Here is a 131,107-nt window from a genome sequence, read left to right on the forward strand (position 1 = left end):
AGAGTACAGGGTTGTTGTGATTCTAATAAATACACTGTTTATTTTCATAACACTTGTGTGGTGTCCTTTCACTGGGTGTTCAAGGGGTAATGTGATGGTAAAACAGCTGGCTTAACACGCCCTCTAGAGTCTTAGCCTTAGACTGCTCGTATCCATGCTACTAGGATAGCTGGTCTATAAGGTTGACTTACAACCAATCATCAATAAGGGTTGTTTGGACTGATATATAGTGATCACTAGAATAGTGAACACTGCACATCAGGCCAACTTCTCACATTGGTGAGCAGCGGTTGGGATTTGAGCTTGCTGTTGTTTTACCACACATGCCCTAAGAATATCTTGTGAAAGATCACATAAGTACTAAAGGTACATATAACTTAGCTTAGAATACTCTGAGTTCTACTGAACCAGCTGTTGTAGCTCCTGGGGCCTAGCACACCCTAAACTACAACTCTAGCAAGGGATCAGTAGGCAAACATATAGTGTAGGTAAGTGCACCACTTACACCTCACTAGAAAAGCATGTCTGCCCAGGGAGAATCTACTGAGACTCCCCTGGTCAGTGTTGACCCTCCACAGGTCACTTCAAGATATGCAGCTCTCAGTTTCCAGGAGATGAGACAAATCTGTGTCTCCAGAAAACTGAAGCAGGGGTCTAACCCCACCATTCCCTTTCTGATAGGTCTCTTAGAGACATATGATGCCAGAAAGCTTTCTCAGTTACATGAGAACATGCCAGCCTTAGAGGGAACCTCTGGGGATCCAGATCTCCCCAACATTGCTACTGCAGTTGAGGAGGAGGATCAAGAGGAACTCTCTGGGGATGAGGTAGACAAAGGTCTTGAGGTAGTCAGAAGGCTAACCAGGGCCAACTTAGACTTACTTGGGCTAGGATCTGGGGGACCCCCAGTACTAACCCGAAGTGGGCCTAACCTTGGAGTTAGGAGAGATAGATCTCTTTCTAGGGACTCCAATAGATCTCTGCACTCTAATGCCTCTTCTCAGGGGAGAAGGAATCCTCCATAGAGGAGATTTACTTCCCCTCAGAGAAGGGAGCATGAAGCCAGGATGAGACAAGCTGAACTGAGGATTGAAAGGGAAGAAATTGCCCTGGCCAAAGAGAAGCTTGCCCTGGCAAGAGAGCAGCAGATGAGTGGGTTAGCTCCCACTGGTGGCAGCAATCTCCCAAGAGATAGAGAGAAGGGTTTAGACACTAAACACCTGACTAAAATAGTGCCCCCCTTTAAGCAAGGGGATGATATCCAGAAATGGATGGCTGCTCTGGAGAGGGCCTGCACTGTGCAGTGCATTCCCCAGAGTCAGTGGGCAGCTATACTGTGGCTCTCCTTTGATGGTAAAGGTAGAGATAAGCTCCTCACTACAAGAGTAGAGGATGCTAACAATTACCAGGTCCTGAAGAATACACTGGTTGATGGGTTTGGTTTAACCACTGAGCAGTACAGGTTGCTGTTCAGAGACACCCAGAAAACTCAGTCTCAGGACTGGTCTGACTTTGTGGATTGTGCCACTAAGGCTTTGGAGGGCTGGTTGCTGGGTAGCAAGGTTACAGATTACACAGGATTGTATAATCTAATGATGAGAGAACAAATTTTGAACAATTGTCAGAACCAGTTGTTGCACCAGCACCTTGTTGATTCAGATCTGACCTCTCCCCAAGAATTGGGAAAGAAGGCAGACAAATGGGTCAGGACAAGGATCAAGCAGAACCAGAACCAGAACCAGGGTGGTCAGAAGAAAGCAGACCAGAAGGGTAATGTTAAGAATGAGCAAAATGACCAGAAGTCTTCACCAGGTCCCCAACAAACCAAAGAGGGTGGGGGTCAGGCTTCCCAGAAGAAGAAGACTCAAGAAGGCCAGTCAAAAAGGTGGTGCCAGTACTGTAAAAGTAAATCTCACTGGTTTAGTGAGTGCACCAAAAGAGGAGGACAAACTCCTGCCACTACAGCCCCTAAGGCAACTGCACCCCCTAGTACAGTCAGTAGTGGTAGTGTACCTCCCAAGGCATTAGTTGGGTTAACCTTGGGTACTGAGGGGTCTGACAACCTAGTTGGCACACTCACTCAGGCTGTCCTTGTCTGTACAGGGGATGTGGATATGTCCCCTGAAATCAGTCCCAATACTTTGGGCAAATACAGGCAGACACCTTTGATAAATGGCAAAATGGCTCAGGCCTATAGGGACACTTGTGCCAGTGTCACCATGGTGACACCTAACATTGTGGACCCTGGACAGATCATGCCAGGTACTGATTTCCTGGTGACCAATGCCAGCAATGTCACTACTAGTCATAGTGTGGCAATTGTGGCTTTCTCCTGGGGTGGAGTGAAGGGACAAAAGAAAGTTGTAGTCAGTTCAGACCTCCCAGTTGATTGTTTGTTGGGCAATGATTTGGAGTCATCACAGTGGTCAGAAGTGGAGCAGAGGACTCACATGGAAATGTTAGGCTTGCCAGCACATGTGCTTGCTGTGACTAGGTCACAGGCCAGAAAATGCCCCACTGAACAGGTGCTGGATCCTGAAATTATGGACCAGACACCTCCCAAGAAGAAGAGCAGTAAGGGTAAGGCTTTGCCTTCCCCCTTGCCCCAGGTTGAGGATCAAGTCTCTGAGGAGGCTGATCTAGAAGAGCTGAGGGAAACTGAGCCTAAAGAGCTTGAACTTGATCAAGTTGAGTTTCTGGGCTCAGGGGGACCCTCCAGAGCAGACCTGGGGAAGGAACAGTTGAGCTGCCCTTCCCTTGAACCCCTCAGACAGCAGGCTGCTGCTGAGGCTGCAGGGAATGCCACAGGTGCCCACAGGGTATACTGGGAAGATGGACTCCTGTACTCTGAGTCAAGAGACCCCAAGCCTGGTGCAACCAGGAGGCTGGTCATCCCCTTGTCTCTGAGAGGGTTCCTTCTCACCTTGGCCCATGAGATTCCCCTTGCAGGTCACTTAGGTCAGACAAAGACTTGGGACAGGCTTGTCTCACACTTTCACTGGCCCCATATGAATGAGAATACCAAGGAGTTTTGTCGCTCCTGTGTCACTTGCCAAGCCAGTGGTAAGTCAGGTGGCACAACAAAGGCCCCCCTCATACCACTACCTGTGGTGGGGGTCCCCTTTGAAAGAGTGGGGATTGACATTGTTGGTCCAATGGAACCCCAGACAGCATCAGGGCACAAGTTTATACTGGTGGTGGTGGACCATGCCACCAGGTATCCTGAAGCTATTCCCCTGAGGACCACCACAGCCCCTGTGGTGGCAAGAGCCCTAGTTGGAGTGTTCTCCAGAGTGGGTTTTCCAAAGGAGGTCGTTTCTGACAGAGGTACAAACTTCATGTCAGGATATCTGACTGCCATGTGGAAAGAGTGTGGTGTGAACTACAAGTTCACCACACCCTATCATCCACAATGCAATGGACTTGTTGAGAGATTCAACAGGACCCTCAAAGGGATGATTCATGGACTACCTGAACCTCTTAGGAGAAGATGGGATGTCCTGATCCCCTGCCTCTTGTTTGCTTACAGAGAGGTCCCACAGAAGGGGGTTGGCTACAGCCCTTTTGAGCTTCTGTATGGGCATCCTGTGAGAGGACCCCTGTGTTTGGTGAAGGAAGGATGGGAGAGACCTCTCAAAAAGCCTGCAACCAACATAGTGGACTATGTACTTGGTCTCCGCTCCAGGATGGCTGAGTACATGGAAAAGGCATCCAAAAACCTTGAGGCCAGCCAAGAACTTCAAAAAGCTTGGCATGACCAAAAGGCTGTTCTGACTGTGTACCAGCCAGGACAGAAGGTGTGGGTGCTGGAGCCAGTGGCCCCAGCAGCTCTGAAAGACAAATGGTCTGGGCCCCACACCATCATTGAGCAAAAGGGAGAGGTTACCTACTTGGTGGACCTTGGAACTCCCAGGAGCCCTCTCAGAGTGCTCCATGTTAACAGGCTCAAGGCATATGTTGACAGGAAGGACATGAGCTTGCTCATGGCCACAGATGAGGGACAGGAGGAAGAGAGTGACCCTCTCCCAGACCTGCTCACTCAGAATCCTGATGATGGATCAGTTGATGGTGTTGTCTTTTGTGGCAGCCTCACTGAACATCAGCAACAGGATTGCAGGCAAGTTCTGCAATCCTACAGACATATGTTCTCTCTGACACCCAGCCAAACTGATTGGTGTACCCATGATGTTGACACTGGAGACAGTCTGCCTGTCAAGAGTAAAATCTACAGACAGCCTGATCATGTTAGAGACTGCATCAAAACTGAAGTGCAGAAAATGTTGGAGCTGGGAGTCATTGAGCCCTCAGATAGCCCTTGGGCTAGCCCAGTAGTTCTAGTGCCAAAACCTCACACCCAGGGTGGTAAGAAAGAGATGAGGTTTTGCGTAGACTACAGAGGCCTCAATGCAGTCACTAAGACTGATGCCCACCCAATACCAAGAGCAGATGAACTTATAGATAAATTGGCTTCTGCTAACTTCTTAAGTACATTTGATTTGACAGCTGGGTATTGGCAAATCAGGTTAGCTGAGGAGGCCAAACCCAAGACAGCATTTTCTACCCCTGGAGGGCATTATCAATTTGTGGTAATGCCCTTTGGACTGAAAAATGCACCTGCCACCTTCCAAAGGTTGGTGAATCAAGTCCTCACTGGGCTGGATGACTTCTGTGCAGCTTATCTTGACGATATTGCTGTCTTTAGCTCCACCTGGGAGGATCACCTGGTCCACCTGAGGAAAGTGTTAGAGGCCCTGCAAAAGGCAGGCCTCACTATCAAGGCCACAAAGTGCCAGATAGGGCAGACACAGGTTGTGTACCTGGGCCACCTTGTGGGTGGAGGCCAGGTTCAGCCACTGGAGAGTAAGATACAGGCCATCAAGGACTGGACTCCTCCAATCACCCAGACTCAGGTTCGAGCTTTCTTGGGCCTGACTGGGTACTATAGGAAGTTTGTCAGAAATTATGGGTCCATAGTGACCCCTCTTAATGACCTGACAAGCAAAAAGATGCCAAAGAAAGTTCAGTGGACAGCAAGCTGTCAGAAAGCATTCAATGACCTAAAGCAGGCCATGTGCACAGCACCTATCCTAAAGAGTCCAGATTACTCCAAGCCATTCATTGTCCAAACAGATGCTTCTGAGTTGGGTGTGGGGGCTGTTCTGTCTCAACTGAATTTTGATGGTAATGATCAGCCTATTGCTTTCATTAGTAGGAGGTTGACACCCAGAGAGAAAAATTGGTCAGCTATTGAGAGGGAGGCCTTTGCTGTGGTCTGGGCCCTGAAGAAGCTGAGGGCCTACTTGTTTGGCACTCACTTCACCATTCAGACAGACCATAAGCCCCTCTTGTGGCTAAATCAGATGAAGGGTGAAAACCCCAAACTGCTTAGGTGGTCCATTTCCCTACAGGGGATGGATTTTACAGTGGAGCATAGACCTGGTACTGATCACAGCAAGGCTGATGGGCTCTCCAGGTATTTCCACTTAGAGCAAGAAGACTCACCTGGTCAAGGTTAGTTTATTGTCCCAAAGTTTGGGGGGGGGTCATGTAGGAGAGTAGGGTCTGCAATCCTATGATCACCCAGATTTTTGCTTTTTGCTGCACTGGTTTACGACTTTCCCTGGCTGTGGGCCTGCTAATCAGACCCACAGCCTAGCTGTTCTCTCTATCCAAATTGTACTCAGGTACTGAATTGGCACTGGGCCCTCTCCAAGTCCCTGTACCCAGGGCTGAGGTGTACCCAGAAGTCTCCCAGGGGCTGAAGCATGTATTATGCCACCCCTGGGCTGACTAACTAAACTGACACAACTGGCTGCACGACAGCTGGGGCAAGGTGGTGTACTCACCCTTTGCTGTAGATATAGTATACCTATATCTAACCCTAAAATGGACACACAGATCTCCTATCAGTCACTCCTATGGCAGGCCTTAACAATCCTGAAGGCAGAGTGCTTGGAATCGTGTGAGATGGTGCTCTGGCATGAGCTGAGCCTGTCTGCGGCTTTCGGGATCCATCCCTTAGCCGTTTCCATGATATCGCATACCATATACTCTTAAGTGCATTATAATCCTCGCGGTTATATGCCAACTCTGGTATCGCTTTATCAAAACATGTCGAGTAAGGTGTCATACGAATTGGAATACTAACCCCTCGCCAATTCTGGTGACGGGGTTAGCATTCCACCCTTCTAGAGGGACACGACATGTATGTAACCCCTAACCCCGGTTAAAGTCAAACAGAGCCTCAGCTCCACAAAATGGATGCTGCCACCGAGACACAAGTCTGCCCTCCTGCTGCTGGGAGTCCTCCCAGAGCAGGAGATAAGGACAAAGGGTTTCCTGCCAGGGGCGGTGCCAGCACCGTCCCAGACAGGGTTTTGTGTATTGTAGGTAGGCAGGGCTTTAGAGGAAGGTGACTGCACGTGGCACCCCGGTGCTCACTGTGCATAGGCTGGCTGGAACCAGTTCCAGGGTCACTCCAGACCCTGTGCTGGGGAAAAGCCCGCCAAGGAAGTGGGTGTAACCACCCCCCTCCTAGTCCCACCCCTAGGGCAGGACTTAGTCGCGTGCCAGCCCCTTTTTACAGGATAAAGGTAGGAACTGGCCCCCTTCCAAATCAGATCATCTTTGAATCCTGAAACTACTTTCCACGAAAGGAACTCAAGACTTCTTCCTAAGATTTCTCCCTTGTGACTAAGGAGTAGTCACCCTGCATCCGCAGGCACCATCTTAAGAACACTGCGGTCTGCTGCAAGTCTCTCCTCCGGATCAAGACTGCCCAGCTCGACGAGAACCGGCTTCCCTGGCACCTCTGACCTCTACCTGCATCATCAGTCACGCTGAGATTCGTGGGTGTGACGAGACCTCGAGGGACCGGCCATCTTCAAGACTGCACGACTTCTTTCCAGCAAGCCCGCCGAGTAATTTCATGGTGAGTGCTTTGGGGTCCGAGAAGCCCCGACCCTGAGCAGCTCCAGCACCGAAGTGCAGCCTCCCAGCATCTCCACGATCTGCGTGGGGCCCTTCTGCTTTTTGCTGCTCACCGCGTTGTTTGGCTACTAGCCCGCTGGCTTGTGGCCTTCTGAACGACGCCCGACGACATTTCTGCTGCTGGTCTGGTTGCTCCAGGCTGGCCCTTGCTCCCTTCCAAAAGAGGAGCACCCCGGACCCTCCTGGTCCACTCAAGACGCCATTTTGAGTCCACCGCGTGGGCTTGAATTAGCCAAGGCTTGTTGCCCAATCCTGGGTAACTTCGACGCCGACAGCTTCATCCATCGTGGGACAGCTCGCCTCTCCATCCTGGTCGCCGACAACGCCTCCTGGTCCGTGAGATCTGCAGAGCCAGCGTCGCCCACTCACCTAGTCGAGGTGACTTCGCCCGGTGCCATCCTGGTGCCCACTTAATCACTGGCTAGTGATTCAAGAACTTGGTCCCCTCTGCTTTCAGGTTTCTTCTTCCTCGATCCAGGCTTGGATCCAACGAACTTTCCTTCACTGGTCGCCTGCCAGCAACTTCCTTCTTCCAGGCTCCTGGTCCGGCAACGAGATCCCCGACGTCTTTTCAGACCTATGCAGCTGCAGCCCCTGGGCTAGGTAACTTCGGCACTTCGGTGTCCCAGCATAGCCTCACTATCCTAGGGTCAGGATCCACTGTCGTTTTCTTCCTACCAGGTCGGGTTCGCCCGTGAACACTAACTTTGCCTTTACTAGCTCCCATAGACTTTGTCCCGCATCCCGCGTGAGAGTGCACACTCTGCACCCGAGTCCCCTAGGTCTCCTAGAAGTAATCTAACGATTCTATAGTCAAGTCCTAGCGAGTCCAAAGCCTATTAGTACTGTACTTACCTGCTAGTAATTTCGCATTCCACTTTTAAAGTATATGGTTTTCCGTGCCCCTCGGGCATTTGTGTATAACGTGCTAACTTAAGTATTTTCGTAAGAGTTTTGTTGTGTGCCTAGCACCCTGTCCTCATAAAGAGTACAGGGTTGTTGTGATTCTAATAAATACACTGTTTATTTTCATAACACTTGTGTGGTGTCCTTTCACTGGGTGTTCAAGGGGTAATGTGATGGTAAAACAGCTGGCTTAACACGCCCTCTAGAGTCTTAGCCTTAGACTGCTCGTACCCATGCTACTAGGATAGCTGGTCTATAAGGTTGACTTACAACCAATCATCAATAAGGGTTGTTTGGACTGATATATAGTGATCACTAGAATAGTGAACACTGCACATCAGGCCAACTTCTCACACTGCTGTAATTAAGTCTGCAACGATGCTGGAGGACCAAGTGGTTTTGGTTGCTTCCGGACTATTTGGGTTTTTGGCAGGCAGGAATTCAACAGAGATTAAGTTGTTCGAACTTATTCCCTCCAGACTGGGAATATGTTCCATTAACTTAAGAATGTTGCCGCGATTTAGCGTATCGTGCTGCCCTTGCGACGTATACTCCGGAAGGAAAACAAGCATCTCCGTTGCTTGATTGATGCTTCTTTCCTCCTGATGTTTATTTATTGTGTAAAGTGCTAGAGCTGACGAGCCCTGAGCTGAGGGAGATTCGTAAGTTGCCGGGGTTGTGTCTTCGCCATGCCGGTTGGCTGTGTGTGTTGTTACTTTGAGAGGGAGCATTTGCTTTGGTGATATGTATGTTTCAAAAGACCACTTTGTTTGTGGATGTTCCAGTTGGCTTGGATCCAGATGGATAGTCTTAACTAGTGTGTCTTTAAGGTGGTCTGCATGAGTTTGGCTTAACGTTTGGCCGGTCTCTCTATTCCTGTCCCCAACCTCAGAATTTAACATGAGTGGGCAGTTAATTGCTGATGTTAATGGCGTATCTTGAGTGGTGATTGCTTCAATTGGTTCCTTTTCCCTTTGAAGCGGAGGTTCCATATTATGTGGTGTTTGAGCTCCCAAGTGACCATCGAAGTCCCTCTTTGTCGTGTTCTTGTCGCAGTTTGGCTGTATGAGTTGTTTGGTCTTTTCTGCCATGTCTCTGTATGTGACTGTTTGTTCTAATCGGTCATTTGCTGGTGGTCCTTGGAGTCCTTGCTCTTCTTGATTCGGCAGGTTGTGAATTGTATTGTGCTGCTGCTGAGTTGAACTGGGGGATGAGCGATCTTCGCCCTCTGTGGAGTGGGCGTTAATGATGTTAGGAGGAGATTTGTCCTTCGAACCAAAGAAAATTGGGAAGTATTTGGAAGTAGATGTTTCAGTGTCAATTTTTTGCTTCCGCCCTTTCCTTTTTTGTTGACGCCGTTGCTTGGCGTTGGGTTTCTTTGGAAGATCCTGTCCCATCTGGCTTGTTTCTTCGTGTACGGGAATGTGATCGACAATTGGCTCTCCTTTGTTTCCAGGTAACTCCTCCTTCCTTTGCGCTCCATCGTCATGTGTAGTGAGGGCCTTTTCTGCAGTTGCGTTTCCTCTATGTAGGTTCCTTAAGTCTCCTATTAGGTCAGTTAACATAGTCGGCAGTGTGGCTACTTTGTCCAGTGCCTGACTGCAGTTGCAACTTGGATAGATGTTTGTTTGTGCTCTCACTATTAAGTTGTTTAGGTTTCCTAGCTTATCGTCGATGCCGGCTGTAAAAACAGCCAGTGTATTAAGAAGAGTGAGTTGGAGTTCCATTTTTTCAGATTGATACTGTAATGCATCTGCTGCTAGCTGAATGGTATTTAGCAGTGAATTCCACGTTCCGGTGTTTTGTTCTTTCCCCAGCCCGTTCTCCTTGGAGGTGTTGGAGTGCAAGTTTGTATTTTTGACTGCCAAAGATGGATCAAGGGCGTGGGGATCTTTGTGGTCTGGTGTGTAGGTTGCTAACATGTCTTCCCATTCTTGTGTGTTGAGATAGGACATTGCAGCCTTGCCTTCTGCTTTGCGGCAGAGGTCATGTGGACTTGCTGCCTCGTGGATTCCCTGGTCTATGGGGGGTGTTGCACGTTCAGCCGTTGAGTGAGACTTAATAGGGGTACTGTGGGTTTGGCCCAAGGATTGTAAAGCCAGCGCCGGGCTGAGTGGTACTTCCTTTGTGTAGAGCTGCTCTTGTGTTTGTAGGCCTGTCTGTGGGCCTCTCCCAGAAGCCCTGTCAGTTGGGCAGATGTCTGTTCTGTTCTCTGGTTTATGTACTGGAGTTGGTTTCTCATACCCTTTCACATTGGCATTGAGGTCGTCCAATGGGGTTGGTAGCTCAGTTTCCCTGTTGTATGGGGTCTTGCTGTCTGAATGAGAGGGTGAAGAATTCTGATTCCGGTTGAACTCATCAGCAAAATTGGGTGTCTCTTTGCTTATGCTTGCGCTTGAGCTCTCCAGAGGAATGTTTGCATTCATGTGCTTCGCAAGACTAGTTTGCGTAAGGTCCTGCGAATGATTTCCCAGGGCAGATGGACTTGTAGCTTCAGGCGCGGATGATGATAGGCGTGCTGGGCTCGCAGCCGCTGGAATTAATGGTGTTTGCAAGCCCTGCAAATGGCTGTTGCTCGAGAAGATGGCTGAGCCTGCGTCCTTTAGAAATTCAAATTTTGTGTGTATTTTAGGCTGGTAGGACTTTTTGATAGATTGTAGCACCTTTACTGCGGACTCTGATGATAAGACCGCTGACGAGCCCTGCTCTGTTGAGCTTTGGTAAAGCCCTGATGCTTGCTCTGATGGCAAAAGGTTCCCCTCTGTATTAGTGGCAGGATTTGCATTTATTTCCGTTTTCTTGTGTCCTTTTCCATTTCCAATTGTATCATTCATCTTTGCTGTGTGTTTTGGTTTTGGCTCAGGGGGCTCCCTGACTTTCCCTGACCTCATGATGGTGTTTGCAGGCTGTGAGCCGCCCTGGACCGCCTAGGAGAGGTGGAGGGTAGCCCCCCTCCTTATTTGCCACCCCTTGCTAATGCGTTTGCTCCTCTGCCGATGGTTGAACACAGAAGAATGGGGAGGTTTCGGGGTACGGTTTTGATGAGGAAGGAAAGATGGGAGCGTTGGAGCAATGTGGAGTAATCTGTGAGAGGGCTGTGGGGAGCGTAGAAACAGTCTCAGAGAAGGACTGGGAAATAGGATGTGAGCGGAGCAGACTGTGAGCAGAGCACTCGGGGGAGACCTGCTAACAAAGTCGCACCTAGTCGGGCCTGCCTAGGTCAGAACCCCCCGGCTCTTACTTGGCGGCCGCCTCTATCGGCAGCCGCGCTCACGTCACGTCTTTACAGTCTCGCCTCACCTCCTTGGAGTGGCTGCTCCTGACGGAAGGAAAAAGCAGCGATGAGAACAATGTATCGATGTATCCGTACTGAGATCGCCGCCTGCGCGCTCCTCTCACACGACGTGGTCTATGGACTGTGCGGCTTCTGTCAGCGAGGTTGAGGCGCTGTGTTCTGAGCTCCTAACCGCTGTAGTCCCAGGTCCACCTCCTGTTCTAATGCTTCTGTAGTCTTCCAGGACTCAATTCAATAAGTAAGTAAGGGCCTTGATTTGCCTGGGGGGGGTGCCCTCTCCCCTGCACCCCTCGCCGCAATTGAGACCGCAATGGGAACTATGGCAGCCTAGCAGCCTCAGCCCCCCCGCGTCCTGGCAGTCGGACACAAACGGGCGTGAGGCAGGGGTGAGAAGTGAGACTCCGATGGTGTTAAAGTTAGTGATGCTGCTGAGGATCTGGCAGCATGAGATGCATAGGATGCAGGAACAGGAGCAGGAGCAGGGGGGGTGAGGGGAATCGCAATTGGCAACCGGTCTTGAAAGCAACTCACTGGGGCTACGGTACCGGGCTTTGTTCTGTCCCACAACTCTGGTCCACTCTGTTCGCCGCTCGCCGTTCTCCGTGCTCCACTGCGGCTGCGGCTCGTTAGTTTTGCACGATGCCGACCTCTAGTGACCTCCAGTGAGGTCCGATTCGTGGCGGCTCGCAGGGGCCAGGAGCAAACAGCCGGGAGCCGGGAGCACTTTTGCCTTCCTGACGCGAGCCAGTCAGGAGGCAGGCAGGCAGGGAGGGAGGCGGAAATGCCGCTAGAACCCCCGAGGGACCTCCCGAGGGACTCCAGAAGGCTTCAGTGGGGCTCAATGAGACTTGCCCCCGCTGCTCGCTCTTTGTCTCGCTGTTGTCCGCCGCGGGAGAAATGGCGACTGGTATCTGGCGTTCGGACTCGCTGTAGTCCTCTGCTGCTCTCTACTGCTCTGCAGAGGTAGGAGAGTAGCGTCTGCTTTCCTATGGTCACCCCACTTTTTGCTTTTTGCTTCACTGGTTTTCAACTTAATGTGGCTGTGGGCCTGCTAATCAGACCCACAGCCCTGCTGTTCTCTCTCTAAATTCACAACCATGTACTTTAGGTACATCACCAATTGGGATTGGGTCACTTTATGAGCCCCTGCACAGAGTACTATAGGTACCCAGGGCATAGGTGCATCCAAGGCCTACCAGGGGCTGCAGCATATCTTTTGCCACCCCTGGCTGGCCATCCAAACTGACACAACTGGCTGATCACTCAGCTGGGGCAAGGTTGTGTAATCACCCCTTGCTTAGATATAGTATACCTATGTCTAAACCTATATCTGGACACATATACACCTATAAGTCACTCCTAAGCAGGCCTTAACAATACTGGAGGCAGAGTGCTTGGTTTTATGTGAGATGGTGCTCTAGCATGAGCTGAACCTGTCTGCAGCTTTTGGAACCATGTCCTTATAGCTGTTCCAGGGTACTGCCATACCATATACTCTTAAGTGCATTATAATCCTCGAGGTTAGATGCTATCTTTGGTTTGGCTTTATCAAAACATGTCGTGTAAGGTGTCATACGCTTTGGAATACTACCCCCTCGCCAGTTCTGGTGACGGGGGTAGCATTCCACCCTTCTAGAGGGAGAAGACATGTTACTTTCCTTAAACGCGGTTAAAACTAACCAGAGCCTCAGCATCACAAAATGGATGCTGCTGCCACAGACACAAGTCTGGCCTCCTGCTGCTGACCGAAACTCTGGCAGGGGAGGCCTGGACAAAAGGTTTCCTGTCACAGGGAGGTGCTAGCACCACCCCAGACAGGAGATAGTGGATTGGGGCAGGGACGGCTGAATGAAACTAGACACTGCCTGGGGCACACAAGGTGTCCCATGCATAGCCCGGTTCAAATCGGTGCTGGGGCACTCCAGCCCCAGCTCTGGCGCGAAACTGGACAAAGGGAAAGGGGTGTAACCACCACCTTCCTGGGTCCCACCCGTAGGAGGGACCTAGCAGGTAATCCAGCTCCTTGATTTGGAATAAAGGTAGGAGCTGAGTCCCAAGACTTTATATAATCCTGACTGAAACTTTGATACATAAATCTGGACCCTTCGACATCCTACTCGACGCAGAAGACTGAAGAATCTCCCTTGTGGTCAAGGAGTGACCACCCTGTGCAAGCAGGCACCATCAAGCGCTCAACGGTTTGCTTTGTTGCTGCTCCCGCCGGAGCTCGAGCGACATAGATTGACAAGAACCGGATTCCCAGACATCCAACAGCCCGATCCACAGCCACAACAAAGCTGAGACCCGTGGAGGCGACGTGAGACGTGGGACTGGCCATCTTGGAAAGCCAGCGAAGTGCTTCCCGTGCAGCTCCCGAGGCACCCTCGAAGCTGTGCATTGGGGATTGAGAAGCCCCAGCCCAGAGCAGCTTTTACACGGAAGATCACCTCTCCACACTCACCGAGTGCTGCGTGGGGCCCTTCTGCATTTTCCTGCTCGACGCGTCTGTCCGGTCGCTTGCCCGTTGGCTAGTGGCCTCTGTGACGACGAACCTTCAAATTTACACTGCTGGTCTGGTTGCTTCAGGCTGGCCCTTGCTCCCCTGAAAAGGAGCAGCCCATCAGACCTTGCTGGTCTGACCCAGAAGCCATCTTCGATTCCTGCGTGGGTTGCATTTGCCAAGGCCTGTTGACTCCAATCCGGAAGCCGACACCGCCGACAGCGAGAGCCTTTGTGGGACAGTCCGTGCCCACCTCCTGGTCATCATCGATACCTCCTGGTCCACGTGGCAGCGGAGACAAGCTTCACGACAACCACCTGATTGCGCCCGACATTGCCTGGTTCCTTCCTGGTTCCTTCCTGGTCACTGGCTAATGACCCAGACTCTGTCCCCTCTGCTTTCAGGTACTCTACATCTTCGATCCACCCTTGGATCCAACCGGACTCTTCTCTCCTGGTCGCCTGCAGCATCTTTTCCCCAAAGCTCCATAGAACTCCACGACGAAACCCGACACACTTTGACACTTATGCACCCGCTTCCTGTGGGTGAGGCAACGCCAGGACTACGGTGCTCCTGTAGAGATTTCCATCCCTAGTGTCCTAGTTTTAAGTGGTTAAGTTCTAGTCCAGTCGGAAGACTTCCAAAACTGCGACTTTCTAACTTTTACGCACCATTGACTTCTATTGGTGCACGTGTGTGCATTTAGACACTGCACCCGCATCCTGTGGGCCTCCCACGTCCTAACTGCTGTTAGTCCGGTGTAGCGCCAGCGATTCCCAAGGCCCTAGGCCTTACCATTGTTCGTGACGTGGTTCTTATACCACTATTTTAGTATATGGTTTTAGGGACCACCAGGGCCTATCCATATTTGTGCAACTTATGTATGTTATATGAAGTTCTTTGTTTAACGCTTGTGCTTCTGTCCTCATAAAAAGTACAGAGGATTATTCTAGTAATAAATATATATATATTATAATATATAACTTGTGTGGTGTCATTTAATTTGGTATTAAAAGGATTGCATATGGTAAAACAGCTGGCTTCACATGCCCTCTTGAGTTTAGCATAAGACTGCTTTTGTGCATGCTACCACTAGGATAGCTGGTCTATAAGGTTGACTTACAACCAATCACCATAAGGGTTGTTTGGACTGGTACAAGGTGCTCACTAGAATAGTGAACATCATACACCAGGCCAACTTCTCACAGCCAGCCACTGCCAATCCTCCACCTTCCTCTCTGCAAACGATCTTATCCAACTCTGCACAGAATCAACACACTCCAAGGGCTGAATCCTGGACCTTGTTATCTCTAAAGCAGGCATGCTTTCTATCACTTCCCCGATTCATGTAGACTGGTCTGACCACCTCCTCATCCCATTCTCTCTTCACCTTGCACACTCTATAACTCGTGGCCAACACAAGAGGGCTACCTCCTGGTTTCGTGACACGAAAAATATTGACACCGTTTCCCTCTGTGACTCAGCTTTGCTGTCACTTCCAAGACTAGACCAGAACCTAGATGTTGGCGAACTCACCTCCCAATGCCTCACAGTCCTTGCAGTGGAAATCAATAACGTCGCTCCTCTCCAAAGCAAAAAGGAAAGGCTTATTCCCTCAGCACCTTTGTTCAACAAATCCCTCTATTAAGAAAGGAAGCACCTAAGACTCCTGGAGAAACAATGGAGGCAAGCGCCCTCCACCCATAATTTGACCACGCTTCGTTCAGCAAGATCCAACATCCTTGGGAAAGCGTCGCACTTCAGAACCCTCCTTGATTTAGCCAAAAATAGACCCAAAAAACTATTTGATCTCATCAAGAATACTAACGGCTCTACCCCAACCTCCAAACTGGAGGATTCTACAAAGAAAGCAGCGGATTTCACTGTATTTTTTGACGAAAAAGTGAAATCACTGGTGGATCAGGTCGCTCATCCTATCCCTCCTGAGGAGCGCAAATCACTAGTCATTTGGCAGAACCTTGACCCCATCTCTGAAGATGCCCTCCTCAATTGCATCCGCGAAACAAAGTGCTCCAACCATTCTCTTGACCCCATCCCTAGTGCCATTGCCATTGACTTCTATACCCATTTGCTTCCCTATTGGACCACTCTAGTCAACCTCTCCCTCTGTCAAGGCTCCCTTCCTGTCCCCTTCAAAACTGGGCAGGTCACCCCTCTGCTTAAAAAACCCACTGCTCATGCGAATGACCTCAACAACTTCCGCCCCATCACTATCCTACCCTTTCTTGCGAAGATCACAGAACGATGTGTAGCGAAACAACTCTCTCGTCATATCAAGGACAATAATCTTCTTGACAATTTCCAGTCTGGCTTCATCCAAAACTGCAGCACTGAAACAGCCCTGCTGCAAGTGATTGATGACGCGCTGCGGATACTCGATTCGGGAGGGTCTTGTCTTCCAATTCTCCTTGACCTTTCTGCAATCTTTGACACTGTCAATCACAATACTCTCCTCAACACTCTTCAACAGAGAAGGCATGGAGGGCACTGTGCTTAAATGGTTTGCTTCCTTCCTCTCTGATAGATCCCAAATGATCAAAATAGCGAACAGTCTTTCACCTCCGTCTGCGGTAGGTCAAGGTGTTCCTCAAGGCTCTATACTTGCACCCACACTGTTCAATCTCTATTTAGAACCACTGGGAGATCTCCTAAGTAAATCCGGGGTCCACTATCATCTCTACGCAGACGACACTCAAATGTACCTCAAGGTTGCCTCCACTCACGATCTCTCCGTCCTAAGCTCTACTCTGGACTCCATTCAAAACTGGATGTCAACACATCAACTAATTCTGAATCCCTCCAAAACTGAATTCCTCCTCCTCTCCTCCTCACTCTCTCCTCCCCCGGTTCAATCTTGGATGGATCAGATGAATCTACTTAACAATAAACTCATCATTGTTGACAGCGCAAAATCCCTGGGTGTCATACTCGACAAAAAACTCAATCTAATCTCCCACATCAACTCCATTGCAAAGTCTGCTCGATACCAACTGCGTCTTCTGTGGGGAATTTGTCGCTTCTTCCCGGAGCAAGACCTTAAAACCCTGGTCCAATCACTGGTCCTCTCCAGACTGGACTACTGCAATTCTCTTCTCACTGGCCTCCCCAAATCCCACCTGTCCCCCCTTAAATCTATTCTCCATTCAGCAGTTTGCTTCATTTATGGGGCCAAAAGAAGCGACCTCATCACACCCATGCTATCCACCCTCCGCTGGCTTCCCATCGAGGCAAGATCTATCTACAAGACTGCCTGTATCACCCACAAAGCCTTGCACTCCTCCTCTCCTTGCTATCTTGCGAACAAACTGAAACTCTCTGGAGGCTCTAGACCATCACGTAATGCGAAAAATGTACTGCTTGAGCCTCCCACTTTCAAGAAGGAAAGATCGATGGCCCAATCCTTTTCAGGCAACGCTGTGAGAATCTGGAACTCCCTTCCGCCTCAGCTCCGTACCACCACCTCCCCCCAGGCCTTCAAAACTGACATCTAAGTTCTCCTCCTTCAAAGACACTTCCAAGTGTAATTCACACCCTCTCTATTATCTGAAGGAAGACCCTCCATTATAGAGAATCCTTTTCTCCATGACTATGCCTTCCCAGTGTGTTCTACCAGTTATTGCAGTATTATCCTTCTACCTGTGTTTGGTACTCGTTTGTAACATGCACACGTCACTTTTCTCTTGTAACAGTTTGCTACCTCTTACCTCTTACTATAGATACTTGCACAAGTGCCACCAGTGCCATCATTGCCTACGTAACGTTTGTGCTTGTGCTTGAGTGTCTGCCGTGTATTGCAGTAGTATACCTCTATTTGTACTTTGTACGCTTTTGTAACCTGCACACATGTCACTTTTTCCTCCTATAATGCACCGTTTTCTACCTCTTGTATTTTGTTTGCTCACAATTGTCATTTTTGCCTCATGTAACTTTACGTTTGCAATTTGTTCATTTGTAATGTTTCTCCTCATTGATCAGTTCGGTTCCTACTGTGAAGCGCTCTGACCACTTCGGTTAAAGTCCGCGCTATATAAAAACGCACAAAAAAAAAAGCTCAAGCTCTGTGTCCCTCCTAAAGCTGCGTCAGCCGGATCGAAACGGGGGAGGTGGGGGCGACTAAAGCCCTTGCCCCGTGGGCGTTGCGCGCCTGGATACGGGAATAGATATACCCATCGACTTCTCGGAGTAGCATAGCATTCGTGCACATTTTTTTTTGGGGCCTCTTTCTAGCTCTAACTCAGAGTACGTCACTACCGGCGCATAGCCGGAAGCGGAACTTCTACCGGTGTTGTTATGCTTGCTGGTGGTAATGGGTCGTACAGAAAAAAAAGCCGAGCAAAGAGCTCGGATTCTCCAGGTGGAGGAAACCCGACAACGAGTTCGGCGGGTAAGAAGAGACGGGGAAGAAAGACATCTTGGGGAGGGTGAACTACAGAGTAGATCGAAGGTGCCATTGGCCTGGGAAGGAAGCTGATATAAAAGGCAAAAGGGTGGGTCTTAAAGAGGCGGTGTTGGGTCTGGGGGCAAGGCAGGAGAAAAGATGGAGATGTAGAAGGAAAGTTCCCAAACTATATAGAGAGAAACGTGGGTCTAGAGAGCGGCATGAGCACCTGAAAGCAGCAAGACGATGCATACAATTGAACACAGGAGGGTACAAGAAACGTGGTACATGGGGGCAGGGGTCAACATTTGACAGCACAGTTTGAGGCTACAATATACAGTGGCTGGCCCTTTTATGGGCATGTGGGTGTAATGGAAAGCTGCTCTGAAAATTCGTGTCTTCGAGGTTAGAGAGAACGTTGCTTTAGGATGCTGATTGTTAAAGGATTCAAATATTCGAGACACTGTATCTTCCGTTCCTTAACGCTACCCAGACTGATTCTAAGTACATTGGTTGATTTTGGGGGTAGACATCCCCAATGTATAATTGAGTGTTAGCTTCATATTACTGTAAAAAAGGCAGTGAGATCTGTGATTATGTCACCAAGGGGTGCTATGTAGAGATTGCAAAGGCTAGGAGACAAATTAGATGATGGGGCAGGTCACATTCTCTTACGAACGTTTCCATTTTTTACTAGGTGATGGCCATTTTATAAGTACCACCTGAACCAAGCCAGGACTCAGCTCACCATGCGTATTCTGGTGTTGAATAGATTCCGTGGTCATCAATGTTAAAGATCGCTGCCATTGTCAGTATGATAAAGAGGCAGAAATGGTGTCACGATGTTGTAAAATGTTGTCAGTCCACAACCAGACGTGGGAGTTGCTGTGCTTTTCCCTGTTCTAAATCCGTAATGGAATAGGCTCTGAATATCATTTTGCTTTCTGTAGCTGTACATTTGATTTGTGACATTTTGCAACGATCTTGGACAAACAAGACAGGCTAGAGCTACAATAGTAGTTTTTAGTAGGAGATGGATCACGGTTTGCTTTTGGGTATTTCATTTAAGAGACAAGCATGTCTATGGAATGTGCTGAACGTTTGCATCCGAAAAGATGGCCGTTGTTATCTCCAGATTAGTGAGACTGAAATTTGACCTTGCCTTTACTTGTTTGGGAGTTGTGAAGGTGTGTTGTCTACGGAGGACCAGAAGTCAAAATCTACTCTAATATTATTTTCTGAGTAAAAGAAAACGAACTCCCTGAAACAAAATTGTTTGGAATTATTCTGAGCTGGCATGGAGAGGTTGGCTGTTTGTTGTTTCTGAATTCTTGCTTTGATCTGTAATGTACAGTTGGGGACTAATAAGTTCATGTCGAATTTCCTTATTAATTCCTTCCTATAGTACTGTGAAGTTTTAGTAATCAACATGCAACCTGGTGGCTGCTCAGAAATTATAATAGATTATTGGGTAGATGCACAGCTGTAGTTATGGCAGTGTTTGTTTGAAGCTAAGTATTTTTGGTGGTGCTCCTAGAGGTGACGACGAGGGTCCAACGTCGTCTCGTGAAATACATAGATGTGAGGTCGGACAGTGTCCAATCTCATCCCTTTAAGGCACACAATTGATAGTCTTTCCCATAGAGGAAAAATTCTTCAACACACTTCAGTATAAGTTGAATATGAAGTTCATTTAATGCGCTTATTTATCTTTCATGTTTACAAACTTCGTAACATTTTCCATGTGGATAATACTCCAATGTATTTCAGGCAATGTCATTATGTGATATCCAATGCATTTCGGGCATTTCTCTCATGCCCTTCATCAGGGAATCGACACTAAAAAATGAAATGTAATACTGTTTTATCATTTAGAAAAGTGAAAAAAAGGAACATAATCATGCATAAACATCAGATGTAAAATGATATGTATGTGTCGTATACGTAGTCTTACAGGTGTCATGGCACGATTCTGTGGCTAATGGTTGTATTTCATTTACACATAGGGTGTACATTGATATGGGTAGTTTTAAGTTACTGACAAAGGTATACGAACGGGCTAGACTGGAAGAATTAAAAAACAGCAGTTCACTTACAAGCCTTTCCTTTGACGGTTGCGGTGATATCTGTGAGGGAATGTGAAAATGCGCGGTTAGCGTGTTACCAAGCGTTAGACGCAAAAGTGTTTGCAGGGGGCCGACAGCCCTACCGCTATTGTAAACTAACCTGGTAAGTTGAGGATACACCTTCAGAATGGAATCGTCTGTGGCGGAAGAACCGGCGAACGTCGGTGGTGTTTGCTATGTGGAGGAACCTCCGATCACGTGACCATAGACGTGGTAAAAAGACTATGGGGTGTTTCCGGACAGTGTAATTGACGGAAAAATATTAAAAAAGAAATACAAGCCTGGAAAAGGAGTATTGTGTGAAAATTAAGGGTGATAAAGAAGTTAGACTAATAATGAAAAACGAAAAACGAATAAAAATATTAAAATAAAATGAACAAGATGCTGGTGAGATTCGAACCTGCATGGGGTCGTGATGATGATGGCGATGCTCTATGGGTAGAGCTAAAGTAAACACGAGTTAGAATGTGTGTAAAATAGTGTCTAATGGTGGGTGAATCTCGCACATTCTGAACACAGTACAGTCATAAAGTTAATATTTACAAGTAACATGCCAGTTCAATTCTGTCATTTAAACCTGCCGGTTTCTGGGTAGACAATCTATAAATCCAAAAGTTCTCTCTTTTCAGGAGGTGTTTGGTGTTATCTCTCCCTTCTGTTTTTTGGGCTGTCTCCAGTACAATGAACTTAATTTGAGAAACATTGTGGTTTGCTTCTATGAAGTGCGCTGATAATGCTGACTTGGTGTTTTTCAATCTTATATTCGACTTGTGTTCGGTTAGTCGCACTTTTATTCGTCGTTCTGTTTTCCCAATGTACATTTTGCCACATGGGCATCTTTATTATTTTATTTTTATTATTATTATTTGTTTAGTTTGTATAGCGCAAACAGCTACCCAACAAAGGGTTTCCCGGCGCTTGTGATTCAGTGAAAGGGAGTTGGTCAGCGGACTTAGATGTTGAACAGCCAGGTTTTTATGGCTTTTCTGAACCTGAAATAATTAACCTCTGAGCGCAAAGCTTGTGGCATGGAGTTCCACAGGGAGGGACCAAGGTAAGCAAAGGATCTACCTCCCATGCGTGATAGTCTTATTTTGGGCACAGCAAATTTGTTCGCTGTAGTAGATCTCAGCATCCTGGATGGATGGTAACGTTGTACCAGACTTCGTAGATATTTAGGAGCTTTATTTGCTGAGATTTTATGCATAAAGCATAGTGATTTGAATTTGATTCTGTTCTCAATTTTTAACCAGTGCAATTCACGTATGAGTTTGGTAGTGGGTGCTTGGATGGGAATTTTACCTAGCAGTCTTGCAGCAGCATTCTGCACAGTTTGTAGTTTGCGGACTGTGGCTTTGTTGGATCCTAAGTAAAGTACATTGGCGTAGTCGAATCTGGATGTAATTAGGGCGTTAATGACAATTCTTTTAGTATGATCTGGTAGCATCCAGCAGATTTTCTTTAGCCACCTCAAGATGACGAAACAGGTGGCTGATGTTTTAATAGCCTGCTGGTGCATACTGAGTGTGTCATCAACCACAAAGCCAAGGTTTCGGGCCTGATTAGTTGGAATAGGAGGAGAGCCCATTTCTGGGGGCCAATGTTGGGGTCCCCAGAGTTCTTTATTTTTTCCTAGGATTATAAGTTCGGTTTTTTCACCGTTCAGTTTTAAAAAATTATTTTTCATCCATCCAGCGATTTTTGTAAGTCCTGTTCTCAAGGTAGAAGGATCATTATTGCCAGTTGGTGGAAGGGAAAAGAGAATGCCGTAGATCAAGTTACTGGTATCGCACGTTGCATTTACCTTCAGTTTTATTGAATGGCCTTTCATGGGGTGATTGATTGTGTTTCCTCGTATTATGCTGTTACAGTTGCCGCAATTCAGGCAAGGTTTGGTTCCAGTGTATGTGATGGTTTCAGGAGTCCTGTTTTGCAAGAGTTCACCAATGTTCCTAGCTTACTTGCTTAGGTCTTGTTTGACTAAGTTCTCAAATAAGTCTAATGTTTTATGGCTTATGGGTGCTTGAAAGGTGCCACATTCTAACTCGTGTTTACTTTAGCTCTACCCATAGAGCATCGCCATCATCATCACGACCCCATGCAGGTTCGAATCTCACCAGCATCTTGTTCATTTTATTTTAATATTTTTATTTGTTTTTCGTTTTTCATTATTAGTCTAACTTCTTTATCACCCTTAATTTTCACACAATACTCCTTTTCCAGCCTTGTATTTCTTTTTTAATATTTTTCCGTCAGTTACACTGTCCGGAAACACCCCATAGTCTTTTTACCACGTCTATGGTCACGTGATCGGAGGTTCCTCCACATAGCAAACACCACCGACGTTCGCCGGTTCTTCCGCCACAGACGATTCCATTCTGAAGGTGTATCCTCAACTTACCAGGTTAGTTTACAATAGCGGTAGGGCTGTCGGCCCCCTGCAAACACTTTTGCGTCTAACGCTTGGTAACACGCTAACCGCGCATTTTCACATTCCCTCACAGATATCACCGCAACCGTCAAAGGAAAGGCTCCGTCCAGAGAATCCATTCAACTCTTGTTAGAATCATTTCCTAGAACAGAAATCAAGGTTGAGAAAGGGAACCCACAATTTCATTTCTCATTGGGAGGGTAAAACGTTGTTTAAAATCGTATACAACATCAAACAACATACAGTTGCATAACTGTCCCATCGGGTGGGATAATCCTCGCCTACGTGTCCTTAATAGAATCTAAAATTCTAGTTGCGATAGCTAGAAAATGTTGTATTCTATGGCAGGACCGGAGGCTTCTGATTATGCTGGTTCAAAGCTCATCAATCACAGCATCAGAAACATGAGGAATAGATTTATAATAAAACACTTTAAACATTGAATCAGAGGACCAATCAGCTGCTTTGAAAATGTCTTCCAAACGGGATCCTAACAAGTATGCTTTAGAGGCCATAGCTCCTCTAGCTGAATGAGCACCATAAACAGAAATGTCAAAGCCAGCCTCTGACATTACCCATCGAACCCACCTAGCTACGGTAGCAGCAGCGACTGGTTTGAATGGTTTCTGATCAGAAATTAATAATTGACCCAACAAATCAGATCTGTGTGCAATAGTACGCTCCTCATAACATTTCAAACACTGTAATACGCATAATTTGTTATGTGGAAAAGCAGGATACTCCACTGAACGAGACATGGTCTTAGTCAGTCTTGTGATTATAAAAGAGACACCCTGTGGAGAAAACATCCTACCAGCCAGGTCTAAGGCTCTAACATCCGATACTCTTCGACATGATATGAGACATAGCAACATTGTAAGCTTGGCAGAAAGCTGTTTTAAAGAGAGATCACCATTATCGGGTCAGGATTCCAAAAGGGAGAGAACTTTGGAAACATCCCTTAAAGTGGAATACCTGGGCCGAGGGGTATTAGCCACACGGACACCCTTAAGTAACTTACAAACCAGGGAATGCATCCCCACAGGCTTACCATCAACTTGGTCATGTCCAGCAGAAATAGCAGACCTGAAATTATTTACCGACCTGTAAGCAAGGCCTGATTCTGCACATTCTGACAAGAAATTCAAAATCTCAGTTATATTTGATCCCACGGGATCCACCTGTTTTTGAAGGCACCAACCCACCCATCTTTTCCATGAAGCAGAATATCGTTTTCGGGTGGAAGGAGCCCACGCCTGCTGCATAAAGCTGGCAGCTGCCTGTGAAAGTCCTGCCATGCTCTCATGTCTCCTGAGAGCGTCCACACCATCAGTGTTAACTGATTCTGCAGGACCAGCGGGTGGCTCGTCCCCACTGGGTCCTGGAGAAGAGTCAGGAATGTAGGAAGCCGGAATGGAAGATCCACATATAACTCCAACAGTGTGGGAAACCACGACTGAGTCGACCAAAATGGGGTCACCAACACTAGTGAAGCCCCCTGACGACGGACAAAGGCCGCCACCCTCGGGATCAGTTCAAACAGGGGAAAAGCATAATTCCTCTGTTGCCCCCAATGGTGCAGGAACGCGTCGGTTCCCATCGCCATCGGGTCCGGTCTCCAACTGAAGAACGGGGGAAGATGGGCATTGAGGCGAGAGGCAAACAGGTCTATCTGGCATGGGCCTCGCATAACCATGATCTGGGCAAACAACGAGGGGTGAAGCCTCCAATCGCTTTAGTCCTGAAGGAACCGGTAGTTCAAATCCGCTATCTGATTGAACTTCCCCGGGAGATACTCTGCTACTACAGAGATCTTGCGATCCAGGCAAAAATGCCAAAACTCCTTCACAATGTGGACTAGCATACGGGACCTCGTCCCCCCTAGTCGATTGATGTATCTCACCGCTGAGACATTGTACATTCGAAGCAGGATGCAACAATTGCTCTTCAGGGGGTGAGATAGACCTGATGGCAAAAGACCCTGCCAACAACTCTAGGCAGTTTATGTGTAATTTCAGTTCTTCTGCTGACCACCGTCCTCCTGTGGTAAATTCCCCACAGCGAGCGCCCAACCCCATTGACTGGCGTTGGACTCGACGACCACGTCCGGGGCGTCGCCGAAAATTGCTCGCCCATTCCAGGCTGTCATGTGCTCCAGCCACCACTGAAGCTCCTCTCGAGCTTCCGGAGATAGGGGAATGAGATGGTCGTAATGAAACCTCTTTTGGATGTAAAAGATTTTAAGTCTCTGAAGGGCCCTGTAGTGTAAGGGTCCCGGGAAAATGGCTTGGATCGAGGATGCAAGGAGACCCACAATTCTCACTAGAAACCGCAAGGGAATCATTTCATTGGACAAGGTGGTTCTGATCTCCCTCTTTATGGACCTGATCTTGCTCGCTGGATGGAGGAGCTGTGCAGAGACTGAATCTATCAGGAAACCCAGAAATTCCATCTGTTGACTCTGTATCATCACTGATTTCTTGGCATTGATGACGAACCCCAGATTCTGTAACAGGGACATCGTCCACTCCAGATGAGTGAGGAGGAGATCCCGATCCTGTGCCAGAATTAGCATGTTGTCTAAATACACAATAAGACGCACCCCCATCTCCCGGAGACGAGAGACCACTGGCTTGAGGAGCTTGGTGAACACCCAAGGAGCTGAGGAGAGGCCAAAGGGGAGCGAGCGATACCGGTACCACTGCCCTTTCCACTGAAACTGCTAGAACTGCTGATGTGAGGGGCAAATAGGGACAGTAAGGTATGCATCCTTCAAGTCCAACCGGACCATCCAGTCTTTCTCTAACAGGAGATCTCGCCAGAGGTGGATACCCTCCATCTTGAAGTGACGATACACGACATGGGGATTGAAATCTCTTAAATTTAGTACTAGGCGCTGCCTGCCGCCTTTCCTCTGAACCAAAAAGACGTTGCTGCAAAACCCTTCTGGAATGAAGGCTTCCACGGCAATAGCCTGTTTGGCCAAAAGCTCTTGCAGCTCTGAGTCTATAAAACTCAGTTCTAGATGGGAAAAATGGAGAGGATGAGGGGGAAAATGCCTTACGGGGACACTCCAACATTTCTATCTGGTAACCCTGCATGGTCTGAAGGACCCAAACATCTGAAGTGAGGCTCGCCAAATTCACCACAAAGTGCAGCAATCTGCCCCCTAGGGGAATGACAGGACACACAGGACTTACCAGAGGATTGAGTGTCGAAATTCTTGTAACCTCAGTTGACACCCCGGTTGAAACGGCCTATGTAGCCGCGCGATCTGGACGGGTAGACGTCCGCTTGCTCTGGTTCTTGGGTGTAACCTCTGCCACGCCTTTGGGGCATATCCTCGCTGAGGACTTGTATTTGAGTAGCGGCCGGTCGAGCGTCCCCTGCCACGCTCGACCCTATCAGAGACCTGGTGCAGAACTCTTTTCAAGGATGCCTGAGATTTGTCTAGTGAGGCGAACGTGCTTACAAATTTGGCGATATCTTTAACAAATTTGTCTCCGAACAGTTGGCCTTCCGCCAAAGGCCCCGGTTCTGATGAGGACAGCTCCACTAGTTATGGGTCAATCCTAAGCAGGACCGATTTCCTTCGTTCTAAAGCAAGGGCGCAGTTAGCATTCCTTAACATGCAAATAACTCTTTGAGCCCAACCAGCCAGGAATTCAGGATGGATGGCAGCACTTGTCTCCTGAGCTTGGAGGGCCAATTCGAGGATCTTAGGGCCTGAAAGGTCAAGGACCTTGTCTTGGCATGCTCTGAGCGCGCGGTCAATCCCCTTCTTGGGGTCCTTTTTATATTTCTTAAGAAAGGTGGTCATTGATGTATCAATGTCTGGAGTAAGGGCCACTTTGTGGGCTGGGTCTGGACGGGGGCATTCGGACTTCAGACGTGCCCTGACTTCTTTATCAAACCCCTTGCGCAGGTGGGTTTGTAGGTATTCTGCCACCGCGGGGGAGGGACCCAGTCGGAGGATCTAGGGTGGACAATGTCCATGGGGTCGAACAGGAAGGGTAACCGGGAGGAAGCATGTTTACACTTCTTTGCGCACTTGCGTAGTTTGGATGTTTGGGAGGAATCTGTGTCCGTATCCGTGTCAGTAGTGGTGTCTGCCACCGGTATAGGGGAGGACTGAGGAGGTGGGATGGAAGGGACGGCGTTTTTGGCGCCTTCTTTGGACTTATACATTTTAGCATAGGAGTGCACATGTGGCCAGTAGGACTCTGGGGATTCACGGGGCATGGGAGCAGGGGTCTGACCCGAACCTGTAGGGGGGGACCTTGGGACCAGCGGGGACGAGAATTTCCAATTTCTTAGCCAAGTGTAACAGGGCGGACAATAAGGCCTTATCTAGTTTAGCGTCAAGCTTCTTGTCAATAATGTCCTCCATGGACTCTTCTTCGTAATATTCCTGGTCACTCTGCTCACCGCATGCACCAACTTCCTCCTGATAGCAATCAAACTCGGCCATCCTTCAAATAGAATAGGATTCTAATCAACAGTCCCCAGAGGGAAGCTCAATTATCAACCCTGGAAAGGGTGTCGGTTGGGAGCAGTGCCTGGCGCAGGAGCCAATAAAATACCATACAAATCACTGAAAAGTCTACTCACAGTACAAAAAGTCCCACTCTAGGACTAATGTAGGAGAAACCCCTATCTGCAGCCAGCAGAAGGGCACCAAAAATTAAGGCTCTGATGCCCTGTGTAACTCGGGGGTTAATCAGGTTAGCAATCAGCCTGGAGATTGTCCGATCAAAAACGCTGCATTTGGGAGTTAATAAGGGCGTCTTTATCGGCCCTGTTTCGAGGGCTACGCGTGCGTTATGACGCGCGCAAGCCCTGGAGACGCATGCTGGGCGTCCGCAAAGGCCCTGACGTGCTCTCTGCTCCCAGCGGCGGGGGGCCTACAGCGCAACACGCGCTTACAGGGAAGCAAGGACCTTGGTAAATGAAGCGGGCACCGCAGTGAGGGGGGGGCGCGCTCGGGAGAAGAAGCCCTAAGGCGCCCAGCGCGAAGAATGCATGGCAGTCACAGGCAATTATAAACAGTATCAAACAAGTCAGTAATCATGAAACATCAATATTCCAAATATATATTGAATTAATCAACACATTATATAGTGTAAGCATACAAGATAGAGAGGCACTTATCTGGGCTGCGGAGCAGCAAAGAAAGAGGAGGCCAGATTAGTGTCTCTCTACTTTGTATGCTTGTTAAAGCTGTGATTGGCTGTAATACAGGAGGCGTGGTTCAAAGCCTCATGGGTATTGTTTTTTACTACTGTAGTATTACTTTCATTGGCTGCTGTGTTTTTCAGTAAAGAAATGAGAAAGCATAATCGGAAGCCTCCGGTCCTGACATAGAATCGGAGGTTCAAAGACCTACTACAAATCTGGTGCGGCATACATTGCAGTGCTTGATTGGGAAGTGTTGCAGAGAGTGTGAGCAGGAATACATACTCGCATAACCACTCACCATATTTTTTTTATGAATCACAGTTTCTGACTTGTATTCATTGGGAATTAAAGAGCCAAGAATTTGGTGCTTTCTGAATTAGATGTGATTGTCTATGCTCCTAATTCTAGGGAAGTATTCAATTCCGGAGTTTGGTTGTCTGTACAGAGAAGGATGTTCTTCCTTTTGAGTTTTTATGAATGCAGGACAAGTCATTATGGGGGGCAGCTTTAAGTGGAGGGATTTGCTTTGGAAATAGGAGTGTAGTTTTAGTTCATTGAAGAGTAGGTGGTTCCCATGGATTGCTTGACTGGGTGCATAAAGTGCTTTGAAGGGTGTCAGTTTTACTGCTGGAGACAGTTTTTAGGGAGAAAAGCCAGGTGTGATCTGAAATGTCATTGGTAGGTTGAGGAGCGGTCCGGCTGCTGCAAACATTTGTGTCTGATGTATAGTGTGAAGTGGCCAAGTGTATGCCCAGGTGTGGGTCCATAGCTAGCCAAAAAATCTAAGCTATACATCACTGACCTGGTCTAAAAAACCTAAAACCGGACTTTGGTTAGCTTGTGTTCTCTTCTAGAAGGCACCTCCCTTGGCGTTTCAGGATGGACTGTTCCATGAGGAGTAGGTTCAGTACTGATTTGTATAAGTAGGCTTCAGTCTAGAGTGGCACAATCGGTGAAAAATGATAAGTTGGAATGCTATCCATACCAATTTCCAGTGGTTTAGGTTATGTTCAAGTATTCCTTATCGTATTTTGTGTGGTGATATAACGCCCTAAAGTAGCTATGATATGCCCAGAAGTTTATCCCTTGATTCCTATGCCACAGGGTCCAAGCTGTACTTCACTGACAAGGTCTAATGAGGCCGATACAGGCCTGGGCAGTATGGTATGGACAAATTCAATGATTAGCATGGTCAGTATTGATTTGCAGACGGTGCACCTCTGTATAGAGTAACACATTGGGCGAAAATTGATTAGTTGGAATGGTATCTAGAGTGATTGACAGTAGTTTGGGCTATTTGCAAGCATTCCTTCTATTCTTATTTGTTTTTCATGTATGACTACAAACATACGTGTGATATATTATATCACTCACAAATGGTCTGTGTAAATGGGTGTTAAATGGTATATGTAGGGCAGCTGGCTTTCTTCACCTAGCGGATTTCCCAAGGTGAATGCTGCTTTCCTCTTAATGGAGAGTAGATTCTTCTTCAACCCTTTTCTCTTCAATGTGTTCTTTGCTGCTTACCCACTCGCACATGTAAACTCAAATCTTTGCACTATAAAAATAATCCTAGATTTTTGAGTTTGTCAGTGCTTGAGTTTGTTGAGACTTCCCCGCTCTTTGCAAAACAGGTGTTTACCCAGCATCATTAATATACTGATGACTTTAGTCTTTCTGTTTCATGTTGTCTTATGTTCTTCGCCTGGTGCGGTCAGATGTTCATTTCAGTTTACAATGTCCTAACTCGTACCCCATTGCCTCTTATAATTCTGCAGGTCTCCCAGATCCTAAAGAAGCCACTAGGTGCACGAAACCCTGAGGAGGTTATGCTGCTTACTGAGTGTGCTGATCTCGTCAAGGAACTTCAGCAGAGAAGCAAAAAGCAGCAAAATCTGAAGAGGAGACAAGAAGAGGTTAGTGAAAACACTCAACCATTGCCACATGAGAATGTTTTTATTTGGTAACTCAATATAGAAAGGGAGGGAGAAGGGCCAAATAAAGGTCCAGCACACAGGCCCACAAAGGTATGCAGTTCCTATGGAAAGGGAGGGTCAAGAGGAAGCGGGTCGGAAGTACCTGATTAATCAATTTAGGGGATCTAATCCGTCAGGAGCAAGAGCCTTCACACACCCCAAGGGGTATCATGCTTCATCACCGGGCAGCTCCTCGTTGGGCGGCATTGCAATGTCCAACGGGCCCCGCAGGGGGGCTTTGCCAGAGTTCTTTTTAAGCTACTGATGTGGAGTGTGAGCTGCTGTAAGTGAGTAGAGTGGTGAATAGTGAGTATAAAAATAACTCTAGGGAATCCAAAGGGGCAGTTTAATGTGTGGATCCCTCGGTTATAGTAAAAGCAGATATAGGCCAAATGTTGATATAATGGTCCACATAGGCTTTAAAATCAGGTGCAGGTATCTTGTAATTCAAAGATGATCGCTGCAATTCGTCAGCACTGTGAAAGGTGCAAACTGAACTACTCAAGGGTAGGTTGGTCAAAAGTACAGATGTTTCCTAGAGCTGTAACTTATCCCAGCTTTGAACAGTGTATAGTAAACCTTAAGGCAATCGATATATGGACCGACCTGGAGGGAACAGAAGGGGAAAAGAACAAAGTAAAAAATATCAAGCGACAATTTATAGTTGATGTATACATTTACGCATTCAGTGCAGTGTGTATGTCTAACCACATGCAGAGGGTAATGCTTCGTGATAGAACATATAGTGAAAAGAATTATGTAAGTATGTCAAATGGTAAGCCATACGAATTAGATCTCTTGTCCGTAATCGTATTTAATCTAGAGGTGAAGCCCTCAGTGTTTCAAAAAATCCTGTAAGCTTACTCATGTGCGGTTTTGGGATATAATATAGGCTAGTGTCATCAACACTACAGACACTCATACGGTCTTACCATCTACAAAGTGGAATGCAAATCCACAGTCCGCAGCTTAGTCACTCTAGAAAGAGATGTTCGCGCTTAGAGGAGAAAAACATAAATGAGCGAAGATGCTGATAAAACGTGTACTTGAATGTTGGTGTCAGATGCCAGGCTTGCCCAGGATGAAGAGGAGGCTCAAGTATACAGAGTATACAAACGATGGATGTCGCCACGTGTAGCGTGCGACCTACCCTGGGCTCCGCTTCCGTTGGAGTGTAGATGAGGCTGAGCAGACCCGGTAAGAAACACATTTGTGTGCGTCGTCACTAGTGCACCCGCGACACTAGACCGCTTCCCATCTCTTGATGAGTGAAGATACTGGTGCCATCTTGTGAGCGGAATGGCCGTCAATGTAAACAAAGGAATTGCAACAAAAAAAGGTGTGACAATTTTAAGCAAAATCATTATTGACAAGGGACAAGATCACTACAGTATTTTAAGAGGTATCAGATGTGCAGGCATACTCAATGGGAGCGTACAAAGGCTCTAGTCAGTCAGTGGTGCAGTATTGAGGTAATTAATCCCAAAACTGTGCAAGAGCTAACAAGCATCGGTCACTAGTCTCGGTGATCCCATGACCATTGAAGTGGGTCAATGTGTGGGGCAGGCAGTGGTAGTTATGTTAGAGTACCATCATGTCCAGGTATGGGTCATATGGGGGAATGAACTCCCAAGTTACGAACCTCCACAGATGGAAAATTGGGTCTCAAAGAGCGTATCGGTCTGAAAGGGGCCATGTCAAAAACAAAAGGGGGGAGAAAAAGACAACATGTTTATATGTAGAGTATCGGTTATATATATCTCACCCCATGGTATGTCATCATTAAGACCTGTCACGTGTGGACAAACGAAAAATCCATCTCTGTTCTTTGTGGAACAGATTGGCCTTGGTTATGTTGCGGTCACTATCCAACGTAGGTTGGGGGAATAGCCCATCTCAAGGTAGTGTGTGCTCTTTTTGGTTGAGGACTTTTTGCAGCGTATACCACTGCAGTGTTCCGTAATTCTGGTTTTGACTACGCGGGTGGTTGATACCTTTGTAACATTTGCTACAGGGACCGGTGGTCATAAAAATTCAGTTCTTAGAATTGCAATTAGTGTGGGATCTTAGTGTTCACACCAGTTGGTCATCCAGTTGTTGTATCATTTTAGAGGGATCAGTGACGACACATATACTACAGGAGCCTCAGGGAAAATGTCTGGTCACATGGGGCAACCCCCATAAAGGTTGTTGAGTGGGCTCGCCCGTGGCTCTATGTCTATTGTAAACAATAGTATATTTTATGTTATAGGTACGTTTGAAAGCAAACCTGGGGTGAGGGTATTCTTGACAGCCTTTTTGCAGGATACCCCATTGTTTTTTAATGATTTTCTTTATTTGATTTGATTGCAGTGTGAAGGAAGTCACACATGTCATAGTCTCCTCTTTGGCTTTCGGTTGTGGTTTCAAAAGTGAGACCCTATTATTATTACGGGCCGTCTTGCGACAACATGGGGTGGATAACATTATGTCTCTAGATTAGCTGTCAAATAAGCAGCTTGTGATTCATAGTCTCTGGGGGAGCTGCAATCGCGGCGTAGGTGCAAGAATTGCCCGAATGGCAGGTTATCCCTGAGATGTTTAGGGTGATAGCTGCCCTACTGTAAGAGGCTGTCTGTTTGTTTTTTGTATGTGGTGGTCTGCATGTGACCATCTGCAAGAGTGATCAATAAATCCAGAACACCTAGTGCCTGGGGTGACCTGGCTGAATCAACAGGTTTAATTTCCCTGACTTAGAGTGCCGCCTTCCGTTCCCATAATGGAGTTTGAGGAGGCATTTTGTATTCTACCGGAAGTGATGGCACTGTTTTTCCATGCACCACCAGTGATTTGGCAGCACGCCTTCATCGCCGCAACCTGTTCTTTTGAGATCTATATCTAAAGGGACTGTGCTCTGTTTCATTTAGAATTCATGCCCACTTGAATTATATTGACGTAATGTAATAGGAGAGGCAACAGCACTGGACAATAGCTCAGCTCATCTCATCTCATCTTTTATACCATAATATAAAATAATTATATTGGCCGACTAGCACATACTAATCATTCTAAATCCTTCATATGTATTTATTACCATTTATGAGCAGTTGCAAAATATAGTTATTAAAAATCTTTCTATTGAACTCATTTAGCATCATAGTAACCAGCTAAAATATGATCATTAATAGCAAAGGCAGTGTCTAGCACAATTCACGCTCCTACAAAATGACACTGCCCAGTGGCCGCATCATTCTGCTTTTTTTAAGTCTCGCCTCACCCACCACATGCGCTGGTCTGACGAGGCTTTTAGTAAGGGCATCAAAAAATGCTACTATGGCTGGCCTACAGCTTGTGTGCATGTGCGCGGGCGCGCGCTTACAAGCAGAGGCGCCATATGGCTTTCCTCGTCATGCTCATTAAGCGCATCGCTCGCCGCGCTTGATCGCGATCACTTTCACTTTTGTCACTTTTGTGTTTTTTACTTTTAGCGCGGCACGCGCGCTTGTTCTCCTTTGATCCCTATCTTTCCCTTTCTCAGTCTCACCCTCTCCCTGCCTTTTACAACGGCGCCCGCACCACTGTGCCCGCCCCACCACTACTATTGAGCTGCTCGTTTGTCTCACCCTCTCCCTGCCTTTTACAACGGCGACCGCAAACTGTGCCCGTCCCCACCACTCCTATTGAGCTGCTCGTTTTTCTCAGCCTGTGTACATTCTTATCTCTGGCTTGTTTGCTGTGAGTGCAAAACCATGACGGAGTTTTTATACATTCATTCTCGGTAGCTGTGCCTATGTTTATCTGACTCCTACGCGCTCCGCTGTTTTCCAGCACTTCTCAAATGCAAGTAGGCACTCTGCTTGGTACTGCACTCCAGTTTTCTGTTTGAACCATTGGACTCTTAGTGCCCGTGGACAAAACATTTACCTCCGCTGTCTGGCCTTCGGCCGTAGTAACTTTATTTGATTATGCAACCCGTGTGAGTGGCTATACCAGTGAGCGTGGACTCAAGCGCCCGTCCGCTTACTCGTTTAACGTTGTGAAATACATTTCTTTTGGGGGGAAAGTCACTTTCTATGAGGTTTGCCGTTTATGTGCCATCTATTTATTAATTCATTCGAGTAGGCACTGCAGCCCGAATCCTCGTGTTTTCGTTGAAAGTAAAACACGTTGTAAGGTCCTTGTAATCTTCTTCTTTTTTTTTCTTTGTGTGTTTTTGCTAGTTGCGCATCCTGGCTGTCAGATTGCGATCCGACAGGGCTGATAAACAAGGGATTGGAGTTTTAGTCACAGGTGCCCTGCGGTGGTGCTCAGGGGATCCTGCCAGCCCGCTTCCCGGAAGAGCCACATGACCGGCATTTCTCTTTCACGGTGACCCACAGTACTGCTGCTGTTCAGGACTGTTTGTTCTCCGAATGCAATTATTTATAGTCAACACGTTCCTCTTGTCTCCCATCCATCCATGCCCCCAAGAGATACTCATCTTATTTTCGAACGCATGTTTAAAGTGGTGGGTTCTCCACCAAGGATGGGGTTGTTGGTGTTGCATGGGTACTCTCTGATTGAGTTGTTGAGCAACTGGGGGTATCTGTATTCTGCTGGTGACCTTTAAGCTGGCTTGGCGCTTCTGAGGTGATGTTGAAGGTACTACTGGATTTTCCTGCCAATTGCTACTCTTAGTGTTGAGTGCCTGATCCTTTGAGACCCAGGCTGGTTCTCACTTCTTTACTTGACCTTAATTATCCGATTTACGGTTGCTCTAGGGTGCTGTGCCTATTGGTGTCGAAGCTTCTATGTAAAATAAATACACGTTTTTGAAATTTGAGGAGACTTTATCATATTTTCATTAATTAGCACGGAAGGTAGCCCATCCTTGGGTGTGTGTGACCGTTTACCAGTGGCACGTGAAGTAACAGGAGGTGTTTCAGCACCTAGGCTAATGTGCTGCATGGCTAAATACTTATAAAGTCCCAAAGGCGAGACCTATTGGCTATGCCAATGTTTGTTCTTTTCTTTGTTTGATGCTGTTTGGAAAGTAGTGGCACTCGTTTTCTTGCCCTAGACCTTTTTGGCTTGACAAAAGCCATTGATCCTGGCATTTACTAGCACTTCTTAATGTAGGACAGTCTTAGATACTGAGTCATAGATATTCACAGTATTAACTAGCCCGTATGCTTTGAAATTGTTTTCAATAAGAATCATTATCTCCAGTGTAACACTTTTTCCTCCGACTGGAATTTTGCACACTTAATAGCAAAGTGCTGTGATGTATGCTGGAGTGGCACAGAGGATGGGGACTCAGAACATTACTTCTCTTGTGGTTTATTTTGCAGGTTTGTGATGAACCAAATGAACTTCGGAAGAAGGTCTGTGAGCTAGCTGAAGTGGTTCGAAATGCGAAACATCTGGTCATATACACAGGAGCTGGGATCAGTACGGTGAGAACACTTCAAGAGGAAGGCAGCCATCAATCAAACTGTGCAGGGGTAAAGGGGTGGCGAATAAGAGCAAAGGATTATGTGCAGAAGATGGCTATTGGGATTTTGAACTCAAGAGATTCCATGGAACACTGGAAAGGTGAGGTTGAGGTGCACAGATGAAGCTGTGGAGGAAGAGCACTAGGTCGGCTTGACCCTAAGGGGAGGGGTTAGAGATAAATAATGGGCGTAATTCAGGATGGAAAAATAATTTCAAACACCTACTTAAAGGTTTTGTTGGATGCAGCTGCCACCTCTGTCAGACATCTAACTACTGGTTCAGCACTGTGATTTTGCTATTTATTGACCATGTCAGAGTACAGATCAGAGATTCAGCGGCACACGATTATTATACTGTTAAATGAGTATCAACCTTTTGGTTCAAACATAGACAAAACACTTGAGCACCTTAAAAATGCACAGAACTGGCCAACTCCATAGCTGCCCTATAGCAAAGATGTACTTCTCCGTACAGGTCCCCTATGCATGTAGCAGTATAAAAAAAGTGTCATATTTGCAAGCCATACAAACTGCTTCTGGGCAACAGCCATTAATGTTTTAAAGCAGTACCTGGCTACAGTTCAGAATGCAGGGGCTTTCCCTCCTTAAACAAGTGTTAAACCATTCACTGCCCTCCCCAAATTAATCTTTACATCACTAGCAAGACATTATCTCATGTCAGGTGGTTCTGCAGGTGGTTTGCTAAGGTTACTGTATTAAATTAATCCGCAAAGACAAACAAGGCTGTAGTCTGCTGTTAGGCAATATTGCATGCCTCTCCTGTTAGGCGAGGTATAATCACACTTGCAGAAGGAGGTGATTCAGGCAGTACCACTACAAGAACGAAGAGCGTTCGATAAATTTGCACTAATGCGTCAACACCTGCAATAGATTTGCTCACAACAGATGAAAACAAAAAGTCCTACAGTACCGTAGGATCAGTCGATAAGTTGATCAATGACTTGAGTGTACATTTTTCCCCAAATTGACCACAAGTTGCCATCAAGTGCAATCTAGCATGCATGACATTAGTACTTCTAGCTCCATCATAAGCAGGAAAGCTTTAATTTGTACCTATTCTGTGCTAGTCAGCTGCATCATTTATTAAATTGGCTGTCTGTACCTCATCCACTAACAAGGCAAAAGTCGGTCATGCAGACCCCAAGTCACCCAACAGTTTGGCAGTTGAATTATCTAGAACTTTCATATCTGAATCGCCCTCGCTGATGCATGTGCGCCATAATGGAGGCATGAAAGTCAGTTAGACTGTTGTGCAAATTGGAAACTTTATTTTTTCTGGTGGCAAAACCTGCCACCTTTCTCACTATGTATTCCAAATATACTTTGACATTTGCTACTTTTGCTGAATGCTTACTTAAGTCATGCATCCATTCGAATACACTTGTCCATACTAATAGCAACACAACACTATACAAATCTTTGTTAACGTAAATATATCCTCACTGATTCCACTTCACTGGCAGAATTTTGTATTCCCATTTTCGATTAATCACCTGGATTCTCTAAACCAGCAATGAGGTCTTTGTCACTGTACGTGCCTTTATTTGCACCTGCATTTTACTTGTCTATGCAGTTACATTTGTGAATCGTGACCGTGTTTGTAAATTCCCATTTGACATGGATTGTTGTAACAGGAACCTTGATGGTTAGTCACTAGTTCCCCCATTCCTGGTCTGTATTGGCTCAGTTTTTCACAACTATTGAAAGTAGTCTAGACAAATGAATCCTGCAGGTTCCTCCCCCCAGCGGGTCCTTTTTACTAGTTTCCCTCACTCTAGGTCAGTCTCTCAGGCCCTTCATCCTCCCTCAACCACTGAACAGATGCGGATACTCTTACTTCTACTGTACCATTCACACATGTTGCATCTTTACCTCCCCTTCACAACCACTTTCATCCAAAGATACCACAAAAACACTGGTCAGCATCAAACTACAACCATTTGTTATCAGACTGTTGCATTATGACACCAGCACAATGCTAACACACCTCTACAGTGCCCTTTCACACCATTACACTACCATCACCAGCACACCACCCCAGCTCTGCAGCATTGCATCATAACCACTACTACACTATAAGCTCTTACCACATGCTGAACCCCAGTGTTACGGCACATCAACCTCCACCCCTGCTTGACTACCTACCTACCTACCTACCTCCTCTTACTACCAATGTTGCCACCAGACTATACCCCAGAATTACCAGAAACACCCTTTGAATTACTGTGTTGTCTGTCCAACACCACGACCATGCTACCAATCTCAGCTTTGCACTACCACTGCCTCCAAACCTTAATCCCCACAACACTGTACTTGTACCTCACATCACAACACTACACCTTCCTCTGCTACCCTTATCCAGCAACTCATCACCTCTCAGTTTTGCACTATTCTCTAGCCTCACTTCAATACTGCCTCACCACCACCTAATGACCTCTGCTCCACGCCTACCTCTATGTGATCTTCTCCCACCAGAGCACCACTCTACCACTGAAACTCACTATCCTAACTCGAACAGTTCACTCACTGCATGACAATGGCAAAGCATGGCACTACTCCTCTGTGACTGTGCTGCCACTTCACAGTCAATTAATGCTGCCTCCTACATTTGGCATCACCCTTCACGACCAACCTCAGTGACCAAGCTGCCAACCTCCAGGTCTACTACAGACAGACACTTAAATGCCTAATCACACACTATATCAAGTTCTCCAACTCCTCACTGCAATTCCCTTCTTCATATCCGATCATTCCATGCCACATCACTTACAAGTTCTAGTTATCAGGTATGACAGATGTAAGTTTCAAAAGTCGGATGATATTTATGACATATCCCAGATGGTCAGCCGATGAGAGGGAAAAGCCTATACAAGTATTAGAATTGTGTGAGAAGCAACAGATCCTGTTAGCTCATTGCAAATATTTTATTGTTTTCCTATATTTGTCTACAAAGGCACCTGCTGACCCTTTCTTTCCATGGCAAACGGTTGTATGACGATCCATCGCCGACAATTATTTCGCGGGCGTTTACATCGCGGCACTTACACCGCATCGGCGATCACAGCGGCATTTTTTTCATCGAACGTTGTTGCAACGCAAATGCGGCTATGTAATTGCCCAGCATTCCACATCGCCGACTTTACATCGCGCGACATTTACATCAATGTAATGGGTGTTTCCCGGCGGCAACAGCTTGACCCTTCTCCCTTCTCCGAGTTAGACCGTTGTGGAAATCCTCTATTCTGTGGCATGAATTCACAGCAGCGAACAAAAGTCCAGTTTCCAATGCTGCCTCCTTTAACAATAAAGACTGGTATAGCGCCTTGAGCCTCTTGTGTATTCTTATTCTGCTCACCTGCTCAAGTTAGTCTGCTTTAAAGCTACTCTTCTGAGAAAGCAGATCACCCCTCAGGGTAATGAAGTAAGCACAGCGTGCAATGAAGGATTTACCTTGCTTGCATTGGGTCTGAACTCGCTAATGATTAAGGCGCTCTGAGAGGCAGTCCAGCTATTTCAGTGTTATGCTATGGGTGTTTCCCGTACTTGACAGAGAAATTTTGAAAACCATTCTTTTTTTCAAATGTAAAGAGTCTGTCATATGTTTCATGACATTTGTTGCCTGATTTACATCTTTTGATGTCTCGGCTCGAACTTTGGCTCTTCGAGCCAAGTCCGGCCCTGGCTCGGCTCTCCACAAGGCCTTCTGTCCGCGCCAGAAATGTAGTAAATCTTACACCTTTGTGCAGGTGTGAGAGGCCGCAGGGACATGGAGACAGAGGTGAGCGGAGGGGGCAAAATCAGGCCAGGGGCTGAGGGAAGTGACGCAGCCATGAAACTGCTCTATAGGGGAAGAGAGGCCCAGGCGACAAGAGCGAGGGAGGCCAGAGATGAATAGTGACAGCACGCGGAGAGCGACCAGTGGGTTGAGGGTGGACAACGGCCGGGGCAGGGCACCAGAGATGACATGGGAGAGAGAGGACGGGTAGAGGTAATCCGATAGGGCAGCAGTGTGAGATGGTGCACAGGGGCCGGGGGCAGAGGTGTGACAGACAGTGAAAGGTGGGTTCAGATGTAAGAGGGGTCTACAGGGGGATGAACAGAAGAGACACATGGTTATGAGGGAAGAGGGAACAAGAGGTGGGACAAGAAGATGTGGGTGGGGTCAGAAGTGAGAGGAGACAGCCGAGGAGGGGTGGTCAGAGGTGAGATGGGACGGTGGGAAGAGAGGGGCAAGAGGGCAGACAGGGCTGGGGGCAGGACAGGACAGGCGAGAGAGATGAGTGCCTGAGGAGACAGGGAACAGTGGGCAGACAGACAGAGATGTGGGTGGGGTCAGCAGTGAGAGGAGACAGCCGAGGAGGGGTGGTCAGAAGGCTATAGTTGAGATTGGACAGCGGGTGGAGGTGGACTACAGGAGGTTGTGAGGGCGAGAGGTGAGACAGGCCAGTGAGGAGGGACAGAGGATAACCTGGACTGAAGGGAAGGCAGCCAGATCACAAGGTGAGATGGGGCAGTGGGAGTACTGGGCGTGAGGTGAGATGGGGCAGTGGGAATAGTGGGCGGGAGGTGAGGTGAACTACCGTGTAAGAGGAGTCCGAGGAGACACACTCTGTGAGGAAGGGGTCAGAGGTGCCACTAATCTTCAGGAGGGCTGTTTATTTTATTTTATTTATTTATTTAAGAGGTTTTATATAGCGCTGGCTGGACCCAGGAGTATCAGAGCGCTTTACAAGGTGTTTCCATACAGGTACAGTGTGTATAAGCACAGACAACGGAATAATAAAAGAACAAGTCCACATAGGATACATGACATCTAGATAAAAAAGTAAAAACAATTGCTAGACACTATGAGTCATACAAAATAGCGGTCACAGTTTGGCGGGAAGCCTCACTTAGGTATACAAAAACATGCAAGAGAACTGACTGTCATGAGGAGGGGAGGTAAGGTGGTCAGATAGAAGGAAAGGGAGTTGGCCAGGTGGCTGTGCCAGGAGGTGGGATAGGATTGGGGTGAGGTGGGTCACAGGAGCAAGAGAGTGGGGGAGTGGGACTCGAGGCGAGGGGGACAGTGGTGGAAGGCAGCCGTAGGAGAGTCAGGAAAAGTGGGCAGCTTGCAATGCACATCTCTAAGGGAGAGGGTGTCTCTATGTGACATGTGGTAACTGAGGAGGGGGGGGAGAGGAGAGAAAATGCTGAGGGGAGGAATGGAGTCGGAGATAGGGCAATTGGGATGGTGGTGCAAAGCAGCTACAGAGGAAAGATGGCCAGACGTGAGGTAGGACAGCAGGGGGTGGGGGACAGATGACAAGGGGCATAGTGGGGATAGGGGCCAGAGGTGAGATGAGACAGTAAGGTAAGAGGGGCAGAGGTATGGTGGGGCCGTTGGGATAGAGGTGAGCTGGGGATGCAGGTGGAGAGAGGCCCATAGGTGAGACATGACATTGGCTAAGTGGGATCAAAAGTGACACTAGATAGTAGAAACATTTGAAGAACACCCATACACTCATCCATCCATCCATCCATCCCCCAGCACCCACCCATGCATCCATCCACCCATACATCCATCCATCCATCCATCCCCCAGCACCCATCCATGAATCCATGCATCCATCCACCCATAGACCCATCCATCCATCCCCCAGCACCCATCCATGCATCCATCCACCCATCCACCCATCCACCCATCCATCCATCCCCCAGCACCCATCCATGCATCCATCCACCCATACACCCATACATCTATCCCCCAGCACCCGCCCATGCATCCATACACTAATACATCCATCCATCCATCCCCCAGCACCCGCCCATGCATCCATACACCCATACACCCATACACCCGTACACCCATCCATCCATCTCCCAGCACCCATCCATGCATCCATCCACCTTTAATAGTGCCATTTTAGCCTAGCATTTTAATGTAATCCGCGAAATTTCTGTTGCAAATTTATAGTAGCAGTGCTAAGAAGTGCTGGTATTCTCCCATTAAATGTTTTGTAGCCGGTACTTTCCGTTTCATATTAAAGAAGTGCAGGTTCTCTGTACCGAGGTCCAGTTTTGCTTCCTTGTACCGCAGGGCTCCTGGCATCCTTCGTAGGTCACTGCAGCAGTTACCGTTTCTATTCTATGATTATTGTATCACGCTAACGCTGCCCTTGTCCAGCGCGCGAGCAGAGGCAGTTCAGAAAGGCAGTTGTGTAAGCCTGACACCATGTGGTGATATTAGTTTATGATGTGTTCATCGAGATTTGCATGATTCATATACCCCGTATTCAGTTGTTTGCTTTTGTTTTTCTGTATTCTCGTGCCATTATTCCTTTTTTCTCCTATTATTTAAATCCCTTGAATTTTCTGTTCGGCATTGTGAATAAATCCTTGCTGCGTGACACTGTGCCTTTTCAATAATTAATAAATCCTTGCTGCGTGACACTGTGCCTTTTCAATAATTAATAAATCCTTGCTGCGTGACACTGTGCCTTTTCAATAATTAATAAATCCTCGCTGCGTGACACTGTGCCTTTTCAATAATCAGATATGCCGATATTTCATATTTCGTCTCTGGTCTGCTTCAATTATTCGTCTCTGGTCTGCTTCAATTATCAAAATGCGAATCTATAAAGAAATGTTTCAAATAAAGAAAATCATATTCTGCTCGCGCAAAAGTCTCTTAAATAAAGATGCCGATATTTCATATTTCGTCTCTGGTCTGCTTCAATTATTCAATAATTCAAAATGCAAAAGTCTCTTAAATAAACAAATGCCCGATGCCCGTACATGCCCGTAATTCCCTCGCAAAAGTCTCTTAAATAAACAAATGCCCGTAATTCCCGATGCACGATGTAATGGTTCCCTGGTCTGCTTCAATTATTCAATAATTCAAAATGCAAAAGTCTCTTAAATAAACAAATGCCCGTGATTCCCGATGCACGATGTAATGGTTCCCGATGCACGATGTAATGGTTAACGATGTATAAGGAACTGCGATGCACTTGCATGCGTCCTGTTGACATGCGATGTGATGTCGTGCACGATGTAACATCCGCGATGCAATGTCAGCGCGATGCGATATATCCGCTGTAAGCGGCGCTTCCCATGGCAAACACTTGTTTGAACCAAAATAATTGTGAGATAACGAAGAAAATAAAGTACTCCAACATGACTGATTGAGACAGGGCAGCAGCAGCACAGTTATTTTTGTATGCCAAAGGCCACCAGAAATATATTTCACAGCTGTAAACCAATCACCATAAACCTGATGTTTTCAGTGCGGCACTGGGCAGCATTCTCTCCCATACCAGAGTACATTAGAGTCCAGATTCCACCATACTAGTATAATGATCCAATGTTTCTCCCTATGATAAGACAGTTGCCTAGGAGAAAGTGTGGTTTTCCTCACTTATGAGCAAGGAAATAAACTTGTACAGCTGGGGATTGTATATGATCAGAGCGAGATATTAAATTGAATTCAACAATCACGCATAAGTTATCTTAAAAGAATGTAAATTAGGAAGTCTCATTTACCATGTCTTTTGAACAAGCTTGCCTCATTCCTGTGCAAGACGTAAAATATAAGTCTTGCTGTTAAAGGGGGTAAATACTGTGAACAGTCTGTATTTTATGATCCCCTAAAAGGACCAGACTTTATATATTGATTATTTTAAATATGGAGTGAGACTGTACTCCGACACCCCACAATGATAGTTAGTGGTTGCAGTAAACTGGAACAAAGGCACAATTTGAGTCATACCACGATGGTGTGCAAGTCGAATACACCAACCAGGTTCAACCGTGTCAACGATTTTACCTTGTCACTTAGTCTTTTAAACCCCAATTCACCACAGGAGTACACTTCTGAAGCCCCAGGAGCCAGGGGAAGGAACTTAGAGACTCACAGCGTGTCAGACAGCGGTAAATAGCAGGGTCCAGTCTAGCTCCAGTTGCCACTGGTCAGCTGGCTACTTCAGGAAAAGGCTTCTTGTAGCTTATGCATCCCTGTAGCTTAAACAGGAGGTCAGAATTATGACACTTTGAGTCCACTTTTGTCCCGAGTACAAAAGGGAGCAGGTCTAATCCTCCAAGGCACCTCTGAGGTTTCAGACAGTAGGTCTTTTTATCTTCTGCAGGTCTAGGAAGTGTTTTGAAGTAGGTGTCTAGAGGGGACACATTTATGCCTGTCACAAGCTAGTTGGTGGGGAATTATAGGAAAATTCCCTTTTTGTCACGGTCACCCCCACTTTTTAGCACTGGTACTGATGTTTTTCAACTGATGCGCTATGGGTCCCTGCTAACCAGGCCCCAGTGCCAGTGCTGATTTCCTAAAACAAGGTAAAATGGTCTAATCGTAACACAATGTGTACACAATTTGGCACCCCTGTACGTCCCTAGTAAGTGGTACCACTAGTACCTAGGGCATGGGTACCAAAGAGGGCCCCTAAGGGCTACAGCATGTATTATGCCACCCTAAGAGACCCACATACAAATTGCATGCAGCCTGTCATTGCAGACTGCGTGTCATGGTGCAAACCATTAGTGAAAACATGGCCTGGCACATTCACTGCATGTATGATATGTAAGTCACCTCTACAGTAGGCCTTGTAGCCCTAATGCAGGGTGCATTATATTACATGTGAGGGCATATCTGCATAAGTAGATATGTACCTTTTTCAATCTGGTCCAATTACTAGATGGTACAAGTGAAGAGGGAAGCCATCTTAAATATATGTACTAGACATTAATCTTTACGAATTCCACAGCTACATGATGGCTTTATTGAAACCAATGGTATTGGTATCAAACACCTTGTCTTGAAAAATCTGTACTGTTGCCAGTACAGGATGTATTATGACATGCACTCAGAGGGCACCTTAGAGCTGCCCTTTGAAAACCCTAACACTATCTAGTGACCTGGCTGACTGGTGTTGACCAGCCGCCTGGCACCACGGACACGTTTCTGTCCTCCTGCAGGTGAGAGCCAACGCTCTCTGAGGACATAAACAATGCCTGCTATGGAGGAAGGTGTTTACATCTCCTCCAGTAGGATGGCTTCAAATCGCCTGCCGCCTTTGATATGTGACCCCGGCTACCCCGAGACCTGGGAGATGCCACCCTGAGGCCCATTTGGCACCAGGACAAGTGGAAAATTAGCTTTGCTGGTAGGTTAGTTGCACTACCAGGCCAGTCAACCCCCCTAAGTTGGGCTGAATGAGAAGTTCCACGAAAGAAGGGTTCCACCATCTTGTTTTTGTTGGAATTAGGAACTATGGGACAGAGTTATGCCCACTCTCACAGGAATTGGTCATATATGGGGGTCTAGTAACCCCAAGGGTAAGTAGGCCATTGGCTACAACCCTTCACTCCACTTAATGCCCCATAATTCAGTATTTAGGTGGTCCCCTGACACCAGGAACTCGCATCTGACTAAAGAAGGAGGACAAAGAAAAGCCAAAGAACAAAAGAATTGTGGACTAGCTGAAGACTTGATGTCAAACCCTGCCTGCCTGCTCCTGTCCTGACAGTTGCAAAGAACCGACTAGTCCTGCAGCTGTGCATCCTCCCAAAGCATAGGTGGGCTGCCAGCACTTAACCAACCAGCCAGCATCTCCCTTGAAGTAGAGGAGCCGCTTCCCTGAGGGCACAGACCGCAACATCCGGTACACCAAACTGCTGACCACCAGGTCCTCCAATGCAACAGCCACCCAGGAAGAGGTCACCATACTCCAGGTCGGATCTGTCTCCCTGACAAGTTTGGAGATTCCAGGAGCCACCCTGCACCAATACCTGGGGTACAGGTCCCCTTGCATCAGCCAAGGCTTGTTCAGTGTCAAGCCCGGGCACCAACACCACCAGAACTGACCTACCGATGGGGGATGTTGGCATTAGAGAGGCCATCATTGAGATTGGCCCTATTTTGTCCCCATCTCCAGATCGACCTAAAAAGTGAGAGCTTCCAATGCAAGCAACCCACCGAACAAAACACCTCTGCCCCCAGGCGCCACAGCCTGAGTCCGATTCTACCTACGGTGCACAATTATCCCAGAGACCCTAAAGAACCGAGCCCTTCTTTGGGTTCCGACAGATTTTTCCCTATGTCCCCACTGTCAGCTTGTTTCAGGTTTCTCCAAAGACTTCAGCGATGGCGTTCAAAGCTACCTTGCGACCAGCACATCTGCACACAGACACACCAGGGCAGGTAAATCAAAATGGCTGGTGGTGATAGGTTTTCAGTGACCTCCAAATGCAGGAAATCCACACACTTAAGAATCCTAGAGGGGTGGACAACGATAAAGATTTGAAGTCTTTCGGCACATGCCGGTTCAATCAGTTTGAGAGAAGGATAGACCCATCCTATAAAAAGTGAGATGTACTGGGGGCATGGTCTTAAACTTGATACTCTGTTTTACAGGTTGCTAGAGCAGCAACTGGCTGGCTATTGAAACTTAGTTATATGTTTGTAGCTCCTATGTCAGCTTAATCTATGTATCTTTTTCAGTCTGGTAGTTGAGTCAGGAAGTCCAAGATGTAACCATAGTCTAAGCCAGAAAGGATAGTCAAACAGCATAAATATATAACCACATAGCAAGACGTTTTGTTGTATTCATAGCTGTAGTGAGCATAATGACCAAACCTCCTTCTGAACCTGACTATTGAAGGCCATATATTTATCATAATATACTCTGAAGTTCTTAGCCTTGGAAATAGAAGTGAGACATAAGCCAACACTGGCACCGACAATTTTGTAACGAAGACTTCTGTATTATGCCTAGTCTTCTTAAGGAAGGTGATGACCATCGGATTATAATTAACTACAAAGCACTCTCAGCTGATGGATGATGTTGGAAGACAGTTGGCAAACAGCTGCAGCTCAGTATGATCCGGATTAGAGAGAACACTGAAGCCTAAAGACAGAGTATAAATTCAAAAGATTACGCTACAAAGCAGTCATCTGCGGCACCACAAAGGTGTTTGACAGTGTAGATGGACGAAATAGGATAGACTGACACCATTTCAAAGCATACGTTTAAAGAAAACAAAGATACCTGGCTGCCATGCTTAACATGCTTTTATTTATTTCAGCAGACTAAGGGCCAATACATATAGTCTTTGGACCTGGCTTAATCATTTCGCCATGATTAACATAGTCAGGAAACATTTTTTGAGAACATTAAAATCATGTCTGAGACATTAAAAGATACATTATTAAGTACAAAGTGGGAAAACAAATGTACAATAAGCAAACACTCGTGCAAGAAACAAGGAATAATGGTGAAAACATGAATTTCAATACATTAGTCATATGTGAAAAAGTATGTAAAAAAATTACACCAGCACGTCTTTAACACACTAAATCAAACACCAAGCACCCCTATAAAGCCTTGTATTTGCTTGTTCTGGAGAGATGCTCTCCATGGGGAGGAATGAATGTCTGTGGGGATCAATCATTATGCGTAATCCCTCTCCAGAATCTGTGGTCCATTAAATTAAACACCCTCGTGGATGCGAGGAAATGCCAATGCGTTTCCAATCCCCATTGCACTTAAGGGATTTTCGTCAGTGCTGAGACACAGAGTAAAATGAAATTAATAGAGTAGAAAAAAACAGTCCGTGTAATGCAACCCTTTCTCTCTACCTTAATATTGCCTGTTTTTGTGAATGAGTTGTACCTGAAATATGAGATGCAGTCTTCCTAACTGTGTGATACATTTTCTTTACTATGCCATTTGTAAATAGTGTTGAATCTGAAAAAACTGACATAATGTTAAATGGTTAAAATTGTCTGACAAAGACGATTAAGGCGTTTGAGTGCATTGGATTTCAGGACAAAATCGCTTACTTTTTGCAAGATTGTGCGTCCATTTGAGTAAACAAGCATTGGAAATGCAATAGGTCTCGCATTAGAAAAGTTGGAGTTATTGGTCTTGTAAATGACATATTTTATTTATTTGTTGGTTTTTAAAATTGCTAAATTGATGGCTTTGTCATTTACAATTCCAATAGTTATAACTTTCGCGAATGTGACACCTATAGCATTTGGAATGCAACATGTTTTGTATTTACGTCACTTAGATGGCAGCTCTGGTCGTTAGGCCACATCCCTAGAGAGCAGGAGAGTGCAGCAGGGGAGAGAAGCACAGCAATGCAATAGGTCTCGCATTAGGAAAGTTTGAGCTATTTGTATTGTAAAGGACACATTTTTTATGTATGTGCTTTTATTTGAAAATAGCGAAATTAATAGCTTTGTTATTTACAATGCCAATAGTTTTATCTTTCGCAAATGTGACACCTATTGTAACACAATATGTGTTGTGAGGGTGAGGGTGAGGGTGAAGGGTTGAGGGTGAGGGGTTGAGGGTGAGGGGTTGAGGGTGAGGGGGTGAGTGAGGGTGAGGGGTTGAGGGTGAGTGAAGGTGAGGGGTTGAGGGTGAGGGTGAGTGAGGGTGAGTGAGGGGTTGAGGATGAGGGGTTGAGGGTGAGTGAGGGTGAGGGGTTGAGGGTGAGTGAGGGTGAGGGGTTGAGGGTGAGTGAGGGTGAGTGAGGGTGAGGGGTTGAGGGTGAGGGTTTGAGGGTGAGTGAGGGTGTGGGTGAGTGAGGGTGAGGGGTTGAGGGTGAGTGAGGGGTTGAGGGTGAGTGAGGGGTTGAGGGTGAGGGGTTGAGGGTGAGTGAGGGTGAGGGGTTGAGGGTGAGGGGTTGAGGGTGAGGGTGAGTGAGGGTGAGGGTGGGTGAGTGAGGGTGAGTGAGGGGTTGAGGGTGAGTGAGGGTGAGGGTGAGTGAGGGGGTGAGTGAGGGTGAGGGGTTGAGGGTGAGTGAGGGTGAGGGTGAGGGGTTGAGGGTGAGTGAGGGTGAGGGTGAGGGGTTGAGGGTGAGTGAGGGTGAGGGTGAGTGAGGTTGAGGGTGAGTGAGGGTGAGTGAGGGTGAGGGGTTGAGGGTGAGTGAGGGTGAGTGAGGGTGAGGGGTTGAGGGTGAGTGAGGGTGAGGGGTTGAGGGTGAGTGAGGGTGAGGGGTTGAGGGTGAGTGAGGGTGAGTGAGGGTGAGGGTGAGGGGTTGAGGGTGAGTGAGAGTGAGGGTGAGTGAGGGGTTGAGGGTAAGGGGTTGAGGGTGAGTGAGGGTTAGGGTGAGGGGTTGAGGGTGAGTGAGGGTGAGTGAGGGTGAGGGGTTGAGGGTGAGTGAGGGTGAGGGTGAGGGTGGGTGAGGGTGAGGGTGAGTGAGGGTGAGGGGTTGAGGGTGAGTGAAGGTGAGGGGTTGAGGGTGAGTGAGGGTGAGGGGTTGAGGATGAGGGGTTGAGGGTGAGTGAGGGTGAGGGGTTGAGGGTGAGTGAGGGTGAGGGGTTGGGGGTGAGGGTGAGTGAGGGTGAGGGTGAGGGGTTGAGGGTGAGGGGTTGAGGGTGAGTGAGGGTGTGGGTGAGGGGTTGAGGGTGAGGGGTTGAGGGTGAGTGAGGGTGTGGGTGAGGGGTTGAGGGTGAGAGGGTGAGGGGTTGAGGGTGAGTGAGGGTGAGTGAGGGGTTGAGGGTGAGGGTGAGTGAGGGTGAGTGAGGGTGAGGGGTTGAGGGTGAGGGGTTGAGGGTGAGTGAGGGTGAGGGGTTGAGGGTGAGTGAGGGTGAGGGTGAGTGAGGGTGAGGGGTTGAGGGTGAGTGAGGGTGAGGGGTTGAGGGTGAGTGAGGGTGAGGGGTTGAGGGTGAGTGAGGGGTTGAGGGAGGGTGAGGGGTTGAGGGTGAGTGAGGGGTTGAGGGTGAGTGAGGGTGAGGGGTTGAGGGTGAGTGAGGGTGAGGGTGAGTGAGGGTGAGTGAGAGTGAGGGTGAGTGAGGGGTTGAGGGTGAGGGGTTGAGGGTGAGTGAGGGTTAGGGTGAGGGGTTGAGGGTGAGTGAGGGTGAGTGAGGGTGAGGGGTTGAGGGTGAGTGAGGGTGAGGGTGAGTAAGGGTGAGGGTGAGGGTGAGTGAGGGTGGGTGAGGGTGAGTGAGGGTGAGGGTGAGTGAGGGTGAGGGGTTGAGGGTGAGTGAAGGTGAGGGGTTGAGGGTGAGTGAGGGTGAGGGTGAGTGAGGGTGAGGGGTTGAGGATGAGGGGTTGAGGGTGAGTGAGGGTGAGGGGTTGAGGGTGAGTGAGGGTGAGGGGTTGAGGGTGAGTGAGGGGTTGAGGGTGAGGGGTTGAGGGTGAGGGGTTGAGGGTGAGTGAGGGTGTGGGTGAGGGGTTGAGGGTGAGAGGGTGAGGGGTTGAGGGTGGGTGAGGGTGAGTGAGGGGTTGAGGGTGAGGGGTTGAGGGTGAGTGAGGGGTTGAGGGTGAGTGAGGGTGAGTGAGGGTGAGTGAGGGTGAGTGAGGGTGAGGGTGAGTGAGGGTGAGGGTGAGTGAGGGTGAGTGAGGGTGAGGGTGAGTGAGGGTGAGGGTGAGTGAGGGTGAGGGTGAGTGAGGGGTTGAGGGTGAGTGAGGGTGAGGGGTTGAGGGTGAGTGAGGGTGAGGGTGAGTGAGGGTGAGGGTGGGTGAGGGGTTGAGGGTGAGGGGTTGAGGGTGAGTGAGGGTGAGGGGTTGAGGGTGAGTGAGGGTGAGGGGTTGAGGGTGAGTGAGGGTGAGGGGTTGAGGGTGAGTGAGGGTGAGGGGTTGAGGGTGAGTGAGGGTGAGTGAGAGTGAGGGTGAGTGAGGGGTTGAGGGTGAGGGGTTGAGGGTGAGGGGTTGAGGGTGAGTGAGGGTGAGGGGTTGAGGGTGAGTGAGGGTGAGTGAGGGTGAGGGTGAGGGAGGGTGAGGGGTTGAGGGTGAGTGAGGGTGAGGGGTTGAGGGTGAGGGGTTGAGGGTGAGTGAGAGTGAGGGTGAGTGAGGGGTTGAGGGTGAGTGAGGGTGAGGGGTTGAGGGTGGGTGAGGGTGGGCGAGGGGTTGAGGGTGAGGGGTTGAGGGTGAGTGAGGGTGAGGGTGAGTGAGGGTGAGGGGTTGAGGGTGAGTGGGGTTGAGGGTGAGTGAGGGTGAGGGTGAGGGGTTGAGGGTGAGTGAGGGGTTGAGGGTGAGGGGTTGAGGGCGAGTGAGGGTGAGGGGTTGAGGGTGAGTGAGGGTGAGGGAGGGTGAGGGTGAGGGAGGGTGAGGGGCTGAGGGTGAGTGAGGGTGAGGGGTTGAGGGTGAGGGGTTGAGGGTGAGTGAGAGTGAGGGTGAGTGAGGGGTTGAGGGTGAGGGGTTGAGGGTGAGGGGTTGAGGGTGAGTGAGAGTGAGGGTGAGTGAGGGGTTGAGGGTGAGGGGTTGAGGGTGAGTGAGGGTGAGTGGGTGAGGGTGAGTGAGGGTGAGGGGTTGAGGGTGAGTGAGGGTGAGGGAGGGTGAGGGTGAGGGGTTGAGGGTGAGTGAGGGTGAGGGGTTGAGGGTGAGTGAGGGTGAGGGTGAGTGAGGGTGAGGGGTTGAGGGTGAGTGAGGGTGAGGGTGAGTGAGGGGTTGAGGGTGAGGGTGAGTGAGGGTGAGGGGTTGAGGGTGAGTGAGGGTGAGGGGTTGAGGGTGAGTGAGGGTGAGTGAGGGTGAGTGAGGGTGGGTGAGGGTGAGGGTGAGTGAGGGTGAGGGGTTGAGGGTGAGGGTGAGTGAGGGTGAGGGGTTGAGGGTGAGGGGTTGAGGGTGAGGGGTTGAGGGTGAGGGGTTGAGGGTGAGTGAGGGTGAGGGGTTGAGGGTGGGTGAGGGGTTGAGGGTGAGTGAGGGTGAGGGGTTGAGGGTGAGTGAGGGTGAGGGGTTGAGGGTGAGTGAGGGTGAGGGGTTGAGGGTGAGTGAGGGAGGGTGAGGGTGAGGGAGGGTGAGGGGTTGAGGGTGAGTGAGGGTGAGGGGTTGAGGGTGAGTGAGGGTGAGGGTGAGTGAGGGTGAGGGGTTGAGGGTGAGTGAGGGTGAGGGTGAGTGAGGGGTTGAGGGTGAGGGTGAGTGAGGGTGAGGGGTTGAGGGTGAGTGAGGGTGAGGGTGAGTGAGGGTGAGGGTGAGTGAGGGTGGGTGAGGGTGAGGGTGAGGGGTTGAGGGTGAGGGTGAGTGAGGGTGAGGGGTTGAGGGTGAGGGTGAGTGAGGGTGAGGGGTTGAGGGTGAGGGGTTGAGGGTGAGGGGTTGAGGGTGAGGGGTTGAGGCTGGGTGAGGGGTTGAGGGTGAGTGAGGGTGAGGGGTTGAGGGTGAGTGAGGGTGAGTGAGGGTGAGGGGTTGAGGGTGAGTGAGGGTGAGGGGTTGAGGGTGAGTGAGTGAGGGGTTGAGGGTGAGGGGTTGAGGGTGAGTGAGGGGTTGAGGGTGAGTGAGGGGTTGAGGGTGAGTGAGGGTGAGGGGTTGAGGGTGAGTGAGGGTGAGGGTGAGTGAGGGTGAGGGTGAGTGAGGGTGAGGGGTTGAGGGTGAGTGAGGGTGAGGGGTTGAGGGTGAGTGAGGGTGAGGGGTTGAGGGTGAGGGTGGGTGAGTGTGAGTGAGGGTGGGTGAGGGTGGGTGAGGGTGAGTGAGGGTGAGTGAGGGTGAGTGAGGGTGAGGGGTTGAGGGTGAGTGAGGGTGAGGGGTTGAGGGTGAGTGAGGGTGAGGGTGAGTGAGGGTGAGTGAGGGTGAGGGAGGGTGAGTGAGGGTGAGGGTGAGGGAGGGTGAGTGAGGGTGAGGGGTTGAGGGTGAGTGAGGGGTTGAGGGAGGGTGAGGGTGAGGGGTTGAGTGTGAGTGAGGGTGAGGGTGAGTGAGGGTGAGGGTGAGTGAGGGTGGGGGTGAGTGAGGGTGAGGGTGAGTGAGGGTGAGGGGTTGAGGGTGAGTGAGAGTGAGGGTGAGTGAGGGGTTGAGGGTGAGGGGTTGAGGGTGAGTGAGGGTGAGGGGTTGAGGGTGGGTGAGGGGTTGAGGGTGAGGGTGAGTGAGGATGAGGGTGGGTGAGTGAGGGTGAGGGGTTGAGGGTGAGTGAGGGTGAGTGAGGGTGAGGGTGGGTGAGGGTGGGTGAGGGTGGGTGAGGGTGGGTGAGGGTGGGTGAGGGTGGGTGAGTGAGGGTGAGTGAGGGTGAGTGAGGGTGAGGGGTTGAGGGTGAGTGAGGGTGAGGGTGAGGGTGAGTGAGGGTGAGGGTGAGTGAGGGTGGGTGAGGGTGGGTGGGTGAGGGTGAGGGTGAGTGAGGGTGAGTGAGGGTGAGTGAGGGTGAGTGGGGTTGAGGGTAAGTGAGGGTGAGGGGTTGAGGGTGAGTGAGGGTGAGGGGTTGAGGGTGAGGGGTTGAGGGTGAGTGAGGGTGAGGGGTTGAGGGTGAGTGAGGGTGAGGGGTTGAGGGTGAGTGAGGTAACCTGGCATGGTAACCTGAAAAAAATGTGGGTGTGAGCCATGTGAAGGGGTCTGCGGTGAGTGTGAGACCCGAAAAGGCAGAAGTCGGGAAGGAGAGGCTGCGGGTAAGGGTGTGCACGAAAGTGAATGTGCACAAATGGGGCCATGCGGTGGGCGACCAAAGCAGAAGCGGCTGGCAGAATAAGCGGGCCAAGGCCGAGAGTCCACTGGGTGCACGCGTCCTACCCGGAAATGACTGGGGGATTGGTGGGGAATGGCATGGTAACCTGAAAAAAAGGTGGGTGTGAGCCATGTGAAGGGGTCTGCGGTGAGCGCGAGACCCGAAAAGGCAGAAGTGGGGAAGGAGAGGCTGCGGGTAAGGGTATGCACGAAAGTAAAATGTGCACAAATAGGGCCATGCGGTGGGCGAACAAAGCAGAAGCGTCTGGCAGGATGGTGGTGCCGGAATAAGCTGTGCACATGTCAGGCCATGCTTCGAGTAACTTATAGAGATGCGGCTGACAGCATAGTAGGGTTGAGAGCAAAAGCGCCGAAGGGGCGCCTGTGTATATGCTGCTAATAATTAAAAAATGCATATGAGAACTGTATTATCGCAAATGATGGAAAAGATATCTCACCTGAAAGAAAAACAAGAAAGGAAACAAGACGGAGGGCATTGCTGTGGGGAGGGGGGGGGGAGGAGAAATGCACACGGCGGGCAGGGGAGGGGGCGGAGCGTGGAGAGCGGCATGAGGGTGTGAAGCAGCCGGGGCCTTTGAAGTGAAGCTAAGCTTCACTTCAAAGGTGTGGGAGGAGTGCGGCTGAGGGAACAGACGGCGATTTGGTGATGTGCACGCGCATTTTAGGTCAATGCGCTTGCGCATTGACCTAAAAGCCACGGGCACAGCACCAAATCGCCACAGTTAGGTAAACTTTGTTTAAAGCCCTATAGTCTCGCTTCATAGGTCACTAGACCTAAACAAGCATTGGAAATGCAATAGGGCTCGCATTAGGAAAGTTTGAGCTCTTGGTCTTAAAATTGATTTTTTTTTTATTAATGTGTTATTTTTTAAAATAGCTAAATTAATAGCTTTTCATTTACAATGCCAATAGTTATAACTTTTGCAAATACCTATAGCATGTGTAATGCAACATGTTTTGTATTTACGTGACTTAGATGTATTGATATTACAAATAACAATGGCTTTTAATTTTTTAAAATATTTAATACTTAAATAATTTATTGAATTTGTAATGGCAATAGCTTAAACTTTTGTAAATAACTTTTGTGAAGATTATGTTCAGTGTTTTTTATAGTGACGAAAATCCAAGAACAGAAGTGAAATATTAATTTTTTTTTGTGATTTGTAATAAAGCATGAAAGCTTGAAAACAGCTTGATACATTGAAAGAACATATTTGAACCAGTGATGCTGTGGTTGCGCTGAGTGATGCTGTGGTGGTGCTGAGTGATGCTGTTGCGCTGAGTGATGCTGTGGTGGTGCTGAGTGATGCTGTGGTGGTGCTGAGTGATGCTGTGGTTGCGCTGAGTGATTCTGTGGTTGCGCTGAGTGGTGTGTGCATCGGTGGAGCTTAGTGGGTGCACTGGTGGAGCTGTGTGGTGGGTGCATTGGTGGAGCTTAGTTGGAGCATCGGTGGAGCTGTGTGGTGGGTGCATCGGTGGAGCTGTGTGGTGGGTGCCTCGGCAGAGCTGTGTGGTGGGTGCATCGGTGGAGCTGGGTGGTGGGTGCATCTGTGGATCTGTGTGGTGGGTGCATCGGTGGAGCTGTGTGGTGGGTGCTTCGGTGGAGCTGTGTGGTGGGTGCATCTGTGGAGCTATGTGGTGGGTGCATCTGTGGAGCTATGTGGTGGGTGCATCTGTGGAGCTATGTGGTGGGTGCCTCGGTGGAGCTGTGTGGTGGGTGCCTCGGTGGAGCTGTGTGGTGGGTGCCTCGGTGGAGCTGTGTGGTAGGTGCATCGGTGGAGCTGTGTGGTGGGTGCATCGGTGGAGCTGTGTCGGTGGAGCTGGGTGGTGGGTGCATCGGTGGAGCTGGGTGCATCGGTGGAGCTGTGTCGGTGGAGCTGTGTGGTGGCTGCATCGGTGGAGCTGTGTGGTGGGTGCATCGGTGTAGCTGTGTGGTGGGTGCATCGGTGGAGCTGTGTGGTGGGTGCATCGGTGGAGCTGTGTCGGTGGAGCTGGGTGGTGGGTGCATCGGTGGAGCTGGGTGGTGGGTGCCTCGGTGGAGCTGGGTGGTGGGTGCCTCGGTGGAGCTGTGTGGTGGGTGCATCGGTGGAGCTGTGTGGTGGGTGCCTTGGTGGAGCTGTATGGTGGGTGCCTCGGTGGAGCTGTGTGGTGGGTCCATCGGTGGAGCTGTGTGGTGGGTGCATCGGTGGAGCTGTGTCGGTGGAGCTGGGTGGTGGGTGCATTGGTGGAGCTGGGTGGTGGATGCATCGGTGGAGCTGTGTTGGTGGAGCTGTGTGGTGGCTGCATCGGTGGAGCTGTGTGGTGGGTGCACCGGTGGAGCTGTGTGGTGGGTGCACCGGTGGAGCTGTGTGGTGGGTCGTTCAGTGGAGCTGTGTGGTGGGTGCCTCGGTGGAGCTTTGTGGTGGGTGCCTCGGTGGAGCTGTGTGGTGGGTGCATCGGTGGAGCTGTGTAGGTGGAGCTGTGTGGTGGGTGCATTGGTGGAGCTGTGTGGTGGGTGCCTCGGTGGAGCTCTGTGGTGGGTGCATCGGTGAAGCTGTGTGGTGGGTGCCTCGGTGGAGCTGTGTGGTGGGTGCATCGGTGGAGCTGTGTGGTGGGTGCATCGGTGGAGCTGTGTCGGTGGAGCTGTGTGGTGGGTGCATCGGTGGAGCTGTGTGGTAGGTGCCTCGGTGGAGCTGTGTGGTAGGTGCCTCGGTGGAGCTGTGTGGTGGGTTCCTCGGTGGAGCTGTGTGGTGGGTGCATCGGTGGAGCTGGGTCGGTGGAGCTGTGTGGTGGTTGCATCAGTGGAGCTGGGTGGTGGGTGCATCGGTGGAGCTGTGTCGGTGGAGCTGTGTGGTGGGTGCATCGGTGGAGCTGGGTGGTGGGTGCATCAGTGGAGCTGTGTGGTGGATGCATCGGTGGAGCTCTGTGGTGGGTGCATCGGTGGAGCTGTGTCGGTGGAGCTGTGTGGTGGTTGCATCAGTAGAGCTGTGTGGTGGGTGCATCGGTGGAGCTGTGTGGTGGGTGCATCGGTGGAGCTGTGTGGTGGGTGCATCGGTGGAGCTGTGTGGTGGGTGCATCGGTGGAGCTGTATGGTGGGTGCCTCGTTGTCCTGGTATCTGACTACAGAGTTCGTTACTAGAGGTCTTTCCTGCAATTATGATTTCAGAGAGTGGAACAGCGTATGACCAGTTTTAAATAGTTTATGGTTTGGAGAATGGCGTGTACCCTGACTGGAGGCAAAGAAGTGTGAAGAAAAAGAGCCATCAGGAATTCCATATCTATACACTCAAAATGAAAGCACCATCCCCTATTTCAATCAGGACTGATCCAACCTGCTCTAATTTAGGGAAGAGCTGAAGATTAATCTCCTTAAAGAACTTTATAAAAATGATGCAGTAACAGTCCACTTTTCCTCTTAGAAACCTGCTACCCCTCTAATCACACGTTTACTGTCTTTGAATTAGACCCTGTACACAGCTTCGCTGCTTTTTGGCTAGGTTTACACTACATAAATACCATATACAAATCCCATATATACACATAGCGTGGCCTTCTATGTTTGGTTTCTTTGACTCGTTACATGAAACTAACAGAATCCAAGTCCGCTTGAATAAGTAGACCTCTGTGTGACCGTGACGTCCAAAGTTTGCCAAAATAATTAGCTTATAGTGGTAATGCAAAAATCAAACAGACCTTCAAGATTGTTCGCTCCAGCGATCTTTTACATGGGAAATCAACATGAAGCAGGGGGAGGCTCTCTTTACAAATTAATGTCTCTGGGAAGGAGTGGGTGCTCGAAGGCCGGTTGAAGAACCCTTGTGCATCCCTGTAAATGATAGGCATCCACTTCCCTGTCTCCTGAGTCTGTTACGGTGGAGTTTTTAACACCACAGGAATAGCTATCTCGAGACCCAGTTTCAATTTCATTCCCAGCCAGTTCTCACGTGCATAAATAGTGCCAGGATGTCTTTCAGAAGTAGGTTGCAAACCAAACACTTGCCGGCCAACATTTTACAGAAGCTTGGCTCCAGGAAAGAGTCCCACTAAAATCAGTCTGTTTATTGGTGGAGAAATGTCCCTGCTAATCCCCACTAATGCAAAGGATCCTTGGCTTCAGCATGGCAGAATTCCCACTGACCACCTCCACAAGAAGGTACCTGCCCACACTGAAAGCCAGAACCACTCTAGCAAAGAGGGAGCTCACTCACACACATTAGGTAGGAACTCTCCTAACAAACTCTAAATTGTCAGTGAGCAGTTTCCACTGAACAGTAACTAGCCAGGAAATGGTGTCTTTATACGAACAGAAAACTCACACACAAGAAGGAAGAAAACGGGCACAATATTCCCACAAAAAGGTAAATGTACAGCATTCTCTCATAATTGTCACTGCAGTAACCTTAAACCCCTAAGGTGACCATTACTATGAACACGTCTCACATGGTCGGGGGTGCACACTTGTGTTACCAGTGAGTACGGGGCAGAAGCACATCCGAGATGGCATGGTTAAACATTAAGGAGTTGGAATTAAAAGCTGTGTGTTAGCACTGGCAGCTTTACTTAGTCAATTCAAGGGAAAAGTTGGTCTGATCCTAATTCACAACATGACAGCTATGTATCGTTCGCAAACGCAAGGATTGGGGCCCTTCTTTTAGTTGTAAAGGTTGGCAACGGAGATTTGGCATTGGGCTGTATGAGGGCAAACTTGTCTTCTATCTGAATAAGTGTCAGGCCTAGTGAATGATCTGGCAGTGGCATTAGGTATGGAACACTAAGATACACACAAGCGGGAGTTAAATTTCACCCTTCTACACACCTACTCCCAAATATAGCTATCTTTGCAACGTGAGAATCACACATAATACTTAGTACTTATCTTCATGAGAACATGGTCACTAAGGTGGAGTCTGGGTCCCAAATGCATTTTAAGTTATTTACATTAACTAGCCTATAATCTCCTTCAGATATTACAGTGAAATGGAACGTATATAAATTAAACTTAGAAACAACAGTAGACTAAAACTACATTTTCCCAAGTGTGGACCTCTCCTTTCCGTCGCCTCTTTCATATTATTCCGTGTTTCTATGCCAGTATCATCCAAGTGTTTAAAAAAACAGCCCTCATGCAATTTCAGACAACAGTTTATATATACTATGTTTCAGATTCCTGTGAAGGGGTTCCTGTATTATGTATATAGTTATCCGATAGAGGTCACTCTCTGATTCAGGTGGTAATTTCTAATCTTATTAAGCTCCGATGTTCACGTGTCGTCCAGTAGTCCATACTGCCATGATCCCTAAACCCACTTGGTTGTCGCCATCTGTTCAACTACTTTAAAACTGTCAAGTTGCTGACACTGTATTTTAACTTTGCATTTTCTTTTGTTTTGCAATACAGGCTGCTGCCATTCCTGATTACAGAGGCCCAAATGGCGTCTGGACCCTGCTGCAGAAAGGGAAGACTGTATGGTAAATAGAGCCTAATCTGGCACAGACACTCCACCCAGTGTGCAGTTCGGCACATTCGGAGGTTTTGTAATGCATATGTATCACACAATAGTTTCTTCATACATTTACTTGCATGTGGGAGGTTGTTTCGAGACCTATATCTACATGGCTGTATGCATCTCTAAGTGCTGTTGGGTAGGTATGTGTAGTGCTTTAGAATACCAAACAATACCTGTGTGGTAGAAGAGTGCACACATTTAAAGAATGCGATTCAAATCTTCGTTATTAGGACCCTGATTGGGGAAAAGGGCCTAAGAAGGCCTTCCAGGATAATACACTCAACGATATGTTGTCTTAACCTTGACTCCAGTACTATATATAATCCTAAGCATCATACCGGTAGGAGCAGAAAAAAACTACCCAAAGTGACTCAGAAGGAGCCATTCTTCAGTGTCTGGACCGGGCCAATATAGATGGATTTTAGCATTGAGATAACAAACGTGTAGGTTCAGGATAGCACCACCCCCACCCCCTGTTATGGTTGAGACGCTTTGTGCCTGAGAAATGTATTGTTAGATATAGCCAATGTTGTACCACTGTCTTCCAAACAATTCATAATAGAAGTATGTACATATAAGGGCTTTCGGTGACCCTACATCGACTATTGTTCTGTTGAAATGGCATTTGCATGGGTATGCCCGATGCAGGTCCTGTTCACACTGTACCACTGGTACCAAGCTATGCCTGACTGATGATCCCTAATAAGGATAAAACATGTCCTGGGTTGCTTGTGTTCCTCTTTTGGCAGGGCTTGGCCTGGCAGGGCTGGACTGTCCCTTTTGGAGTAGGGTCACACCTGATTAGCATATGTCTGAGTCCAAACCAAGGTGGCATTGTGTGCGAAAAAACGATGGATTGGGATGCAGCCAATATGGATAGCCTGTGGCTGAGATTAATTCAAGCATTCCATCGGTCACCTTATGTTTGATGCCCTTTGTATTCTGCGGGAAGGCATTTGTAGGCAGAAGGATTCATATTATAAAGTTCGTAACTACACATTTTATGAGTTTCAGAGTTTTAGAAGACCGCTTCATAGTTTCATTTTGTGGCTGAATGAGAGATAGCTGCCTGAGGAAGTTTACTCTGTAGTCATACACTTAGATTGTGTTTATGCATCAGCCTTTTCATTAGCGCATATTTTAAATTGGAAGTTCACAGTTGGAGAGTGTTTATACTGTGCGCTGAGAGGTATGTTGACACCTGATGCACCAGATTTATTAACTAGGAATACAAATAAGAAGCAGTATTTATACTTATGGAGTATTCCTCCGGTATAAATATGGGCCTGGATCGCTTGTACGACATTTGAAGAACTTTAGTTGCTCCATGGTTGCAAAGAAGTGCCTGGGTTTCTTCTAAAAGGAAAAGTTTCCCTTTTTGAAGACATAGAATGGTCAACTGTTTATAATTGAGAGATTTTGAATTCGCAATATCTTTTCCCTCTCGCAGTGCATCTGACCTAAGTGCTGCAGAGCCCACCCTCACCCATATGTGCATTGCACGTTTGCACGGGCACAAACTGGTAAGGATTCAGCATGCTTTACTCTCGCTTAACCTTGTCCTCTCATAAACTTCATCATCATGATATCCCTCACTGCAAGCACTTGCCTTCTGCAATCTCCCTGCATGTCCTCTCATTTCAGATTACGCTTTTATTCTAGCCTGTCGCCCGCATTTTAATGTGTGCTTATGTATGCCTATGTAATGTGCTGCCTAAGCTTTTAATTCGACGCGCCCCACTTGTGCTACATCTCTGTGTCCATAGCTTCCAGTCCTTTGTATTATGCCCCATCCTCCGTGTTGCCCGATTACTTTTGCACCCTGCTGTGGGGATGTCACCTTCTTGGTCTGTTTGCGACCCTCCCCTTCTTTACAGCAGTACTTCTACATCTCTGGTTTGTACTGCACTCACTATTTTCTTCCTTTTTCTAGGTGCAACATGTTGTGTCCCAGAACTGTGATGGCCTTCACATACGCAGTGGAATTCCTCGATCGGCCATATCTGAGCTGCATGGAAATATGTATATTGAGGTGAATGAGCAATGCATGATGTGCATTTCCAGACTTAGGGAACAGAAATGAACGTGTGGTGACTGTAATCTCAGCAACCTTTCTAGTGACTTAGATGCTGGGGACAGACAAAGAGAGAAACGCATGGTGTGGGTAAATGACAATTCTGAAGAGCACTGAACTATAATTTGAGGCCCTTAAAAAGTAGATGTAGGTTGAAGGGAACCATTGAGTGAAGATCATGAGGTATAGTGGGCCTAGATGCAGAGTTTAACATGAAAATGCAGTGGATGGTGATTGACAGAGCAATACAGGGTGTCTAGGAGAACAACCTGGGCAAATGAAACTCCTGGGTCAATGCTGGGTATTTGAATCTTTAATCGCAGTGTGAAGTTTGGAGAGCTAAAATCCAAGGTATGTCAGAGCAATTAAAGATTTAGGCTAGCAGGACCCAGGAACTGATTCTGTAAGGCTGTAAGTAGAGGAACAAAAATAAATTGTGGAACCTCGCCTACAGATTGTCAGAAAATGTGTGCTGAAGGCAACCTAGCCATAGATACTTTTAGCAGACAGCAGGGACTATCATCAGTACAGGGCATCGGGAGCACAAACACTGAAACTATCGTCACCACTGGATATGGATCCCTGGAATAGGGATCCTTGGCTATACAATGTGTGGGTAACTCTGTGTAGGGTGTTGGGAACCCAGATAACACATCACAGCTTGTGGAGAACCCAAGCACAAGGACTGTCTGCAAAACGTAGTCTGATGAACAATAACATGAACTGTCAACAATTCAGATTAAGGCAAGGCAAGGTACAGAACATGTGCTACACATAGTATGGAATAAACACTGGCATGGATCCATCAGCAGTCCATGATGTGATGAACCCAGACACAGGGACTGCCGGCAGCAACTAGAATGTTGGGAACCCAAATACTAGGACAGTTAGTTGGGGTTCTCTAAGCATGTATGAAAATGAACTCCTGATTGACAGTCCTCACTGCCTCCATTCTCTGGCAGAGAGGTTCCTGTTGCCCATTTTGTCAAGACTGACTTTCCAACACCTCTTTTCTGGATTGATGATACCAGTGGCATCCTTACTGTGGACTAAGATTCACCAGGATCTCTGTATTGCAAGTGGACAGTCCTGACTACCCATTTAGTCAACACCAACATTGGAAGCTACTTTTTATACACATGACTTCCATTATCATGGACAGTAATTTAATTGAATGTTTTTGTGTTTGTTCCAGGTCTGTACTCAGTGTACTCCAAACAAAGAGTACATACGCCTCTTTGATGTGACAGAGCGCACAGCCTTGCACAGGCATAACACTGGGAGGACATGTCACAAGTGTGGAGGCAAGCTCCGGGATACGATTGTGCACTTTGGGGAACGGGGAACACTGGCATGCCCACTCAACTGGGAAGCAGCAGCCGAAGCAGCTAAAAATGCTGACGTGATCCTTTGCCTGGGCTCTAGCTTAAAGGTAAGGATGGGTCACTTGCAGACAGTAGTAGCCACTGTGCATTCCTGATCACTACAGCGTGTCCTGAACTCTTCATCTCCTAGTCTCGTGTGTGTGAAGCATGAATCAAATCTTTTTTCTCTGTCTGCGCATCTGCAGTGACCTATTGCTTGTTGGGCTCCTATGTCTAAAATGAGCTGTGCACGACTAATCCACTGCTATGATCTTAATTGTCTCCTCCACCCCACGGATGCTATTTCAAAACTGTCTTTGAAGCGTCCTGAGCGTGCCAGCCTCTGATTAAATTGCAACCCTTTAATTAGTGTGTTTGTTTTTACAGGTTCTAAAGAAGTACCCTTGCCTGTGGTGTATGAATAGACCTCACAGTCGTCGCCCCAAGCTCTACATTGTAAACTTGCAGGTAATGAACTGGGCCTGTGTTGCTTGGTAAGAATGAATGCTTGTCTTGAAGTGAATATTAGACTTTTCCCTAAACATCCAAGGTTTCCGAGTTTAGTGGGCAGAATTCTGTGTGGGTACTATCGTGTTTGCAGTATGTGTTGTAGATGAAATGCTGTGCACTCCCTGTCTTTTAGTTCTGAGTTCGATGCAGAGCAAATTGAGTAGTCAAAAGATTCCCTTTAGGCACTTTTCTCTGTCAGCAATGAAGAGTATTAAAAACTTACTCCAACAGATGAGTTGGGGTAAGAAACACCAATTCATTGTGGCATAATAAAGAACTCTCTAAGAACTTGAAAGTTGAGTCGGAAACAAGGAAACAGATTAGTAAATGGTACTTATAAATGTTTAGATAAGCAATACAACTCGGAAGGTATGCAACATCTGGGGCCGGGCTATGACCCCAAACATTTGAATTGCTTTCTCATCAGGCACTACATTTCTTTTTTAGGTCTCGCTAGACGAAAGCAAAAGCAAAGCTTTTGCTGTCTATGCGAGACAACTTATGTAGTTACTTTTGGGGGAATGTGGACAGCAGACTGTCACAAGCTTTTTCTGGCCGAGATTTGACCTCGTGGGCGCGCACGCCCAAAACGGCGCCGTGCACGTCCCCTGGCACAGATTCCCTGAACACACACATGCACAAGCAGGCAGGAAGGCACACACACTCGCGCACCCCCCCTACTTCCCCGCACTCACCGGCACCCCCCGCCGCACACACACAGGAGCGCACCTACACACACACATACAGAGCCCCCCCCCACCCCCCCGCCGCCGCCGCATACATCGAAGCGCTCATACCCCCCCCCGCCGTCGCCGCATACATAGAAGAGCCCCCCACGCCGCCGCTGCATACATGGAAGCGCCCCCCCCGCCGCCGACGCATACATAGAAGAGCCCCCCCCCCTGGCCGCCGCCGCATACATACAAGGCCCCCCTCCCCCCCCCAAAGCTGCCGCATACAAACAAGCGCCCCCAAGCCCCACTTACCGTCATTCCAAAGTCTTGCAACCTCCGCGGGGCTCTCCCTCGGGCATGGGAGCCCCGCGTCACCAGCACTGCTTCTCTCCGTGGGCGCGTGCGCGGGCTTCCAAAGACGGAAGTCCCGCCCCATGGAAGGTTTCTGTTTCGCTGTCGGAGCTGGTTTTGCTGGGAGGAGGGGGAAGGAGCCAGGTGCTGGTCCCCCGTTGGCACACTTGTTTTCATTCGCGGCCGATGAGAGGCGGTCCGCTTTGAACTACAAAATGACGTGACCAACGTAACGTTTGTAGTTCAACGCGGCCCATTCCTCAGTCGCGCCACAAAAAAAAAACAGGGGTTACAACAACCTAATGCTTGTCCCCTGCCTCGCTCTCACACCTTCCTGATCCCGTCTCACCCTTCCTCCTCTCCATGCCTGGCTGCACCTGGTTCACCTCGCTCCGCTGGAAGGAGGGCGGGATGGCAGAGGAGTCCAGTAAGGGCCACTGAAGGCCTGGAAGCTAAGGTAGGTTCAGTCGCCCCGCCGATGCTACACCAAAGTCTGAGTCCAGAACAAGCAGGGATGAGCTGGGCGTGCCAGGCGAGATATGTAATGTACCTCGATGTATCACGGTGTGCCACGGGGCCTAGGCATGCCGCCCTCACACCCAGTCACAACAGCAATACAGTAGTCTCCCTTGCAGCAATACTCCTCAGCTCGGTGGAGCCCAAACACGGCTCTGAGCTCCATGCTCCTTATGCCTCGTTGCTCACATGCCCGGGCTGTGAACGCACTGTTCTCTCCCACAGTGAAGCGTTATTAACACCTCTGCAAGCAGTCCTCACCGCAAGTTGGGCAAACCTGTGTAAGGACCCCTTTCTCACACAAGCCTATAAATATCGGAAAATAGATTCATATATTTGAAAAACAGCAACCGTCAAAGTCTAAGAAAAGCCGTGCCAAAATAGTTTCCCCTTTATTTTTTTATTTTAACAAGATTTCAGCTATAAAAACACTTGCTATATGTCATTAATTTACAAGTGCTAATGATAGTGAGCTAATCAAGTTCCCTTTCTACCTCGGGATGCAAAAATTACCTGTTCAGTGTCAGCTTCGCCTGTAAAGACTGTAGGCACGAAACCCATTATTAAGTAGTAGAGCCTTGCCGTGAGTTACTTCCCTTATCTCAATGAATGTCTAAATGAACAAGTACGGACAATGGCAATAGGTCTCCGTCTTTTTTGTGCCATTAATAAAATGTTTTATGCATGCGTGCAAATTGCAGAGACACTATTACATAGTAGTATAGTGCAAACCCTTTGGGGTGCTAGTGTGGGGCTATTGATTGGTTTAACAGTACTGCGAGAAATGGAAGCATGGTGGTGGAAGGAGATAATGGATTTACGTGTTGGTGGTTGTATTGTGAGGGTGATAATGTTTCTTTGAGGGAAACTTACCTATTTCCAAAACTAAAAACATACATAGAAATATTGCCATTTACAGTACCAATAGCTCAAACTTTCCTACTGCGAGACCTATTGCATTGCAAATGCTTGTTTAGTCCTGCCACCAGCTTTATCCTGCGGGGACTTGTTCAGGTCAACACAAATCATTTCAAAAGCATTACGGTCTCTTTAGTTTTAAAATAGGGATTGGGGGGTTAATGATTGACTCGATATAGGGAAGCTTGTAGATTTTGATTTGGATAGTGTGAACCTAGCTGGGGACAGCAGAGTGCTGTAACAGGCCAAGCTCCAGGCAATACATTAGAGGATGAGGTGACATGGCAGGCATATGTTAGGGGTGGTGTTTCTAAGTGGTACGTTTTCAGCTGTTTCCTAAATTTATGACAGCTGGTGCCATTTCTAGGTCATTGTGGATGCTGTTCTAAATCCTGTGGGTAAGCAGAAATTGGAATTGGAGCTTTACTTTAAGGTACCTACAAAATGCTGAAAAATATAAAATGTCTCTATCTAAACAAGATGGTAAACACCCTCCTCCCCCAAAAAATCTCCACCCACAACAAATAGTCTTCTGTTTTCGCTGTAAGGTCTTTATGACCCGGTATATCCTTGATAACACTGTTCCAGTCACTGGTGTCAAACGTCCGGTCAGGGCCTAATGTGATTTTTATTGCCTAAAGTTGAGGTTCAAAGATAACAGTGGGCCACCTACCCCCGTAGAGCGCCAAGAAAGCCTTGAAGGTCAGATCTGAAAGAAACAGGTTAGAAGTCGAAGAAGCAGCATCGCTCTTCTGACTCCCCTCCACAAAATTGAATCTTTTTCACAACTTTTATTACTAACTTCAACGTCTTTTGACTCTAGAAGTCAGTAGCTGTCCTTTTTTGGCAGTTTAGGGCTTTTTCTGGCTTTGAAAATGCCTTTTCTTTTTGCCTCTTCTCCCTCTTGTGGGAAAAAGAAGGCCAAGTCAGACACACATGAGGTCTGTATTCTCTGTCTTCCTGAGGATCATGATCCAAAGACCTCTTTGTCAGGCCCTTACCAGCAGGACTTTGAAGGAAAGGGCGAGGATTCGCCTATATGGTCTGGCAAGTCAATCTAGAGATAGGTCCCCTGTGAAGAAAGGATCCAAGAGGCCTAGATCCACTTCTAGGCACACCTCCTCGCGTCCCTCTGCTTCAGCGTCGGGCTCGGCGCTGAGAAAAGACCTTCAAGAGGGATATTCGTCGAAGAAAAGACCGTCGACGGCAGGCTCGCTGTCGAAAAAAGACTCATCGACGTCGAAGATTCAGGATCCTCCGTCGCCGTCGTCAACTGGGCGACGATCGGCGTCGAGGACAAGAGACCCTCCGCTATCGTCAACCCGGCGACGATCGGCGTCGAGAACAAGGGACCCTCCGCCGTCGTCAACCCGGCGACGATCCGTGTCGAGATCCCGAGACACTCCGCCGTCGTCAACCCGGCGACGATCGGCGTCGAGGAGTATCACCCCTCCGCCATCGTCAACCTGGCGACGATCGGCGTCGAGGAACAAGACCCCTCCGCCATCGTCATCTCGACGACGTTTTGTCGAGGGGTAAAGACCTTGCGTCGGCGGGACGCTCGACGTCGAGGGCAGACTCTCCACGATCATCGCAGTCCCACCAGCGATTGACGTCGAGTGCACGGACCCCTCTGCCGTCACCTTCACAGCGGCGACCGGCGTCGAGGCGTGGGTCTCCAGCGTCGTCTCGACGGCGCTCAGCGTCGTGGGATAGAAGAACCCCTCCGCAGCCTGCTAGAACATCCAGGAGGCGTTCAACGTCGACGGACAGATGCCGTTCGACGACGAGGGAGCGTTCACCAGCTCACCGCAGGTCGCCGTCCAGGCGACGTTCGACGTCGAGCAGACGGGGGTATCATCGACAGCACGGATTGCCGTCGAGAGCACGCTCGACGTCGAGGAAGGCTTCAGTGGTGCTGGTAACGGAGTCAGCTTCGCGCCACTCGTCTTCCAGAAGCAGATCTGCCTCCCCGAAAGTGCCTGCACGCGCCCGAAAGTCTCCCTCAAGATCCAAGGAGGTCCAGACGGCTGATAGGTTGTCCCCGAGATGGCAATTCCCGTTGAGTCACTGGCGGGACTCTGGCGCTACCAAACGCATGCAGGAGTATGCCAGCTCAGTGCATCGTTCACCTCTTCAGAGGCTGGTTGAGGAGGCAGACAGGAAAAGTCCTCCCAGACGCACATCTCCTGAGAGAAGGGTCGCGAGATCACGTTCTCTGAGGCGAGAGGAACGCGTCGGAAGGTCGCAGGAGCGAAGGCGCAAGGAGCATAAGCGAAGGAGAAGGACACCATCTACCTCCTCTTCTTCATCCACCCGCTCCTCAAGGAGGAATTACTCTCCCACGCTATCGGACAGCCCAATTTCCAGGGTCTCTCCCATAGATGATATAAACACCTATCATGATGTCCTGCAGAGAGGTGCCAAGAAACTCAATATCAAGATGTCAGTCCCGCAAGTCACGACTACAGTGATTTTCGAGACTCTCCACCAGAAAACGGCATCTCGACCTCTGCTTACGTTAGTCCCGGGGATCTTGGACCCCGTCATGGACACTTTTCTGACGCCAGCGACTATAAAAGCAGTGCCCAGCGCGTCTCCTCAAGAAGTACAAACCGGCTTAATCGGATCCAGTCTTTGTCAGATCGGATCCGCCTGCAGACTCGGTGATTGTGGAGGCTGCCAAAAAGACTCCTGCGGTGTCAGCCTCCTCTTCTGTGCCACCCGACAAAGAGAGCAGATCCCAAGACTCGTGGGGTCGTAGAGCCTGTACATCTGCGGCCTCCTCTCTTAAGGTTTCCAGCGTGGCTGCGCTGCTTGGCCGTTATGATAGAGCTCTCTGGGACTCTTTGGAGCGATTTAAAACCAAGCTTCCCAAAGAAGATCAAAAGGATTTCGATGAGATTGTCACGGAGGGTTCCCTGGTGGCTAATCAGATGATTAGTACGGCAGCGGATGGTGCGGTGCTCTCTGCCCATTCCTACGCTCATGGAGTATGCGCCAGGAGGTCGGCCTGGTTAAGACTCACATGCCTGAAACCTGATGCCCAACAGAGGATCCTCAATCTTCCCTTTTCTGGTTCTTCTCTCTTCGGAGTTCACGCAGAAGAAGAGATGACGCGGATGAAAACAGAGTTGGACACTGTTAAAGCGGTTGGTTTAGAGAAGAAGCAAGAATTCAAACGCCGCTACAAGTCTAATCAACGCAAGGGGCCTCAACAGAGGGTTCAAACCCCTCAGTGGTCCCAAGGCAAGACCCAGAACAAACCTCTGTTTCGAGGAGGGAAGTTTAACCGAGGTAGAGGAGGTTACCAGCAGTACTCTGCCATGACGAGAGGTGGCAAGTCCTAAACAGTGTCTTCCTCTGCCGCAGTTACCCACTCCAGTGGGAGTAAGCGTATTTCAACATCTAGCAGAGTGGGTCAGCATCACAAAAGATCGTTAGGTGCTGAATATAATGAGGAATGGATACGCACTTCGTTTCCGTGCGTGCCCACAGGACATTCCACCAAAAAAGTCACGGCCTCATCAGCTGCCCCTGCTTCGAAAAGAGGTGAGAGCTCTTCTTCAGAAGCATGCGATATAAGAGGTTCCTCCTTCACAAAGAGGAAGAGGAGTTTACTCCAGGTACTTTCTTGTCCCCAAAAAAGATCAGGAGGGCAAGTTTCGACCTATTCTGGATCTTCGACTTCTAAACAAGTTTATAATCAAGGAGAAGTTTCGCATGTTGGCCCTTCACCAAATATGTCCACATCTTCAAGTCGGAGATTGGATGTGTTCGGTGGACCTCCAAGATGCATACTTCCACATCGGCATTGCAAAGCACCACCGCAAGTACCTGAGGTTTGTGGTCAGCCACAAACACTACCAGTTCAAGGTTCTGTCCTTCAGCCTCAAGTCAGCTCCGAGAGTCTTCACCAAGTGTATGGCGGTGGTGGCAGCTTTCCTACACAAAAAAGGTCTCTTCGTATATCCATATCTGGACGACTGGCTGCTGAAAGGTCCATCTCCACAGCAAGTGAATCACGACCTTCAGACATGCCTGCGGCACCTGCACAAACTTGGCCTCCATGTCAACAAGGACAAGTCAGTGCAGACTCCCACTCAGAGCATCCACTATCTTGGCTCCGTTCTGGACACAAGCGTGGGAAGAGTGTATCCTTCGGAGGAGAGACTGTCCTCAATGCGGCAGAAATGCAAGCTTCTGCTCCAAGTACAGTGCCAGACTGTCCGGCAGGTGGCATCTCTGCTAGGATCCATGGCGTCGTGCATTTTCCTCATCCCCCACGCCAGACTGCAGATGCGTCCCTTGCAGCAGTCTCTAGAGGATCATTGGGATCAGGCTACAGGTCGATGGGAGGATCGAATATCTCTCTCCCAGGCGGCGGAATCCTCCATTTCCTGGTGGATTCAACAGCGCAATCTGATGGTGGGAGTTCCTTTTCATCAGCCCCTCCCTGTACAATCCATAGTGACGGACGCGTCTCTCCAAGGCTGGGGGGCGCACATGGGGCGCCTCCAGATACAGGGGCGTTGGTCCACCAAGGAGCAGACTTACCACATCAACATGCTGGAGCTTCGAGCGGTCCATCTAGCTCTGAAAGCTTTTCTGCCTGCCATAGAATCGGATTCGGTGCTGGTCCAGACTGACAACACGGCGACCATGTTCTACCTGAACAAAAAGGGCGGAACCCGGTCGTGTCCCCTCTCCCTGGAGTCGCAGGCGATCTGGCACTGGCTGCTCGCCAGGAACCTCACAGTGGTGGCAGTGCATCTGCCAGGCGAGCTAAACATCAAAGCAGACGCACTCAGCAGGCACTTCGAAGACCAACCAGACTGGGTGCTGCACGATGAGGTGGTGGCAGACCTCTTCCATCGGTGGGGTCGTCCCGAAATAGACCTTTTCGCAGACGACGTAAATGCAAAATGCCACGCCTTCGCGTCCGGATTCCATCGTCCAGGGACACGAGGGAATGCACTTTTGATGGACTGGTCCGGGACCTTTGCTTACGCTTTTCCTCCTCTGTCCCTGGTCCCGAAGGTGGTGTCCAAGCTCCTCAGATCAGACATGACCATGATCCTGGTAGCTCCGGATTGGCCGCGGCAGTGGTGGTCCCCGGACCTTCTTCATCTGTCGGTACTTCCACACAGGAGGTTGCCCTGCAGGCCAGACCTTCTGTCCAAGATGGGGGGGAGGATTCTTCATCCCAACCTTCCCTCCCTGAACTTAACAGCATGGCTCCTGAGGTCCTCCAATACGGACATTTGAATCTGCCTCCTGATTGTATGCATATATTGAGAGAAGCCAAAAGGCCCTCCACAAGAACGTCTTACTCGTTTAAGTGGAAGAGGTTTTTTCTTTGGTGTGGGGAACGTCACCTGGATCCGACCAAAGGCCAGGAGGATGTTATTCTCCCTTACCTCCTACACTTAGCAAGATCTGGTCTTAAGTATGCTTCCATCAGAGTGCATTTGTCTGCCATTACGGCCTATAGGAAGTCTCCTACGCTGCCTTCTTTTTTCCAGATGCAAGTGGTTAAGGACTTCTTACAGGGGTTAAAGAAAGTTTACCCCCCTGTTCGAAGCCCTTCTCCTCCTTGGGAGCTTAATTTGGTATTGTCCAAACTGATGGGTCCCCCGTTTGAACCAATACATAGGGCTTCCCTACAACATTTATCCTGGAAGGCCGCCTTTCTAGTTGCCATTACATCGGCTCGCAGAGTCAGCGAGATCCAGGCACTGTGCACCAATGAGCCTTAAACTGTGTTCCATCACAACAGAGTAGTGCTAAGGGCCCATCCTTCTTTTCTCCCTAAGGTGGTGTCTGATTTTCACATCAATCAGTCCATTTCCATACCGTCTTTCTTTCCTAATCCTGCATCCCCAGCTGAGCAGGCTCTTCACTCTCTAGACCTCAAGAGAGTACTTAAGTTTTACCTTAGCAGTACTAAAGGTATAAGAAAGACAGACCAGTTATTTGTCAACTATGGCGCTATGAGAACAGGGTTTCCTGCAGCGAAAAGATCCATTCCTAGATGGATTGTATCCTGTATCACCTTGGCTTACCAACTGGCGAAAAGGCCCTTACCTTTACCTCCCAAAGCGCATTCCACCAGGGGGAAAGCGGCCACAGTGGCTTTCTTGCATGACGTCCCTAAGTCTGAAATTTGCAAGGCTGCGACCTGGAAATCAGTTCATACCTTCACGAGGCACTACTGCCTAGAATCTGATTCCAGGGCTGATGCTCAAGTAGGCCAGGCCTCTTTGAGGCATCTGTTTGGATAGGGCTCTATCCTACCTTGGGTTTTTTGCCAGAGCGTTCTTATCATGTTTTTTCATGTATTTTCCTTTGCCCGCAGGGAGATGAGGTGAGGCTCGCTATTCTATTCTAATGCTTATGACTATTGATGACGATCCCCTGGAAGAGAAGGATTAGTTTCTTACCTGTAATCCTAGTTCTCTTCCAGGGGTATCCTCATCAAAGTCATAAGCAACCCTCCCGCCTCCCCGGGCAAAGGATTGCTATTTGTTTGGAGATATTGTTAGCCTATGTTCCATGGTTTATTCAGTCTCCGCAAAGAACATCTGACCCAACTGTCTCCCCTGAGGCATGATGGGAAGCTGGGAGTCAGGAGTGCCGTAAAGGCACAGTGTCAGTTTACTGCTATGCAGCTACAGGTTAGCTGTTCAGTCTTTTTAGACTGGGTATTTGCAATGCAGCCTGGGAGGTTTCTATGCTTTCAGTGGTTTATGAGAATTTCTACTATTTTCTGAGCATTAACCCCTTCGACTCTCATGACGAGCTGGGCTCGTCATGAGGTAGCCTCCTCGCACGCTCATGACGAGCCCAGCTCGTCATGAATAATGGGTTTTTGCATATTCCAGCACAGCAGGGGAAAATGCGCCGCAACGATGCGGTTAAAACAGTTTCTAAACAAGCTTTGCTGTTGTTTCTCATGTTTCTAATGCATTTCTTTCATGTATGTTGGAAATTCTTTACTGCATATTCAGCTCTGATATTTATTAGGCTGCAATTGCTTATTTGTATATATATATATATATATATATATATATATATATATATATATATATATATATATATATATATATATATATATATATATATATATATATATATATGTGGGGCACATATAATTTAGTGTTTCCGGGGTCCCGCGCATGGGCGGGAATATTCTAATGCTTATGACTTTGATGAGGATACCCCTGGAAGAGAACTAGGATTACAGGTAAGTAACTAATCCTTCCCCTCACTGAGTTTGGGGTTGCCGTCTGTCAACACCGCCTGCCTTTTGGGCCGTTACACCCACTCTCTGTGGGATACGGTTGCGGAAGTGCTGCCGCAGTGCCCGGCGGAGGCCCAGGCAAAGTTTACCCAAGCAGTAGCAGAGGGACGGGATGCAGCACGCTATTCCATTCAGTGTGGACTGGATACCACGGACTCTCTAGGCAGGCCGATTGCAACGACGGTGGCGATTCGCCGCCGCGCCTGGCTGAGGTCAGACAATTTTTCGGGGGATGTCCAAGCCTCCCTTATGGACATGCCCTTTGATGGCCGTCGCCTCTTTGGCGACAAGGAGCACAGTGTGCTGGAGCGTTTCATGGACTCCAGGGCTACGGCCAAGTCCTTAGCCCTCGGCCAACGCCAGCAAACGTCCGCCTTTTGTCCCTTTCTTGGCAAAGGAAGGGGCGCCCCCTCACGTCCAGCTAGCCACAGGCCACAGAACCAACCTCAACGCGGTCGCGGTAACCGCCGTGGCGGTGCTGGGGGACACCGGCAAGGCCAGTCCACACCTGCAGCATCTGCCTCAAAATCCTCCTAGTCCGAGTTTTCAGGCCCATTCGACGCCAGTGGGGGGCAGGGTTCGCCATCACCTCCTCCACTGGCGCTCATCATGTCGGACAGGTGGGTGCTGCAAATCGTCCGAAGGGGCTACTCCCTCTCCTTCGAGGCGACCCCTCCAGCCATGCCACCGCAGTACCACCGCATGTCGGGGGATCACTTGCAACTTCTGCAGGAGGAAGTTACGGCCCTATTGGCCAAGGGTCCGTTGAGCGCGTTCCTGGGCCAGAAGTAGGACTTGGTTGCTATTCCCACTACTTTCTGGTACCCAAGAAGGGCAAAGGAGGCCTACGCCCTATCTTGGACTTACGGAGCGTCAACAGCTTCCTCCTGAAGGAGAAGTTCAAAATGCTGACTTTGGCTCAGGTCCTAGCTGCCCTGGACCCAGAAGACTGGATGGTGGCGTTGGACTTGCAGGACGCGTATTTCCACAGCCCCGTCCTGCCCGCCCAGCAGCGTTACCTGCAGTTCACGGTAGTCAACGAGCACTTTCAGTTTACCGTGCTCCCCTTCGGCCTTACCAGCGCCCCACGGGTGTTCACGAAAGTGATGGCGGTGGTTGCAGCTCATCTGCGCAGATAAGGGGTTTCAGTCTTCCCCTATCTCGACGATTGGTTGTTGAAGGCGGGCTCGCCCCAGACAGTCGTCTCCCACCTCCAGACTACCGCCGACCTCCTGCACTCGCTGGGGTTCTCCATCAACGTGCCAAAGTCACACCTGTGCCCCTCACAGAAGCTCCTTTTCATCAGAGAGGTTCTGGACTCAGCGCAGTTTCGGGTTTATCCCCCTGAACAGCGGGTTCGGGATATTCAGGCTCTGATTCCGGTCTTTCAGCCTTTATCCCGAGTCTCGGTCAGGTTCACGCTGCGGCTCCTGGGGCTGATGGCCTCCTTCATTCTTCTGGTGCATCACGCCCGGTGGCGGATGCGGGCTCTGCAGTGGGACCTGAAGTGTCAGTGGGCACAGCATCAGGGCAACCTGTCCTACCACGTCCGGATCTCGGAGGGCACTGCAAAACAGTTGCAGTGGTGGCTCATGAACCGCGATTGGGTCAGCAGCAGATCTCTCTTCCTACCCCAACCGGAGCACGTAGAGGTGACGGATGTGTCCCTCCTGGGATGGGGGGCCACATGGGAGAGAGGGAGATCAGAGGCCTTTGGTCTCCGGCGGAGTCCCGGCTCCATATCAACCTTTTGGAGCTGCGGGCGATTCGGCTTGCACTGAAGGCATTCCTTCCCTCTGTCCGGGGAAGTGTAGTGCAGGTGTTCACTTTTTTTTGTAAACAAATTTTATTGAGTTTTTTTTTTTTACACACAACGTACAATCATCAATTACCCATCCTTTCTTACCCAACCCCACAATATGCAATCCCCTTGGTTACAGTTTCGGGGATGAGGTCAGGACGAGATACAGGAAAGTCTTACAAGGTCCAATAGTAAGGGCCTCAATGCATTCTCAGCCAATCCCCTGTTACAGACCCCTACAACCCTCCCCGGATCCCCATCATCGATGTTCGTAACTAGGTTCAGTTAGCAAAGGACGTGTGCGCAGGAGCTGCTGTGTGGTATTTCATGTAATGTGTCCGTCATGTGTCGGGGGCAGCCACCAGCAACGCTGCTAATCTGTTAATTCTTCATGTGGATCATAGTCCGCAATAGTTGTACTAGAGCGTCCCATGCCTGAGCCGCTTCCAACGCCTTATCATTGTGTTGCCTACGCGCAGCTTGGAATCTCAGCACACTCTCGCCGCTGGCCCATCTAAGAAACTCGTTCCTCCACCTAACGCCACTGGGTCCTATCGCTGCCTTCCAGCGCCTTGTGATTTCTCGCTTCGCCAGTATAAGCCCCATATCTATGAACTTGCTTGTGATCTTGTTCCTGGGGGTATGGGGAAACCAGTGCAGGACTCCCACCGCCATATCAAATACCAGGCCCCTCTCCGTAATGGCATTAAGAGTGTCTCCCACTTCCTTCCAATAAAGTACTAGGTTAGGACATGACCAAACCATATGGTCTAATTCCACACCTACCACCATACAGCGAGGGCACCCCGCTGAGTCCATATTGAAGTACTTGTTAATTTTTCCCGGTGTCAAATATGCTCGGTGAAGTATGTAGAAGTGCACCAGCTGGAATCTGGCGTTCCGCTTGCTTTTCCAAGCCCGTCGCAGGATTTGCGCCCACACCGTCTCAGGGATATCCTTTCCTATGTCGGTTTCCCATTTCGCCTTCAGTGCCTCCAAAGGCGGGAGCCCTTCTGTGGCCATTCTAGTATAGAGGCAAGTGACTGCCTTGACAGTCCCTGCCGCCATCATTGCATACTGACAGGCGATTGTATTCTTAGGTTCTGCCAGGCCTTCCTTCCAGTGTTTCTGTATTGCTCGCGTCAGCGCCGCATGTATTAGGAAGCCCCCTCTAGGCAGGTCAAACCGCTCCAAGAGCGCCGGGTATGGCAACAACTGTCCATCCTCATATAGATCGCCCACTACCTGGAGTCCTGCCTCCTCCCAATCCTAAAGCTGCGACCAATCGCCTCCATGTGGCAGCGCTGTAAGCATTGCCATTGGGATCTCTGGGGCATAAGGATGTAGTACGTTCGCATTACGCTGCGTTCTGTTCCAGCACAATCGGATAGTTTTTTCCTCCTGTGTCAGGTCTCGGAGGTTTAGTTTCTGCTGCAGGGCTATAAAGGAAAGAACGTGGCGAGGCATACCCCTACCTCTGTGCTGTTCCGGTCCCCTGAATTCTCACGCTATCTCTTGAGTGTATATCTGCAGTTGCGCTGCCAAGTAGTACAACTCGAAATGAGGGACTGCCAGTCCCCCCTCCAGTTTAGGCAGCAGCAAAGTCGCCAGCGCTACTCTTCGCCGTCCCGCTCCCCAAAGGAAGGATACGATCATGGATTTCAGGCTCCGGAATACAGCGGCCGGTATCCACAGTGGCAGCATTCTGAAGAAATAGAGGAACCTTGGGAGTGCCACCATTTTTAACAGTGCTATACGGCCTGCCACCGACAATGGGAGAGTTGCCCAGAAGTTCATGCTGCCCTGTAGCGCTCGCATTCCACGATTTATGTTACCCTCCAACAGATCAGTGGGCATGTGATAAATGTACACCCCTAGATATTTTAGGCAGCTGGGTTCCCATCGCACCCCTGTAATTGTGCGTGGTTGGGTCTCCCCTTGGCGGACGGGGAACAAGCACGTTTTGGACCAGTTTAATCTCAGGCCCGATATCTCACCAAACCTCTTCAGGAGCGCCTCAGCGCTCTTCAATGCTTCATCTGCATCTTCGAGGAAGAGCAGGAGGTCATCCGCGTATAGCGAAATGTAATGTCGCCCAGTTCTACTCCTTAACCCCCCAAAGTGGGTACCCGTTCGGATCGTCATTGCTAGGGGCTCCACTGCTAGAGCAAACAGCAATGGAGACAGTGAGCATCCCTGCCTCGTGCCCCTTTCCACCGAGTACTGCGGCGATATCAGTGTGCCTGTCTTTACTTTGGCCACCGCCGACGCGTAGAGGACTGTCGTCCATCTGAGGTAGTCTTCCCCCACTCCGAAGCGTCGCAGCACAGCAAATAGGTATTCCCATTCGAGGCTGTCGAACGCTTTTTCTATATCTACTGACAGGATCATGGGGCAACGAGCTTCCTCGTGGTGACCCTCCAGAAGCCGTAGTAAGCGACGTATGTTCGCGGTCATATTGCGCTTCGGAATAAATCCAGCTTGGTCTTCATGGACCAATGTGGTCATGTGGGCCAAGAGTCAAAACGCTAGGATGCTGCTGAAAATTTTATAATCAGTGGTCAGCATCGACAATGGTCGGTATGACGCTGCATCCCCGCTCTCTCTCTCCCCGGTTTCAATAGAGGTATTACTAAAGCTTCTCGCATGGACTGGGGCAACCGTCCCGTCTGCTTCGCTTCCCTGTAGACCTCGAGCAGCCTAGGCGCTAAGAGGTCAATGTGTTTGCTGTAAAACTCTATGGGCAGCCCGTCTAAGCCTGGAGTTTTATTATGCGCCATGCGCTTTATGGCACAGCGTATTTCCCCCAGGTAGATATCTTTACCTAGGTCTTTCGCTTGGTCGTCATCTAGCTCGGGTAAGCAGTGGCCGTCTAGAAAAACATCTATGGCTGGGGTGTTAGTTGGCAACGTTCGTTTATAGAGTGTTTCGTAATACCTCGTGAAGCATTGTAGTTTCCCAGTTTGGGAATAGACTTCTTCTCCGTCCACCGTACGCATCAATACTATTGGGGAGCTCCTCTTCGCCGGGTTGGCAAGCCAAGCCAACAGAGTCCCTGACTTGTCGCCATCAGCATGCGTCCTAGCGGTGTACGCCTTATAGTCGAAGCTGCGCAAACGTTCTGTTTCTGCTGCCACCGCCTCCTTCGCCGCACTGAGCTTTTCCTGGAATTCCGGGTGATCTGGTCTTAAGAGTTCTGCCTCCCGGAGTGATTTCTCAGCCCTGGTCAGCTCATCCAGGAGTACCCTGCGTACCCCCACATATTTTCCTATGCAGAACCCTCTCATGACAACCTTAAAGGCGTCCCACTCCATCGCCCTCGTCTCTGTCGTACCAGCGTTCTCCGCAAAGTACTGCTCGATTTCGCGCTGCCCGAAAGAGGGGGTCCTCCAACGTTTCGGGTCGCAGTCTCCAAGTAGGGACACTCGAAGCGCCGGGGGACCACCGCATGGTAAATAATAAATGGTTGTGGTCCGATAGTGTTCTCGATAGATATTCAGTGTGCAGAATCGCCGGCAGTACTGTTGGAGAGCACAGTATTGCGCCCAGCCTCACATGAAGCTCGTGTATACTAGAAAAAAAGGAGTAATCTCTGTATTGGGGGTGCTGTGCGCGCCAGGCGTCTATCAATCCCCATCTATTTTGCCACTACATTCTATATTTAGCTATGCGGTGTATCGGGGAATCAACCGGGGGGGGATGCGATCTGTCAAGGGCGACATCGAGGATCGAGGATCGAGTTAAACTTGCCCCCCAGTATTACCGTCTCGACTAGGAATTGCGCCAGGGACCCAGACAACCTTCCCAGGAAAGTCATCTGATCGACGTTCGGTGCATAAATACTACAGAAGCGAACATCCCTACCATGCAGTCGCCCCGCTACCACCACAAACCTCCCCCCCTGGTCTATGAGTTGTTTAGTCATCTGGAACAGAACCCCAGCTCTAATCCAAATTAAGGCACCCCTAGCAAAAGCTGAGTACGTGGTGTTATACACTTGGCCCCTCCACCTGCGCTGCAATGCCATTCCCTCGGACTTCGTCAAGTGTGTTTCCTGAAGTAGGGCAACCTGTACTCCCCGTCGTGTTAAATAAGCATGAATTTTGTGGCGTCGCGTCGTGGTGTGGAGTCCCCGCACATTCCAGGTCACACATCTCAAGTTTGCAGTTTCACCCGTCATCCCACACTGCTCCATGCAGCCCCCCGCCTCCGCTCCCCAAGCGGCCTAAGCATGATAAATCGACGACATTGATGAAGAGCCAACACCCCAAAACATCCCATATCCCCCCCCCCACACCCCCCCCCCAGAACAGGACCTAGCCAACTCCACCTAGCTCCCATCCAAACATCCCCAACTGCAACATTGGGCTAAACTAGCAGTAGTCACTGCAAGCGCGCCTTAAGGGCAAAGAGAGGGGGTTGGTAGCCAACAGGCAGTCGCCCAGCCTCCAGGTCCGCCGCTAATCGATCGATCGAGCCATAAACAATGAATCATCTCAATGGTAATCCCCCCCACATAGACAATCACACTCGCCCAATCAGAACATAGGAATGTGACCATCATTGTTCGTACACCGAACTCTTACAGATCACCGGGTGCTCCTCAATCCTCGTCCAATATTTCCTCCGCCGTCGCCGGGGTTATCACAGGCAAAGGCACACTGTCCGACTCTGACTGTTCAGTGTCCGAGCGGTCGCCGGCGTTTTCCGATCCCGCCTCCTCCTGCCGCAGGGGGCCCCGCTGACCAGACAAGGCAGTCACCATCTCCAAGGCCTCCTTTCGCTCCGCCACTGCCTCCGAAAGTGACGGTTTCCTCAGTCCTCTCTGTTGCGGAGTCGCCGAGACTTCCGCTGAGTCAGTTATTCGGCTCCCAATCTCGGCCGGTGTTCGAGGACATCCCTGCCAGATTTGTACAGTTCCAGCCAGGCACAGGCGTCGTCCGGAGTGTCAAAAAATCTAGTGGCTCCGTCTACTATGACTCGCAGCCTAGCCGGGAAAAGGAGAGAGTATTGCAGGCCTTCGGCTCTCAGTTCTCTTTTGACCCCCAAGAAAGTGGACCGTCGCCGTTGTTTCATAGGTATAATCCGGGAATATATTAACTTTACTGTTCTCCACTTGGAATGAGCCATTGACTCGTGCCTTCTGTAGTAGTAGGTCCCTATCTCGGTAATGTAATAGTCTTGCGATCACTGGGCGCGGGGGGCGTCCCTGTTGCGGTGGCTTGGCCGGGACCCTATGCGCCATTCAAGAGTGTAGAAAGGGGACAGACCCTCCGGCGCCACCACTGTCTGGAGCCAGTCTTCGAGATAACGAACCATATCTCGTCCCTCTACCTTCTCCGGCAAACCTACTACCCTGATGTTGTTCCGGCGGTTGCGCCCTTCGGCCTCCTCAGCTCGTCGCTCCAGTGCGTCAACACGGTCCAGTACGTTGGTCACAGTGGACGTGAGATCTTTGTCCGATAATTTGCCACGGTCGGCCCGCAGGAGACCCAACCCTGTAGCTACCTGCGCAATGTCCTGTTGTAGCGCTGTGCGGGTATCCGCTATTGCTGTTAGGATATTATCCAGTTGCTGTTGCATCTGAGGATCCCGCGAAAGTCCCAGGTCAGTGCGGTCTCCCCTGTCCGATGCTTTGGTATCCGATGTGGGTTGTGCACCACTCTTGTTCCCCTTGAGTTTACCCATGGTGGCGCCGAGGTGTCCGCCCCTACCAAGGTGGACCGGGTAATGGGGCCCGAAGACGGGGTGGGCCACGCAATTCGGGGCACCCAAATGTATGATCTCGTGTCCGTGCGTGACTCGTCTCCCGCGCAACGCTTATATGGGCCTTCAGAAGCAATGAGGGGTAATGGTTCCAAGTGGTGGTCGTTGAGCCCCTTCTTCTCCCGGCAGCAATCTGGGCCGGGTCGAGCACCCGTGCCACGGATCTCGGCCAGACCCAATCCACAAGTCACTTCTGGTGGTGTGCCGCGGTCAAATCGGCCCCTCAGGCGGGTGTCGCCATCCGAATCGCGGCCCCCTTGTCAGAGGCACCGTACCACCTCACTCTGGCCTCGCCCACAGCAGTGTGCACTTCTGGGTCCCCCTAATCGCCGCAGGTTTCCAGCTCGGGTCCTGAGTCCTTGTGCCTCCGCGCGTACCGGACGTCTGGGACTCTCCAAGGTCCCCGCTCTGGTGCACTGCCTCTCCGCCTCGCCTCCGTGGGAGCAGTCCGCCACCTTGTGTCCCACCGCAATGGCAGCACTCTCAGCGTGCGGCGTCCACCTCACAGCACCACTACTTCAGGCCAGAATCAAGAGCAGAGATCCCCAGGCATCACCACAGCACTCGGCCGCAACCTTCTCACAGCCGGATCTCCAGCCTCGCAGTGTGTGGTCTCTGGCACTCAAGTAGGCCCTTCTACATATACCTCTGCTGCAATCGGCGCCGGAGCCGCAGGACATCCAGGGGAACTCGGGACGGCGCCAGCAGCAGCCCGTTGTGCAGAGGTCTCGCACATATCACCGTCACCGCGGCCGGATCGCTGAGTGTGGACACGCTCCCCCTATGCAGGCTGCCGATCAGACCAGCTTCAGGCAGGGGGGAAAGGGGGGAGGGCAGAAGGCACTCACCGTCGTCCCGCCGGGCCGGGGAATGGGTGGGACACTCCCCTAGAGTCGGGAGCTCCTCCGCCGCTGTCCCAGCCTTCTCCGCTCCGTGTGTTTCCCGCCGGTGATGCAAGCGGGCCTTCGCGGTGACAAGCCTGTCGCGTTGGCTGCGGGGCGGAAGCCCATCACAGGTTCTATGTGCCGTCGGCAGTAAGTTCGTCGGTTAGATATCCCGGCGGCTAGCCATGGCGTTTTCCTTAAGTACCCCGGTTTACCCCCCGGGTCACAGCTCCTCAGAGGCAGCAGGCAGGTGCTCCGGGCATCGCAGCGTCCTCCGCGATCTCCGGCCGTCAGTGGGTGCAATGCGGAGCAGCAGCCGCCATGTTGATTTCGCTCGCCGGAGCACCCTGGGCTACTCGGCAGCAGTGTCCTCTAGAGCCACAGGGGCAATTAGACTTTGATCGGTGGGTTCTCGGTAGGGGAGTCCCTTCCCCCAGCTGATAGGATGCTCTGGGGGTGACCAGAGGCAATTCTGCAGGATAATTCAAGGCTCGATCCCGGAGCCGAGCGCTTAGGCGACCTCCACCATCGGCGCCCAAGTCACCCCCCGTAGTGCAGGTGTTCACGGACAACACCACCGCTATGTTGTACTGCAAAAAACAGGGCGGAGTGGGGTCATGGACCCTTTGTCAGGAGGCTCTGCACCTCTGGCAATGGCTAGAACACCAGGGCGTTTCCCTGGTGGTTCAACACCTGGCAGGTTCTCTGCATGCCAGAGCGGATGAACTCAGCCGCCGGTGCATGATGGATCACGAATGGCGTCTGAACTCAGACGTGGCGCAAGGCCTCTTTTGGCAGTGAGGAGAGCCTTGGTTAGATCTATTCGCCACCGAAGAGAATGCGCAATGTCATCGGTTCTGCGTGTTGGAATTTCCAAGGCTGCACTCGCTCGGAGACGCTTTTCGTCGCGAGTGGAGATGCGGTCTGTTGGACGCCTTTCCGCCTATACCACTTCTGCCCAGAGTGCTGAAGAAGATCAGGCGCCCAAGTCATCCTTGTGTCTTCGGACTGGACACGAAGATACTGGTATCCCGAGCTACTCAGCATGTCAGTCGATTCCCCGATTCGTCTGCATCTTCAGGAGGACCTTCTGTTGCAGCAGCATGGGACGGTCCTCCGCCCGAACCTGTCCAGCCTCCACCTCCATGCCTGGAGATTGAGCGGCGGCATTTGAGGCCATTTGGCTTGCCTCCTGAAGTCTGTGATGTGATTCTGGCAGCCAGGCGTCCCTCCACGAAATCGGTATACACCTGCAGGTGTAACAAAATGGTGGCATGGTACACAGCAAAGGCTGTGGATCCACTCTCTGCCCCCCTTTTGTGAGGTTCTCCTCTTCCTCCTTTCTCTTGCCCAGCAGGGCTCTGCTCTGGGCACTTTTAAGGGCTACCTCTCTGCCATTTCAGCCTTCTTGAGGCTTCCTGTTCAGCCTTCTCTTTTCAAGTCCCCTATTGTAAATAGATTCTTGAAAGGCATCACGCACGTTTCCTCCTGTTCCTTATGTGATACCTCAGTGGGACTTGAACCTTGTTGTAACCTATCTGATGTGCGCTCCTTTCGAACCACTTCACAATTGTCCTCTTCGTCTTCTGACTCTTAAAACTGCATTCCTGGTTGCCATCACCTCTGCCAGGAGAGTGAGTGAGCTCCAGGCTCTATCTTCTAAGCCTCCTTTCCTTTCTGTCCATCCACACAAAGTTGTTTTGAAAACTCGTCCTTCTTTCCTGCCAAAGGTGGTTATGGCCTTTCACATCGGGCAGTCCATCACCATGCTCATCTTCTTTCTGCCTCCGCATCCTTCGAAGGAGGAAGAGAGGTTTCGCTGTCTGGACCCAAAACGTGCGCTGTCCTTCTACCTTGATCGCACACACCAGTTCCGGGTGGACGACCAGCTCTTTGTTGGTTACGTGGGCGCGAAGAAGGGTCGGGCAGTGCACAAATGAACCATCTCTTGTTGTGCATTAAGGTCTGTTACTCCTTGGCTAGAAAGGAGCCCCCTGTTGGGCTGAGGGCCCATTCCACTCGGGCCACGGCAGCTACTACTGCCCTGGGTCAGGGAGTCCCCTTGCAGGACATCTGTCAGGCAGCTACGTGGGCCTCGTTGCACACGTTTGATAGACACTACTGCCTGGACAGCCAAGTCCGGAGAGATGGCTTTTTCGGCCATTCTGTTCTCCAGGACTTTCTGGTGTGATCTTGGTTCGCAGACCCACCACCGGGGTTGGTATTGCTTGGCTATCTATTCTAAGGTAAGGAATCTAACACTAACCTGTTTCTTTCAGACGCACTAGTTACTTACCTTCGGTAACGATATATCAGTAAGAAACAGTAGTTAGTGTTATATTCCTTACCGCCCCAGCCATCCTCCCCTTTCTGCAAACCGATATCTAGGGTTAAGGTATTTTCCCTTGAGGGCCCTAGTTTTTATGGCACCAGTGTCGGCCTCTGACATGGCTCTGCGTTCCTGGCGCGGAAAACTATGTACAAGAACTGACGTCAGCGCGCGAGAACAGCGTCTAAGTACTCCGTCATCCCGGCGATCACGACGACGGACGCGGAGCTGCAGACGACCCCTACCAACGTGCAGGGGTACTGCTACGCAAAACTTTCCAGAACCAGTCTGACGCCTGGGGATATTCTAAGGTAAGGAGTCTAACACTAACTACTGTTTCTTACAGATATATCGTTACCGAAGGTAAGTAACTTGTGAGTCATGATGTTTCTGTCATGAATTCTAGCAGTTGAGGTCAAGATTTTTCTGTGGTGGGGTAAGCAAGGTACCTGAAAACACCAACAGCAGACCAAGGAGACCTCGGTAACCAATGGTAGCCACAGCCAGTGCAATTGTTCCAGACTTGGTATTACCTCCTGAGCTTCTTCGACGTCGACGACTACGTCGAAGAGTGCGGCCGAAACACTCTATGCCGAACAGGCCGCCGAGATGGAGAGAAAAAAAAGCAGGCTCGAGGCTGAAATGGATAAGATCCTGCAAAGGAAAAGAGTTTGACGAAAAAATGAAAAGGTTCACGATTCCGTCGAAACCGCCGCTGATCTTGGCGATAGAGGAGGAAGAGGAGTTCGACGCCGAAGAACCGCCGAAAACTCCCGAGCCCCAGGAACACCTAGAGGAAGAGGGTCTATACTACGACGAGGAAGGCGACGATGACCTGCGGACGAGTTTCGGGTCTGCATCGTTTGTGGCACAGGACCTGGAGTGGCAGGATCTCGACGGCGAAAGCCCAGAAGAGCCTGTGGAGACGTACCCTTCGAGGCCTTCGCCGCCAGATGACATTGGGGTCTACAACATGGTCATCAGGAACGCGGCAACGGCTTATGGAGTCAAACTGGAAGAAAAAAAGGCATGCTTCCTCTTAGAGACCCTGCTGCCCACTAAAACAAGAAGTTAATTCCTCCCCATGCTTCAGAGTGTCCTGGACCAAGGGAGGGAGGCATTCAAGGACCCAGCGAACTGCAGGTCTGTCACACCTAGGACGGAGAATAAATACAAGTTCTCCTCTAAGGACCCCCCCTTACATCCAAGGATCCGTCACGGCGGACTCCATTATTGCGGCAAAAGCCAGGAAAAGGGCAAACGTCCCAACAACCTCAGGCCCACCACCAGACAAAGAGAGTAGGTGGATGGACCTAACTGGGAGAAAAGTAGAGAGGAACGCAGCGGTACAATGGCGCATTGCAAACTCTAATGCCCTACTAAACAGACATGCATACCAGCATTGGGACGAGGTCGGACAGCTACTCAAACACCTCCATGAGCAATACCAACAAAGAGCGTCACACCTGGTGGAGGAAGGCAAGCATATAGCAAATTCATGCCTGAAGTCAGCCTTGGATGGGGCAGACCCATCCAGCAGGCTCATGATGATCGGGGTCACAGAAAGAAGGCATGCTTGGCTGAGGATCTCAGGCTTGAAGCCGGAAGTACAGAACAACATGCTAAGCACCCCATTCAATGAAGAAACACTGTTCGGGCACCAGTGGATGAAAACCTCACCCAGCTCAAAAAGGAGAATGAGACCGCAAGGTCCATGGGGGCCTTGCAATTCAGAGGCATGAGAAGGGGTACCCCGACACGGAGACCAAACGGAAGCGGGGGAAACCAGCTGGGAACGTCACACCAGATATTACAGCAGGCCTACCAAGGTGACAATCAAGCGCAGCAGGGCCAGCAAAAACAGACCTGGCAGTACCAGCCTAGAGGCCAGTCCTTTCGCGGGAGGACGAACGGACGAGGGCAAACAAGAAGATGGGGCCAGCAACCCACCTCAAAGTGACTCCATCCACCAAGCATGCCCACCCCCACGATCCCTCTGAAGGTGGGGCACAACAAGGTCAACAAAAGAGGGTTACACGGACCAAGCATCAACGATCATGTAAAAACATTTCTTCCAGGAATGGAAGAGGATAACTACAGACAAATGGATACTCAACATCATACAGTTTGGATACTGCATAGGACTGGAAAAGAAACCACCAAACAGAAAACCAAAAAGGAAGGCGCACTCAGCAAAAGAAGTAGCGCTACTCCTAGAAGAAGCACAAGAACTCCTCCAAAAGGAGGCCATCAAACCAGTTCCATTCAGAGAAAGAAACAAGGGAGAGTATTTCCTAGAACCAAAAGTGGACGAAACGCTAAGACCCATCCTGGATCTAAGGTTCCTAAACCGATCCATAAAAACACAAAAATTCAAAGTGACATCCCTACAAGAGGTCATTCCTCAAATAAGGGTCGTAGACTTCATGTCCACCATAGACCTCAAAGATGCCTACCTGCACATTGCCATGAACAGGCAGCACAAACCTCTACTACGATTTACCATCAACAAAGAACACTACCATTTCATGGCCCTAGCCTTCGGACTAAAATCCGCACCAAGGGTCTTCACCAAATGCCTCGCTGCCGTGGCAGTGCACCTATGGAGGGAAGGGATTCATGTATACCCTTACCTCGACGACTGGCTAATAAAAGCAGGTTCCCACAGGACATGCAAGGAACACGCACAGCGGGTCACAGAAACACTGACGGACCTGGGATTCTCCATACACTAGGGGAAATCCTCAATGGAACCAGAGCAGGTGAAGATGTTCCTAGGAGCACAGATCAACACCATACAGAGCAAGGTGTTCCCATGCCCTACTGAAGGAGACACGCCACTACCAGAAGGGGCGAGCTCTGACAGTGAGGACAGCGAGCAAGATCATGGGGATGATGGCGTCCTGCATACACTTGGTCCCCAATATACGGCTCCACACAAGACCATTCCAGAAATGTCTGCAACAACAATGGTCACAAGCTACAGGAAGTTGGGAAGATCTAGTGGTTGTAACGCACGCAGTGCAGGAAGAGATAACATGGTAGAACAAGGAGAACATAACAAAAGGGAAGCCATTAACACCACCAACCCCAACGGGGACCATCACCACAGACGCATCCCAGATGGGATGGGGAGCACATATGAACAAGCTCAAAGTGAGGGGTCTGTGGACCCCAGCAGATGCGATCAGACACATCAACTACCTGGAACTGAAGACCGTGCTCCTCGCCCTGAAGGCCTTCCAGAAACAACTTTACAACCAGAGAGTGTTGATACAAACAGATAACACAACAATGATGTTCTACATTAACAAACAGGGAGGAACACAATCAGTGGCACTATCCAACCTAGAGCAGGAAATATGGAGATGGGCCATCCCACTCAAAATAGACCTACTGGCCATACACTTACCAGGGAAGGACAATGTGGAAGCAGACAGGCTCAGCAGACAGACATCAGCATCTCACAAGTGGGAGCTCAATGCACAGGAAACGCAGAGGCTATTCAGGAGGTGGGGAACACCAACAATAGACCTATTTGCAACACACCAGAATGCAAAAGGCCAATACTTTGCATCGAAGCAACCAGAGGAACAATCCCAAGGGAATGCCCTATGGTTAAGCTGGTCAAAAACATTTGCCTATGCTTTTTCCCCCCGATACCACACAATGTACTCTGCAAGTGCAGAACCAGCAACATGACACTGATCCTGGTGGCACCACAGTGGGCAAGGCAGACCTGGTACTCACAAATAATGGAAATGGCGCAGGAAACACCACACAAGTTCAGGACAAGAAAAGACTTCCTCTCCATGCAAAACGGAGAAGTACTACACCCAGAGCCAGAGAGCCTCAGCCTAGCTGCATGGCTCCTGAAGACATAGAATTTGCACACCTAAGGCTACCGGAGACGAAGACTGCCTTTCTAGTGGCAATCCCCTCACTACGCAGGGTAAGCGAATTGCAAGCGCTAACACTGCAAGAACCCTACATTCAAATACACAATGATAGGGTGGTAATGAGAACTGACCCACACTTTATGCCAAAGGTGGTGTCTAGGTTTCACATGAACCAGACAATACTAGTACCAAGCTTCTTTCAGAAGCCATCCACAAGCGCAGAGAGGGCACTGCACACCCTCGACGCTAGAAGAGCAGTAATGCATTACATGGAAAGAACTAAAGAGCACAGGAAAACAAAGCAGTTCTTTGTGTCCTTCGCAAGCAGTTTCCTGGGTAGACCAGTAACGAAGGGAACCATCGCACGGTGGATCGCACAAACTATACAATTCTGCCACAAACAGGCAGGCCAAGAACTAGCAGGGGTGGCAGGAGCCCACTCTACCAGGAAGAAGGGAGCAACAATAGCCTTCCTGGCTAACACACCCATTTAAGACATATGCCTGGCGGCTACATGGACTTCAGTGCACAGGTTCACTAAGCACTACTGTGTGGATCTACAAATGAACAAGGAAGCACAAGTAGGACAGTAGGTGCTTCAACATATATTCAACAACCAACGCTCTTCTTCCACCCAGCCGCCACAAACATAACAAAACCGCTACAAAGTCTATGCACAGCATAGTGAATCCAGAAAGATTCACGCTGCAAAACGAATAGTTTCTTAACTGTCGGTGTAGTTTTGCAGCTTTTTCTTCTTTCTGGACTCACTAGCGAACCCACCCACCTCCGCCAGAAAGATGAGGCAGGAGAAGAAGGTGGAAATACAAAAACAGGCACCTTAAAGGACAAAGCGGAAAAATCACTTACTTTGAGGAAGGACTAGAAAACATTGCCAAAGGATTCACAAACAGAACACAAAAACAAGAAGAAAAAAATCCGAAGATGGCGCCCAAAGGTGGTAGCTTCCACAGGAAGTGTGCCGACGTCACAGAAAGTACACCAAAAGGTGGGACGTCGACGCCCACCTGGGCTACAAAAAAAGAAAGAAAAGACTATGATTCCGGACCCAACCACTAGACCGCGGAATAATACACAGCGTCGTGAATCCAGAAAGATCTTCAAGCTGCAAAACTACACCGACAGGTAAGAAACTATTTGTTTCTGTTTGGTGAGCTTGAGGAGTGAAGTCCAGTGGTGCCAATAGTTAGGGCTGGTCCGCTTCTGTAGTATTGCATGTTTGATTCTTTTTTTTTATATGGCTGTATTCCTTGGTTGCTTAGTCTGCTGCATCATAATACTATTCCTGTGCTGCTCTATTCATAGCTGCATGAAAGGTGAATTAATTCAAGGCATTTCTTAGCATAAGAATATATTCATAAATGAATATTAAGCAAGGTAGACATCTCAAGGTGTTAGAAAGTGCAAAAACTGCCTTAAGCTGATTGCAAAAGGTATCAGAACCACAGTGGCCCATACTGCCATGGTGGGTGAGCGGCAGATTTCTGACACTTCCTTCAAAATAACTAGCCCAGGTGACTCTAGAGTAAGGGCCTAATTTAGATCTTGGTGGAAGGGAGTACTCCGTCATGATATCCCGTCCGCTGTGTTATGATCCCGTTATATCCTGTGGAGATCGTAATACTGCGGGCAGGATATCCATCACCTTTGTGACGGAATATTCCATCTGCCGAGATCTAAATAAGACCCTAAGTCTTTATCCTTTTATTTGTAACCAATAGGAGTACTAACACTTTAAAAAAATACTTTATAATGATTGTTGTGGCTGGGACTTAAGATCGAACCATTAACCGGTCTAGAAATGGCAATTTAGGGAATGACTTCATGCAATTAACAGTGACACTGGGCGAATGCTGGACTGAGGTTGTGTGATGACGGTGATAATAGTGGATGCGGGGATAGAGAGTGAAAATTGCTTCAGACGGGTAAGATGTGCCAAGGCAGTGGGGTGTCATCAAAACGGGGCACATCAGTTTGATGTCTCCCCCTTTAAAGTAAAATTGGGTAAAGGGTGACTAACAAAGACCAGACTGATAGAATATCCCTATAAGATTGGACAATATTCCTGAAAGAAAGCAACATCTTAGACAGACTGATACCACATCCCTTAAGGTCTATCACAGATCTCTTCATCCTTTTCCAGGGCGTGTCTCCACTGTCCTTCTTGGTGATTCTCACAGACTCTTTGTGTACAGTTTTTGTGTATTTTTTTTTAAAAATCTGTTTGAAACCGAAGAGAAAATACGAAAAGGAAAATAAACAAGAAGAATAGCTATGTTTCTAAAGGGAATGTTTACTTCATCAATTATGAGGCACAATTGCAAACAAGCACTGAACGCTCGGGAGGTTAACACACTGTTCCCTGGAACCAGCATCCCCCATTGATCTTTCACAAAGAAATATAACATCTTACTTAGTATACTATACTTTGTGCTGTGTACAGAATGTTGCACAATACACGATTTATGACTTTAGTCCTAAGATTTTAACATCTTTAGATTTAAATAAAAAAATATATATATATATATATTGGGTTCGCCTCGTCTACTTTGCAGAGCGTGATTGCATCTGAAGGACAATTCCACTTCATATATTTATATTTATATATAATATATAATTTGATCAAGCCCCTTTAGTATTGTATGAGGTCTGCAAAGTTTTTATGTGTGACTTGATTATTGTCGTTACAGGGTTCCCTAGAACTTAGGCAGAATCATAGTTTTGGAAAACAATAATACATTCTGAGAAAATGTAACATGCTTGTTTGTAACTCACTTCAGTCTCACACAGGACTTGAATTGTGGTTCTGCCAGTCTGAGCACCCAGCCATATAAATGACACAAAAAAAAGGTTAAACTTGGAAACTATATAACTGAAAGAGACACGTTAGTGATATATTCCTTACCTTAGAATATCCCCAGGCGTCAAGACTGGATCCGGAAAATTTTGCGTAGCAATACCCCTGCGCGCCGGCAGGCGTCGTCCGCAGCTCTGCGTCCATCGTCGGCGTCGTTAGCGCCGTAATGACGTCGTCGGAGTACTTAGACGTCGCCCTCGCGATCCGGAGAAGCTCTACCCCTTAGTTATTTTTTGACTAACCTTTTTGATCTATTTGATCGTTTCTCTACTCGAGTCTTCGACTCCTACGGTGCCGGTAGGGATGCCCCGGTTCAAACCCTGTTCCAAATGCAACCAACTGATGTCGGTTACCGACCCCCATAGCCGGTGTCTTTAGTGTCTAGGCCTCGACCACGACGACCTCACCTGCTCCGACTGCCGGGCCCTGACATCCAAGGCTAGGCGGGAGCAGTCCCGCAAGCAACTGGAGCTTCAGCAGTCGGCCCCGCGCTGCTCCAGGTCCCGGTCCCACAGGAGGTCGAGGGACAGGTCGCGGGGTCGGAGCCCTCGTAGCTCCGGGAGTCGGCATCGGTCTTCAGCATCCTCCTCAGGTAAGAGGCATGAGAGGTCCGGGAGACGTCATCGATCTCCCGACCCACCACGACGCGGCCGGCTCCGACGGTGTCGCGAACGTCGCCACCTGCCCCACACCTTCTGGTCCCTGGGCACGGTGCGACGCCAGAGGAGGTTGAGCGGTACCTCATGGCCCTGAGGTCCCTTCCTCCTCCGCCGGGTTCCGTGGCGCCTCCGGGCCCAACGGTCCCGGCTGGAGGGCCTAGCGGGTCGGGTGCTTCGGCTCCGACGCCGGCGCTGCCGGCGACTTCGGTCCCGGCGCTGCAGGCCCTCGCTGGATCCGGTTCCGGATCCGGGTCGTCGCCGGTCGACCGCGCCGGTCCTGCGGGTGTCGCCCCCGGCGCCGCCTACGGGCGATGCTGTCCCCACTCTTACCCTCGATTCGGTGCCGGAGCGGCGCCGCTCTCGACGTCGTATGGAGATTTCTATTTCCACGAACTGGCCCCATCTGTTGACCCTGAACTACAGGAGATGGGTGATTGGGAGGGGTCTGTGGACCCTCTGGCACAGGAGTGCCAGTCTCAACAGGACTGGACATATGAGCTTGGGGAGGCCAGTGGAATTGACACTTCGCTAGACACTGGATTTGTCTCCCCTCCCACCGTGGCTACGGAGGAGGGGTCTGCCTACAGTGTAGTGTTGACACGGGCGGCCAAGGACTTGGGCCTGACGCTCCCCGTCACGGCTGTGAGGACTAACCTCCTCACTGAGGTCCTTAAACCGCAAGCATGCTCCAATGAGCCTCTGCTGCCGTTTAATGAGGCCTTGTGTGACGTTCTTGTGGGCACTTGGTCCAAGCCCGCCACAGGCCAGCCTGTGGATAGGAACGTGGCCAGACGCTACCGCCCGGCCCCGGGCGACCCCTGCTTTTTGTCCACCCATCCCACCCCGAGAGCCTGGTCATCCAGGCCTTCACTTCCCAGACCGCATTCCCGACGGCTCCGTCCGATCGGGAATCCAAGAGGTACGAACAATTCGGAAAGAAAGTGTTGTAGTCCCTGAGCTTGGGACTGCGGTCAGTCAATACCGCATGCCTCTTGGGCCGCTACACCCACACCCTGTGGGACACGGTCGCGAACGTGCTGCCACAATGTCCGGAGGAGGCCCGGCTAAACTCGCCCAAGCCCTTGCGGAGGGTCGAGATGCAGCGCGCTATTCCATCCGGTGTGGGCTGGATACCACGGACTCACTGGCCAGGACGATGGCAACGACGGTGGCGGTTCGACGCCACGCCTGGTTGAGGTCCGCCAACTTTTCGGCCGATGTCCAGGCCACACTCCTGGACATGCCGTTTGATGGCCGTCGTCTATTTGACGACAAGGCAGACCATGCGCTTGAGCATTTTAAGGACTCCAGGGCTACGGCCAAGTCCTTGGGCCTCTCTGCCCCACGCCAGCAAATGGGTGCCTTTCGCACCTTTCGTGGCCAAGGAAGGGGCGCTCCCACACGTGCTGCCAGCCACTTACTGCAGACTGCTACACAGCGCAGTGGGAGGTGTGGAAACCGCCGTGGCGGCGGTCGGGGACAACGGCGAGGCCAGTCCACACCTTCCCCTGCAGCACCCGCCTCAAATCCCTCCTAGTCCGTGCTTTCAGGCCCATGTGAAGCCAGTGGGGGGCAGGGTTCGCCATCACCTCTTCCACTGGTGCACTGTCACGTCGGACTGGTGGGTGCTGCAAATCGTCCTAAGAGGCTACTCCCTACACCTCGAGACGACCTCTCCAGCCATGCCACCGCAATTCCACCGCGTGTCGGGGGATCACTTGCGACTTTTGCAAGAGGAAGTTACGGCCCTCTCGGCCAAGGGGGCCGTCGAGCGCGTTCCTGGGCCGGAAGTAGGGTGTGGTTGTTACTCCCCCTACTTTCTGGTACCCAAGAAGGGCAAAGGGGGCCTACGCCCTATCTTGGACCTACGGAACGTCAACGGCTTCCTCCGGAAGGAGAAGTTCAAATAGCTGGCTTTGGCTCAGGTCTTAGCTGCCCTGGACCCCGGAGACTGGATGGTAGCGTTGGACTTGCAGGACACTTATTTTCACATCCCCGTCCTGCCGGCCCACCGGTGTTACCTGCGGTTCACGGTAGGCCTCGAGCACTTTCAGTTTACCGTGCTCCCCTTCGGCCTTACCAGTGCCCCACGGGTGTTCACGAAAGTGATGTGATGGCGGTGGTCGCAGCTCATCTGCGCAGGTTGGGGGTTTCAGTCTTCCCCTACCTCGACGACTGGTTGTTGAAGGCAGGCTCGCTCCAGACAGTCATCAACCACCTCCAGACTACGGCCTATCTCCTGCACCTGCTGGGGTTCTCCATCAATGTGCCGAAGTCACACCTGTGTCCCTCTCAGAAGCTACTCTTCACTGGAGCGGTTCTAGACTCGGCGCAGTTTCGGGTTTATCCTCCCGAACAGCGGGTTCGGGATATTCAGGCTCTGAATCCGATCTTTCAGCCTTTATCCCGACTCTCGGTCAGGTTGACGCTGCGGCTTCTGGGGCTAATGGCCTCCTGCATCCTTCTGGTGCATCACGCCCGGTGGCGGATGCGGGCTCTGCATTGGGACCTGGAGTTTCAGTGGGCCCAGCATCAGGGCAACTTGTCTGACCATGTCTTGATCTCGGAGGGCACTGCAAGACAGTTGCAGTGGTGGCTCACGGACCGCGATTGGGTCAGTGGCAGATCCCTCTCCCTACCCCAACCAGAGCACGTAGTTGTGACGGACGCGTCCCTCCAGGGCTGGGGGGGCCACATGGGAGAGGCAGAGATCAGAGGCCTCTGGTCTCCGGCGGAGTCCAGCTCCATATCAACCTTCTGGAGCTGCGGGCGATCCGACTTGCACTGAAGGCATTCCTCCCCTCTGTCCGGGGGAGTGTAGTGCAGGTGTTCACGGACAACACCACCGCCATGTGGTAGTGCAACAAACAAGGCGGGGTGGGGTCGTGGACCCTATGCCAGGAGGCTCTGCGTCTCTGGCAGTGGCTGGAACATCAGGGCGTGACCCTGGTGGTTCAACAGCAGGTTCTCAGAATGCCGGGCGGACGAACTCAGCCGTCGGTGCATGATGGATCACGAATGGCGTCTGAACTTTCCGCAGTGGGGAGAGCCTTGTTTAGATCTATTCGCCACAGAAGAGAATGTCATCAGTTCTGCGCGTTGGAATTTCCAAGGCGGCACTCGCTCGGAGACGCTTTTCGTCGCGAGTGGAGCTGCGGTCTATTGTACGCCTTTCCGCCTATACCACTTCTGCCCAGAGTGCTGAAGAAGATCAGGCGTGACCGGGCCCAGGTTATCCTTGCGGCTCCGGACTGGACACGAAGATATTGGTATCCAGAGCTACTCAGCATGTCTGTCGATCTCCCGATTCGCCTGCCTCTTCAGGAGGACCTTCTGTCGCAGCAGCAGGGGACGGTCCTCCACCCAAACCTGTCCAGTCTCCACCTACAAGCTTGGAGATTGAGAGGCGACAGTTGAGGCCATTTGACTTGCCTCCTGAAGTCTGTAATGTCATTCTGGCAGCCAGGCGTCCCTCCACAAAGTCGGTATACGCCTGCAGGTGGAACAGATTTGTGGCATGGTGCACAGCAAAGGCTGTGGAACCACTCTCTGCCCCCCTTTCTAAGGTTCTCCTCTTCCTTCTTTCTCTTGCCCAGCAGGGCTCTGCTCTGGGCACTATCAAGGGCTACCTTTCTGCCCTTTCTGCCTTCTTAAGGCTACCTGATCAGCCATCCTTGTTCAAGTCCCCAATTGTAAATAGGTGTTCGAGGCATGTGGGCTGCTAAATTCATATCTGTAGCATAGATCGCCGCCTAGTGTTGGGTCCGGATGATTGCACATTTTTGTCCTGGAAGAGTCTTCGAAGTATCACGAGATAGGTGGCTCCTCCCCTGGACTACAGTGCGCATGGGCATCGACTCCATCCCCAGATTGTTTTTTTCCGCCATTGGGTTCGGATGTGATTTCGACGTCTCCCGTTCGGAATCGTGATAGAACTTTTTCAAGGCCAAAAGGCCTTCTTTGCACCGTCTGTATTGTTCGCGTTCGGTCCCGTCTATCTTCCAGCTCGTGGAGTCGGATATCCGGGGGGTCGTGAGACTCTTCGGTGATCGGGGCCTAGTCGACGCAGCAAGACTTCGACGGCATGGAGCGGAGTCCATTCAAGAAATGTCCCGTGTGTGGATCCAAGTACCCACACATTGACGTCCATCCTGTGTGCAACAAGTGCCTGTCGCCGGACCACGACGAGGCCAACTGTATGGCCTGTTCCAGATTTCGATCGAAGAAGACGATCAAGCTTCGGCGCGTGGCGCGCCTTGAGGCCCAGCGATCAGCTCCAGCACCGGTGGACATCTTTGACGACCCCGCGGAAGACTAGCAAGTGCGTCACCTGCAGATTTCCCCTACCCCGGTGGAGGTCGAGTCCGACGACGGAGCGGACGTCCACAGTCCCGACATTGAAGAAATCGTCGAGAAGGTAGGGGACGACGACGACGCATATGGGGCCATGGAAGATAGCTCGGAGGAAGAGCTATGCCCCGTTCGTACTCTTACAAAGGCTCAGGTCACAGGATCGCCACGCGGCCTTACCCAAGACCTTACACCTCAATCCACGGCCCCGCCTTCCGGCCCGGCTACGGACACCTCCGCGGAGCCGCCATTACTGAAATCGAAACCGAAACCCTCGGTATCGATGAAAACAAAGATGGCCGACACCCAATCGAAACCGAAGACGTCTGCTCCGGTGCCGACGCCGTCGTCTTCGGGGGGCCCCAAACAGATGCACGCTGCCGACCAGGTTAAGGTGCCGAAGGTGGTTAAGGAGCCAAGCTCGAAGAAGCCCGTCGAGCCGGTGTCCACCAAGGTGGACAAGCCGACGCCCAAGAAGACTGTCGAGCCGGCATCGGGACAGTCTGTCGCGCCGAAGACCAAGGGGCCCGTTGACGCGAAGTCGGTGAAGGGCGCAGAACAAAGGTCTGGGGCCGTGACTCCTAAAGGAAAACCTATCGATCCGAAGCCATTGGTATCGACGTCTGCGGCAGTGGACAGTGATCGAGGCGCACCAGTCAAGAGTGCTCCTGCGCCTCGTCCGGACACACACAAGTCAGCCGCGCTCGGGTCTTCCCCAGGAGGCGGACCGAGGACATCGGTCGGATCGACGAAACCGTCCGCTTCCTTTACGAAGCAGGTCTCGGACTCCCTTAAGCGCCTTAAGCACAAGGCTTTGGCATCGGAACCGAAGACTCCTTCCGCACCGAAGCCGGCAGACCCACCGAAGACCACATCGGCGCCGCTCCTCTACACGTTGCCGCCTAAGGTGGCGCCGAAGGCCTTTGCACCGCGGTCGGTGCCCAAGAACGCTGTGTCGACGTCCACTCCACCGGCTGGGACTGTAGGTCATCGACACCCTTTGGTTGAAGAACGGTCGGAGCATTTCATCGATGCCGACACCGGGAAACTCACGCTATACAAGAGGAAGATTACTTCACAACCTGTGCAGTCCTTTACCATTCCTCTGAAACGTAAAAAGCCTGCGGCAGAAGCACCAGTTCTTATGGAGCGTATTCTTCCTCAGCATGGGCGGAGTGCAACACCTTCACCCACATACTCTGATGGGGATGGAGGGGAGCAAGATGAGGAGTACAATTTTCCTGCTCATACAGAGCCTGATGAGCAGCAGGACTCATGGATGGACACTGGTGATCAAGGGGACCAGCAGACGGTCCAGGATCCTCAGGTTTATAACGTGAAGCCGTCTCCCACTGAGGACTCTGCGGCATTTAATGCCTTAATTGAAAGGGCAGCTACAAACCATAAGGTGGAGATGCATGCTGACCCCGTAGAGGTGGACTTCCTTTTTGACACTTTCTCTACTGCTGAAAAAACTGTCAAGACTCTCCCAATGTTAAAAGGGGTCCTTAAGCATGCGGCAGACATTTTCAAGGAACCCACAAGATCCCGGGTGGTAAACCCACGCATTGAGAAGAAGTACAGACCGGCACCTGGAGACCCGACCTACATCCGGGGCCAGTTGCCGTTGGACTCTTTGGTGGTCTCTAATGCCCGCAAGAGGGCAAACTCCCAAACCACGGGTGAAGCTCCTCCCCCAGACAAAGAGTCAAAAGTGTTAGAGGCATCTGGGAAGAGGGTGGCAGCTCAGGCGGCCAACATATGGCGCATCTCAAACACGCAGGCTCTGTTGGCCAGATACGATAGGGCACACTACGACACCCTAGAGCAGCTGTTACAACACCTCCCAGACCAGTTTAAAGAGGGAGCTGAAATGCTTATCCAGGAGGGGAAGCTCATCTCCAACGCTGCTATAAAGTGTGCGCTAGATGTTGCGGACACGGCAGCGAGAGCGATCGACACTAGTGTGATGTTGAGGCGTCAGGCATGGCTCCGCATCTCGGGATTCAAGCCAGAGATCCAGACTACTATCCTCAACCAGCCCGTTAATCCAGACAGGTTGTTTGGCCCAGAGGTGGACACCACCCTGGAGAAGATCAAAAAAGATACCGAGACTGCCAAGTCCATGGGAGCTCTCCAGTCACAACAATTTAGAGGGAACACTTTTCGTTGCTCAGGCAATCGAGGTATTAACAGAGGGCACATGTCGCAGCAGACGCCATTCAATAAAAGTGGTGCGCAATCCTCCTACAGCAAGCAGGGCAGAGGTGGATACAGAGGAAACAGTGCCAAGGGTAGAGGCAGAGGCAACAACAGTTCCCGTTCCTCTGCCGCCAACAAACAGTGACTCCCTGTCACTGCCCCCCGACCATCCAACACCTGTCGGGGGGAGACTCCAACAGTTCCTGCCCGTCTGGAAGTCCATCACCACAGAGAGGTGGGTCAGGAAACTTATCCAGTTCGGCTACTGTTTAGAACTGACATCCACCCCACCACCCATGCCCCCAAAACACCGTCCTATGTCAGCAGAGCACTTGCACTTATTGCAGAAGGAGGTTCTGGTGATGCTGCAAAAGGGCGCAATAGAGCTCGTGCCAGTGGAGGAAGAAGGCACAGGGGTTTATTCCCTGTACTTCTTAATCCCAAAAAAGGACGGCTCACTCAGACCGATTCTAGACCTGCGTCCCTTGAACCAGTACATTCTTTCAGAACACTTCCACATGTTGACACTGCAGCAGGTTCTCCCCTTGTTACAACAGGGAGACTTCCTCGCAACCTTGGACCTCAAGGATGCTTACTTTCACATACCACTCCACCCCTCCCACAGAAAGTACCTCAGGTTCACCATCCAAAACAGGCATTACCAGTTCAAGGTACTCCCCTTCGGAGTGACCACTGCTCCCAGAGTGTTCACAAAATGTCTGGCGACAGTGGCGGCACACCTCCGGAGACAGGTTATACATGTCTACCCTTATCTGGACGACTGGCTCGTGCAGGCAAAGTCAGCCCAGCAGTGCGCCGCAGACATGTCCCACACCATCCACCTCCTTCACAGTCTGGGATTTACACTGATCTACCCGAAGTCACACCTTCAGCCGGCCCATGTGCGGCAGTATTTAGGCGCGACGATCAATACCCTGGCTGCCACAGCTCAGCCAAACTCAGCGAGGATCGACAACATCCAGGCGCTGATCCAAAAGTTCAGACCGCACCACTCACTCCCAGCGAGAGTGTTCATGCAGTTGATAGGCATGATGGCCTCCTGCATCTTCATAGTCCCGCACGCGAGACTCCATATGCGTCCGCTCCAAGAATGCTTAGCGCATCAGTGGACTCAGGCTCAAGAACAGCTAAACGACCTAGTGTTGGTGACGGGTCGGGCATACAGCTCTCTGCATTGGTGGAATCCACACAACCTTTGCAAGGGCCGACCGTTCCAGGAGCCTGTGCCACAGATTACACTAACGACGGACGCATCTCTCCAGGGATGGGGGGCTCATGTGCTCCACTATACAGTGCAGGGACTATGGACAACGCTACAGAGGAAGATGCACATCAACTACTTGGAGCTGATGGCAATCTTCATGGCACTCAAGTCTTTCAAAGTACATCTGTGCAACAAAGTCGTGTTGATCCGGACGGACAACATGACAGCCATGTACTACATTCAAAAGCAGGGAGGTACGCACTCTCCACAGTTGTCTCATCTGGCTCAGAGCATGTGGAAGTGGGCCATTCAGAGGAACATCTTCCTCATGGCGGAACACCTCCCGGGCACGGACAATCAGATGGCGGATCTGCTCAGCAGGTACAGCCACCAGATGCACGAGTGGGAGTTACATCCATCAGTACTCCGCCCGTACTTCCAGCAGTGGGGTCATCCAGAGATAGACCTGTTTGCCACGGAAGAAAACGCAAAATGCCAAAGCTTTGCCGCCAGGTTCCCTCACCCACTATCGCAGGGCAATGTGATATGGATGAACTGGTCAGGCAGATTTGCGTACGCTTTTCCCCCAGCGCCTCTCATTCCGCTGGTGGCAAAAAAGCTAAAGCAACACTCGCTGACGCTCATCCTAGTTGCTCCAACGTGGGCGCGACAACCGTGGTACACCACGTTCCTCGAACTCTCCGTGGTACCGCATCAAAGACTGCACCTCACACCCCGGCTCTTAACGCAGAACCGTGGCGACATTCAGCACCCAGATCCGCAGCAGCTCAATCTGGCGATCTGGCTCCTGAGGTCTTAGAGTTTGGCTACCTTGATTTGCCCCCTGAATGCATGGACATCATCCGGGAGGCAAGGAAGCCCACTACCAGATCTTGCTATGCAGCAAAATGGAAGCGGTTTGTCATCTACTGTACCGAGCACGCTATCAACCCGCTCGATGCATCCATTCCTAATATCATCTGCTATCTGTTGCATCTTTACAAATGCAATCTAGCATACACTTCCATTAGGATACACTTATCCACCATAGCGGCTTATCTACAAAACAGGCAGCATCTCTCTGTCCTTAGGGTGCCTGCCATTAAAGCATTCCTGGAAGGGCTGAAGCGGGTCATCCCTCCCAGGACCCCGCCAGCTCCTGTGTGGAACCTCAATGTGGTGCTCACCAGATTGATGGGTCCCCCATTTGAACCTCTGCATTCATGTGAGCTTCAGTTCCTCACATGGAAAGTGGCTTTTCTCATTGCCATAACGTCCCTAAGACGTGTTAGTGAGCTACAGGCGCTCACCATTCAAGAGCCATTTATACAAATTCATTCAAACAGGGTGGTGCTGCGCACTAACCCCAAATTTCTCCCTAAGGCGGTGTCGCAGTTTCATGTCAATCAAACTATCGAACTGCCCGCATTCTTTCCCAACCCAGAAACGGTAGCGGAAAGGATGCTCCATACGCTTGATGTCAAAAGAGCGCTTATGTACTACATTGACAGAACACAACCTTTTAGGAAGACACAGCAACTCTTTGTTGCCTTCGCAGCCCAGCATAAAGGCAACCCCATTTCCAAAGCAGGAATAGCCAGGTGGATCGTTAAGTGTATTCAGATTTGCTATCAGAAGGCTAAGCGCACTTTAACGGTCCCCCCCAGAGCACACTCCACACGCAAGTTGGGGGCCTCCATGGCATTCCTGGGTAACATTCCTTTAGAAGACATTTGTAGGGCAGCCACATGGTCTACACCACATACGTTTACCAAACATTACTGTGTAGATGTGCATTCCAAACAGCAGGCAGCTGTAGGACAGGCTGTTCTTAAAACACTTTTTCAGACTTCTGCAGCTGGCACGGGCGGCCGCCGTTAATGGAGGGACTGCTATGTATTCTATGCTACAGATATGAATTTAGCAGCCCACATGCCTCGAACTGAATATGCTACTAACCAGTATGCATCTGTTCTTGGCATGTAGAGCTGCTAACATTCATATCGCCCGCCCTCCTCCCCGGCGCCCGTAGCGGCTGCCGACTTTTCTTGCATTTAATCTCTAGCATGGCCATCACTTTCACTGTTAAACTCCATCTTTGCCGCAATGGCTAAAAACAATCTGGGGATGGAGTCGATGCCCATGCGCACTGTAGTCCAGGGGAGGAGCCACCTATCTCGTGATACTTCGAAGACTCTTCCAGGACAACAATGTGCAATCATCCGGACCCAACACTAGGCGGCGATCAATGCTACAGATATGAATGTTAGCAGCCCTACATGCCAAGAACAGATGCATACTGGTAAGTAGCATATTCATTTTGAAGGGCATCACACACGTTTCCTCCTGTTCCTTTCGTGATGCCCCAGTGGGACTTGAACCTTGTACTTACTTATCTAATGTGTGCTCCCTTTGAGCCACTCCATAACTGTCCTCTCCATCTTCTTACTTTGAAGACTGCTTTCCTGGTTGCCATCACCTCTGCCAGGAGAGTGAGTGAGCTCCAGGCTCTTTCTTCCACACCTCCTTTCCTCTCTGTCCATCCGGACAAGGTTGTGTTGCGGACGAGACCCTCTTTCCTGCCCAAGGTTGTCACAGCCTTCCACATCGGGCAGTCCATCACCTTGCCCACCTTCTTTATGCCTCCGCATCCCTCAAAAGAGGAAGAGAGGCTCCACCGTCTGGACCCAAAACGTGCGCTCTCTTACTATCTGGATCGCACACGCCAGTTCCGGGTGGATGACCAACTCTTTGTTGGTTACGTGGGTGGTAATAAGGGACGGCCGGTGCACAGGCGGACCATCTCTCGGTGGATCATCTTGTGCATCCAGGCGTGTTACTCCTTGGCCAAGAAGGAACCCCCTGTTGGGCTGAGGGCTCATTCCACTCGGGCCACGGCGACTACGACTGCCCTGGGCCGAGGAGTGCCCTTGCGGGACATTTGTCAGGTAGCTACGTAGGCCTCGCTGCACACGTTTGCGAGACACTACTGCCTGGACAGCCAAGTCCGGAGGGATGGCTTCTTTGTCCGTTCCGTCCTCCAGGACCTTCTGGTGTGATTATTGGTTCGCAGACCCACCACCGGGGTTGGTATTGCTGGGGTATCTATTCTAAGGTAAGGAATCTATCACTAACGTGTCTCTTTCAGATGCACAAGTTACTACTTGTGTAACGATATATCTGTAAGAGACATTAGTTAGTGATAGATTCCTTACCGACCCACCCATCCTCCCCGTTCTGCGAACCGATATCTAGGGTTAAGGTCATCCCCTTTCAGGGCCCTAGTTTCATGGCACCAGTGTTGGTTCTATCATGGCTCTGTGTATCTGGCGCGGAAAAGCTGTGTATCAGAACTGACGTGAGGGTGGCGTCTAAGTACTCCGACGTCATTCCGGCGCTAACGACGACGGACGCGGAGCCGCGGACTTCGCCTGCCGGCGCGCAGGAGTATTGCTACGCAAAATTACAGATATATCGTTACACAAGTAGTAACTTGTGCTTTATCACATCTACAAAAATTTACTTCAATTTCAAAAGAAATAGAAAAGGTTTAAAGCGGTTGAAAATAGAGAGAAAAAAAGTACCTGAAGTTCATTAAATGACCAAGTGTGAATATTGCAGATTTCAGATCTCTCATTGGTGAAAAACACATTGTCACATCATGAAAATTTATAGTGTGCATCAGGACGGGTGGAGTTTACAAAAAGGCTGTACACATACCACTGATCTCCAGTACTCTGTTATATAAGCTGATTTCTTCCATGAAAACAAGCCCACCTGGCAAACTGACCTCTCCCTCTTCGGTCTCATCTACCCTGTTCATCAGTAGGACCAGTAACAACTCAAACATCCTCCCATTGTGGTCAAATCCAGTTGAAGTTAGTGACCCTAGAGGGATTAAGAATTTAAAATAATATTGAAAATGAGTAGGAATAAACAGCCATTTGTGACATTTTCATCCAGTACTTCTTGTCACAATGGCTGACTTACAAAAGCAATATACTATTACGTCTGCTAGACCCTTCTAGTCACGGAGCTTTATAGGGTTTGTAGGTTCTCCAAGAACTTGAGGTACCAGGAGCAAACAACTGCGCTGCATTATACACTGGTTTTTAGGTCGAGCCTGGGCGGTGCATGCACTGCTCTATGAGGCATGCTCTATTCAGGTAGGGTCATGAAGCTCCGCGCACTCTCCACCCATATTTTGTCATTGGCTTGTGTCATTGTCTACTGTGAACTGTGGCTGTTCATTGGTCAAAAGGCTTAGGAGTCTCTCCTTGGTACTGCCTTGTCTCATTTTGTAACCTCCCATAGTGACGCCCCCTGTTTTGTGTGTTATTACTCAGTAGGCTTTAATTACAGCCACCATGCACTATTTTCTCAAATAACTTTACAAGCTCTCTCCTAATGCTTTTTAAAAGATTTTATAGCATGGGCGCCGAACGCATTTGCAATGCAATAGGTTTCGCATTTACAAGAGTTTAAGCTATCGGCATTGTAAATGACAATGCATTTTATTTATCTGTTTTTAAAGCAACACATAAATAAAAGGCATTGTCATTTACAATGCAATAGCGCAAACTCTCGTAAATGCGAGACCTATCGCTTTGCAAATGCTTGTTTACATGGTCACCACCACTTTTTGCTTGGTAAATAATGTGATTTTGACTGAAAGTGCACTGGGTTCCTTCTAACCAGCTCCCCATTGCCAGAGCTTTTTCACAACACTGTACAATTGTTTCTCTAATTGGCAAAACCCTTAGCACCATTTGTAAGTCCCTAGTAAATGGGCCTGAGGTACTAATGAGGGTCCATAAGGGCCGCAGCAAGAATTGTTCACCCTAAGGGACCCCCCTCACCAAGCACATGCAAGACTGCCATTTCAGGCTGCATGTCTTGGGACAGACGAAAGTTAAAACATGAGCTGTTACACATCACTGTGTGCCATGTCCCCTAACACTGCATGTGATATTTGTAAGTCACCCCTACAGCAGGATTGCCAGTCCTAAGGCAGGGTGCTAAATATTACATGTGAGGGTATACCTGCATGAGCTATCCTATCCTAATCCTATTATTGCCAGTGAAAGTGGACAGGGAAGTCATTTTGAAACATGTGCTGGACACTGGTGAAAATAAGATCCCCGGCCACACAATGGCTTCACTGAAAATGGGGATGTTTGGTTTCAGACATCTAGTATTGATAAACCCACACTGATTCCAGTGACGGATTTACCAATACAGGCCCACAGAGGGCAGCTTAGATGTGCCCCCTGAAATCCTATCAGCCTCTGGTGTCCTTGCTTACTGGTCTCAAACTAGCCTGGCTGATGTTACCTCAAAACGTGCTGGACTGTTCCCATGAGGAACAGGGACAAGACTGATTTGCATATGGCTGGGTCTGAACTGGGGTGGCCAAGTGAGATAAAGAATGATGATGCATTCAACCCAGATCTGTGACTGGGGATAAGTGTCTGAAAAGTTTAAGCGCTCTGTGCATCATCTCCTTGTGTTTACTGGTTGTAGCCAGCCTGCCACTGAGACTCTGTTCTGACCTTCTCAGGTGAGAGCCTTGGCTCTCAGGAGACCCAGAACAAAAGCCTGTCCTGGAAGAGGGTGTAACCCACCCCCTCTCCTCCCACAGGATGACCTGGTGATTAGCCTCCTTGGGCCAGCGAGCTTCAAAGAAGCTGCCACCTTTGGAATGCGAATCTGGCTCCCCTCACAGGAGAGGAACCCCCCCCCCCCCCGTGCAGCGCCCTTCATGTAGGTGTGCCACCCCCAGGCTAGTACCAGCCCTTAGGTGGACCACTGTGAGGGGTACATGATTTTTCAGAAGAAGGCATCTTTGTGATAGCATACTTAGGAATTCTGGGACAGGGTTATGACCACTTGCCAGAGGGAGTGGATATATGGGGGAGTACTGATCCATAGGGTCAGTAGCCCTAACATCCCTAAATTCAGTATTTAGGGGAGCCCCTGGTACAGAGAAGCAGATCCTGATGAAGAAAAGAGAAGACAACAAAGAACCACAGAAGCAGAGAGGAGAGAAGAAGCAGCTGACTGATACCAAACCTGATGGCCTGTCTGCATCCCGCGTCGACTCGTCCTGCAGCTGTGACTAAGACCTTCTGGTAACAGCAGACTTGTTCCTCCTTTATCCTGCAGGAACTCCAAAAGCAAAGACTCTAAGGCTTCCAGAACTACCAACACGCGACACCTGAAGCTACCTGTCACCTCCGACCCGAGTTGAAGTGGGCTACTGGTGTCAACAACGACCCCCAACCATCGAGAGCTTGAGTCCATCGTGGTTTCACCCGTCGTGGACTCCCCAACATCGCCTGCAGCCTCTGCACGCAGGCCCCCTCGACTGCTCCGTTTAAGAAAACCCAGCCCTTCAAGAGACCTCTGCATCTGTTGGTTCCGGGCTGTGGAGAAGAGGACCCCAGGTGTCCCCCGTTCAAGAAAACCCGACCCTCAAGAGACCTCTGCATCTGTCGGTTCCGGGCTGTGGAGAAGAGGACCCCAGGTGTCCCCACTTCCCAGAGCATCGCAAGCCTTAAACTCCCCTGTTGGTTCACCCCACTGACCTTCCACCTAGATCCTGCAACCTCTTTCCACAGTGACTGACCTCCAGAGAAACTCATTGGGTTCCTGATGCTGTTTTGCACCCTGCACTTGGCCGCCCTCGTACCGCTGGTGCTGCCATGGACCTTGCCCACCAGTCATCTTAAATTCTTGAGATTGGTCTTGTAAGTCACTGTATTATACCTGTTTTCAGAACTTGTTCTTCCTTCCATGGGATAACATTGCAGAATTCAGAAATTGCACTGTCTACTTTTTAAAGTGAAAAGCGCTTATATTTAAAAGCGTACTTACCCGAGAGATTTTTCTCTGATGCCTAAACATATATAAGGATACTTGCTATTTTTATAAATTGGTGTGGATCTCCTTCTTGAGTCGTGTGTATCATTTATTGATCATTGTGTGTATTGGAAAATTTCTTGTACTCCTCTGTGTTAACCCTAAGGTTGCTCGACCACACTACCCCCTAACAGGGCACGTTGTGATTGCATAGCAAGCCCTTGTACACTCACAATTAAACCCTTGGACACTCTACACGTTCTTTCAGATTTTTTATATATATCACATAAAGATCCAGCTTCCTACATGCAGTATTTATAGCCCTCTGGTGGTTTAGGTGGTTTAGGTGGGCTGTTGGAATAGGGTGGCTGTATTTTGAAAGCCCGTATCCAGGCCTTTCTCTAACAAATTAATTGACAGCATTCAACATAATAGAAAACTCACTAAGGGAAATTAAATGCATACAGTATTAAATATGTTTACTAAATTGCTGTCTATGAGGGGCTGCTGCGATTTATACAAAACATGAAAACATGCCACTGTGTTCAGTCCATCATCTCTCAAAATTGGAACATGTACTAAATTTACTGAAATTTGCCAGAACGGATGTTAAAAACTGGGCTTATCTCAGCAAATCCGGGAAGCCTCGTCACCCGAAAATGGAAAAAGCCAGAGGGTTGGCCACTTTTACAATTATTTGTTATTATAATTTATTTTGCGCACAGATGCTCCAGCTAAGGAGCGTCCTGGCGCATGGAAAAGGTGGACATAACACAACGCAACAGGAAACAGAAAATACACGACTCCATATGAAGAAATTAAAACAAGTGGGTTTTCACGGCCCTACGGAATGCTAATAGATCCTCCAGCAGGCGGATTTCCAAAGGGACGGAGTTCCAAAGAGCCGCAGCTCTCACACGAAAGGAGCGACCGCCCATCCGGCTAAGCCTGAAACGTGGGATAACCGCAAGAGATTGCCCAAGAGATCTAAGAGTGCGAGTCGGGACATAGGCGGATAAAAGGTTATTAAGGATCTCAGGTGCCGATCCTTTTAAGATTTTAAATGCAAGGCTGAGGGCTTTAAAGTGAATTCGGCTTTTAATTGGCAACCAATGTAGGGACCGCAAGGTATTGGAGGTGGGGCAGAACCTCGGCAGACCCACCACCGCTCTCGCAGCGGCATTCTGTACTCGCTGCAAGCGAACGATCTCAGATTGGTTTACTCCCAGCAGGAGCGAGCTGGCATAGTCCAGCCGGAAGATGATCGTCGCTTGTATAACCAGCTGTCTCGTCGGGGCATCAAAAAATTTGAGCACCGGCCTTAGCCCACGCAGGACACCGAAACAGCATGCCGCCACTCTCTTGGTATGGGTAGTGAAGCAAAGGGTGTGATCTAGCCACACTCCCAGGTTCCTAAGTTCCATCACTGGTGTAGGGGCCGGCCCTAGCTCCAGAGGCCACCAAACGCCCCCCCAGCGGTCAGCTCCCCTCCCAACGATCATCACCTCAGTTTTTTTCGCGTTCAGCTGGAGACAGTTGTTATTCATCCAGCTGGCCACCCCTCTCAGTCCATCTCGAAACCTGGGGGCATCCTGTTCGGCATCCCCGCTGATCGTGACCGCTAGCTGCGTGTCGTCGGCATACGAGACCATGGTTAGGCCCCATTGCCTGGCGACATCAGCCAGCGGCCGCACGTACAAGTTGAAAAGCGTGGGACTCAGCGAAGAGCCCTGGGGGACCCCCAGGTCCAGCTGATGGAATTAAACTGAAAAGGAGGGGTGGCAACGCAGAAGGAGCAATCGCTAAGGAAGGAGCGGAACCACTGCAGAGCAGAGCCACAGATGCCAATGTCCTCCAGGCGGTGCAGAAGGATGCGATGGGACACCGTGTCAAAGGCAGCGCTAAGATCTAATAAAATAAGCGCTGCCGTTTGACCTGCATCCAACACACTCCGCAGATGTTCTACCATTGCAAGAAGGGCAGTCTCCGTGCTGTGGCCAGCACGGAACCCATTCTGCGTAGGATCGAGGACATTGGCCCGAGCCATGTGCTCAGTTAGAGCTAGGTTGACGTGGGCCTCCATGACTTTGGCCGGCCAGGGAAGCAATGAAATCGGGCGGTAGTTTTCCGGTTTTAAAGGATCCAATGATGTTTTTTTCAGGATCGGGGAAACCACCGCCTGCTTCCACTTGGCAGGAACCGTACCTGAAGTCAAGGAAAGATTGATCAGCGAACACACCGCAGTACGCCCCTGAAAAGAGGAGTCTCTGAAGAGGGCGGGTCTAAGCGGGTCCGCCGGAGAGCCGGACTTAACTCGTTGTGCCAACTTGACAAACCCATCCCAGGACAGAGTAGGGAGAGAGTGAAATGCCGGGCAGCTGCGAGGGCCAATCAAAGGGATGGGTGATAGCGTTGTGCTGGGAAACGACTGATAAATGGTCTTGACTTTCTCCAAAAAGAAAGCGGCCAAAATTTCGCAATGGGAGGTAGAACCATCCACTTGCGGAGCCGCTCTCTTAGCCATCAGATTTTTGAGGGCTTTAAAGATGGTCTTCGATGGGTTGTGGCTGTTTCAGAATTCCGTCGCATAGAAGGCCGCACGGGCTCTACAAATAGCTCGATGGTAGAGCTTGACGGACGCCAGGTACATGGTTTTTTTGGCGACATCATATGTCTTCCGCCACTCCCTTTCTGCCCTTCTACATGAACCCTTCAGGGCACGGAGGGCACTGTCATACCAAGGGCTCGACTGCCTGGAGCTGGATTTACTTAAGATGATAGGCACCAGTTTGTCAAGTGCCTTAGTAATCCAGCTGCAGAATTGGTCGTAGCCCGAGGTGACATTAAGCAGGGGGCCTAGTGACTCTTCAGCCATGATGTAGTGTAGGTCCTCTAGCCTGAGCTTATTCCAGTGCCGCCGAGGGATCCACTTAGGAGATGGAATAATAGAGGTTTCGGGGAGAGGTAGCCAGACAGATACCAAAAAATGATCCGTCCAACCCAATGGAGAAATAGCCAAGACTTGGACATCCGATAAGTTGGTAAATAACGGGTCCAAAATGTGACCAGCCACATGTGTGGGTTGAGTGACGAGTTGGGTCAGCTGAAGGGCCTCCAGATCCGCCAAAAAACCACTGATAGCCGGGGTCTGTTGATTGTCAAAGTGGAGGTTGAGGTCACCTAGGATGCAGAAATTGGCACAGTCACTAGCTAGCGTACTAACCGCCTCAGGGAAAGCTCCCCTGAATGCTACATCACTGCCTGGGGGGCGATACACGACCATCCCAGACAGCGTGAACTGAGGGCTGATGTTAATCTTGAACAGGGCGCTCTCGCACCCAGCAATGTGAAGACCCGTCCAAGTGCACACAAAGGTGGATTTTATAACTAAAGCGATACCTCCACCTCTTGACAGGCGGTTCCACATAAAAAATGAATATCCTGGAGGACAAGCCAGATTAATTATGGCTGCATCTGTGTCCTGGAGCCAGGTCTCAGTGATGGTAAACAGATCTGGCTCCTCGGAGGTGATAAGGTCCATAATAGACAGATGATGTTTAACCAGGGATCTGGTATTGAGATTTAAAATACGCAGACCATGGACACGACACTTACTCAGCTGAGGCACACTTTTGCCTTCCGATAGAGCTGCCGAGATGTCATAGTCCCGGATACCCGCTGGCTGGTCGAGCGACCATCTTTTGCAGGCACATTGATAGGGACCACACAAGGGATGGTTCGGTGCAGAAACGCAACATGGGACGGACAGCCCAATCGCCCGAAGCGCTGCACTGGTGTAAACAATCATCCTACCTCCCAAAAGGTGCTAAATGGGAGGGCCCTGCTGCGCCCAGCGCGTCCTTAGCGCGGACGGGCGCAGACGGGCAGGACCCTGGCAAGACTCCGGCAAGCGACGGCGTCCGGCTGCGCGTTCCCGCTGCGCTGGAGAGAGCGACTTTAAATAGGCGGAGAAATGGAGGGAGGAGCGCAGGGACGCTCCAAAATGGCGCCCGCCGAAAGACCAGCGTCCCAATCCAAAATGGCGGCGAATGTCGATCCCCAGACCACCCACAGAACCCGGATCCACCAAAACGGTGGTGTACTTTCCAAAATTAAATGCAGGTAAGAGAGGGGGGGGAGAAGCACAGCCACTTCACAATAAAACTAAGCAAAATGAAAAATAACGAGCCTGTAGTAAAATAGCTAATGTAATTAAAACTAGGCGCTTACAAACCGCGGCGCGGTGGTGCGGCACCTTGGTCTCATCCAGTTCTGGAAGAGAGCTCTATTGCTTGGTAGGTTTTATGGCTTCTTCTATATTGTCCCCAAAAAAGACTAGTTCAGACTGAGCCAGCTGTGATGCTTAAAAGACGTTCAAAGACTCTTTTCTATGTTGCCCCAGGAGATGGCTACAACATAGGAATCGGAATGGTTGAGTTTCACCCATGGATCTGAAAACCTACACTGGGAAAAAGAAATTGCCTAGACTTGCCCCATCCAAAAAGGTTCCAGGAGGTGGACAGAGTGTATGTGCTGGCTGAAATGTTCAAGGTGGATCACAAATTCTTTAAAAGGAGACCACCAAGTTATGAAATAGTATTTTTTTCTCTTTTTCTTTTTCTCTGACTCTTATGCCTCATCACTCCTCCGATTGTAAACATCACATTCCCAAATATAGAACAGCTATCCTTGTATATCCCAGAGAGGATGAAGGCAAATGACCCCATATATGTGAACTAAAAATACAGTGTACAGAGCAGAGCGGACAGGGAGAACCCAAGGGGGTTCTGATAAAATACCATTGCCCTTGGTTATAATCTCAGTGCCACCACATGAGTCACCATAAGGCATAGGTTGAGGTGGCAGTAGTCACTCTCATTTAGAATAATAGTACTCTTTTGGTATTGTCTGACCTCAATGGTGTGAGAGGGGGTAACAAACAGGGAGTACCTCCAGTAGGCTCACTGGGAGATGAAACCAGCACTGTCCAGAAAAATAAGGGCAGTGTCGCACAGCTTCACAAAGCCATGTGTTCATTTCTAACACTGTGGCCTCTCCTTCTTGATTGCAGAAATGTATCCACCCTGCACTTGATCTTCTGTCTGCTAGTGTCTTTCACTCCTGATATTTTCTTCTGTTTTCCTAGGTACCTCAATGTTTGGCACCTTCTTTGGGTCTCTTTAACGCTGCCATCCCAGACTCAAACTTTGCAGTTCTGCGCTCTTTCCCTTGGACACTGAGGGTCTAATTTAGAGTTTGGTGAATGGGTACTCTATCACAAACATGGCAGAAGTCCTGTCCACCGAGTTACAAGTGCAATAGGATATAATGGGCTTCTAATATGGCGGAAAGGCTATCAGTCATGTGTGATGGAGTAACCCAAATGCTGTACAAGGACTACGTTGGTTCTTTTACCCTGCATGGTGGGCAACTCCATGCACTACTCTTTACAGGTTGTGGGCCAATCTCTGTGACTGTTTCCTTTGGTCAGTATGGCCTCTACCTCTGGTGTTTCTCTTCAATGTAGGGTTGCCTCCATCCTGGTCACTGAGCCATCTAAATCCCTTGACTCATAGGTCACAACCATCCTCCACCACAATGTGATCACACTTAAATTTGTGATGTTGGTAAATGGGAGGTCCTCGTGGTTTTTGGTAGTTTTGGCAAGGTATTTTTCCATACCTAACTTTTTATCTTGGTTACTTGTGTCTTCAGTGGACCCCGAAGGATGATTTGGCTGCTCTGAAGATTCATGCGAAATGTGACGATGTTATGAGACTGCTTCTGGGGGAGCTGGGCCTGGAAATTCCAGAATATGACAGGTGAATGCCCCCCTCTCTGTTGTCTGTGGCTATTGTCTGTTAATTTCTATTCATTGTGTTCTTTTGAAGTGTTCATTTACCTTGTTTAACTCTCATGCAGCTTCTAGCTCAACTCTATAGCACCTACTGAGCCTTCAGTGTGCTGCCTATAAACAAACTGTGTGTTTGACATAATGTATCTGGTTTCTACCGCTTCTGTGTATTGCCTTCTACGTCTGCTGTATGAAGCCTCTGTAACTCACTTTTATCTGTCTTTCGGTTTGTGTGGTACCAGTATGCATAAACCTTCTGCATCCACTGTGTGCTGCCATCATTACCACCTCTGGTGCTCTAAATGTTTGTGCTGCACTGCTCCTCCCTGGAGCAAGGCTTGCACTTTAGCCATGTGGAGTATTCTTGTTTGTGAAGGCTATCTCTGCTTATAATCCTAGTACACTCCTTTCTGTTTTGTTGCCCACTTTTGTCAGGGTTATCCTGTCCCTTCCTCCTTTTGCTTGAGCTTTACCCCCTCCCTTCATCTGTGATCATCCAACTCTTTCCAGTGAGCATCCTTCACTCAATTATTTTGTTCTTCCCAGCACTGTTTTGGTGTGCTTATCCAACTTTTTTTGTGTTTCCCAAACACTGCCCATTGTGGTTCCTCATTTCTTTTCTGTGTGATTTATAAATCTTTTTTGCTGATCTTTGTGTCATCAATGGGTACTGCTATTTCTGTAGCAGTCTATTTCTACATTTGCGTTTATGCAAATGTGGATCTGTGATCAGTGCTGGTAATCCTTGACAAAACTAAAAAGCTCTATTGATTTAGATCTAAAAGATTCAAAATAAAATATTTGATGTAATTTTCGCTCTAATGGGGTCAACAACACTGTACCAATACCAAAACACTCAGTAATAAAGAAGGCAAGAGGAAAACTAGAGGAATTAGGCCATCTGGCATCACACCCTGCAAGAAGTGACCAGAAATACCAAAGTGAAACCCAGTCAGTTAGTGCTCTGCCCAGAGTCAAACTATTTCTCCATGGATTGGGTACAGTATCTGTGTATCCTTTGGGCTTGTTCAATGTGAACATATCACAAAAATGTGAGGTAAGTTCTCAAACACCTACCCAGGTGTCATGCTTCATCATTCAGCTTCCTCATTTACCATGAATGGTTCTAATGGCGAATGGGCTTTTTTAAAAGAACGTACTTTAGAGTTTTTTGGATAGGACAGCAATCTGGGAGGCCTGAAGTGTGATTTTAAAAATCATCCAGTTATGTCTTAAAACGAAATGTTTATTCCTTGAGTACAGAGGAGATGGAGACTAGTACTAATGCACCACAATGGTACATGTGTCTGCCAAGTGGCCCTAGGTCCTTACCATCTACAGACACTCTCCATGCATTCATTCATTATATGGAATACTATCTGACAATAAATAGTAAATGCTTTCGCTTTGATGTGGAACCTGTTATTGGCATAACTCGCTACTGCATTCTCAGAGTTGCTTATGATGCTGCAAAGGGACACGTAAACAGTAAAATCAACTGCAATGTAGTGCTTAAAATGATATGCAAGATATGTCCATTCATCTTAGTAAAGAGAGGTCTTACCCTTACTCGGGATAGAATGCCCCTTGGAGATGGGGCCAGAGACCTCATTGTTGTCACACACTGAGGAAGTATGCCAAAAAAATCAGTAAATAGTTTAGAATGCTTAAGCTCTTTCAATCACCATAGGTGTTCCGACTTACTTCGTCAAAGGGTGATCTCCTTGTACCTACTGGACATCGTATCTTCTGAATGTTAACTGCACTTTGAGGATGCCGAGTATTTAAAGGAAATACCTACCTTTCCGTGCAGGTATAGCAGGAAGTTGGTTAACACATAAGTGTAATGCCTACCAGAATGCCTAGATGTAAATCCTTGTGCTTGTTGTAAAAGGTATGGCAGCTAATGTGCTGCTTGTGTGATATATATATATATATATATATATATATATATATATATATATATATATATATATATATATATATATATATATATATATATATATATATAATTAAATCCAATGACATCCTCAACCTCCTTTCGGCGATAGAGACACACGAACACCACTTCCTGTGATTCAAGGTTATTTTTTATTTATCATTTTCATATGCAGTGCTCCCGCAACCTGCCATTACGCGTTTCGGCTAGCCAAGCTGGCCTTGATCACATGTAAGCTCCACGCGAAATTTTGACATATAAATACACACCCCATTAGTGTCACATGGTTTTACATATGGAAATGGAAAAAATACCTTTCACCAGAAATTTATTTTTTACATCGCAAAATCACAGCGGAAGAAGGCATGCAGCACCGAAACGCGCCCTGTGTTTTGCGATGTTAAAAATAAATGTTCAAGGCATATGAGCTGCAGATTGCACACTATGCATAGATGGCCACCTAGTGTTGGGCCCGGATGTTTGCAGTTTGTTTTTGTTGTAGAAAGTCTTTGGAAGTCAAGGGATAGGTGACTTCTCCTTTGGGTGATACTGCGCATGGGCATCGGCTCCATCCCCAGATTGTTTTTTTCCGCCACCGGGCTCGGATGTGGTTCCAGCGCTCCGTGTTGAAACCGATTACCATCGGCACGCAATCCTCATCGGCTTCAAGAAACTACTCTAGAAAGCGTTTTCCTGTCGACACTACTCTTAGAGACCAAGAACGTCCATTCCGGTTGTCGACTACGGCCTTCAGGCCCAACTAGGCCTCGACTCCAGCTAATGGAAAGGACGCCATTTAAAAGGTGTCCTCAATGTGGGTCGAAGTTTCCCCACACCGACCTCCAGGAGGTCTGTAACCTCTGCCTCTCTCCGGAGCACGAGGCCAAGGACTGTTCAGCCTGTGCCTCCTTCCGCTCCCAAAAGACTATCCCGGACCGGAGAGCCAGACGAACAATGGCTCAAAGATCTTCAGCTTCGATTCCGGACGACATTTTCCATGAAGGCGTCGACGTCCCAGAAGAACACGATGTCGACAGCAATTCGGAGGAAGAGGATTCTGATGTCGAGGACGTAACTCCAGCGCAGCGGGTCGTAAGTAAGACCGTCGACCCCAGCCCTCCCTCGACACACACAAAAAAGGCTCGGGTGCACACCGAGACTCTACTTCCACGGCCTCACCTTCGGGCTCGGCCAAAAAGTCAATAAGGCCTTCGGGCGACTCGGACCCGAGTCGACCTCCACTCGGTGCTGGCACACACTCACCGGCACCGAAAAAAACACCTAGTACCTCTCCGAAGCCATCGGCGCCGAAGCACTCAGTCTCCTCGGCACCCAAATCAACTTCGGAGCTGACGAAAGCTTCCGGCACCAAAAAGGCACTGGAGCCGAAAAAAGTATCGGACCCGAAAAAACACCCGGAACCGAAAAAGACTTCGGAACTGAAAAAGACCCCGGCTTTCCCCGTTGAAGATAAAAAGTCGAAAGAAGCCGCTGCGGCGCCGAAACAGCCTTCCACGCCAAAAGGTCACACTCCTGAAAGAGACTTGTTTGTTCCGGACCCAAAGCAAAAGACTCTCATAAATTTTCCCAAAACTGGTCGATTAACATTATCAAAAAAACGACCATCAAAGGCACCAGCACCAAAGAAGAAAAAGGACATTTCTACCTCACCTATGCATGTACCTTCCCCGCCTCCTACACCCAATCCCACCCCCCCCCCCATATTTCACCACCTCTCTCCCCTACACCATCTAGCACACATGATGATAATGGGGACGACATATCAGATACAGGGGCTGATCCACAGGACCCATATTATCCTCCAGCCTCACCAGACCCATGGGAAGACTATACTACACCAATTGTCCCAAATGTACCACAAGATGACATATAACCCTCTAGGCCCTCACCACCAGAAGACACAATGGGGTTCAACCAATTACTGACTAGAGCAGCACAATACCATGGGGTAGACATGCACTCCGATGCAATAGAGGAGGACTTCCTGCTAGACACATTTGACACCGCACAAAGGTCTTCAGCAATTTTGCCTATGCTCAAAGGCGTGGTTAAACATGCCTCTCAGGTCTTTAAAGACCCAGTCAGGACACGGGTTATAAACCAAAGTGTGGAGAAAAAAGTATAAAGCTGCGCCATCTGACCCAGCATTTATAAAGGGACCAGTTCCCCTGGACTCTCTAGTCGTATCTAACGCACGTAAAGCTAACTCTCAATCATCAGGAGAAGCTCCCCCACCAGACAAGGAATCTAAACTCCTTGATCCGTCGGGGAAAAGAACGGCCTTACAAGCGGCAAACATGTGGCGCATTGCTAACACGCAAGCCTTACTAGCACGCTATGATAGGGCACATTATGATGAGCTCGAACAAATAATGCAACATCTTCCTGACAAATCTAAAGATAGAGCTTGTGAGCTAATTCAGGAGGGAAAAGTTATCACTAACACATCTATCCGCTGCGCGCTAGACGCAGCAGACACAGCCTCCAGACCCGTCAACACTAGCGTCCTGCTACGCAGGCATGCTTGGCTACGTATATCTGGATTCAAGCCAGAGGTCCAAACTGCTATACTCAATCAACTATTCAATGAGCAACACTTATTTGGACCAGAGGTTGATGTCTCCCTCGAAAAAATGAAAAAAGACAGACACGGCAAAATCTATGGGAGCCCTGCAGTCGCAGGCTCCCAGACGTTCATTTTGTCGCTCGACATATAGAGGTGCAAACAGAGGATACTCATCCGATACACCTTCCACAACATACAAAAGCCCCACTCAGTCTACCTACAGTAAGGGCTATCAAAGGGGAGGTTATCGCGTTAACAATAACAAAGGCAGAGGCAAGAATAACAACACACGATCTGCCTCCACCCCTACCCAATGACTCCCCTCCCCTTCCCCGCCCCATTCCACTCCTGTCGGGGGAAGGATACAGCAATACCTGTCAGACTGGGAAGACATCACATCAGACAGGTGGGTGCTTCAAATAATTCTGTCAGGTTACTGTCTAGAACTAACATCTACCCCCCCAAACATACCACCCAAACAGCACCCAATGTCACAAGAACATTTAACGCTGCTCAAACAAGAAGTACTTTCTCTCCTGCAGAAAAATGCAATAGAGATAGTTCCAAAACATCAAAGGAACAAAGGAGTATATTACCTGTACTTCTTAATTCCAAAGAAGGACGGATCTCTGAGACCTATTCTAGACCTCAGACCTCTAAACGCTTACATACAATCAGATCATTTCCATATGGTCACACTTCAGCAAGTCATTCCACTCCTGTTGCAGAACGACTTTCTTGTCACACTAGATCTCAAAGACGCCTACTTCCACATTCCAATTCACCAGGCGCACAGAAAGTATCTAAGATTTGTGCTAGAAGGACAGCACTACCAATTCAAGGTACTCCCATTCGGAGTAACAACAGCGCCAAGAGTGTTCACCAAATGTCATGCAGTGGAAGCAGCACACTTAAGAAGACAGCACATCCACGTCTTCCCATATCTAGACGACTGGCTCATAAAAGCACAATCGTACAACCAGTGTGTACAACACACTCACAATACAATGCTGTTACTCCACGACTTAGGGTTCACAGTAAATTACACCAAGTCACATCTGCTACCATCGCACACACAACAGTACCTAGGAGCCACAATCAATACTCAACTAGCACAAGCTTATCCCTCTCCAGCAAGGATAACAAGTGTGCAAACGCTCCTAACAAAATTCAAATCACTCGCTTCCAGCTCGAGTGTTTATGCAACTCATAGGGATGATGGCATCTTGCATATTCATAGTACCTCACGCAAGACTGCAAATGCGTCCACTTCAAGAATGTCTAGCACGTCAATGGAACCAGGCTCAAGGTAAGTTAACAGACCTAGTGTTGGTAGACAGACGGACTCATCACTCTCTGCAATGGTGGAACACAAAAAACATGTCAAAAGGCCGACTATTCCTAGAGCCAGTTCCACAAATCATACTAACAACAGACGCATCGCTCTCCGGCTGGGGAGCCCACCTACTGCATTACACCACGCAGGGAAGTTGGACACCAATGCAAAAACTACTCCACATCAACCATCTGGAGCTATTAGCTGTGTTCCTAGCTCTGAAAGCATTCCAAACACAAGTGGCAAACAAGTCTGTCTTAGTCCGCACAGACAATATGACAGCCATGTATTATGTAAACAAACAGGGAGGGACACACTCTCTGCAGCTCTCTCAACTAGCTCAGCAGATATGGAGGTGGGCTCTACCTCAGAACATCTTCTCAATAGCCCAGCACGTCCCAGGGGTTCAAAACACCATGGCAGATCTGCTAAGTCGGCAGACTCAGCAGCTGCACGAGTGGGAACTTCATCCACAAGTTCTTCACCGTTCTTTCAAATGTGGGGACAACCTCAAATAGACCTCTTCGCCACCCACGAAAACGCAAAATGCCCACACTTCGTCACAAGATACCCACACCCATTAGCCAAAGGCAATGCGATATGGATGAACTGGTCAGGACTATTTGCGTACGCTTTTCCTCCTCTACCAATGATTCGTTTACTAGTACGCAAAATGCAACAACACTCGCTGACGCTTATACTAGTAGCTCCAACATGGGCCAGACAAGCGTGGTACACCACACTGCTACAGCTATCTGTGGTACCACATCAAAAACTAAACCTATCTCCACATCTTTTTACTCAGAACCATGGAGAGATCAGACAACCGGACCCAGCTCAGCTTAACCTTGCGATCTGGCTCCTGAAGTCATAGAGTTTGGTTATCTTAAACTCCCTCAAGAATGCATGAATGTTATCAAGGAAGCAAGGCGTCCCACCACTAGAGCATGCTACGCTGCTAAGTGGAAACGTTTTGTAATATACTGTCAAAACAACAATATAAATCCACTAGATGTATCCATCCAACACATTATAGGCTATTTACTCTACCTTCAAAAGTGTAATTTAGCCTACACATCTATCAGGTTGCACCTAGCTGCCATTGCAGCTTACTTACAAAATAGACAGCATCTGTCTCTTTTTAGAGTGCCAGCCATTAAAGCTTTTATGGAGGGTCTCAAAAGAATAATACCTCCAAGGCTACCACCTTCACCTGTGTGGAACTTATACATAGTGCTTACACGTCTCATGGGACCTCCATTTGAACCTTTACATAAATGTAAATTGCAATTTCTCACATGGAAAGTGGCTTTCCTAGTAGCCATTACTCCGTTAAGAAGAGTTAGTGAAATGCAAGCATTTACCATTCAAGAACCTTTTCTGCAAATGCATCACAATAAAGTTGTTCTTCGTACAAACCCTAAATTCCTACCAAAGGTAGTTTCTCCTTTCCATCTAAACCAGTCTGTGGAACTTCCAGTTTTCTTCTCGCAGCCACAAACAGTAGCAGAAAGAGCTCTGCACACCTTAGATGTCAAAAGAGCATTACTATATTGCATAGAGAGAACGCAAAGCTTTAGGAAAACAAAACCGCTTTTTGTATCCTTTTCACCACCGCATAAAGTTAACCTAACATCAAAATCTGGTATTCCCAGGTGGATTGTTAAGTGTATCCAGATATGTTACCATAAAGCTAAGCGTACACTAACAATTCCTCCAAAAGCCCATTCTACAAGGAAAATAGGACGGAAAATAGGGGCTTTCCATGGCATTTTTAGGGAACATTCCCTTGGAAGACATCTGCAAAGCAGCTACATGGTCTACACCGCACACATTCACAAAACACTACTGAGTAGATGTGCAAACAAAGCAACAAGCCACTGTAGGCCAGTCTGTACTTAAAACACTATTTCAAACAACTGCAACAGATACGGGTGGTCGCCGCTAGTGTGGGTACTGCTATACAATCTATGCATAGTGTGCAATCTGCAGCTTATATGCCTCGAACGGAAAATGCTACTTACCAGTATGCATCTGTTCTTGGCATGTAGAGCTGCAGAGTTGCACACGCTTAATACATGCCTGGCAGCTGGGCTTCTCAGATGTCCTAGGCTTGGTCCTACCTTTGGAAGTGCCTCACCTCAAAGTATTTGTTCCGCCCCCACTCACCTGAAAACCAGGTAATGTAGGAACGAGTGTCCCGTTCCTCAACCTGTGCCTTATCCCCTCATGCCCAAAAGTATAAAGACACAAGTGGAAAAAGCACCGGGGGAAGGATCGGTAAACAAGGGAAAGAAGGGAAGGGTGTAATCCACTCCCAGGCTTCACTCTCTGGAATATGGTAGAACCCAGGTACGATCCGAGTGTCTTAGAAAAGAAAAAAGAAAAGAAAATCAAATTAATAGCATGAATCATAAACACAAAAGAAAACCTTTTCACGTCACTAAATAATCAATTAGGTGGAAGGTTGTTCTTTTCTTTGCTCACCCCTTAATATATGAAGCAAATATCCATCGAAGTCTGTAGAAACTAACAAAGTTCTTTGTCCCAGAAGAGAAAAGCAATAAGCCATAATAATGGCACAAGTCTGCAGGGATTAGTCTTTGGGGTAAATGGGGGGAAAATGCCACGCAGGTAAAAAAAGACACTTAGTGCACTTATAACGAAGGAAGACTTTGTTATTTTTTGGAAAATTTCAATGCCCCGTACAAAGAACCAAAAACACAAAACGAGGGTAATGCGTATAGAAAACAAAGTCCTTCCGGGGCAGGAACAAGGAAAGAAACCAAGCGAGGGGAACCGGTGGGCTGCATCTAAATACTCGCCTGTCAATCCCAAGAACTGCACAGCGGCTGCCCCCCAAACGCCCCCATGGCAGAGGAACTAGCCAGAAAGACAGAGTAGAAGGACCAACCAAAAGGTAAAAATAAACCAAAGAAGAAATGCACAAACAAAACCACCCAGAAAACACCGAACATAGCTTGACCCCATAGGTACTACCTAAACGCAGAACATGACAGTATTAGCCTGTTCAGCCTCCTCTAAGCTGGTGCTACAGATCGTCTTTCCCAAGTTCAAAGCAACTACAAGGAACTGGCCTTCGTAAACAAGTTCCTGTTCACTTCTTGTTGGAGCTGTGTTTCTTAGCTCGCCACAAACCGTATATGCATACCCATTACTACTCCGAGAAGTGAGCGACTCAAGCTATTAGGGTTTTAAATTGTGTTTACACATGCAGATCAGTACACCTCTCTAGGGTACGTTCCTCTGTACTAGTAATTCTGCCTCCACCATGCTACTAGCCATTCGCCCCCAAATAGCTTGATGTGCAGAGCACTCTCTACTGGGAATAAGGGTGCATTTTGGTCATTCTTCCCATCCAGAAGAACATTGATCTCTGCTGTAGAATCAATTAAAAACCATGTGGAGCACACTCTGGTAACTTCTTGTCCCTGGGGAAAGTACCAAGTAAGCCAGAAAAGCATAAACAGTCACAGGTTCACAGCAGTGTGAGGATTTTTGTCCTTTAAGTGTCTTTTCTTCCCTTCCTGTGTGTACCCTCTTGTTCCAGTGAGTACCCTTATGTTCCAGTCTATGTCTATCCTTACCATTTCCTTGATTCTTCCCCCTGTGTGTGGTCACTTCTACTATCGGATTGCAGTGGGTCTTCCTCTTTCACCGAGCCCTTTTTCACTCGCTGCTCTCCTAAACTTTATTGCTTGTCTGTTCATTTGAAAATGGATGGGTCTTTCCTACAACTCACTTAAAATTCTCTTGACCTGCAGCCCCTTTCATTCTCGCTGTTTCTGGCGGAGTGAGTCAGTGTACATTTCTTTTGGAAATCTAAACTTCATGTGTTTGCTTTTGTCTGACAGATTAAATGACCCAATATTCTCACTGGCTGTACCCCTGAGGCCTGATGAAGAAACCACTCACAGTCGAAAGTTGTTGGTGTCCCCCCTGAGGCAAGAGGAGGCCCAGCAAGGATCGAAGGGCACTCTGGAGTCTTCGTCTCCAGAACCCACAGTACTGAGTGGAGGCTGGTTTGGTAGAGGCTATGCCAAAGGCACGAAGAGAAAGAAACTGGTCTGACGGTGCAAACACCGGATGGAAGTACAAGCAACCTGTTTTTTGCACTGGGAGCCCTAATGCAGGCAGTAGTATGGTGCAACAGATGATGAATTGTGGGCTTCATTGTGCAGCATTGGGATAGTGCAGTGCCACTCATTTGGCTATGAGAGCCACTCAGTACAGTGGCATGAGATCCACACCACTACAAGGTTTTCCTTGCTTTGTGATAAGTTTGTTATTCTGCAGCTGTTTGAAGAATTCTAGCTGTGGGGCTGTGATTTTATTCAGATAGCCCTTTCATGGTATGTAAGATTGTGGGACTGTTGTTGGTAACCAAAGCTAGAGGTACTCCTGACTATGGAATTTCCTAGGAGGACTTTGATGAAGAAGCATGGACTCTAAGATTGGAAAACGTGGGCAGTCCAATCCACCATCATATAAAAGATTTTTGGACTTTTTGACTGTCGTTGAATGTTAAGACCAAAGCCCCGCCAAATGACTATGGATGAAATGGTGACTGAGCAGAGCTTGGATACTGTCTAGGTAATCCCAGGTGATTTGTAGGGACCCTCTGGAATTTTTTAATATAGAACGTTCTCATCCCAGAGATCTGTGCTCAACTTGGAAAGAATTCTGGTTGAAGCTATATGTCAGGGAATCGATTTTTGATGAATAGTTTCCTGAGCTGTAGACATAATCTTCTAAAGACTGCTTTCCTTCATGTGTTAAGATAATACTTCTGCGCTCTCTTTTCTGAAGATTGGTATTCCCCGAAAACTTCCCATTTTAGAACTGAATGCATTCTGAGCTCTGAAATAAGTTAAAGGACCCTGATGCATGCACTCTGGGAAGGGATGTGGGTGGGGGGTGTCTACTGTGGTATCCAATCTTAATAGCACTGTTGTCCTTAACTAATGGTTTTGTATATTTGTAATAAAAACATTTTTTAAGTATTAGAGTGATGTCGTTGTGGTCTGAAAGTAGGCAGAGTAGTGAATATGACAGAAGTAATTTTAGATGCTGTGAGCTAAGAATTGTTTTTGTTTGAGAAATGGATTATGATTGACTGTAGGGCTTATCCATTTCCCCCCTTGACCAGGGAAGCGGTCAGTGTTCAGCTGGCAGATCTAATGCACAGAAATTCCCATTTCTTGTTGCTGAAAGAAAACAATTGTCACCACCTTATCACTGCAAGCCTTCATTAAAGAAACTAATTGAAGAGAGCTCCTCTTAGAGGAAGATTAAAGTATTCACCACAACAATCTGCAATTGGTAATTCCTTGATATATATTTTGTGTACATTTACAACATTTGTATCCGTTTCCTTTTAATGGCAATCTAACAGTAGTTTTTGAATTTATGCAGTATCTTGACCTAATCAAAATTTTAGCTAGTGATTGCAACTCCTGTGAGATCAGCAAGACTGTGAGATTCCATGAAACTGGGCCACTTCAATTGTTAATGACAACAGAAATTAGTACCGCAGGTTTTGTGACATGAAACAACACTCACCTTCCTCTGTCATTTTCACAGGAAGCAGGTCATCTCCCACCTTCTAGTGATCATGCATGAAATAGCACCTACCTTCCCGCTGTGTACGCATAAATTGGACGCACCCATCTTGACATTCATAGGAACTAGAGCCTGCTTTACTGAAGTAATGAAGCCTGAACAGGCCTTATCATCTTTCAATGTTTACGCCACATGAAAGAGGCTGTATGGTCTTATTTTATGTTAGGAAAAACAGATTATTGATATTATACTATATTCGGACTTCTGCCTTAACCTCAAGAAAAACCTATTCGCCATCGGAGGAGAAAGATTGACAAAAGGCAAATCGTGACGACTTCTGGAGCTCAGACCTTGTTTAGTCACCATACTTTGGAGCCAGATCCCTGAAATGGTTAGACATCATCTTCAGCACAAACCTAGACTTAAGTGTTCAAACTTCCATCTTTCGAACTAGCTTGCCCTCACATTATTTGTGCAATCTTATGTTCTCTCTCAGGGTATCTCCACTGATCATCACAAGCACTGAATAGTCCCACCCATGTGTGAGTACCCCAGAGCCGTTCTTCCAAAGTCACATTTTACAGTATCTTTGCCTTGTTTAAGAAAGGCCAGGAGGTACATGTGATGAAGCCAGATTTGCCGGCTTAAGACAGGCTATATTACCAGTTCCAATAATTTACTTTAAATGGTGGAAGGAAAAAAACATTCAGCCTCTAGAAGTCACTAAAAGTAAGTAAAAGTGACCTTTTAAGACATTCCTTTACAAATTCTTTTTGCTTTGTTTTAAAGTGAAAGTTAATGGTAGGGAAGGATAGGGCAATGTAACCTTATAGGCTGCAGCACTGAAAACCATGAGATTAGAATACTGTGTCTTAAAGGGTTTTAATTGTCCCAACATGCCCAGCATGTGGCAGTTTAACCAGTTCTTTTTTCACAGTTCCTGCTGCCAGGATCCCGGGGAAGAGCTCAGCCTTTTTTAAGGCTTTTTCACTTAGAATTTTGCACAATTTCTTTTTCAAAAGTGGCTCACTCAGTATCCTATAAAGTACAGAATAGTTTCTGATACTTTCCTGACGGGAAATATGTATATTGTTTCACAATATGCCATCCCTTTTTGGAAAGTGCCCAGAATGTGGCAGGAAAATAGCAAAAACATCCATGCACGAGAGCTCTATCCTTTGTTTGACTTATTCACATAAACCCAAAACATGTCTTCACTGCAGGACCATCTCCAAGCAAACTTTGAGAGAAACAATTACATTTATGGTCAAGTAGAATGCCGAAGAACACAAGATTCCCTGCTTGAGGAGGCATCTGAAGAGCAAGGAGAGATTGTTCCCCCTATCAGTGCCCCATCTCACCCTCTGAGCACTCCTGAATGGGAAGATCCAAAAGGAAAAGATCATGTGAGAAATTACATTCCTGTTTGTCATCGAGGACACTGACGTCGAGAAGAGGTACAGCACCTGCTAGCTCGTGGTCGAGAACACCACGTCAAGGAGGAGGAGGGTGTCGCTGTTGAGAGGTACTTTGACATCAAGACACCAGTCGAATCCAAGAACATCAATATCATCACACTTCTTCACAGGAAAAGCAGGCCACATGGCTGTCACACAGACTTCCATCTGACTAGGCATTTTCCAGAGCTTACTTTCCATCCAGACTGACTTGTCCAGTCATCATACCGGGTTTGCCAGGTCCTATGTCTTCCACACTCCCTCAGGGATTGGCAGAGTCTTTTCCTCCTTATCCTAAACTGCCTTCCTCCTCTACTGCAGGTAATTCCAGCAGTAATCCTGCCACTTATTTTTGGCCACCACAGTCCCCTATGCCAGTGACCCCTCCACCGATGCACTCTAGATCTCACTCATGCCAAACCAGATCATGCAGCAACAGGTCTAGGTCGATAGCAAATTAGATCCCACCATCGTCATTACCTTTCAATATCTCCCAGAAGATCATACTGAAGGCAAAGACTGGATTCTCCATCCCGATTGAGGTCTTCACGATCACATCACTCTACCTTGTTTTCTGGTCTGCATTCTGCCACATTATCAGACTCCCAATGATATCAGCCCATTTAAGGAGGTTATTATCAGGGGCACCAATAAATTGAATATTGACTTGCTCATTACCACAGCCACCATGTCAGTAGGACTGTACCAACGGTCTATTGCCAGACCATTGCTGGTTCCAGGTCTTATAGAACTAGCCAGAGATTTATACCTGATTCCACCATCTGTTTAGGCAGTACCATCCTGCTTACAGAAAACATACAGGCCTCCTGATCAGGATCAGTTCTGTACAGATTCAGCACGTCAAAAGTTAGATTCTGTGGACAGAAATGTGTGTGGCACTTCAGCTGTCATTAGGAAAGCTGCAGGTGTGTCTGCCCTTCTTAGAACATCTGATAGGTCACTCTGGGACTCTATTCAACAATTCATTGAAGACCTTCCCAGTGACAGGCGTCAAGATTTCCAAGAGATTGTCAATGAGGGCACGATGCTATCCAACCAGATCGTAAGTGCTGCTTTTGATTCCTCCATCCTAGAAGCACACGTATACTGTCACGGTTTAGCTCTTCGCTGCTTTTCATGACTAAGACTTAACCTGCTGAAACCTGAAGCTCAACACCGAATTATAAACTTCCCTTTTTTAGGGAACCCTTTATTTGGGTCTCCTGTTGATAATAAAATGCCTTGTATGAAAACAGAACATAACACTCTTCGGGTGGTAGGACTGGAGAAAAAAGAATATAGGAGACATTCCTATAGACGCTCATCTTTTCATCAAAAGATTCAAATCCCTCATTCGCCAACAACTGCCTCAACAGCGTCATTAACAACACAGTCCTCAGTCAAGGGGAGTGGAGGTCTACACCCACCTACCCAAGCCTCTAAATCAAACACCGGTGGCCAGTAATGAGTGTCTTTTTCACCCTCCTCCGTTACCCACTCCTGTTCGGGAACCATACCATCTTACCTAGAAAAGTGGAAAAATATAACCAGTGACATATGGGTTCTAAATATTGTAAAATAAATGGATACTGTCTCAGATTCAAGTATACTCCACCTGAAAAATCACCAAAGAAAGTATACCCATTACATTGGAAAAAAATCAGGCATGAAGCCGGTTTACTCCTGTTAAAACATGTAGTGGAAAAAGTCCCAACTCAAAGAAATGGGAATTTATTCCTGTTACTTTCCTGTGAAGAAGAAAGGACCAAAAAACGAGTTTAGACCCATTTTAGGCTTGAAAAAAAGCAAATAAGTGGGTTCCAAAGATAAATGAAGGCTGTTGGCTCTCCATCAAATCTACCCTCACTCCATCGATTGGACTAACTATGCACCATAGATCTGCAAGATGCCTATTTTCACATCCTTACAGCCAAGAAAGTTCTGAAATTCCTGAGGGTTCACTATAGGAAAAGACCACTACCAATACAATGTTCTTCCTTTTGGTCTCAAATCTACGACTCAGATCTTTTCCAAGTCCATTCTATGGAAGTTATTGCATAGATGAGTGGATCATCAAGGTGTGTTCTTACCAACAAGCATCCCAACATATTCAAATGAATATCATAATTGCAAATCGACTAGGTCTACATAGAAAATGCAAGAATTCCTTCTCCATGCCTGTTCAGTCCCTCAACTACCTGGAAACAGACTTATTAGTACTGGCCCCTTGATACAATTCAGCTAAAAAAATAATTGTTGCCCAAATATTTTCATTTTTGATTCGTTTTTTTGTATCATTAGAGAAGTACTTTAGCTTGGGTAGATATTGCTAATCGAGGCCGAATTGTTCTGACTGACTTATTAAAATATCGGACGTGTTGCAGTGATGTAATATTTCAGGAAACATGAGCCCTATATACTTCATTTTAGTGTAAAAAAAAATAGGTTTTGCGTTTCAAGTAATCTTATAGAAACCGAAAATAACTCCTCAGATCAACCCTTCCGCCATTTTCCAAAATCGCGGCTCTATAACGATGTGTTTTAGCCATCGTATTGATAATTTACTTTAATATTTTTTATTTTTTTAGGTTTTCCGTTTAATCAAATTTGTAAGCATGAGTGAAGCAGGTGATAGCAGTGGATCGTTACCTCTTGACAGAGTGTTGTTAACTACAAGATCAGAGGATTCCTTCAACAGAAAAATGTGTCATATGCCAAACTAATCTGAAAGAAAAGCTAACATTAACTGTGGCTGGCCAGAAGAGAGTTTGAGATGTTGCAGAAATAGGGCAAGACTAAGTTCACAAAAGATTGAAACCGATGGGCGAAGAGGATCAATTATTTTATCATTGTAACATCAAGTGCTACAAGTCGTATACAATGGAAAAAAGCCTGAAAACAAAATATAAAAAAAATAGCAGAAACTGGTAAATCACACCGAAAATCGGAGTCTTCTGAGACAACGATGACAACCAAACCCAATGCCCATCCACTTAGATCGAGGGCTACCCCTCGTCCACCTCTAACAACTTATCAGAAAGCAGAGGATCTTCGATGTGTTATCTGTGTTTGAGCCAGAACAAGGGCCAATGGGACCGACGAAAGAACAAAGTATACAGAGTAAGTGAGTTTCAAAGGGCAAACCTGTTTTTATCTGCAGTTAATTTCTTCCAAGATGAAGTTTTCAGCTAAGTAGCTCATCTAAGCAGTGAGGTGAATGTATTTGCAGCGGATTTGTATGTCTACCCCAACTGCATTCCTGCACACATTCGAAAATATGAATGTACAGTGAGCCTCCAGCAGCAACGTAACCTCCAGCAAAGTTTGCACTCTTTTAAAAAGAAAATGATGTTTTAAAGCCACTCTTGAGTGCTGGCTATGGGTTCACGCTCCATGAGATCAGTGAAATATTGGTAAACATTAATGAAACTGTATTGATCCATAATAATGAAATTTAGATTTATTCTGGTGAGAATGTACAATGACAACATTATTTTTTGTCATTCTAACAAAAAGAATGAGCCACTTATGGTGTTCTCAACTGATTTGACTCCTGAAGTTCTTGTTGCCAAAATAAGATCACAGGATGCAGTCATTTAGATTTTGCACTTAATATCAAATTTTGTGGTGACCCAGAGCTCTATAAATCATGGAAGTCAACAAAAATGCTGAATGTTTTCATTAACATTTTTTTACATCATTGTTTAATATCAGCAAAACAAAATGGTTACAAACTAAAGTTCTTGGGTTCAGAACAGAAGCCGACCACATTGATGATGGCTTTCAAGATATAAGCGAAGAAGAGGAAGACAATCCCATGAACAGACGGGCTTATGCTGGGCGAATATACTATCTTTTCTAAATCCTGTTTTATGAATTACATCATGGCAAAAAGAAAACTCAGCTACACATGATGACTCCCCAGGCAATCTATGACTAGTACAAAAGTAGAAAGCTAATCACTTCAATGAATAGGATTGCTGTATCAACAAGTTATAATGACATAGTATGGAGCATGAACTTGTTAGCAGCTCAGTCTGTAGAATCTTTTGAATCTGACAGCACACCTCTTCCAAGTCACTGTACCAAGAAAAGATTTACAATTGCTGTTCTTGAAAATGTTGATTTTGAAGACCACTCTTCTTTGTCTGGAACATCAGCACACATGATAGTGCTATGGTGCTTTTTCAAGACTGTTACAATGAAATAGCTGCTCGAAAACAAGCTGTGTTAGCTGTAGACATAAACAAATGAAGCTACAAACTTATACCCTAACTGCCTTGCCAACTTGTGCAAAATCACTACAAGCTATCAACACATACCAGTCTACCAAAAAGTTTCAAAGTTGCTGAGGACATGGATCTTCGCTACCTGATACTGCGGTCTCCAAAGCTGATTTAATTGAATTTATCATATTGCTTATTTGGTGCAGACTGAAGGATGAAGTGAAACCATTTCCTCCATGGGATGGAATTCATGCCCGATCGCCCAGAATACAGTCCCACTGAAGAAGGCTGGGTTTTTACCAGTAATGCCATCTCCAGTCACAAACTATACAACTGTATACACCGCTCTAAAAGAAATTCCAAAATGTGCAAGCTCCGATTGACGACCAGCCTATCCCGCCAATTTTCTGCAATGGAAGTGTTTTCCATATTGTAGCAGACATTTTTATGAGCAATCCTTGTAGAATTTGATGATCTTTATCTAATGATGGGCATTTTCCACATAACAGTTGCAGTATGCAGGAAGTTATCTCAGTGGACATGGCATAGACAACACACTTATTGAGGCTGAAGTCTTTTGAAACAAAACAGTCCAGTCAGCATTGAGTGGAACTCGTTCTGTTCATTATTTTAAAGGTATACTCATCAGATCTGAGGCCATAGAAACATTGTGTTGGAATGCTTTCTGGAATAAGAATAACAAATTAGGTTTTGTGTATGAACTGCACTTCATTCGAAAGACAATGCAAAGCCGTGAAATGCTCAATACACTCAGTTCAAAATCAGAAAACCTGAAAACCAAGTTTGTAGAGTTTGTCAAAAAAATGAAGAAAAATTAGAACTTTGCAAGTACTGGGGCATGATAGCTCTAGTGAAAAACTTCGTAGATGCTGACCAGGAAGGTGATTGGGAGCTGCACAGGAAGACTGAGGAGTCACAAATTCGATTGCATAAACTACCTGAGCTATGGGTCCTTCAATTTGGAAAGAGGGAAGAAGATAGAGGTGGACAAGGCATATTTTCACTGAAAAGGAATCCAAAGACATTTTGTGGTGATAGATGGAGAGGGAAGGTTCAATCACTCCCATCTTCATGAGAAACCTCAAAACATGGCTCTTCGATAGACCTCGATGGACTGGAACCTGCACCTCCCCTACCCCCCCCCCCAGCGCCTTGAGACCCTTACGGGTGAGTAGTCCCGCTTGACAAGCACATGATTGATTGATTGATTGAATGCTGTGGCTCCTGATGTGAAACTGGAACAGATGATCCAGAGATCACAGAAAAACTCCAAGTGAATTGTTAGTCTGGCACGTAAAAAGTGAATGTTTTGCACAATGGCAGCTAGTTTACCATGAAGTAATTTCTGGTTACAATGTTTTCAGAGAGATGATGGATTCAAAATGAATGGACCATCGTGAAACTGTTCCTCACCATGAACTTGAGGGGAAGCATTTTTAATAAACATGCTGACAGCCTTCTTCATTTCATATAGCAGCAAGAAAACCCCTTTGAAATGACTAAGTCTGTGCGACTAAACAACTTTATGACCAAACAATATGTGGGTAACGATATAAAGACACGTCTACTAGAATGTCCTGGAACATGGATCAAAACTATACACAGAACTGAAGCAGGATAGATTTGTATTGAAAGAGAAAAAGCTGTTTGACGTAATCACTAAAGCTAAACTTCCACACTTTAATTGTCAAAGTACGAGTTTCGTACAACCAGCCACTACAAAACAGGTTACAAAAAAAAAACTTTTGTAGGCACATAGACAGAAGGATGTAGCATAAGAAAGGGGTGAATTTATCAAGGACATCCTGTAGTAGGGGATCTCTGTGTATAGTCATAATCTTGTGAATAGTCCCGTCCATGTGCGTGGACCCCGGAGCAATCGAAATAGTCTCTTAAGTTGTCCTCTTCTGCAGTCCTGCATAGACACTTAAGAGAAAATAAAAGACAAATAATGCAGCCTAACATTAACAAGGCTACACTGGCCAGCAGTTCATCCTGAAGTGAAAAAGGATGGCCAAATAATAATGACATTTACACATTTTGTTAAGTTTCACACATAGAGAAACTCCCCCTTCACAAAATTCCTTTGTCATGATAGGAAGGGTTGGACAGACAGGCCCCATAGGCTGCCATTATGTGTCTTGAGAAGGGATACCGTGCCTTTAACCCCTTCCCTGCGGGGCTAATTCTCCCGCTGTGCTGGGAGGAGGGGGGCACGGGCAGCGCCCCGGTGCTCGTGACGAGCTCAGCTCGTCACGACCACGCCCGTTCCAATGGAACGCCCAGCACAGCAGGGGAATTATCCCCGCGCGGGGCAACGGTCATGACAAGCTCAAGTCGTTATGAGCACACGGCCACCGTGGCTCATGACGAGCTGAGCTCCTCATGAGCAGGGGAGGGGTTAAATAACCCTCGGTATCCCATGATGCACAGCCAAGGGCAAGTTACTTTCAGTTCTTTTTTCCGGCTCCTGCTAGCAGGACCCTGGAGCATTGAGCTCTACCTTTATTGGTATTACTTCAATTTTTGGAGCTTTTTTGATCTAATTAGTGTTTAATTCGACATCTGGGGCCTTTTTCTTCCATTTGCTGCTTTTTTTGAGCTGCTAGACCACAGATACTCATAGTACGGTCCGCCAGTGGCCCGCAAGCCTTCCCTGGAGGCCCGCGGACCTTGCAGTTAAAATTTATATTTCTTAAAGTGTGTCAGCAGACACCGCAGGTTGCAGCAGCCCAGCCTGACTCTGAGAGAGACTGCTCTGTGGGGGCCTGGCGATTCCAGTGCAGTGATTGTCAGAAAGGAGGTGCAGGGGCCTGAGAAGAGCTGAAATACAACAACACTTTATTAACATGTTAATGGTCTTTTAAAGACCTGTGAAGTGCTTGGGTGCGGCTGTGTGTGTGCGCGCCGGGGAAGCTGTCTCAGCCCTGGCTGCCACACATGCAGGGTGAGGTGACAGAGGGATGGAGGGAGACCGAGGTTGACAGAGGGAGGGAGATAGAGAGAGGGAGGCAGTCAGGGGATACTCGTACGGAGGGAGACATAGTCAGGAAGACAGAGGGAGGGAGACAGAGACATGGAGGGAGACAGAGGGTGTTGGAGGGCGGGAGGGAGACAGGGAGGGAGACAGAGGTAGGGAGAGGGAGGGAGACAGGGTGAGTTGAGAGGGAGGGAGATAGAGGGAGGGAGACAGGCTGACAGAGTGAGGGAGAGGAAGGGAGACAGAAAGAGAGACAGAGAGAGAGGCAGGCGGAGAGGGTGGGAGAGGGAAAGAGGGAGGGAGACCGAGGGTGACAGAGGGAGGGAGACAGAGGGTGACCGAGGGAGGGAGAGACAGGGAGGGGGGACAGAGGAAGGGAAGACAGAGGAGAGAGTGACAGGGAGGGAGA

The 131,107-nt window shown here is 48.8% G+C and overlaps 1 protein-coding gene across 1 annotated transcript; it reads left to right on the forward strand.

The window, feature by feature from the left end:
- The first annotated feature begins 17,943 nt into the window (after positions 1-17,943).
- On the forward strand, positions 17,944-121,458 carry SIRT7 (sirtuin 7). The gene is made up of 10 exons (XM_078653793.1): positions 17,944-18,096; positions 29,604-29,741; positions 35,111-35,215; positions 58,043-58,113; positions 59,602-59,674; positions 60,085-60,183; positions 61,421-61,657; positions 61,977-62,057; positions 110,431-110,537; positions 120,307-121,458. Exons 1-10 carry the CDS (start codon positions 18,019-18,021, stop codon positions 120,521-120,523), a joined length of 1,206 nt encoding a protein of 401 aa, XP_078509919.1. The 5' UTR covers positions 17,944-18,018; the 3' UTR covers positions 120,524-121,458.
- The last annotated feature ends 9,649 nt before the right edge of the window (positions 121,459-131,107 follow it).

This window comes from Lissotriton helveticus, chromosome 7, assembly GCF_964261635.1.
Source record: "Lissotriton helveticus chromosome 7, aLisHel1.1, whole genome shotgun sequence".
NCBI lineage: Eukaryota > Metazoa > Chordata > Amphibia > Caudata > Salamandridae > Lissotriton > Lissotriton helveticus.

Excerpts from the sequence above, each read along its gene's own strand:
- SIRT7 (XM_078653793.1), top strand. The coding sequence starts at position 18,019 with ATGGGTCGTACAGAAAAAAAAGCCGAGCAAAGAGCTCGGATTCTCCAG. Across the intron at positions 58,114-59,601 it reads CAGAAAGGGAAGACTGTATG|TGCATCTGACCTAAGTGCTG; the intron begins GTAAATAGAGCC and ends TCCCTCTCGCAG. Across the intron at positions 60,184-61,420 it reads ATGGAAATATGTATATTGAG|GTCTGTACTCAGTGTACTCC; the intron begins GTGAATGAGCAA and ends TGTTTGTTCCAG.